This window comes from Plecotus auritus (assembly GCF_963455305.1).
Source record: "Plecotus auritus genome assembly, chromosome: 11".
Taxonomy (NCBI): domain Eukaryota; kingdom Metazoa; phylum Chordata; class Mammalia; order Chiroptera; family Vespertilionidae; genus Plecotus; species Plecotus auritus.
Genome location: NC_137777.1, coordinates 33,612,121 through 33,756,299, shown reverse-complemented (window position 1 = coordinate 33,756,299; position 144,179 = coordinate 33,612,121). Strand labels below are relative to the sequence as shown.

Here is a 144,179-nt window from a genome sequence, read left to right as displayed (position 1 = left end):
GCCAGTTCGATTCCCAGTCAGAGCACATGCCTGGGTTGTGGGCAGGAGGCAGCTGATCCATGTTCCACTCTCACATTGATGTTTCTCTCTCTCTCCCTCTCCCTCCCTCTCCCTTTTATTCAACTTGACCTTTCATCTTAGTCATCCAGATAACATAGCAATCTCTGAAGAGTATTCCAAAAAGACAAGCCCCCAAGAACAAGCACTTACCTGCTGGCTTCATGTTTGCTGATGTTCCTCTGGCCAAAGCAAGTCACATGGTCAAGCCCAGAATCAATGTGAGCAGAAAATGCACGCTTGCCCAGAGGAGTGATTCATTGGGGAACATTACTTATCCATATAAAACACATGTTAAGACAAAACAATAAAGGGACACATCAAAAGAGAATCCATTGAAGAAAACTCACAAAGATCCATCTGAAAGGAAAAATAAGACGTTAAGGGAAAGGAGGTTCTAGAAGGGAAGGGGCAACCATGTCAAATGTCACAGAACAAGTAGGGAAGGAATGAGAAGTGTTCGCTAAATTCGGTCTTGTTAACCTTTTCAGTTGTGTTTTTTTAAAAAAAATATATTTTTATTGATTTCAGAGAGGAAGAGAGAGGGAGAGGTAGAAACATCAATGATGAGAATCATTGATTGGTTGCCTCCTGCACGCCCCCTACTGGGGATCGAGCTCACAAGCCGGGCATGTGCCCTTGACCGGAATCAAACCCGGGACCCTTCAGTCCACAGGCCAATGCTCTGTCAACTGAGCCAAACCAGTTAGGGCTAACCTTTTCAGTTTTGAGTGTTGGGAGTAAAAGCGAGATCATATGGCTGGATAAGAAAGTTAATGGGAGTTATAGAAATGTAGACAGTGGTGCAGACTTCAGACTCTAATTCAGGAGCGGGGAACGTCCAGCCTGTGGGCCCTACAAGGCCCGTGAAATCATTTAGTCTGGCCCTGCCAAGGCAACCGCAGGTGGAACTCCAAATTCAATAAATCGCCTTGGCTGGATTGCCTCCATGGATAGTGTTGGCCCGCAGACTGAAAGGGTTCCAGGTTGGATTCCAGTCATGGCACATACCTCGGTTGCAGGCTTGATCCCTGGCCCTGGTCCGGGTGCATGTGGAAGACAACCAATCCATGTGTCTCTCTCACATTGATGTTCTCTCTCTCTCTCTCTCTCCCTCTCTCTCTCTCTCTCTGTCTCTCCCTCCCACTCTCTCTAAAAATCAATGGAAAAATATTCTCAGGTGAGGATTAACAAAAAGAAATTCAATAAATCTAGGAGCTTTTTTTCATAGCAACATACATTTATATTAAGTGAACTATATTAAACGAACGATGTCATAAATATCCAAATGGCTCTTGGCAGAAAAAAGGTCCCCCACCCCTGCTCTGATTAGAAATTTGGTTATCGAATAAAGAGAGATGAGTAGTATCTAAAGGAGAACTCACATTAAAGAGGGGATAGTAGTTATTGGGGGGGGGGGGTTGCTCATTCATGTTTTTTATAAATGTCAGAGTAATAAGCATTACTTTCGACTAAGAGCCAGGAGCCAGGAGAGAGAGGCTAACTCCATAAAAGAGTCAGTCTAGTGGTGAGGGAGATGTGATCAAGCTAAGGCTTGATGGGAGGAATGACACCTCTTTTTCTGAAACCAAAGAAAGGCTGGTGGAAATGGCAATGGGTTTATAGGCTGGGCTAGAGAGAAGATTAAGGAAATTCATTTATAATAGCTTCTATTTTTCGTATTCATTCACGGGTTAACCATCTACTGAGACTGAGATGTTCGTGGATGGTCAGGAGACTTGGGGAAAGTGTTCAAGTTTTGCAATAGTTCCCATGGGGAAGAACGAAGCTGCAAAAAGGAAGGGCTCTCTTTGAGTCTGAGCCCTGCGATACCTTGAGTCCTGAACTGATACTGTGGTGGCACCAAGTTGTTGTACAACTTTCTTAAGCAACGTTCACCCCTGGGAAGAGGAGTAACAATGGCGAATTGCCAGATTCACCCCGGGGGGTCACCGTCTCCTCTGGAGACCCGGAAGGATCCTTGGCCACAAAGCCAGAGCAGGGCCCCGAGGGACCAGGCAAGATCAGCTTGTGTTGTTACCTGGAGCCATGAAGTAGCCACAATCATGGGCCCTTTGTTTAAATGGACGACATGAGTTGTATGTAACTATAATATGGCACAGAGAGATTTCTGGCTATCTCAAATATTTTTCTTATTTATTTATTAATGAGAGAGAGAGAGAGAGAGAGAGAGATCAATTTCTTGTTCCACTTATTCATGTATTCATTGGTTGATTCCTGTATGTGCCCTGATCAGATATTGAACCCACAACTTTGACGTATCAGGACGAGGCTCCAACCAACTGAGCTACCTGACCAGGGCTCAAATCTTTTTCTTTGGAAATAAATATGCTACTAAAAACAACAAAATATGTATCTCTTCTTCCCTTTATTCCATGAAGTCCCTTGGTGGCTGGTTGGCTCATTTGGTTGAATTCCAGTGTCAGCAGGCCAAGGCCTTTGGGTGCTGTTTTTGTTCTGTGATCTCAGTAATGTCAATGTCATGCAGTGGGACATAATATCATCATTGCAAGTTCTTGGACAATTCTAGGCTAAACTATGTCAAACTCAGAGTTGTACTTTGATATGTAAAATGAGAACAGGTCATCATTTGAGGTTGCCTAATTCCATATCTCATGTATCAGGCCTCATGATACTCCTACATTTAACTCTGGTTTAGATATTTGCCAATAACTATTGCTAGCACATAAAACTCCAGTCTTCTTCCTCCTCAGTTAAAAGATTCACAGCAGATAGAATATTAGGTTTGGTTTTTGCAGATCGTGGACATACAACCCACGTTTACAGATGAGGAACCTGAGGCTTGAGAAGTTGCCCTGCTGTGAACGACAGAAATGCGATCCAAACGCTGGGCTTCTAATGCTTGTCCCAAACAAACCTAAAAACTGCCAAAAGGCTACTTGCCTCTCTCATGACCCAGTGTGAACTTACCTCCTTTACATCCAATTGTTTACCCTTCTCTGCATTAAAGGGGGAAAAGTCACATTGGCAAGACAAGTCTGCACCTTGATTTTCACAAGATCTTGCCTGAGGCGGCAGCTCTGGATAAGACTGACTTGAGAGTTATGCAACAATTATAATTAACCCCTTTCTCCTGGTTGGGAAACTGACGACTCTGCACCTAACTGATCCACGTTGAAATATGCAGTCACAGGGACCCACAGATTCAGTACAGCACAAGGAGGTGTGAAAGGTTGGTGCCAGAACCTAGTACAGTGCCTGGGACATGACAGAGGCTCATGGAATTAGCGTTGCATTTAATACACTGGGATGCCTGGATACAGAAAGCCAAAAATAATTTTTAAAAATATATTTTTATTGATTTCAGAGAGGAAGGGAGAGGGAAAGATAGAAACATTAATGATGATAGAGAATCACTGATTGGCTGCCTCCTGCATACCCCACACTAGGGATGGAGCCCACAGCCCGACATGTGCCCTGACCAGGAATTGAACCGTGACCTCTTGGCTCATGAGTCAACGCTCAACCACTGAGCCACACCAGCCAGGCTAGAAATAATTTTTAAAAAATATTCTGTGTACTTGAATCTGAAAGTAGAACCATTCCTAATTTTATTTTAATTTGTATTTTAATATAGTTAACTTCCACCCAAGTAATTACTTTTTAAAATATGCTTTTTTACTGTTTTTTGGGTTTGTTTGTTTTTTTAGAGAGAGAGGAAGGGTGGTGGAGAGAGATAGAAACATCAATGAGAGAGAAATATCAACATTGATCAGCTGCTTCCTGCACCCCCCCCACTAAAGATGGAGCCCACAACCCAGGCATGTGCCCAGATGGGGAATCGAACCGGTGACCTCTTGGTGCATGGGTCTACGCTCAACCACTGAGCCACACCAGCCAGGCCAAGTAATTACTTAATATATTTATACTGTGTTTATAATATGATTGAGCTGCTATACTGGGGCCTTTCATTTAGGAAGCTAGCAAGAATTCATATTAACCTGTCTCCTAAGCTCCTCTCTGGAGCTTCTCCAGCAGGTAAGGCTGCTGCTATCTTCAGTTCACAGGGCAGAGCTTCATGGGATCAAAAAGGCAGAAGCTGACCGGACGCGGAACCACGCCCCGCCCCACCCCCGTCACTCCTGTTCCCATCCTCACAGTGCTATGGTGGGGCCCTTGCCCTGAGTCACTCCTAAATCACCTGGGTCTAAAGTCGTTTCAGTGCGATTTCACATGGTTCACCTACAGCCTATTGCGAGGGTAAGGTGGTACCTGTGAGCTCCGAGGTGGCACAGATCAAGGCAGTGAGACAAGAATGACTGCATTGCAGGCGGCAGAGGGGGACCACATTCTACAGTGTATGGGTTACCCTTGCCTCCTGCTCTTTTAAAATATAAAATGCCTTTTTGTAATGAAATATACATACTGCCGAAACCGGTTTGGCTCAGTGGATAGAGCGTCAGCCTGCGGACTGAAAGGTCCCAGGTTCGATTCCGGTCAAGGGCATGTACCTTGGTTGCGGGCACATCCCCAGTAGGAGGTGTGCAGGAGGCAGCTGATCGATGTTTCTCTCTCATCGATGTTTCTAACTGTCTATCCCTCTCCCTTCCTCTCTGTAAAAAATCAATAAAATATTTTTTAAAAAAAAGAAATATACATACTATAAAATATACCATTTTAACCATCTTTAAGTGTACAAGTCTGTGGCATTTAGCACATTCATGGTTGTGCAAGCATCACCACTATCCATCTCCAGAACTTGTCCATCATCCCAAACAGAACTCTGTGTCCATTTAATAAACACTTCCCATTCTCCCCTCCACCAGGCCCTGGTAACTTCTATTCTACTTTCTATCTCTATCTACTTCCCTATTCTAGGTACCTAAGTGGAATCATACAATATTTGTTCTTTTGTATATGCTTTATTTCACTTAACACAACATTCACCTATGTAGCATCTGTCAGAATTTCCTTCCTTTTTTTTTTCTTTTTTAAGAATAGCTTATTGGTTTTTAGAGAGAGATGAAGGGAAAAAGAAACATTGATATGAGAGCATAACATTGATCGGCTGCCTCCTGCATGCCCCCCCACCAAGGATCGAGCCCACAACTCACCATGTGCCCTGACCAGGAATCGAACCAGCAACCCTTTGTACACAGGACAATACCCAATCAACTGAGCCACACTGGCCAGAGTGGAATTTCCTTCCTTTTTAAGACTGAATAATATTCCATTATATATAATATATATGATATATTATAGAATATATATTCCATATATAATATATATAATATATATTCCATTATATATAATATTCTATTATTTATAGCTTCTAGTCCACTATATATGTAATATTCAGATAGATAGATATAGATATAGATATAGATATATAGATATAGATATATCTTTATTCATTCACCTGGCTTGGACTGTTTCCACCGTGTAGCTGTTGTGAATAACACTGCTATGAACATGGGTATAGTGTGATCCTTTTATTTATTTATTTTTTTTAACATAGATTTTATTTTTTTAATATATTTTATTGATTTTTTAGAAAGGAAGGAAGAAGAATAGAGAGTTAGAAACATCGATGAGGGAGAAACATCGATCAGCTGCCTTCTGCACACCCCCCACTGGGGATATGCCCGCAACCAAGGTACATGCCCTTGACCAGAATCGAACCTGGGACCCTTCAATCCACAGGCCGACATTCTATCCACTGAGCCAAACCGGTTATGGCTGGTGTGATCCTTTTAAAGACTGGGACCCATCCAACAAAAGTCCTGGCACTTTGTAACTTCCCCTCCCTAAGACCAGCTCAGTTCAACCCACTCCCCTCGTCCCTTTGCCCACCCATGATGGCCTCGCCTCCTGTAAGCAGGACGAAGGCTGGCTTCCTCATGCACGGCTGTGCTGTCCTGGGGGCGGTTTTCCTGGTCTCAGAGCCCCTGCTCTTGTCCTGAGATATGGGACCTCAACCCCCTCAGCCCTTCTCTTCAGGAGCTGAAACCTAGTATGCCTCAGTGCCAACCCTTTCTCTTTTTTAAATACTATATATTTTTATTGATTTCAGAGAGAAAGGGAGAAAGAGAGAAATATCAATGATGAGAATCATTGATCAGCTGCCTATTGCATGCCCCCCACTGGGGATCGATCCTGCAACCCGGGCATGTGCCCTGACTGGGAATCGAACCGTGACCTCCTGGTTTATAGATCCAATGCTCAACCACTGAGCCATGCCAGCCAGGCAAGGCCAAACCTTTCTAAAACGTGCTGTAGATAGTACGACAGGCATATTATAACATGGAAAAGTTCAGTGAAAGGCAGATGTGCCTGATTGGATGATGCTAGAAGACTTTCTCAAGTTACTCTTAAAATATTTTTATATAATAGAATTACTTGCTACTCCAATATTTACTGATAACACCGACAATCAGTAATTACTAAGCTGTTCCTATGTGGAGGGTGCTATACTCTGGAATTCTGGGGGAATATATTAAGTGTAGACATATTCCCTCCATTGCTTTCAGAAAGAGTACATTTAATCAGACAGATATAGACCATGATGGCATAACTAATCAAATAAAGTACGTTTTATCTTACGATAGAAGCGACACAAAATGAGGTAGATATTTATGTACTGATTGCTACGGTATAATCGTCAGCCTGTACAGTTGTATGAAAAAAATGTTTAGACGCAGACAAATGTATATGGTATGTTTAGAGTTATGGGAAAAGGATGAAGGATGTATAAGCACACACACGTGTATACGTATTTATGTTTGCTTGTGCTTACATGACTATTCATGTGTGCTTGTGAATGCATAGGTATGTCTGGAATGATGCACAAAGAATGAGCAATAGAGGTAGCCTCTGAGGCAGTTAGGGACACTTTTACCTGTGCAACCTTTCTCATGCATTTTCTATTGTGAGCACATATTATTTTCAAATTTAAAAACGTGCATAACACTAACAATAAAAGACAGCGTGTGGGAAGTGGTGTAACGAGTAGTGTACGAACAGCATGAACAGCTCTCAGAGGGAGGAAGGCTTGCTCTAGGCTGGGGCAGTCGGGCTGTTCGTGGGGGAGGAGCCCTCAAAGGAACTAGACAGGATGGGTAGGCCTTGGAGGGGGGTAGTTGGTGGGAGAAAAGGGCGGGACAGCATTCCCATTAAAACTGCACAGAATAAGCAAACCGGGAGTCAGATGAGGTAAATCAATCGACTTTGCCTGGGTGGAAGAATGTGGGAGTATTTTATTTACTTAATGTATACACCGGCTCGTTCCAAAATGCATACTATAAGATGACTAACAGCACAAATTTCTTAAGGTAGAAATAGAAACTGAAATCAGAATCCAGGGCCAAATATAGCATTTCCACAGAAAAGGATTAACCAGCTACCGAGCTTTGCAATTGTATCTCAGCCTCCTGGTGAAAGGCACACTATAAAGGCGGAGCTCTTCCTGTGGAATGAAGGATGGCGTACCAGATCTTGGAACACAAGTGCTTTCTGTCAAATGTGGTAAGGAAGCATCACACGGGAGACAGTGAGCTGTGGCCCTGGCGGGGTCCGCGTAAGCCAGGACCATGTTCAAGGGCATCTTGGTTGGAGGTCATCTAGAATGTTCACTGGTCCACCTTGGAAAGTTCTTGGAAGAGTAGATGAATATTGTCCCCTAGAGAAATGTCCCTGAGTGTCCCCCTCTCCGCTGAGAGTTCTTTGTGTTGTTGGGTGTTCGTGTGCTTGGCTTTTACTGAGAGCCAGAGAGCAGGTGACATGAGGGCAGAGCCTGGGTGGCTGGCATTCTCTATTCCCGGTCAATGGACCAGACAAACTGGTAGTAGTGTAAATATCCTATTAGGAAAGCTGAGAAAGCTAGCAAGCAGTGTTTTTCCAGGTGACAGGCAACTTCCCTTCCCCTAGTGTGGGACCCCAGGTGTCCCCTGAGACAAATCCTGGATGACTCTCAGAGAGAAACTCTGCTTATTCCAGTGCTAAGATAACTGTTCATTTGCATCTCCAATACTCAACATTGCTCTAAGAATTTTCAACTCTATTGGATTCTACACCTACGGGGAAACATCTAAACCCAAGCAGGGTGAACTATGGCGGGTAGGCTGGAAATGTAGGCTAGGACCAGTTTGTGTTGGAAAACTCTTAGTAGTTTAGACTTTATTCCTTAAGTAATGGGTACTCATGGATGGATTGTGAGTAGGAAATACATAGCAAGGATCACATAATGTATAAATGCTTAATCCAGTGGTAGCGTATGGAGTAAAGTTGAGGAAAAGGAGACCAGAAGGGGAGGGTATTGTAATGCTTTTAAAGCCTGTACAGGGTAATGGTGTGAGAATCCAAAGGAAAGGATGCTGACACTCTGCAGAGAAGTAACTGGCAGGGCTTTGTGACTGAATATGGGAGCTGAGGAGAAGTGAACCATGGCCCAAGGGATTTGAAAGGACAACAGGAATTCCAGAAATAAGAGAAGGTGTCAAAAGGGAAGCTTGTTTGTGGGGAGATAAAGTTGTTTTTTGGCAGGCTATCTAAGTGGAATGATCTAGAAGTTAGCTGAAGATAAAGGAATAACGCTGAACACAGACTTAGAAGCCACCTAAATAAGTAAGACTCCTGGCCCTGGCCAGGCGGCTTAGTTGGTTAGAGCATCCTCCTGATACACCAAAAGGTTACACTCTGGTCAGGGTACATGCAAGAAACAACCGATACATGCACAAAGAAGTGGAACAACAACTCTCTCCCCTCCTTTCTCTCTCATAAATAAATAAATAAATAAATAAATAAATAAATAAATAAATAAGATTCCTGATGAAAGTATGTCGTTCACCTATGAAATGTTCTTGCCAAAAATGAATTTGGATCAGAACACACCTCTAGATCTGACTACAATTTACTGGAAATTTGGGTGGGTGAAGGGACAAAGGTGTTAAACAACAACACATGGGAATGGGATCAGCAAAATTCTGAATGTGGGATATTGCACGGGACAAGTTAGCTGGCGTTTTCTATAAATAAATTGCAAGGGATAAAAACAGAGGGAAGCTGACTGGGTAGCTCAATTGGTGAGAGCGTCATTCCGCTATACCAAGGTTGTGGGTTCCATCCCCTGTCAGGGCACACACAAGAAGCAACCAATGAATGCATAAATAAATAGAAAACAAATCAAGTCTCTCTCTCTCTCTCTCTCTCTCTCTCTCTCTCTCTCTCTCTCTCTCTTTCTTCTTCTTCTTCTTCCTCGAAATCAATAAATAAAAATTTAAATTAAAGCCCTGGCCTGTGTGGCTTAGTTGGTTGAGCATCATACCATGCACCAAAGTGTTGCCATTCGATTCCCAGTTGGGACACATGCCCAGGTTTTGGGCTCGATCCCCGATAGGGAACGTGCAGGAGGCAGCCATTCGATGTTTTTCTCTCTCATGGATGATTCCCTCGCTCTCTCCCACTCTCTCTCTCTAAAATCAATAAAAACATATTTTTAAAAATAAATGTAAAAAAGAGAGGAAAAGAGAATCTAAATATTAAGCTATTTAAAGAGTCCCATCAATCAAGTGCAATTTGTGGACTTTATTTGGATCCTGATCTGAACCAACTCTTTAAGCAAATTATAACAGAATTAAGGAAATCTGATCTAATTATTTGCTCATATAAAGGGATTCTTCTCTATTTTTAGACATATTAATATTTTGTGGTTAAGGCTTTTGCAAAGTCCTTATATTATTAAAATATATACTGCAATGTTTCCAGATGAACTGATTGCTGCGATTTGCTTCAAAATAATCTGGTGGAGGTGGAGCACCAAGAATGTTATGGTACATATGGAATAAGAGTGGCCATAAATAGATGGTTTTTGGACTTGGATGCTGGTATCTGGAGGCGGGGGGACATTACACAATTCTCTCTATCATTGTGTGTTTAAAATGCTCCATAATAAGTAGGAAATAAATAATGAAATAAATGTGTTCACCCCACGAAAGTCAAATACTTCCTTGTAAAAGTAAGTGCCTGCAGACAGGTGAGCAGATAGCCCAAAGAAGAATCCTAAGAAAATCTTATTATTTTTTTGTAAATATATTTTTTATTGATTTCAGAGAGGAAGGGAGAGGGAGAGATAGAAACATCAATGATGAGAATCATTGATTGGCTGCCTCCTGCACGCCCCCTACTGGGGATCGTGCCCTTGACTGGAATGGAACCCTGGATCCTTCAGTCCACAGGCTCTATCCACTGAGCCAAACCAGCGAGGGCGGAAAAATTTAAGGTGAAGTCAAATGAATGTGTTCATTAGACTGTTCATAAAAGATAAGAAAGGAACCATAACATGCAGCATGACAGAACTTAAGAGAAAATTTAGCCGAAACCGGTTTGGCTCAGTGGATAGAGCGTCGGCCTGCGGACTGAAAGGTCCCAGGATCGATTCCGGTCAAGGGCATGTACCTTGGTTGCGGGCACATCCTCAGTGGGAGGTGTGCAGGAGGCAGCTGATCGATGTTTCTCTCTCATCGATGTTTCTAGCTCTCTATCCCTCTCCCTTCCTCTCTGTGAAATATCAATAAAATATATTTAAAAAAAAGAGAAGATTTAGATGAAAGGGCAATGACAATGGTGTCATATTATAATCAAGGAATAACTTGGAGGTCATTGACGATGTCAACACGGTAGTTTCAAAAAGATGCTGAAGGTTCCTCCCCCCCACCCCCGTCCCATGACAGGAATTCAGCTAGAAGCGGTGGTGAAGCAGTGGATGCTGTGTATTCCTTATTTGGTGATGAAAGAAAGGAAAGGGATAGTGCAGCAAAGACAAAGGTGCCCTTTCTCAAAGTAAGGGGGCCCTTGCAAGTTTGCAGGATGAGAAGAAGGAGCCTGCTGGAGGGAGTGCTGGAGGATGCTGAGCCAGGAGCAGAGTGTCCTCAGCTGAGGAAGGCAGATGGAGAGCCGGCCCTGTGGTGGGGTCAGAGACTCAGGGAAGCTGGTACAGTGGAGAATATAGACAGGACAAAGCCACGAGAGGAATCAGGGTTCCTGAGGACACTCGAAGGGATTGTGAAGGAGGAAAAACAATGGAAGGTAAAAAGACCAGATGGGGAAGGAAGAAGCACAGAGAATGAGAGTGAAAGAGAATAGTTGAGTAAAGGGCTTGACATTTGGGCCAATGGCGGAGGAAGGAAGGATGGCAAGGCTGGTAATAAGCACGAACAGGTGTGTGGAGTGCAGAGTGGAGTCCCTCACCGGCAGCATCTGCACCCTGTCCTCTTCCAGAGATTGTCATGTGGCCTTTGATGACACCTCCCCTTGGGTGATTGGAGAAGGGTGTCAACTGACACCCAGTGCTAAACTGCGCGCACAGAGGCGCGTGGTGGAATAGAGACCTCCAGCTTCCCGGGGCGGAACTGCAGGTGCTCGATGGGAGATATGAACCCTCCCCTGGGAGAAAACCAGGACAAAGCCAAGCCAACCAGTGAGACTCAGGGGTCACACCAGAACTGCTACAATGTGAAATCCTCCCTTTGTTACTACTGAGCCCTTCTCTCTACTTACACCCTCCACCTCCATTCCTCCTCGGCCCATCTCCGACATCATCTTCAGGACAGGATGATAGTACTTGTTTTTAACATTTTTACCTGATCACAGAGGGGAAAAAACCTGGAAATGTAGGGACTTGCTTGGTGTGAAACTCCTGGGTCTAAAGATCATGATCCTTCGACAAAGGAGATTAAGAGATAGGAAGAGCCCTGCCCACTGAGGCTCGGATGGTTGGAGTGCCATCCTGTACACCAAGAGGCTGTGGGCTCCATCCCTGGTCAGGCACACACCCAGGGTGGAGCTTGATCCCCGGCCCGGGAGGCAACCTATTGATGTTTTTCTCTCACCTCTCTGTCTAAAAATCAATAACATTAAAAAGAGAGAGAGAGAGCCGAAACCGGTTTGGCTCAGTGGATAGAGCGTCGGCCTGTGGACTGAGGGGTCCCGGGTTCGATTCCGGTCAGGGGCATGTGCAGTGGGAGGTGTGCAGGAGGCAGCTGATCGATGTTTCTAGCTCTCTATCCCTCTCCCTTCCTCTCTGTAAAATATCAATAAAATATATTTAAAAAGAGAGAGAGAGAGAGAGAGAGAGGAAGAATACATTTGAAATCTAGGTTTTTCTGAATTATAATGCTGACAGACAGTAGTCCCCCCTTATCCAAAGTTTTGCTTTTTGTGGTTTCAGTTACTTGTGGCCAACTGCAGTCTGAAGTATTAAATGGAAAATTCGAGAAGTAAACTCTTCATAACTTTAAAAGTGAGAGTGGTTCTGAGTAGCATGATGAAGTCTCACACAGTCCTGCTCCCTCCGACCCGGGATGTGAATCATCCCTTTGTCCAGTGTCGCCACACTGTACATACCCCCACCAGGGAGTCACTGAGCAGCTGTCTTGGTGATCAGGTGGCTGTCTTGGTATGGCAGGGCTTGTGTTCAAGTCACCCTTATTTTACTTACTAATGGCCCCCAAGTGCAAGAGTAGTGATGTTGGCAACTCGGATATGCCAAAGGAAGCTTTAACTGTTTCCTTTAAGTGAAAAGGCGAAAGTCTCAACTTGATAAGGAAAGAAAAAAAAAAAGCGTATGCCGAAGTTGCTAAGATCTACTGTAAGAGTGAATCTTCTGTGAAATTGTGAGGAAGGAAAAAGAAATTTGTGCTAGCTTTGCGGTCGCACCTCAAACTGCAAAAGTTAGGGCCACGGTGCGTCATAAATGCTCAGTGAAGATGGAAAAGGCATTGCCTTTGAGAGTGGAAGACATGAACAAAAAACATGTCCCGATTGACCACATGTGTTTTGCCAGACAGCATCGAACTCGTAAGAGGGCTTCAGCAAGGGATCCCCTGAAATGAGTACCACCACGCCACTTACTACAAGTGAGGGATGGTCACACAGACGCAGGAATAGGTTTGGACTAAAACATATAAAAATCACTGGCGAGCATCGTTATAATTGCTCTATTTTATCATTACGTGTTCTTCATCTCGTAGTATGCCTAATTTAGAAATTAAACTTTATCATAGACATGGAGGTTTCAGGAAAACAGTATGGTATATATAGGGTTCAGTGCTGTGAGTGATTTCAGGCATCCACTGGGGGTCTTGGAACATATCCCCATGGACAAGGGCGGACGACTGTATTTACATATCCTGTTAAACTCGGGTATGGCCTGCTTTCTTTTTTTAATCTCCCAATATTCATTTCTTCCTTCCTCCACACCAATAGAATTTTTATATTCTATTTCATGCTGGGTGCATAGCTGCTCAAAATAAAGACTGTGTATCTCAGCCTCCCTTGCAGCTAAGTGTGATTACATCAGCTGACAGCATGTAAGCAAAAATGTTGCATGTGAGCTTCTGAGGACCTTCCAGAAAGACAGTTGGCACGTGCCCTTCACCCTTTCTTTACTCCTTCCTCCACACTGCTGCCTGGAATTCGAGTCTAGCCTTCATCTTGGACCACAAAGACAGTGACACAGCCCGGGGAGGGGCAGGTGAAGCCAAAGAAAACGGAGCCCTGCAGATTTGGAGTGAGACACCTATCAGCCCAACACGGTCTGTACACAAACTCGTACAGAATCGGGATAAAGCCTCTAATCTGTTTATGCTGATGTTATTTGAGAGCTTTCTGTTATGTGCAGCCAAACCTAATTCTAACTGATATATAGTTATTGGTTTAAAAAAAGGTTATGTAAAAAGTATTTATAAGAATATAATAAAATCACAGAAGTCAAATTGTAAGCCAAATTATCGTCTATCAGACTAAACATATAATGATATTTTTAAAAGCATATTCAGTGACTTATTCAGTTAATTGTATTGTATCAGGCCCTGTATCAGACTCTAAGGATGCCGTAATGCGTAAGCCACCGCCAGCGCCCTCCTGCAGCTCACACCTGGGGAAACTGTAATACAGTTCTGATAGCAGGACTAAGTAGAGGGTGCTATGGCACACCCTCCTGCAGCTGGGGAAAGGGCCAGCGAATGCTTGCTCAGAGCTGAGGTGCCCCTGAGACCTGAAGAACCAATAGGAGCTTGGCAGACCAAGAAGAAGAAAGAAGCAGATTCTGGGCGGTGGGGTCTGCCGGTGCAGAAACTTGGAACAGAGGGCGCATAGACTTCTGGAGGGCTGCAGGAAAGGCAATTAAAGATGAGGGTTGTTCATGCAGAACTGCGCTGGAACATGACACAACGGTGCTCTATTACGAGGCATTAGAGAGGCCTACATCGACATGGAATGAGGCTTAAAGAGAGTTCCGTTTTCAAGAGTGGAAAAGGAAGTCACCAACAGACTTGTAGAAAGGGCTGGTCAACTTCCCTTTGAACTCAGTTGGGGTTGCAGACAATTAGCCAATGTGCAGCGGCACCAGTGCACACAACTGTGGACCACCCCCGAGGGCCAGAGTGGGTGCTGGGGGAGAAGCTGAGGGAGTGGGGTCTCTGTGAGATTGAAGAGCAGATGGAATAAAATCAAAGTCATGGGGGAGGATGGAGGCTGTGGGTGTAGGCTACCCATGGACGTACTTCAGACCTGGGCAGTGACAGGAGACGCCCCTACTGAATGAGGGGGAGCAAGGCCTGGGGTTGGAATGGCAGCTCCAAACTGGGGGCCGAGGGGCAGAGCAGAGAGTTTTGCTTGAGAAGAGCTGAGGGAATGCAGATTCCAGCCCAGGTCCAGGAGTGTGTACGCTAAGGGAGAGAGAGGGGGAATCCTTGGAGAAGACTATGGAGGGGGCCCTTCACACAGGGAGAGGCCGAGGATAAGTCACAGAAAAGTCAGGGGGGCATTAGTCATGTTGCACAAACAGGTCTCCAGCCAGCGTTCCACTGTGGGCTTCCAGATTGCTTTGTTTAAAAATTTTTTTGAGATAAAATATACATAATATAAAATGTACCATTTTAATCATTTTTTAAATATATACTTTTATTGATTTCAGAGAGGAAGGGAGAGGGGGGAGAGAGAGAGAAACATCAATGATGAGAGAGAATCATTGATCGGCTGCCTCCTGCACGCCCCCTACTGGGGACTGAGCCCGCAACCTAAAGCAACCCCGGTATGTGCCCTGACCAGAACGGAACCATGACCTTCTGGTTCAAGGTCGATGCTCAACCACTGAGCTATGCTGGCTGGGCTTGTTCCCTTTCTCGGTCTCAACAGGATAAGAACAATCTCTGCTGAGCAGGTAAAAGATTATTTTGGTGTTTGTTAGCTTCAAGTGCCATCTACACTTCTTCCAGGGATATTTAAGTTTTAAGGAGCAATTTTAGAACATTAAAAACTTTAGGATTCAAAAGAATAAGACTCTAATGGTGGACTGGCAGAGGGGAGGGTGACGTACCCAGGCAGGCGTCACCCCCTCTGCTCACGGGTGGGGTTTGGTAGAAGCTGCAAAGAGAGGCGGCTGGAGCATGGCCCACCGGCTCTCCTGCCCTTGCAGAGTGTAGGCTCACTCCCAAGTGCAGTAGGGCTCAGAACTGGATGTTAGCTTCCTTGAGAGAAATTTATCTGACCACCCATGCAGTGTGCACAATAGCTTTCTGCACATAAGTTCTCAAACCTGGGAGGATCATTAACCGCTGGCCAAATATTTCAAACTTGGGTGAAGGAGTCAAGGATCATAGACGTGCCTTTGCTGCTACTTTATCCTTCAGATTGATCATAGATCAATAACAACAAATAATATTGTCATTGAAGAATATCTTCCTCTCTTAACCTTTGACAGTGGGCACTGAGCAAGATAACACTTTTTAAATATTTCCCTTGCTCTTCCTTATCCATTTTTATTAGTTTGTTTCTCATCTTCTTACACATACAAATATCACCTTGCTCTTGAGTAACACATAGAGCATAACAAAACCCAGAGTGTATCCAAGTCTTCTGTACTTGCTACACGATTCTTTTTTATAGCAAGTGCTCCAGTTGTCTCTAATATCAGCTATTACTCATAAACAAGTGCAAGTGTATATAACTCCCTTTGAGGGAATCCGAGTTTATGAAAAAGTAACTTATTTCCTTCATATATATAATGATTTCCATGAAAACGAAATGTCTTCAAGTCCAACACAGAAGGTTTAGAACAATCCTGGTAACTATTTGTGCCCTATTTTAGTGTTGGCGGTATCCATTATCCTCATTATCCTCACGTCAGCACTGTGAGGTGGTCGAGATGGAAAGCATTGTCCAATTTATAAATGTGGAAACTAAGTCTCAGACATAACTTGCAGAAGGTATGAAACTAAGCTGACTTCGACCTGATCTTTTCATTCCAAATCCCATCCTCTTTCCACTACACTTCTGCTGGTCGTTACCATCGGCATATCTCTACTGGACCAGCGGTTTATTTTCAATGCCCAATTGGCTAGAAATTTTCAATGCCCAATTGGCTAGAAATCACTGCTAAAACCAACAAGTGTAGCAAATGGCAACCTTAAATATGTTTCTTTCAAGCGGTCACCTATTTAGGTTTGATACACTGAAGTAAGGCTGAAATGTATTTCACTGTAGATATACTCTTAAGTTAGTTGTTTTAAAAATGTGTCACTATAAACTTTAAAAAATTGTTGTTGTTGTTAATCCTCACCTGAGGATACTTTTCCCCCTGGTTTTTAGAGAGAGTAGGAAGGGAGGAAGGGAAGAAGGGATGGGGAGAGAAACATTGATGTGAGAGAGACACATTAATTGGTTGCCTTCTGCACACACCCCAACCAGGCCAGGGATGGAACTTGCAACCCACTCACATGCATACACGTCCTGAAAGGGAATAGAACCCCAGACCCTTCATTGCATGGGCTGGTGTTCTAACCACTGAGTAACACCAGCCAGGACAACATTTTAAAATTTTTTTCACCACTGCATAAAGTTTGGAAATAAAATTTTTAAAAATTTATTTGAGAGACAGACAGACATCGATTTGTTGTTCTACTTATTTATGCATTCATTGGTTGATTCTTGTATGCAACCTAAATGGGGATCAAACCCACAACTTTGGTGTATATGATGCTCTAACCAACTGAGCTACCTAGCCAGGGCAAGATTTTTAAAAAGGTTTAAAAACTGAAAAACAGTTTGCTAAAATGTAAGTGTATTTAAGGACTTTTGCCAAATCACAGTGTCTAAAATGTTTTCTAAACGCAAAATGATTCTCCAGCATTTACTTTTCCCTTATAGTATGTTTATAATAATCATTTGGTGTGTCCTATAGACAGATATGAAACATTACGAGAATACTTTTCTATAGAAACAGTAAATAATTGTAATGTATATTTTTCTGATTTAAATACTTTAAATACATTACTTGTTTTTACTCATATATAATCCCATGTATGTTTTGCTTATTACACTAAAGAAACAAACTTTCCCTCTTCTCTTAAAATTTTTTTTATTTCTTACTAAATTCTACTTTCTTCCACTAAAACGTAACAAAGTCAACAGAATAGTTGTACAGTAATGAGAAAACTAATAAGGATCTCCTTCAGAGTAAGGCTGAAGGGAAACAATTTGTAGTAGTTAAGATTTATTCCCTTATCCTACCCTCTAAATATTACATCTCTTAACAAAGAATTCTTGTTTAACTTTATTGCAAAGTGTGTAACAGGGCAGTGTTTAGAAATAGTACAGATCTAAATGCACATATGTTAGTAGTGCTAGCTGTGAGTGAACCTAAAGAAAATGAGAAATTCAATTGGTTACACTGACATCTCCTGTAAACAAAAGAAAAATATCAAGAGTATCAGGATTTTTAAAAAAAAAGTCAGTATCAGACTGTCCTTAAAATCAGTAATTGCTATCCTAAAAGTTACTAATAAACAAGGAACCAGAACTCTGAGCTTAATAGTCTCTCCTTCCATGCCTTCCCCCAATCATAACGAGGGCATTAGTTTCAGCTCAGTTTTGAAGTTTCAGAGTCTGAGTTTAAAATGCACATTTCTGCCCACTTGCATTGAACAGCCAGGCACTGTTCCAGAATTTCACTTCAAAATCCATCCACACACACTATTTTTGCTATTAGACATTTATAGTAATTGTGACAAACACATCATTGGTTTAAGTAAAATTATATATATATATATATATATATTTTTTAAAAATACGTTATTCTTATAGAATAGCTGAGAGAGGAGGAATTCACTGAAAAATACAGCAATATAAGATGAATCTATTAGTAGATGTCTAGGGCCACTAGTTATGTTTGCTTTCCTGTGCCCACCACGGTATATGCTAAACGGGTTACTGGTCTAAGACCAGTATTGCCAGGACCATCCCGGGAACTGGGAACAATGGCGAGCAGGATGCATCCCCCGCTGCGAAGGCGTGGGGTGTGACTAACACTCATGCAGGATGGCAGGCGACCGAGGTGTAAGGCTTTGAGTGCTCTGTAGAGGGAGGGATGCAATGGCGCCCTGATCCTCACTTTGGGTAAATAAATAGACGAGGGAAGGGGAGACAGCCACTTCTGAGGAAAGGAGGAGACAGGCGGGGGAGTGTGGCAGAGCCAGGGAAGATCGGGTACGTTTAGAGCAACGAAAGCATGTCAGGTGAATTTGGAACGCACTCGGGGAGGGGTGCGAGGACTGGCCGGCGGTGAAGAGCCAGCTGGAGAGGAGACGTAAATGAAAACAAGATTAGGAGGGCCTTACACAGCAAATTTAAGGAGATAGGGTTTTAACCTGAGGGCCATAGAGATCCCCTAAAAGATTTAAACGTGAGAAACACCATCTGAGTCCCTTTAAAACAATCTGATTGAAAGATCGAGCTGGGGGGGGGGGGGCGGGGGGCGGGGAGGAGCAAAGTCCCCGACGCGGAGAGGTTACCTGGGTTCTGGAGCTGGTACCTGCAGCAATCCAGTGGGCCACGCTGGTGGCCTGCACGGGAGGAGTCCAGCGTGGCAGGAGCGACCACCGGCGACAGGTTGTACGGAAGCAGGACGGATCCTGGGCTTAATGACTGGAGGATGAAGTGGGGGGCCGGTGACCAAGCTGTCGTGAGGCTAAAACGGGAAACACGGAAAGTTTGGAGGGAAGGTGCGGAGCTCCGCTTAGTACATACACATGGAGGATGAGCTTTCTGTGGCGCCCAAGTTACTAGCAGAAACGCCCGGACTGCAGGACAGCGTGGTCTGCGAGTAGGATGACGCTCTGCGAGTGGCCCAGCCGATCCGGGGGTGCACCGGGGGAGGGGGGTACAGCTCCCCAGGGGACCCCACCCGCGGGGCGGGACAGTGCTTGTATGCCACTTTTCTCCAAAGACACACCAAATCATCACGCAACATGCTGCGAGGCAGATAGGGGGGTCACTGCTCTAATGTTGCAGGGGGGAAAATGAGACCTTGGGGTAAGGGCTTGTTCCTAATCACCTGGAGGTGAACCTGGAGGTCCAGTCGGCCAGCCAGCACCCCCTCCACTCCACTCTGCGCATTAACGCAATGCACCCGATTGCTGACATCTATTCCTCTCACATATTAAGTAGAGGAGGTCACAGAAATAGGTTTGTTTTTCTAAAAATGTCTGTGTTCCTTTTTCCCAAACCCCACGAAAAAAAATTTATGTGCTCAACTTTCAATTTTAATAAACATCACTAGAAAGTAAAAATATATAACCACTTTCCTTTAAAACAACAACAGAAAACTCGGACAGAGGTGTATTTTAGAATATATCTCTACCAGTAAGTACACAAGTTCTTCAAGTTCTCTGTGCTGCATAAACAAATCTTGACAGATTCTGGCTGGAAGCTCGTTAGCTCGGCACGTTCATCCTCTGTCCCCCGATCTCCTGGAGGCACCTACTCGGCCCCCCTGCACCGCCCCTCCCGCGCCCCCCTCCGGCGGCTCCACCTGCTCCCGGCGCCTCCCCGTTCTCCCGCTGGCCCGCCCGCGCCGGTTCTCACGGCCGCTCCCGCCCCTTGCACTTGGCAGAGCTTCGGAGTTCTGCCCGCCCGCCCGCTCCACGCCAGCTCCCCAGCCCCGGGGCACTCCCGCTCTTCTCCGCCGCTGCCCCGCGCGGCGCCCCCCACGAAGTTTTCCCTCCCGCACGGCCCCCCGCGGAGGCTTGGGAGGCGGTCCCTGGCTGCTCGGCGCTGATTGGCTGCCTCCTTGGCGCCCCGCCCCCTGTGCACGCGCAGGAGGCGGGGCGTCCCGGGACGGGCTCGGGCGCGCGCGGCGCGGCTCCGCGGACGGAGCGTCCGTGACCCGCGTGCCGGCCCCAGTGTCCCTGCCCGGGCGTTCGCGAGGTGGGGGCGAGCGGGCGGCGGCGGCGGGGCGCAGCGGGTTGGAGTTGGCGGGGCGCTGAAAGCCCCTCTGGCCCGGGCGGCACTCCGCGGCCACGGCCACCCGGGCGGCCCCGCCGGGACTGGGAGCTACTCGAGGGGCCGTCGCTGTCGCCAGCCCGGTAGCCCGGATGTCTCTGCCCTCCGCGGCGGGGCCGCCAACGCGCTCCCAGGCTCCGGGAGGAGGCTCGTCTTAAAGGGACAGCGCCGCGTTCAGCCGGAGGGGCGGTGCGTCCTGCCCTTGTGCGCGACCCCTGCCCCAAGGGGCCGCCGCGCGCCGCCGCCGCGAGCTCCCTCCTCCCGGTGGGCGCCGTGGGAGCGGCGCGCCCGGCCGGGGGTGGCCGCAGATGGCTGCCCGGAGGCCAGGTTTTCCTGCGGCCGAGCCGTGGCCGGTGGCGCCGTGCGGGGCCGGGAGGCGCCGGCCTGTGATTGGCCGAGGCCACGGTGAATGCAGGACATTGTCTGTCGGCGGCCGTCTCTGTCCTTGCCCGCCGCCTGCCACAGTCAAAATGGGTGCGGAGCCAGGGCGTCCCCGCCGTGGTGGGAACACCGCAGGGGGGAACGGAACGTTTACGAGATTATAGATTTTAAGAATGGCATCGAGGTGCCGTTTCAAAACACAAAATCATTATCAACAAGGAAATAAAATCATTGTGCTTGACATAAAGATCTCCTTCCTTTAAGATTAAATGTACTGAGGTAGTTGAAAAAGGCCAACTGTTAAGGCTTGGTTTTGTCTTCAAGATTTCTTTAATTAGGATCTATGATAATTCATCTGAATATTCTTTAAGCAAATTATATATATATTTATATAAATATATGAAATATCCTTGTTCTGGACAGTACAGTCTGTTTGGGTCTTAGTTTCCACATGTGTAAAAAGTCGACCCTAGACTGGTAGCTTTCCAAGTTTGCTCCCTTTGTTAAAATAGCTCTGGTTCTGATCCTAGACTTGAAATCCTGATATATCCCGTGTAAGGGATCATAGCTCACGACCTGGGAATAGACGAGACCTGTTAAAGAGCCCTTGAGGACATCATAGTTCTCAGATTGTCTTTGAAAATATGTGGGAGTTACTTAGGCAGAGCTGTAATCTTTCAGTGTGTAATTTTGGAGTAAAGGAAAATGAAAGCAGTAAAGAAATGTATGGAGATCAATCAGTTTTAGTCCACGGTTTTCCTTCATCTTAAATAAGTTTTCCAGGTAATGAAATAGTGTAATAAACTATAACCAACTTTCCTATTTTGTTCCTAGTATCAAAGGAATAGAAAAATGGCAAAAGAGAGAAGACACACATGAAATAAAAGATACACAAAAAAATAAAAAATGTTTGGAGAGTTTTGAGTAAAATTAAGTTGGTATTTGCTTTTTAAAAAAATTGAATGGGGAAAATTATTGTAGAATTAAGAGCAGGCTTGTGTTGATATAGGTAATATTTTGTAGCTTCAGTTGCATGCCCTCTTCAACATTAAAAAAAAAAAAAGGTCAGTAATTTCATTTAACTGAGCAATCAACAAGAATTAGAGACTTGGAAATGACAAACAAATGAAAGAAGGAAAGCATCCAGAAAAGAAGATAAGTTTAATGGACATGATTTATCGTAGGAGACGTGACCTCATTCCTTATTAGAGGGATAGAGGGATTTCCACTAAACCAGATTTGATGTTAAATAAATTTATTATACAGATGATTCTAATTTGATTTGTCCCTCTCTTTTTGGTATTATAAAGTGAAGAGATACAAGGAAAACTTTTAAAATAGTGTAGCAGCTTCCTCAGATGACAGTTGTTCCCAGGATCCTCACCCTCACCCATCATAATAAAGGACTAAAAAAGCAGAAATCAGCGTAAGGAATAGCTCTTTCCAGAAGTGACACAGGTAGCTGTGTGGATGTCTGCAGTAAATTTAGTTTTGATTATTTAAAATTTTAGCATTTAAATTGTTGGTTTTTATAATTTAAAAAATTTACTTAAAGGTGATTGAATAAGTGATTAAAATTTAAAGATTAAGCTGAAATTAAGATGTTTGTAATAAACACAAGCAGCAGGTAATATGATACAGTCTGTAAGGTCCGAAAAGTCTTGCCAAATAAGTTTGAGACTTCCAGCAAGTCTTTTCCTTAGGAATTTTGCTTTGGTATTTGATATATAACTATAAATTAATCTATAAAGAGCGATAATATTTGTGAAACATGGTATATGCAGCACTCAGTTATTAGTCGATGTGAAGAGCAGGGTTTTCTTTCATCTTAAAGAAGTTTTCTAGGTGATGAAATAGTATAATAAAGAATAACCAACGTTCTTCTTTGATCCTCACAAAAATCCTAGGGAGCAGGTACAATTATCCCCATTTTAGAAGCATGGAAACTGAAGCTCGAAGTTAGCTAGCTTGCCCAAGGTCTGACAGTTGGTGAGTATAGAGCCAGGAATGGGGCCTAAAATCCTTTTTGACTCAACTCAAAACCATGTGGGTATGTGTTCTTGACCACTCACTAAGCAAACTTATTTTTATGGTTATGATTATTAACCCCTTTTTGATCAGATCTTTTTGACAGTTGTACATTTGAATATTTTTGCTATAGCCCTTTCATTCATTTATATTTCAGGTGACCATGTGGATACAAGATTGCCGTCTGTATTTATTTTGCTACAGAAAGTCAAGCATCCCTATCACTTGTTTTTTTAAAGAAGCACCTCTCTCTTTTCCCACCATCTTGGACCCTGCGGAGGCCTGCTGGGAACAGGACTTCTATAAGGACAAATATGTCTGGAAGGCTGTGGTCCAAGGCCATTTTTTTCTGGCTATAAGCGGGGTTCTGGAACCAGAGGGAACACACAGCTCTTCTTAAAAATGAAGGTTTTTATGCTCGAGATGAAGCAGAATTCTATCTAGGCAAGATATGTGCTTATGTGTACAAAGCAAAGAACACCACAGTGACTCCTGGTGGCGAACCAAACAAAATGAGATTCATCTGGGGAAAGGGAACGCGTGCTCATGGAAACAGTGGCATGGTTCGTGCTAAATTCCAAAGCAACCTTCCTGCTAAGGCCATTGGACACAGAACCCGTGTAATGCTGTACCCCTCAAGGACTTACACTTACTGAAAATAAAGAAAATGGATTTGTAAAATAAATAAGAAGCACCTCTCAAATTTGCATCTATTGTTCTTTTTTAAACAGGTATGTACATGGACAGAAGCACAAGGCTAAGTCCTCACCCTCTGCTTTTCTGTCTTTTTCTCTTTCCTTCTTTCAGATGTATCACTTCACAGGACCCCAATAATACCTATTGGCCGTGTTTACTGCATCTAATTGGTGTCAGGCCCAGAAGAGGTGCTGGTGCAGTCAGCCATTCAGTTATTGGCCTAATACTTACAAGTTGCCCAGTCCTTCAGAAGGTGGAGTGGGATGAAGAGTCACGAAAACAAGACAGGGATTTTGGGGGTTCAATAGCATAAAACTGAGACAAAGGGCTGTGCCTTTCAGGGGAAAATATTATATATATATATATATATATATATATATATAATTTGCCTTTCTTCTTCACTCTGTACCTTTGGCTGAGAAATGGCACATCTTTAATGACAATCAAGGGTAAAGGGTTGCTGCCCCTCCCATTTATCTTGGTCTGTTTTGGCATTGGTTCCACAGTCAGTGGCCATGAAGGTGGTCTTCTGTAGCTCTGACAAAGGTGGGGGGCTGAGGGTAGTCAGTCTGAAATCAGACCCCATCATTGCTTGTTCACAATGCCTGTTAAAAACTAGAAATAAAATTACTCTGAAGGGGATCATATGTGACTCATTAATCCATGTGATTTCTGATGCTCATTATCACTGAAAATTGAGTTGGCTAAGTCTGTTTAACTTTTGTGATTAAGGATTGGCATTAGGATTTGATGTTCTGGCGGCCCAGAAGGATAAAAGGATTGTATTCAGCCATCCTCCCACTCCCACCCGCACAGGAAGCTAGCACTTAGCGCTTTGTCCTTGGCCAGCAAGCAGTTCACTGCCCGTGAAACACTGGCAGGCAAGCCACACAGCTGCATGGAGCACAGGACAATATCAGGCGAGCCTGACCCACCAAGTCCCAGTGCCATCAGTGGGTGACAGGCAAGGCTGCAACACCCAGAGAGGCAGGCCCAACTACAGACAGCCTCCAGGCCTCTTATTAGCTAGTGACTGCCTTCATTTTTTTTTTTTTTTTACAAAATTCCATAATTAAGCTCTTACCACTTAATATTTCTCAAATCCAAATATTAAAGCATCTTATAAATGTGTAAAAATATTTTCAACCCTGGCCGGCTTGGCTCAGTGGATGGAGCATTAGCCTGCGGACTGAAGGGTCCCAGGTTCGATTCCGGCCAAGGGCACATGCCTGGGTTGCAGGTTTGATCCCCAGTAGGGGGCGTGCAGGAGGCAGCCAACTAATGGTTCTTTCTCATCATTGATGTTTCTATCTCTCCTTCTCCCTTCCTCTCTGAAATCAATAAAGAAATATACTTTAAAAAATATATTTTCAGTCACATCTTTTTTCTTGTTTTTTTTGTTTGTTTGTTTGTTTTGTTTTGTTTTGTTTTGTTTTCATTTATCTTTGTTCTAGGACTTCTTAGCAATCAACCGGTGGCCACTCTGTCTTCCTGGGCCCCAGCACACAATCAGATTCTGGTCATGCCATCTTCTCCAACTCCTCAGCCTCAGCGTGCTGATGGCTTCTCATGGTTGCTGTCATGCCTTACCTTTCACTCTGCCCACACTTCTTAACAGGCTTTTCAAAAAGCCCTGATGAATGTGTCTTTTCTTTCATCTTCTGATCATGTCTGCCTCAGACTCCATCATGACCTGGTGCCTACCCACACCTCGAGTTTAAGCGGTGGCATTTCTCTTCTTCACCCTTTTTCTCTCACGCAGCAAATTCCTCTCCCCTACACGCTGACCCTTGAGTATGCTATTCTTTCTGTCAGGAATATTCTGTGAGGTCATCCTTGGGCCCCTCCCACGTGGGCTGTGTCTGTAACTTCATTTACCACATTGTATTTGAAACACTGCTTTGCCTTTTCAAAACTAGAAATTCCTTGAGATCAAAGATCATGTCTTACCCATGAAAGGGCTAATGTAAAAATATTGAAATATGAAACTGTCAAAAAGATCTGATCAAAAAATGGATTAATGATCATATCTATAGAAATAAATAAGTCTGTTTAGTGAGGAATTGAGAACACATAGCCACATGGCTTTGAGCAGAGTCAGGCATGACTTTGGTGCTTAGGACAGTGCCGAACACATGGAATAGCATCATGAAATAATAGCTAAATAATTTTTTAAAGTATTATTTTGATTTTTCTTTGGGGGGGGGGAGTAGAGAGTAAGGGAGAGGGAGAGATAGAAATGTCAATGATGTGAATCATTGCTTGACTGCCTCTTGCACACCCCCTACTGGGAATCAAGCCCAAAACACGGGCATGTGCCCTGACTGGGAATTGAACCAGCCACCTCCTGGTGCATGGGATAGTGCTCCACCTACTGAGCCACACGAGCTGGGATAATTTGAAAATGCTTTGTTCCCTCTATTGATTCTTTTTCTAGATCAACTTCCTAGTTTTTCAAAATGTAATGGATTCAAAATTGAAGTTTCACTTATTTCAATCTTGTCAGTGTTTACATCAATAAAATTATATTCTTTAATTGATATTGAATATTAACATGATAGCATGCTTTTACCAATAAAAGTTGAATAAATTAATAATTTGCTCAAAAGTTGAGTGAATTAATATTTTTGGTTCAAGTGGTTAAAATCTAAGGTAATTTGATTTCTTTCATTAGTGGTGAAGCTGTGTGTGTGTGTGTTTTGTATGTGTGTAGAAAATAGTCATTTGGTTTTTATTTTTAAAATATTACTTTCCTTACATCAGAGTTGCCTTAGGAAAAGTAGTTCTATGTTGTATTCTACTCCATAATAAGTAGATTTAACTGAGAAATGTCATTTTATGGTCTTCTGCCTGTAAATATAAAAACAAAGACAACAATGTAGCAGGCGTATTTTCTTCAGCAGCTCCTCCGTCTGTGTTTTGGGCAGTTAGAGAAGGGGGAGGACAAGCTCCCTGGCCTCCCTGGTGTTTCTGGAGCTCTAGCAGAGACATTTTCTGTAATTGGTTTTCCACATTTGCCAAGAGTCTGTTTCCTCTTAACATTCAACATGTTTAACAGAAGTCTTGTAATAGTTCCAAAAATAATAAAACTGGTCCCAAGCATAAAAAATGATACCTACACAGCACATTGGTTTTCCGTCGTGGCTTTGGTTTTGTTAAGTTCTTTTAAATAATTTTTAGTGTCAAATCATGTGATAGAAATAAAAAGTTTTTCTTCACAGTAATAAAAGCCACTGAAGAAATGCTGGCAATGACCTGTGCGGAGGGTGAGAATTACCTGCACAGAGGCCAGCCCAGGACAGGATAGGTGGGAGGTTGGGCTAACTTCAGTGCTGTATCCTCAGAAGGACAAAAGCTTATTCGGGGTATAGGCTTCTGATATAGTGTCTGTAAGGCTGTTCTTAATCTGATGAAATCCACTTCTCACATTGTCAAACATTAACATGAAAAAGCAATGGGAGCTTATAATTTATCCAACCCTTCCATCACTCCTAAGACGGTGGGTACAGTGTCCCAACCAATTTCTCTGCTTTAATAATTAGATGTTTGACAAGTGAAAATACTGAGACTTCCTTTTAAATTATTACTTAATTTAAATATTATTTGTACTGTTGCAATTATTATGATGATTAAAGCATCTCCTTTTTCTTTAAATAATTTTTTATTTTTCAATTACAGTTAATATACAATATTATATTGGTTTTAGGTGTACAGCCCAGCAATTAGACATTGTATAACTTACTAAGTGATCATCCCAATAAATCTAGTACCCACCTGACACCAGGCATAGTTATTACAATAACATTGACTATATTCCCTGTACTGTATTTCACATCCCCATGACTATTCTGTAACTGCCAATTTGTAGTTCTTAATCCCTTCACCTTTTTCACCCATCCCCCAAGCCCCTTGCCATCTTAAAGAAGACCCTTGCCTGGCTGGTGTGGCTCTGTTGTTAAGGATCAAGCTATGAACCAAGAGGTCATGGTTCAATTCCTGGTCAGAGCACATGCCAGATTGTGGGCTCAATCCCCAGTGGGAGGTGTGCAGGAGATAGCCAATCAGTGATTCTCTTTCATCATTGATGTTTCTATCTCTCCCTCTCCCTTTCTCTCTGGAATTAATAAAAATGTGTATTTTTTTTTTTTTTTCAAAAGAAGGCCCTTTAACATTTTTTGGAATACTGGTTTGGTGGTAATGAACTCCTTTAGCTCTTTCTTGTCTGGGAACCTCTTTATCTGTCCTATTCTAAATGATAGCTTTGCTGGGTAGAGCAATCTTGGTTATAGGTCCTTGCTATTCACCACTTTGGATATTTCTTGCCACTCCTGGCCTGCAAAGTTTCTATTGAGTAATCAGCTGACAGTATGGGTGCTCCCTTGTAGGTAACTAACTGCTTTTAAGATTCTCTCTGTGTCTTTAAACTTTGGTATTTTAATTATGATGTGTCCTGGTGTGAGTCTCTTTGGGTTCATCTTGTTTGGGACTCCCTGTGCTTCTTGACTTGCATGTCTATTTTCTTCACTAGGTTAGGAAGTTTTCCATCATTATTTTTTCACATAGATTTTCTTTTCTTTTTTTAATTGAATTCATTCATGTAATATTGGTTAATACAATTATATAGATTCCAGGGATACAATTCTATAATACAGTATCTGTATATTGTATTGTGTGTTCACCACCCCATCACAATAGGTTTTCAATTCTTTGCTCTCTCTCCTCCTTCCAGCACCCCCATAATGCAAATGTCGGAACACTGGAAGTTATCCCAGAGGCTCCTTAAACTATCCTCATTTTTAAAAATTATTTTTTCTTTTTCCTATTCTGGTTGGGTATTTTCTGCTTCCTTATCTTCCAAATATTTGATTTGATCCTCTGCTTCATCTACTTCACTGCAAATTCCCTGTAATGTATTCTTCATTTCAGTTAGTGTATTATTTATTTCTGACTGGTTCTTTTTATGCTTCTTATCTTTTTGTTGAAGTTCTAAGTTCACTGAGCATACTTATAACCATTGTTTTGAGCTCTGCATCTAGCAGATTATCTCCATTTTGTTTAGTTCTTTTTCTGGAATTTTGTTCTTTCTTTTTAGATATGTTTCTTTGTCTCTTCATTTTGGCTGCCTCCCTTGTTTGTTTCCAAGTATTAGGTAGAGCTGCTATGTTCCCCAGCTTAGTAGAGTGGCCTTATGTAGTAGGTGCCTGTAGGATCCAGTGATACAGCCTCCCCAATCAGCAGAGCTCAGCACTCCATGTGAGCTCTGCCCCCATGTGACCTGTGTATACTATCCTGTTGCAGTTGAGCCTAGATTGCTGTTGACACCTGAATGGGAGGGATTTACCCCCAAGTTGATTGGCTGCACAGACTGGCTGCAACCACTGTGGAGAATCAGCTGTGCAGGGGCTGACCCTATGGAACAGGACTTACTTCAGCAGGGTTCTGATGCCTGCTGTGTCTGCCATTTGGGTGGGTCCCTTGTAGAGGAGATTGGATGGTGCTTCAATGTGGTCTGAACCTGTCCACTGGGTGCACTTCCTGGAGCCAAATGGAATGAGCTACAATGTCATCTGCAGATGACTGCTCCTTGTGCTGGGCTTGGAGGTGCCCAGGGGAGGCCAACTATGAACCAAGGCTCTCTGCCGCTAATGCTAGGCCTGGGGTCACTTAGTGGGAGGTACGGGGAACAGCAAGGGCAGATGCTGCTTGTTTGAGGGATTTAGGAAAGTCTGAAGCATGAGCAAAGACAGGCCATTCATATGAAAAACAACAACACTGGAAATAGCTCGGGTGGGCTTGCAAGTTGAGTGGGCCAGAGTCTCGGGGAATTACTAGAGCAGGGCAAATAGTGTGAGTCAGGTTGATGGAGACTCAGGTATGGTGCCCACCTACCTGCTCTGCTCTGTGTGTGTGAAGAGGTCTCAGAAAAGGAACAGTGGCCCCTGCCAGCACTTCTGTCTGGGAGAAATCTGCCCTTCCTGATTTCACCCTGGTGTTGGGCAATTTAGTTCCTCCCCGTATGTCCCTGGTGCCTTTGAGCTGCGTTCTCAGTGCTGGAGCTAAGAGGGATTGAATCTGAGTAAGTCCTTTAAGAGAAACTTCCTGGGACTCCAGCAGCCTGTCTCTCTCAGCCTCAATCCACACTGGTTTTTATGGCCAGAAGTTATGGGGACTTCTCTTCCTAGTGCTGGAACCCTGGGCTTGGGAGCCTGGTGTGGGCCTGGGCCCACTCCCTCCTCAGTGGGGACCTCTGCAGCGGAGATATCCCTCCTGATTTTATCTAGTCCAATCCACTGCTCCACCTCTCCTGCTAGTCTCAATATGGCTTTTTCTTTATATACTTCATTGTAGGACTTCTGTTCAGTTAGATAGCAGACAGTTCTGAATGATGGCTGTTCTGTAGTTTAGAAGTAATTTTGATGTGGTTGTGGGAGGATTCCAGGATGATATTTACCTACACTGCCATCTTGACTGGAACCACTAAAGCACCTTTAAGTGTTCAGGGCATCTGGATTTACGAAGAACTTAAAAACTCCAGAAAGAAATCAGAGACAAGCAGGAAACTGTGAGCTGATAACAGTCTCTATGATTTCATGCAAAGCATTTTAACCATTTCTCCATCAGTAAATTGGAATCCAAAAGATAAGTCCTTGGCAATAAAAATAAATAACCTTGGTGAAGGGATGCTGTGCCCTGCCTGCATCACAGTTGGCGTGGGCATCCCGAACTGGAGGACTCTCTCCTCTGACTCACATCCCCATTTGAGAAACCTGCTTTGTCCTTTCCCCAGGTCAGCCCTTGCTGTCTTCTAAAAGGTGCCCACAGCCCGCCCGGGGTGGCTCAGTGGTTGAGCATTGACATGGTTCGATTCTGGGTCAAGGCCTGGGTTGTGGGCTCGATCCCCAGTAGGGAACGTGCAGGAGGCAGCCAATCAATGATTCTCTCATCATTGATGTTTCCCTCTCTCTCTCTCTCTCTCCCCCTTCCTCTCTGAAATCAATAAAAAATACATTAAAAAATAAAATAAAAATAAAAGGTGCCCACGGACCTGAATGGGCTGTGAACTAAACATCTTGCTGCTCCAAGCATGTCTGAGGTCCAGCAGCTTCTTAGAACCGAAGACCTGGTTGGAAATGCAGAAGCCCAGGCTGTCCCCTGAGCTTTCGGAATCCAAATCTGTGCTTAACCAGATCCTTGGGGGGCTGAGGCCACATCACGGTGAGAAGCCAGGCCTAGAGCATAACTGAGTGGGGATGAACCCAGAGTGGCCACAGCTGCGGAATCGGGACCCCCTTTATGTCATGTATGTAATTTTAGCCTGTGTTTCTGGGGAATAGAAAGACTGGGGGTGGGGGGCGTGGATTAAAACGGAATCCTTATCTCACCGAGCTCGATCAACACATACCGCTCAATTTATGTTATCACCTTCAAGATAAAAAAAAAAATGGTGGTGGGTAAGAGTGCCACTCAGTGGGCCAGTATTACACTTAAAATAGTCATTTCTTAGGGCTGCTGTAATGAAGAAGTACAGACTAAGTGACCACAGAAATTTATTCTCTTGTTTTGGAGGCTAGAAGTCCAGAATCCAGGTGTAGGCAGGGCTACAGTACCTCTGAGACGCTTCCTTCCCTCCTCTTCCTGGCTCCTGGGGTTCCTGGCAGTCCCTGGCCGGCAGCTGCCGAGCTCCAGGCTCAGTCCTGGTTGGCACATGGCACTGTCCCTGGGTGTCTGCCTCCAAAACGCCGTTTTCTTTTTCCTTTGGGGAAACCAGTCATATTGGATTAAGTCCTCTCTCCTCCAACTCCAGTATGACCTCACCTGCAACGATGTTACTTCCAAATAAGGTCACATTCTGCTAGACCCCGGGATGCCGGAGGAGGAGGTCGGGGTCAGGGGAGGAGGGTAGGGCTGCAGGAAGGTCTCACAGGGTGTCTTTCCAACCAGACTTCAGGCTACCCTCCCCACTCCCTTTCATTTACATTCTGTGGCCCTGGAATCTGTGTTTGCAACAAGCCTGACGAGCTCCTGATGCACACACAGCCTCACTTGAAACCCACCTCGGTGGGCATCAGGAGCCCTTGGAGCCCCCATCCCTCCCAGCCTTCACCCACACCCTGCCTGAACCCCACATGTGCTTGTAGACAGACTATAGGGGGAGTGGGAAAACGAGTCCTGGAGGAAGCAGTTAGAGGAGTTTGTTGTTAGAGTACAGTGACAGGTGATAAGGGCCCTTAACGATGCCAGGAGACTTTTTTTTAATTTGTAAAGTTCATACACTAAGCTCAAGCGTTTAAAACTAGAGATGCTTCACCCTAGCTGTTTGGCTCAGTGGATAAAGTGTCAGCCTGCAGGGGGGTTGGGGGAGGTCCTGGGTTCAATGCCAGTCAAGGGCACATGCCCGGGTTGCAGGCTCAATCCCCACTAGGGGGCGTGCAGGAGGCAGCTGATCAATGATTCTCATCATTGATGTTTCTATCTCTCCCTCTCCCTTCCTCTTTGAAATCAATAAAAAACAAAACACAACAAACAAAAAACTAGAGATGCTTCATTCACTCATCAAATACTTGAGTGCCAAGTATATGCAAGACACTGTACTCAGAGCTTTGGGATTTGGGATATTGCTATTAATAAAAAAGGAAAAAATTTAAATAATGCCAGGAAATTAATATAAGATTGCAATTTAAAACTTATTTTGCCAATTATGGACATTTAAAAAATTGCCATTATAAAAGCAAGGACTTAGATTGTTTTATTTTAAATATATATTTATTTTTGGATAGGTAATACCAAAAGGTAGGAAGGATGACAGTGAAAAGCAAATGTCCCTCCCACAGAGGCAACCATTATTACTTGAGAAAAGCCATTTAGCACCGAAGAAGTAGGAAGAACATAATCTTAAAAAAAATAAAAAATTGCCCTGGCCAGTGTGGCTCAGTTGGTTGGGCATTGTCCCATGCACCAAAAAGTTACCGATTCAATTCCCAGTCAGGGCACATCCAGGTAGTGGGCTCAATCAGGGCATGATTAAATGTTTAAATGTTTCTCTCCTTCCTTCCTCTCACTCTCAAAAAAAAAAAAAAATCAATAAAAGTAACTTTTAAAAATTGATTGCTTTGAGGGGAAGGGGGGGGAGAGAGAGCGAGAGAGAGAGAGAGAGAGAGAGAGAGAGAGAGAGAGAGAGAGAGAGAGGGAGAGTTTTGTTGTTTCACTTAGGTGTTCATTGGTTGATTCTTGTATGTGCCCTGACTGGGGATTGAACCTGCAACCTTGGTGTATCAGGACAATGCTCTAACCAACTGAGCTACCCGGCCAGGGCCAACCAATAGACTTTATTTTTAAGAGCAATTTTAGGTTCATAGCAAAACAGGTTCCCATATACCCCATGCCCCCGTATTTGTTTTGTGATGCCATCATTTATGAAAATATAGTACACACTTAGGAAAAGACGCAGCGGAGGGCAGACTTTGTGGTTGTGTACCATGTTCTTGTACAGGCAGCTTCTGTGCAGCAACAGCTCATGGGGACTGGAATGTGGCTATTTTACTGCAAAAGTAATTGTCAACTAGCAGACTGCCATGGCTTTCTCCCTAGTGATTCCCTCACCCTCCAGCTAGTTGCCTTCACTCTTGTCCTCATGCTCTGTACTTCCTTAGCAATACTCATAAATGATCATAAATGATTTCAAGCCCAAAACACAACCCCTCATGGACAGCTTGCCCCTCTTTTTAATTGTTCCTGCTTTCTTACTTCCACAACAGGAGGGACACCATTCTTAGCATTTGTTATATCTTCACTTTCATTTTCATCATAAGATCACACTTTGTATACATTTGACATGTGCTTCAATTTTAAATGAGTTCTAAAAATCGTATCTTTAATGTCCTAGCCAGAAAGTCCTATGTGCAGCATCATTTCTCATGGAATCTCTATATACAAAAATTTCATATTCTGAATGTCATCCTGATGTATAAATTACTCTGAAGTAGGAAGATGTAAACATAGTATTTCTAGAGATTAATTTCGCTTCTCTCAGGATGAGCTAGCTCAAATGTGCTGAGCAGAAAGGTAGCTGTTACCCTTCCTTAAACTCACGGCTTCAACATGACCTTTCATGGAAGGTACAGACAACCTATTAAAAAAATGTCTTCATTCATAGACTAGAAGGGATATAGTCACTTTCTAGGGTGATTGTAACAAAGTGCCACAAACTGGGTGGCTTAAAACAACAGAAATTTATTCTTTCAGGTCTAGAGGCTGGAAGATTGAAGTCAAGATGTCAACAGGCCTGACTCCCTCTGAAACCTGTAGGGGAATATTTCCTAGCCTCATCCTCCCTCTGGTGGCTTGCTGGCAATCTTTGGTGTTCCTTGTTGAGGCTGCCTAATGTCAAGCTCTGACCTTGTCGTCACGTGGCCTCCCTGTGTGTCTGTCTTCACATGCTGTCTTCTTAGGACATCAATAGGACTTCATCTTAACTGATCACATCTGCAACCGTCCTATTTCCAAATAAAGACAAATTCTGAGGTCCTGGGGTTAGGACATCAGCATTTTTTTTTTCCCATGGGGAGGGAGACACAATTCAACCCCTATCAAGGGAATAAGGTAAACTTCACATATTTATTTTTTTAGTTTTTATTGATTTTTAGAGAGAAAAGAAAGGAGAAAAACATCGGTGAGAGAAACATCATTGATCGCCTGCCTCCTGCATGACCCCTACTGGGGATCGAGCCCACAACCCAGGATGGGAATCGAACTGGTGACTTATTGGTTCATGGGTCAACATTCAACCACACTGGCCAGGCCACACACTTAAGTTTTGAAGGCAACTCGTAAGGCAGCATTTTTGTTTAATGGAGACAAAATCGTATTTACAAGGCAGTGCATAAAGCACATGTGCATATATTATAAAGCAAATACCCATGTAACCCCCACTACTGCTACCAGAGAAGGCCCGGGTGCCCTTCCTTCATCAAAACCCTCCTCCAGATCCACCCAGCATCCCACATTGCATTTAGTCATCATGCCATCATGCCACCCTGTCTCCTCCAATGTGTTCCTCATTCTTTTTTAAATTTACTTGTTAATTTAGAGAGGGAGGTGGGAGAGAGAGACATCAGTTTGTTTTTCCACTTACTTATGCTTTCACTGGTTGATTCTTGCATGTGCCCCGAACAGAAATTGAACCTGCAACCTTAGTGTATTGGGACAATGCTCTAATCAACTGAGCTGCCCAGCCAGGGGAGTTCCCCATTTATAGCCTTGACATTTTTGGTGAGCACTGGCCACTTATTTTGCATGATGTTCAATATGGGGTTGTCTGAGGTTTCCTAATGATTAGTTGAGGCTATATATTTTGGCAAGAATTCCATAGGCCCTGGCCAGGCAGCTCAGTTGGTTGGAGCACTATGCTGTATACCAAGAGGTTGTGGGCTCTATTCTCAGTCAAGGGCACATACCTGGATTGCAGGTTTGGTCTTCAGTCAGGGCACCTATGCGGAGGCAACTGATTAAAAATCAATAAAAACATGTCTTCCGGTGAAAATATATTTTGGTATGTTTTAATTTGCATTCCTCCAAATATGTTTTTTAAAATATATATTTTATAGCTCTTTTTGGTGAATCTATCTTTTTCCATTTTTTTTCCATCAGGTGTTCAGTCCTTTGCCCTTAAATTTTTGAGTTGGCCTCATGATTTTGTAAAGCTAATGAACACTGAATATATACACTGGCACTTTAAAGTTTTCCATCATGACTTCAACTAAGTAGGTACCATTGTATATATATTATCTCATATATATATATCCCAATGCAATGCGAGATGCTCTCTTATAAGTTAGGAACTATTTTCATTTGAACACCCAAGCACATGTAAACTCTAAGGAACACAAGTAGATATGTTCGTTTGTCTATTTGTATAGTCAATTCTTATTATGAAACAGGGCTATCTTCTTTCATTATTAAGGTTTTCTGCTTATATTATTTTTTAGCTCATATAGTCTGCCCTATTCTGTCTGCCAACTTTATTACTGAGCTCAGATGAAGCTTCACTACCTATAAGAAAAATCAGTACTTAATATGTTCCAAAGCTAGACATAAATTATTTTTTGAGTAGACACATTTTGGTATCATTTACACTCCTACCCTATTGACTATTAGAAGATAAAGAAACGATTTTCCAGTTAACAGGGTATATTAAAAATTTAAAACAAAACCACACACACAAAAAATGTATTAAGATTCACTTTAGTTCCCATACACAAAGTGTGGCAAAAGTAGGTTTACAGTTGTATAGAAAATAACAATAAAATAATACAGGAATAACATGTCTCCCATAATCACAACTGGAAACCTACATTTGCTCCACCTTGTATTGTAGAATTATATGCTACTCTTCCAAAAGTCTGCTCTCCATTCAGTTGTCTTAAATTCAGAAGAGAAACAGTAACACTACTTTTCTGAAGATTACAATATTGGAATGTTACATGTTGAGACTTTAAAAGTTGTATTTATCTTTTTAGTGACTGACATAAAAACTAATCAAAGATTAAAGACTCAATTACAGTATTAAAGAGTCAATTACAGGTGCCACTATTACATTACTTATGATAGGGATGATAAAATGAGCAAAGAAAGCAGACAGTAACATTACTTTGTCAACTGATTAAGTAGATGAGATACAGAGAAAGTGGTAATGAACTAGAGGAGTCCACTCACTACTCACCCCTGCAGTCCAGGCTCGAGGCAGGTTAAGGTTGCTGTGGTAGGAGCTGTATTTGAGGGCTCTATCTTTTCTTAGGGTATTAAAGCACATGTGCTGTTTCTGTTTACTTAATCATTAGTTGCTCTTCTTATACTTGATTTATAAAAGAATTAGGCTAGACAGCATGGAAAAGAAACACATTAAACTTCTGGAAAACCTCACAGCAATTTAAAAATAATGTCCAAAGAATCATCCTCTTCTTGGTGTGGAGTGGAACAATTTCTAGTTGCCTTAACTTTTTCTACTCATCACTAGAGAGAGTGAATGGTACAATCAATGATTCTGGGTATGACCACTTTCAGGGAAAAATAGTTTGTAATAAAAATACTCAAGATACTCCATTTCCTCTCCCCTTTCCCCTGCCCTCCAGGAGCTGGTTAAAACAAAACTAAGATGGGTGACATCCCCTAAGAGTAATACTATAGCTTTAACAGGGCATTGCTGAACATTCAGGGAAGACCTAGAAAAAAGGTGAAATCATGAGCGAACTGAAGGTTTGTTTCATATTTAGAACTTATAAAGATTTCTTGTAGTTTAAATGTGCTTTTGTGCTGGTTGAGAAGAAAATATTGCTTACATCATCAATAACCAAAAGAATTTCAATATTGTGAAGAGTTTTATAACATTTTAGCAAATTTTTTAAAAAGGGCATTAAACATCTGACCCTTTAAAAAATATGCTTAGATACATGTAAAAGCTGTGGATGGACTAAAAAAATAGGTTTTTAAAAACTGATGTGGTCATAATAAAAAAAGAACACTTTTATACATAGGACTTTATTTTGCACTGCTATAACAATTTCATTATAGACTAGGGAAGAAAAGGGGGAAAAAAAGGATAAAACCATCACACTGAGTAAGTTACTAAAGCTTTTCTACTTTTTAACAGGATCTTCCATCTGGTAGATTTATTGTCATATCCCCTTCAAAACAGACAAGAATTACCATATTTAAAAGATTATAGATTATCACTGAAAGAAAAATTTTACACAGTCACTGTACATCAAGGTTGAAAAACTGTCCTGCATGGAAAATATACTTAGAAATCATGTGAATAAAAGAAAAGTTACTGTGTTTAAGGAAAAATAGAAGTCCTCATAATGTGCCACCTAAATGTGGACATTCATTCTTCTTGGAGTCGCTTAGGTGTATGAAGTTCTTGATTCTGCCCATTTCACTCATTATACTGTTTTTACCCAACAGCATTCATTAAGGCAAACAAATCCTTTTCTGAGGAGGTCTTAAAGAAATTGTGGACAAACAGCAAATTTTTGGCATTAAAACAGGTTAACACATACATAGCCTTTATAATGTACATTAAGCATATTTTTCTTGGACTAGTGACAAGAGAAGATGAACATGCTTGCTAATAATGGCAAAAAGTTTAAAATTCAGTGTCCAAGCAATTCCTAACAATGCTTTAAGCTCTAAACAGTTTAGAATTTATGCAAATGCATTAATGAATTCAAGCTTGGCAAATTACACCCAAGCAGGTTATTAAACTATATATACAGAAAGTAACTGATAAATATAGAATTAAAAGAATCCTTCTGTTTTTCCTTATAGCCTTGAAAGTTGACAAACTTTTTGAGGACAGTTCTATTAATATTAAACATTAGGTAACCACAGGTGTTGGGAAACCTAACTACACAAACTGATTTAAAATACTCAAGATGACTTTGTAGTGTTTAATACAATTCAGTTCGTAGGTAAGGGCACAAGACAACATTTAACAAAAATAATCACATCAATTGACCTAGAAATCAAATGCAAATAGTTATGAATACAATCTCCAAAATCTGTCTTTTTAAGTGAACATTAACCATTTATTCAAAGTTATACAAGAATTTGAAAGAGTAAAGTCTTCTGTGACATAAAGCCATTTCAAATAGTTTCATGTCGCAGCTGAGTAGGAGAGGGTGAAAGGAGCAGTGAGTAGCCCCATTTGGGCAGCGCGATGGTAAAAACAGACTCAACAGCAGCCTCCCCCAGCCTGCTGTCCTCCCTGATTGCCTGCAAGCGTGGCGTTGGTAGCAGCATGCTGAGGGCCAATTTTAATGCCATTTGCCTGAAATAAAAGACAAAGAATAATACATGTAACTGGAGCCAATAAAAATCCATTGCATTCTTAATGATACAATTTTACCAAACAACTCAGAAAAATATTAAGGAGATTTTTACAACAATTAAAACAATCTCTCTCAGGGGCTGTTTCTTCCTTTTAGGAACAATATTGTGGAAATATTTCTGAAAACAATTATTGCAAGTCATCTTTAAAAGATAAAACTATGTAAAGCCTATGCTGCTCTAATACAATGTCAAATCTTCTCTCTAGACAGCATTTCTCTTCCATGTTGAATCAGCTGTACAGGCTAAGGGCATAAGAGTGTTCTGTGTCATCAATAATTTCTATGATCCCCAAAGACATGGCAGCTTGCCAAGAACCCACACACAGAGCAGTTCTTTCATTCATCAAACTCACACTTATGTCTTAACCCTCACTCCCTCAAGTGGATTTTACCTAAAAATACAACACTTTGAGAAAAGTAATACAGTAGCTTCAGAAATTAAGCTCTTAAGGAAACTTTACGTCACAGTAAATCTCAGATTTATAGTGCTTGGCAGTTGTTCTGCAACAGTAGTAGCCTTGGGGTTTCTGGCACTAGCTCAGTATTGACAGCAGCTGATGTGGTTTCTTTTCGCTCTTTTGACTCCTCTTTAATAAAAAGCATGCCCTATGGCTCATTGGTTTTGCCCCCTCTGGGCTGGTAGCAACTTCTTGAGGAATCAAGGAGTCAGATTTGGCATTTGGCCAAATAAATCGCATGGCCTGTTGGCTCCTGACAGCACGTTACAATCAAAACTGCACCAGGCACAGTGCAGCAGTCAGCTACTATATGAAACCAGACAGAAACAATGAACGTGCACTTTTACAGAGAGACTCAATTACTGTTCAATTTATATGGCATTAGTCTCTGAATGGTGTCGCCTTTAAATTAACACAAGATCTACTGCCATATAAACCTAGAAGATAGGATTTAGAAACCATAATACTCCAAATTAAAACAAATGAGAAAATCAAGTACTTTTTAGAAACTTGAGGCAAACTGTTTGGTTTCAGCAAAGAATACTGAGGCAAATAATAAAGAGCCTCATTTAAGTATAGGCCAAGAGACACACATATGCAATGGTTTTCTAATATAGTGCTTTCCTAACTGTAACTGGGTGAGGAATAAGAGTTTTGCTCTTGGAAGCAAAAAGGCTTACTATAGAATGGAAAATATGCTTATGTAACAGTAAATAATATGCTGTAGCCATAAAGTGGGGATTTAGGTCAAAATGAAGACCTTTAGTAAACACTATGAATTACATGCTTCATAGCTTTACATTTTATCCTAATCATGTTGATCAAAATGGGCTCAAAATAATTTTATAAAAAACAAACACAAAACCCAAAGAAAAGCGAACCACTGCCAATGGCCAATTACATATATTAATTTAGTTTCCTGAAAATATGCTATGCTATACTAAAAATAATTTCCAAATTAGGTATTTCCCACTTTCATATCAGACAACAGGGAGAGCATCATCTTGCATTAGTGACATAGTACATGCATTTACACAACTAGAAAATTATTCCCCAAAGCAGATGACACCATATGGACATGTGGATGAAAGTGGATTTTCTTCTCTCTTTGGAGGATTTATATTATTTTGCATTGCTTACAACAAATGGATAGGGTCACTGACTTTAATCCATTTTCACAGATAGTGTAACATGTAACTATTTTACAATATCCAACAATTTTAAGTTATATGATTATAAACTAATGTATTAAATGACAACACACATCCATTTTAGGAATTAAAGAATATAAAATCATGAATCCAAGTAGTAATTAAAATTCAGTTTTAAATTAATTAAAGTATATGATTATCTAACCACTATGCTGTACACCTGAAATACAATCAGTAAATGTAAACTATACTAAAAAAAACAAAAACACATACAAATAAATACATTAGCCAATAATTTTTATGTGTATATACCTCATTATTAATGTCAAAGACTCCTTCTTGGATTTTTTCATAAATTTCTTTTGCTGTATTAATAAATGCCTGAAATATAAGGTAGAAATATTGGTTCAAATTATTTAAAACCACATAGAAAAAGGTTATTATATAAAAACTATATAGAATATCATAAAGTTCAACATAAGAAAATCAACCAATTAGTCAAAGGACAAAAATCACATAATAATGTCAATAGATGCAGAAGCATTTGACAAAATCCAACAATCTTTCATGGTAAAGGCACTCAACAAAGTAGGTCTAGGAGGGAAATTACTTAACTTGATAAACAGCATCTAAGAAAAACTGATAACTAACATTGTATCCAGTGGAGAAGGCTGAAAGCTTTCTCCCTAAGATCAAGAACAGAGCAAGAGCCCAGCCAGCGTGGCTTAGTGCTTGAATGTTGACCTATGAACCAGGAGGTCACGGTTCGATTCCTGGTCAGGGCACATGCCCGGGTTGCGGGCTCAATTCCCAGTTAGGAGGCATGCAGGAGGAAGCCAATCAATGATTCTCTCATCATTGATGTTTCTATCTCTCTCTCCCTCTCCCTTTCTGAAATCAATAAAAACATATTTAAAAAAAAAGAACAGAGCAAAAACATATATGAATGTTCATTAGTATTATTAGCAGCAACAGCGAAAAGGTAAAAACACCACAAATGTTCATCGACTGATGAATGAAGCCCAAAATGTGGTATAGCCATATAATGGAATTTTATTCAGCCATAAAAAAATGAAGTACTGCTCCATGCTAAATATGGATGAAACTTAAAAACATTATGCCAAGTAAAAGAAGCCAGACATAAAAGACCATATTTAATTTGATTCCATATATATGAAATGTTCAAAGAGGTCAATCTGTAGAGAGAGAAAGTAGATTATTGGTTGTTAGGGGTTAAGAGAAGGGGGGAATGGAGAACAACTGCTAATGAATATGGGGTTCAGGTTAGGGTGATGAAACTGTTCCAAAAATTAGTGGTGATGGTTGCGTAACTTTGTGAATATGCTAAAATCCACTGAATTGTACCCTTTAACAGCACACAGGAGAAAAACATGTCAACTATATAAGCTGCATTGACATCCATGTTGAAACTAGCTTACTTCTGGAGGTTACTGTTCCACACAAAGTCCTCTTGGCCAGGACAATGTATCCTATATAATAAAGAGGTAATATGCAAATTGATCATCACTCCAACACACAAGATGGCCACCCCCATGTGTTCAAAGATGGCCAGCAGGGGAGGGCATTTGGGAGAAACCAGGCCTGCAGGGGAGGGCAGTTGGTGGTGACCAGGCCTGCAGAGGAGGGAAGTTGGCGGGGGTGGGAGGGAACCAGGCCAGCAGGGGAGGGCAGTTAGGGGCGACCAGGCTGGCAAGAGAGGGCAGTTAGGGGTGACCAGGCCAGCAGGGGAGGGCAGTTGGGGTGACCAGGCCTACAGGGGAGGGCAGTTAGGGGTGACCAGGCCTGCAGTGGAGGGAAGTTAGGGGTGACCAGGCCGACAGGGGAGGGCAGTTAGGGGCGACCAGGCTGGCAGGGGAGGACAGTTAGGTGGTGATCAGGCTGGCAGGCAGAAGCGGTTAGGGGCAATCAGGCAGGCGAGCGGTTGGGAGCCAGAAGTCCTGGATTGTGAGAGGGATCCCAATTGGAGAGGGTGCAGGCTGGGCTGAGGGACACCCCCCCCACTGCCGTGCACAAATTTTGTGCACTGGGCCTCTAGTTATTTAATATTCAGTTAGAGACAGAAAAATCAAGGATTTTATCATACAGAGATGAAAAGGCAGCTCATGCCATGTTGAATAAAGTTTCACCCTTTTTTCATACAGCACACTACTAAATATCAACATTAATCCACAAACATTCTATAGTTATGCAAAATATTAAAACATTTTATGCAAGCATTGCCAATGCTATGTAATAAGGTGTTTCTAAATTATCAGATTTGAGAGATCACAAAAAATAGTATTGACAGGTCCTCTTTAGCATTCTATAAAAATTCATAAAGATATCTTTTCTTTACTACCACTGAGACAGACTTAATTCAAAATTTGAAAAGTAAACAGCGTTCATAGAGAGGAACAAATCACACCTTTCGTCTTTTCTACACTGGAAATATCTGACTGCTGAGCTTGCCACCAGAGCTTTTGTTTCCTAATTAACAGGACTGATATGTTTTCACCTTTAAAGGCCTTACAGCTCCCCAGAGTAATCAATCTACTGCAGCTCAATTACTGCACCAAGAACACACCAGTCAGGGAAGGAGACATGAATGACTGCGGCAGGAGCAGAGAGATATGAATATGCATAAACTCTAAGTGGCTGATCGAATCATCAGAGAGGGTCATGAGAATTTGCAGCAAAATAATGAGAAGAATTAATCACTGCAGATTCGTAAGGCACTTGGGAAGTGAGTGCACCTTTCATGTGTGTGCTGGAGTTAAAGGGAAGGAGAAACGGGCTTTCAGCCAGCTGTGAATTGATTTACATTCCTCAAAATTGAAGTTATCCTGATAAATCAGGAAAAATTTAACTTTATTTCCAATAACATGGCAATTATGGTGATGGCCTCAGAAACCAGTCTGACTAAATACTGAAGTCAACAGATTCATAAATTCACAGGGCTGGAATTCCTTATAGGGGCACCCATATGTGTACATTTCACTAGAATGTTACACAGAGCTACAAGGTTCTATAAGTGAGTTACAACTTCATATAAACACTTAAGTTATAAAAGTCAATATTAAATGTGCAATTTTGACTTTTTGCTAAGGAGTTGATGAATCACTTTAAAAACTGCCTTAATAAAAAATAAAAAATAAAACCTGCCTTAAGAAAGCTACGCTACATAAAATTTCCTAATCACTACTAATTCTATTGCCTAAATAGTACTTATTATAGATCAGATACTAGATAAGTGGATTGTTTAACTACATCATAGTGAAAAATATTATTATTATTAAAAATATTTAATATTATTAAGTGATTAATTACTGATCAATTTTAATGAGTCCTCAGAGTTTAAAACCCAATGTGACAAATGTACACATTAGTGTACCTGTTTTAAAAATGTGCGGCTATAAACGGAAATTATCCAGTTCCTAAATACAATGAACATTAAGGCTTAATAGAGCTCAAATGAAACTTTTAAGATAAGAGTCTTAGGTGTCACAGACAATATCTGTCCACTAAAACTGCAAAGCATCTCAAGAACTTGGAAAGACAAGAGATACATAATTATTGCAATAAATGGCCAACATTTTAATTTCTCATTTCACTCTGTTCACTAAAAATCAAGCCTCATATATATTTTTCAAGGTAGAAATGTAACATTCTGAAATATCTCTAGAACACGGGAAAAAAATGAGGAAATTAGCAACAAGTTAAATAGAAACTACAAAGGCTTTACTTTAAAAGCTCATGCTTTTAATAAGATAGCCTTAACTTAAAATTCCTTCCAATTTTAGAATTTTAACCAGTTTTACCTTTTCTATTTCCCAGGCTATAGAAGCAAATTCTGAGGCAGGGGGGAGGAGAAATAAAGAGAGCAGGCATGAGGGGTGTGTCTGTGCACCTTTTAAGTGGGGATGAGCATGTGTAGCATTAGGGGAAGGGAGACTGGGGGGACTTGCACTCAACAGCAGCTGTGGCAACAACAGACTTGTGCAGATAGCTCCTGACGGCAGAGTCCAAGTCATCCCAGAGAGGGAGGTTCAGTATTTCCCGTTTAACATAAAAAATAGAAAATATGTTTTTGAGAACTTTTATCATTATTCTTACAAGTTTGATGTATACAAGGGTAAGAGTAAAAATCTATGTGGAACACTTATTTCCTTAATATCAGAAAAATGAGCAAGCTGATGGCATACCTACAGAAAAATTTTAACATTAGTTAACACAATATTTGTGAAACATGACATCTTAAAGATTACAGGTTTTGTGACACATAAGTTAGAACTGTAAGAATATTATGTTCATATATACTTCACATTTCACATATAGTCAATCCAAATATTAATAGGTTATGGAATAGGAAACAATATTTGCTGAGAAACTCATGTCAAAGGATTGCATTATCAACCCTGTGAAACAAACAATATCTAGGCAGATCCATGATTATGAAGTATAAACAGATTTCCTTGCAGCCAACTTAATTTGGCGAGCCTCCTGCTCTCCCACGCAGTGCTCCACTTCAGTATCAGGAGTCTGACTCTCTTCATTTTACCATTAGCTCTCCCCCTTTGCCCTACTTTGATTAATTGCCATGTTCAGTCCTTTACCTTCATTAGCCATTAATTGCCTTCCACCTCATACACTAATCTTTCAACCCTTGGCAGTAGTTATCTGAATGGTCCTGATAATATCTAAACTTACCACATCACGGGCGGATCACGAGCATTCTCGTGTTTTCATATTACACAGTGTTTTACATAAATGTTAAAGGCACGCCTTAAAATTAAATACCCATTGTATTTTGAAGTTATTTATTACATGTTTTTGCAAGCTAATATCTTTTTAAAGTACGATACTTTGTAAAACGTTTTTTGCACTTGTTCAATAGAAACTTAACTGGCCACTGGGTAAAGCTAACAATAAAACTACTGGTGTGCAATGTGTTAAGTAAATTTTCAGGGACTTTTATAGCACAAATCAAAGTAAATGTAAGGCAAAACTATAAATGCATTATGATTCAAATACATATTCAGCAAACACTAACACCCTACCTTTATCATTTGTCATTTACCCAAGGGCATCTATTAAATTGTTACCACAGGTCAACACTTCTCTAGGCACTATGGAAGATATAGGAAGAGGATGTAGTTCCTATTGTTGCTGAAATAAACTATTTAGTTGGGAGAATCTAAGCACAGGGCTGAACTCTGTTGAAGATGCAGGAAAAATAAACATTCTGTGCTGAGTGGCATAGGGAGAACATGTGCAGGGCAGGACTGAAGCAGGTTTGGCTACAGGCCGTGCACAATGTGCTAAGAGGGCCTTCACAGCTGATGAGAGAGAATAGAGGCAAAACTGTATTTTTATTATGGTTTAACAGTTTTAAAGGCAAAACACTGAAAATAAATTCTCTACAACAGAGTAACACAAATTATTTCCTTATGTAACATGCTGCCACCTGGTGGAAATATAAAAATTACAGTGCCTGTTAGGTAAGAATTCAAAATAAATCGAAGTACCTTAGTTTTATTTAAGTATCTTGAACAAATGCTAGAGACAAAGTACCCTGTAAAATAAGCGACTCTTTAGTACTCTGTAAAATAAGCGACTCTTTAGATAACTAAAATGCTGTTTACTTTTCTTCTCAATTGCTAACAATGCTATGTATGTTACAGGTGTCCATTTGCCGAAGCTAATAATAACCAGTATTTACTAAGTACTTACTATAGGCCAGTCACTATTCTAAATGATTTACATAGGTGTCGATTACTTCTGAAAAAAAAAAAAAAAGTCAAGGAATGTATAAAAATAAGGAAATTAATTTTCTCTCATTTGCTTTCAAGAAAATCTGGTTGTACCCTAGCTGGTTTGGCTCAGTGGATAGAGCGTGGGCCTGAAGACTGAAGGGTCCCGGGTTCAATTCCAGTCAAGGGCACATGCCCAAGTTGTGGGCTGGGTCCTCAGGAGAGGGTGTGCAGGAGGCAGCCAATCAATGATTCTCTCTCATCATTGATGTTTCAATCTGTCTTCCTCTCCCTTCCTTTCTGAAATCAATAAAAATATATTAAAAAAGAAAATCTGTTTGTGGGATGAAGGTATTTATACCTACTATAAGATTAGCAGAATGGTTAAGGGTGGGGCTCTAGAACCAGACTGTGTAGGTTCAAACCTCGTGTGTTGCTTTGGACTCACTGCTTAACCTTTCTGTAAACAGGATAATAATGGTACCTCCTTCATATTAATTGTTGGGAGGATGAATGTAACACATTCATGACTATAACACAATGAAAACAGTGCTTGCCATGTAGCACTTGATGCACGCTAGCTTTTCTCATCCAAATATTTGAGTGTGGTGACATGTGGGGAATGATAGGAGAAGAGGACACAGGTACTAGATGTGAATGTGCCCTGAAACACTGTAGACTAAAGGAGAGAAACAGTGATCAACGCTCTTCAGTGAACTGAAAGTAGTTCTTGATTAAATAAAGCTAAACACTTAAAGAGTAAATTAGCAACATGTAATGTGAGCCCTAAAGAATAAAATATATTGAAATCAGACTTAAAGATAGGAAAGTTTTGGGAAAAGAACATTAGACTAGAATTCAAGATTGTGCAGTTTAAATACAAAACTCCTTCAAATTCTGCGACTTTAAAATGTTCTGATTTTATTTGATTTAGCTTCTTCAGTGGGAGAGGACTCATACATACATCATCCAATATAGTAGCTTTCAAGGAAATCCTGCAAGGGCCACTCTTGGGGATGAGCGTAGGAAGTAGGTAGTGCCCAGTGAAGGAAGACCATTTTCTCATCTCCCCCCCATTTCCCACAGCATCCCACCCCCAATTCCAAAGCAAACACAGTCTACTTTTATTTCTTTCATACTGAGTTTCTTGTGTTCCATTAAAAGAAAGAGGACCACTGCTATATTTGGTTTAAAAAGCACACGTCTCACATCCTTTAAAAAGCTTCTAGTTAAAAATTATTTTGGATTTCTAGGATTATTTTGATAAGTACTTAATATTTGTGATTATTTGCATCCTTTGTGTCCTTCCTTCCCTTTACAAAAACTAACAGCACCAGTAAATATTTATTAACGATGACAGGAGGTGGCCTAAACAAATCTTGACCAATTTTACCAGGAAAATAAAGGCGGGAAGGAACTGGAATAATTAGGTTAGAAGGGGTTGGGGATTATAGTATTTAAGAATTTCCTGTTCCTATTTTCTGTCAGAGACAACACACAAATATGTTTAATTCCTTAGTAATTTATTTCTTCCATTAAACAAGCATTTACTGAGTACTTGATTAGTACCAAGCATCGAGCGTACTCGTAAATTATGAGTATCTTTAACCTGAAGGGTATAGTACAGGATAGATGTAATTCAAAACTGAAACATAGCGTGGAAACTTCCACAATCGGGAAAATGTGGCAAGAACAGCTGATGGTAAACACTGTCAAGAGAAAAAAAAAATGTGAGTGAAGGCCTGAGCAATAAGCAAGCTCCTATTCATTTATTAGGAAAACTGAGGGGAGGAAAGAGCATTCTGGACAGAGGGGAGGATTTTAAGCTCAGTGGGAAGCTGAGGTCAGACAGACATGTCAAGAAGTGGCCCACTAGACATTAAGGAACCCTGAAAAGGTAGGAAACAGGTGGGATACAATATGAGAGGATAGTTTAGCAGGGGTGGGGAATGTCCAACCCATGGGCTGTATAAGGCCCTAAAACATTTGGTCTGGCCCTGCCAAGGCATTAGGAATTAATGAAATGTTTGAACAAATATAGCAGGGTAATTTAAAAAAACACACACCATTTTAATTGATTTGAGAGAGAGGAAGGAAGAGGGAGAAATAGAAACATCAATGATGAGAGAGAATCACTAATCGGCTGCCTCCTACACGCCTCCTACTGGGGATCAAGCCCCCAACATGGGCATGTGCCCTTGACCAGAATCGAAACCGGGAACCTTTAGTCCACAGGCCGAGGCTCTATCCACTGAGCCAAACTGGCTAGGGCCTAGCAGGTTAATTTTTAGGTTGATAATTTTGTATGGCCCACGAACGATATTATAAATATCCAAATGGCCCTTGATAGAAAAAGGCTCCCCACCCCTGGTTTAAAGGATGAATTATAAGGAGGTAAAATTGGCAAGAGGGAGAGCAGTAAGGAGTCACTTAGTATCTACTTTGGAGAAATTAGCAGGACTTCTTAAGTAGGGTAAGAATGGTAAGGTGTTTAAGGAGGACTCCACTTTTAGCTTAAGTGATTAAGATGGAAGGGTATGCCGTGAATTGAGATAAATAAAAAAGGAAGAAAATCAGGTTTCAAGGATGGAATGAATAGTTATTTTATACATGGAGTTCTAATGCTTATGTCATATACAGGCGGGAAAATCTTGGTAGCTGGTGATTTATATATAAACTGTGAGCCTATGAATATACACTACAGATCAATGTGCGAGTGTGTAAGTGTGTGATCTGCATACATCAGCATGATTTTCTTCAGTAAAGTTTAGCTATCCTGGTTTAAAAGTACAGAAGATGAATGTAACTTTCTTTAGTGTGCTCTGGATCATCCTTAAAGTTCTCTAAAGTGATTGCTAAATAAGGATAGAGAAGCTGATGCTAGTTAGCAAAATCTTCCAATTTGTGCAAGAGAGTAGTAAATATTTATTAAACTAAACTCTCCTCAAGCCTGATACAGAGTCAGGTCAGATTTCCACTGGAAAGTCCTGACAACACAGCCCAAGTTAAGTAGGATGTGTTCTCAATCCAATTAAGTCTGTGGATTTTCAAGTACAGGAACAGGACACAAGTCTTAGCAAGAGACCTTGAAATTGCTCTTCTTCGTTACTGAAGTCTTACCAGGTCATGTGTTTCCCCCTGACATAGAAATCCACCTATCTGATGTCAGTTTATGGACTGGCAGGCTTCTGCAATCTGTTTCAGGATTAGCTGGCTGGATTTTCATCTTAGCTCTATCTTTAGTACTTTAACAACTAAGCCAAGAATTTCTAGCACTGATTTTTCAACAGTTTTAAGATATTTTTAATTACCAGACTTTTGCCTCAATTTTCCACACACACACACACCACACACATACGCTGTCATAGAGGGCTAAGATAAATTCATTCATGCTCAGGATGATAAATGAATGAATGCAGAGAAAAGAGCATATAAATCCTGACTGTGTGCTTGTGTGTGGTGGTGTAGGGAACAGGGAAGTGACGCTATGTATCATTCCCAGAGGAGGCTCAAACTTGACTATATCTTTGAAGGGTCAAGCAGGAAAGAAGGGCATTTCAAGTACAGAGAACACTTTCTGTGGAGGGTCAAGAGCACTACCCAGCTGCTGGCTCTTAGTTTAATATGGAGAACACACTGTGGGGAGTTGGCAGAAAAAGAGACTTGTATTATAAGCAAACGAGTTTGATTCTGAAGCTGTGGGGAACCACCAACATGATTTAATAAAATTGGGGTGTGACATTCAATTTTCATTTTTAGAAAGATCTCACAGGCAACAGTGTAGAGCAAGCACGTCAAACTCAAAGGCTAACACAGGCCAAATAAATGAGGCATGTGCCCTGCGGGCTGTGAATTTGACATGCAAGGTGTAGAGCAGTGGTCGGCAAACCACGGCTCGCGAGCCACATGCAGCTTGCGAGCCGCGGTTTGCCGCTCTGTTGACTAATGAGTTTGCCGACCACTGGACAAGACTAAATGTTACCGTGTACTTGGAAGCTGTGAGGATTAGGCAATTGTGGCATATTGTGTGCAAAGAGGTAAAGGGTAGTATGTGACAGTGGTCGGCAAACTCGTTAGTCAACGGAGTGGCAAACTGCGGCTCGCAAGCCGCTGTTTGCCGACCACTGGAGGATTGAAAAAAATAAAGACAGGGAGTCCAAATAGGAGGCTATGAAGGAAGGACAACTTGGAGAGATACTGGACAGGTAGAAATAACAAGACACAAGTGGAAAATGATACGTGGTGACTGAATAAATGACTGTAAAGTGGTTGGAGAAAGGGACTGCTCTAGGATGTAGGAGACTGAAGATCTGCAGGAGAGAAGGGTTATCAGTTCAGTCTGCGTGTGGTAAACTGGGAAGGACTAAGAGCCACTCGTGCAGAGATGTCCAGAGAGCAGTGGTCAATGTGGAGCTGAACACACACCCCAAGAAGGGTATCTGAAATCATGGATCTAGGTGACATTTCAACACGAAAGAAAAGCTGGAAAAGGGTCTGGGAAGGCTAGAAAGGCACAAAGAGGAGAAAATGGTATTGGAGCTAAGGAAAAAGAAGTTTATATAAGAGAAGTCAAAAACCCCCCAAGGGATTAAAGTAAGAACAGAAAAGCATTTGTTAGGTGAGGCAATTAGGAGTTCCAGTGTGACCTTGGACATGCATGGTAGAGGAAGTCACTGAGATGTGAAGAAGAATGAGGAAATGGATATGGGTCTTACTACAAGTTAGAAGAGAACATATCCAGAACTGAAAATGACAGATTTTTATTTTTAAGATAGTTGAATGTGATTATGTAACTATACGCTGAGAGCCAAGAATAGGTAGAGAAAGAGAGGATGAAGATGATGAGACATTTTGAAGGAATGTCTCTGAGGAGATGGGAAAGGACTCTGCCAGATTCCTCAGTTTCCATACTCCTCAGAGTGAATCCATGATCAGCAGCATCAACATCACTTGAGAACTGGATCCAAAAGCAGACTTTCAGGCCCCAGACCTACTGAATCATAATCTGCATTTTAACAGGATTCCTAGGTGACTTGAATGCATATTAATGTTTGAGAAGGACTGCTCCAAATACAACTTATTTGGGAAAAAATGTTTTTGCAATATAGTTTGAGCTTCAAAATCGTGTCCACATCCTCCACTGCAATCTGTATGTTACCATGAAGAGAATAAGCAAAATAAAAGAGACACTAATCCCTTAGACGTTGTGTGTCCCCACCCCTAATTTCATTTTTTTTTTGGGGGGGAGAGGGGAATGGCTAAATCACACTTGGAAATCTCTGGGTTACATAAAAGTCAACAAGTTTCTCAACAGTGGGTTTCAAAAACTAATATACTGTGTAAATCCTGTTTTATACTTTTTAAAAAAGGGGGAGGGTATATCCAGCTCCTTCTGAACTGGTTTGACGATGTAGAAGTGATCATTTTAATGAACACTCCTCAAAGAAGGAGAGAATAACCTCAGTCCTGCTTTTCTCCACTGTGTAACACAACATAAAGGGGAATGGATAGGGAACCGAAACTCCTGGGGTTGAGTCCTCCAGAGAAAATGGAGATGATGGACGTAAAAGAACTTTGACAATGTGCCGTACAAATATACAACAGCATTATTATTTCAGCTACTTGACATGTTTCAATCATTTGAAAACACTTCTGAAAAAAATTTTCCTCTCTTCTAAAAGCTGATAACAGCGTGTGCAATACACATCACTGGAGTCCAGGGACAGGAGAAGGAGCTCGTCATCTTCATACCACCTCCTCAGTCTGTCACAGGAGAAACCATAGGGTCAGATCTCCCTGGAACCCTGCAGAGCAGGACACTAAACAAAGTTGTGGTTCTGGAATGAACTGCCAGGGGGTGAGGAGCTGTGAACCTGATGGGAAGCCAGGGCAGTTACCAGCAGACATGATATCTTGATGTCCTCAATATTGCTGGTCACACAGTCGATTCTTATTTGCTAATCAGCAAAACCTTTAGTAAAATGGAGTTCAAAATATTTTTTTTCAACCAGAGGTAAAGAGCCGAAACCTCATTTTCCTAATATAAAAAGTGATGACACTATAAATGTTCTGCACATTCAGCATAAATCTTAGTTGAGTAAGTGGTAGGCAACTAAATAAAGGGTTTCCCCCCACATGTTATGCACTCAAATGTGTATAGCATCCAAATATTGTTTGAAAAATCCGAAGTAATGGAAATTGAAAATGTAAACAGTTCTGATCTATTACTATGGGAATACCATATAGACAAGAATATTTGGTCAAAATTGGCTTTTTAATTTCATTGACATTTAGGAGATGAACTCTAGGGTGTACTTCTATCACATTTATGAGTATACTCGGGGCCCGGTGCACGAAATTCGTGCATGGGGGTGTGTGTCCCTTAGCCCAGCCTGCACCCTCTCCAATCTGGGATCCCTTCTCGCAATCCAGGACTGCTGGCTCCCAACTGCTCGCCTACCTGCCTTCCTGTTTGCCCCTAACCACTTCTGATCAGGCCCGGAGATAGGCCCGGAGATGTTGACTGACATAGTGACCGACCAATCAGAATCAAATCTGGGTGAACTGCGAGGAGCCAATGGCTGCCTAGGAAGCGGAGCTTTTGACGCTGACTAGTATAGAAACTGACCAGTCAGAACCTACTCTGGGTGAACTGCAAAGGCAGAACCTAAGGTTGGGGCTGAGGAGGGGTTTTAAGGGCAACAGCTGTTTGGTGTAAGGTGTAAGAAAGTGAATCAATTTTTTAATGACCCGTTTGGCAGTATAGTGCATATGGCTGGCTATCAGTCCAGATATATGGATTATATGTTTTTGTGTGCCAAGAGCATCTCCTCCTGCTGCAAAAAGCTCCCCTCCCCATTTAAGCAATCCTATCCTATCTAATAAAAGAGTAATAATGCAAATTGACCGTCACTCCAACACACAAGATGGCTGCCCCCATGTGGACACAAGATGGCCACCACAAGATGGCCAGCAGGGGAGGGAAGTTGGGAGGGACCAGGCCTGCAAGGGAGGGCAGTTGTGGGCGACCAGGCCAGCAGGGGAGGGCAGTTGGGAGGGACCAGGCCTGCAAGGGAGGGCAGTTGGGAGGGACCAGGCCTGCAGAGGGAAGTTGGGGGCGACCAGGCCTGCAGGGAAGGGCAGTTGTGGGGGGGGGGGGGGGGCGGGACCCAGGCCTGCAGGGGAGAGCAGTTGGGCATCAATCAGGCTGGCAGGGGAGTGGTTAGGGGGTGATGGGCAGCCACCCCAGGCTGCTGGCGAGCGGGCTGAACTGCTGACCTCTGGGGGAGAGAGAGGCTTGGCTGCTGGTGAGGCCCAGAGAGAGAAGCTTTTCGTCATGCTGAGATATCAGCATGAAAAGGTTTTCAGGTCGAAAACCTAAGACATTTTTTCTATGAACAACTTGGTTGAGAACCGAGGTTTGACTGTATTTGTCTTGTAGTCTGTAACTTTGCTGAACCCACTTTTCACAGTGTGTGTGTGTGTGTGTGTGTGTGTTTGAATTCCTTGGGTTTTTCTATAGAGCCAATCATATCATACACAAGCAGATACAGTTTTATCTCTTCCTTTCTGAGTTGTGTGCCTTTATTAAGTTGCTTTATTGCACTGGCTAGGACTTCCACCAATATGTTAAATGAATGGTGAGAGAGCAGACATTCTAGTCTTGTTCCTGATCTTAAGGCTAAAGCATTCAGTCTTTCGCCATTAAGTATAATGTCAGCTGTAGATTTCTTGTAGATGCTCTTTAAGAAGCTGAGAAAGTCCTTTTCAATCCCCCGCCCCCTTTTTGAGAATTTAAAAACATATGTGTTTAATTTTGTCAAATGCTTTTTCAGCACTGACTGCTTATAATGTGGTTTTCCTATTAAAATGGTGGATTATACAGACTGGCTTTTGAATACTGAATGAGCCTTGCATGTCTGGCACAAATTTCATTTGGCCATGATGTATATATTTTATGTACCTGTATATTATTTCATATATTGTTGAAATTCTATCTGCTTATATTTTGCTGAGAATTTTTGTTTATATATTAATAAAAGCTATCAGTCTGTACTTTGTTTTTTTGTACTTTCTTTGGTTTTGGTATCTGGGTAACATTAGCTTCATAAAATGAATTAATAAATGTTCTATCTCTTCTACTTTCTGGAAAAGTTAGTGTAGAATTGCTGCTCAATTTTTCTTTAAATGTTTGGTAAACTCCAGTGAAACTATCGGGGTCTAGAGATTTCTTCTGGGGAAATTTTAAAATTATTAATTCAATTTCCTTAATAGTTATATGACTATTCCAAATAATCTGTTTCACACTAGGTGAGTTTTGATAGTTTGTGGGGTTTTTTGGTCTATTTCATCTAATTTATCATATTTATGTATTATTCCTTTGATGCCTGCAGGGTCAGTAGCTGTATCTTGTTTTCTTCATGATAGTGGTAATATTCTTTCTTTGCCTCTTTGTCAGTTTTGTCAAAAATCTGTCAATTTTACTGGCCTTTAAAATCTAGCTTCTGCCCTAGCTAGTTTGGCTCAGTGGATAGAGTGTCAGCCTGCAGACTGAAGGGTCCCGGGTTCAATTCTGATCAAGGGCACATGCCCAGGGTTACGGGTTCGATCCCCAGAGTAAGGGGCTTGCAAGAGGAAGCCAATCAATGATTCTCTCTCACCACTGATGTTTTTCTCTCTCTCTCCCTCTCCCTTCCTCTTTAAAATCAACAAAAATATATTAAAAACAAAACAAAATAAAACCTAGCTTCTTTTTATTTTCTCTATTGCTTTCCTGTTTTTAATTTTGCCGATTTCTGCTCTTATCTTTATTATTTCCTGCCTTGTATTTGCTTTGGGTTCTTGACTTAGGAGCTAAGATTATTCATTGGAGACTTTTCTTCTTTCTAATGTATGCATTTAATGCTATAAATTTCCCTTTCTGAATATTGTGTTTCCCACAAATTCTGATACATTGTATTTTCATTAAGTTCAATGTTTTTAAAATTTCATTTGAGACTTCCCCTTTCACACCTATATTATTTAGAAGTGTACTGTCTAGTTTCTAAGTCTCTGGAAACTTTTCCAATTATCTGTTATTAATAACTGGAACCAAGAAAGCTGAAAAGAGAAATAGACAATATCATAATCATCATTAGAGACTGTCTTGGATTTCTAGTTTAATTCCACTGTCTAGTTTAATTCCATTGGTTCCATTGGTTCTTGCTTCACATATCTTTCAGCTCTTTTGTTTGGTGTATACAAATATAAGACTGCTAGATATAAGAATAAATATAAGAATCCTGATGAATTCTTCTTTTATTATATGTCTTACTGTCTCTGGCAATTTTCTTTTCTCTTAAGTCTACTTTATATTATACTACTACTCACTCCTGCTTTCTTTTGATTATTGTGCGATATGTCTTTTCCCATCATTTTATTTTCAACTTGCCTATACTGTTTATATTTGAAGTGAGTTTCTTGCAGACACCATGTTTTTTAATCCTCTTTGCCAATCTCTGTCTTTTGATTGTTGTAGTTAGATCATTTACATGTCATGTAATTATTACGGTTTACGTCTGCCATTTTATTTTTATTTGCTATTTTTTGGTTTTCCTCCCTGCCTTTCTGAGGAATAACTGAACATTTTTTAGAATTCTATATTAATTTATCTATTGTTTTTTAGTGTATCTCACTGAATATTTTAACTTGCTCCAGGTATTAAATTGTATACATAAAACTTATCACAATCATTATTTCTTTGAGTTCTTTCTCAGAAACATCTTCTTTCTCTCCTCTTTCTAGATTTCTGATAATACAATGTTAGAGCTTTTGTTATTGTGTTACGGGTCTCTGGGGTACTGTAAATTTTTCCATCTATTTTCTCTCTGTAGTTAGACTGAGTTGTTTCTATCATCCAGTTCACTATTTCTTTCTTTTAAAAAAAATGATGTTTTTATTGATTTCAGAGAGGAAGGAAGAGGGAGAGAGAGATAAAAAGATCAATGATGAAAGAGAATCATTGATCAGCTGCCTCTTGCATGCCCCTTACTGGGGATTGAGCCTGCAATCCAGGCACGTGCCCTTGACCACACTTGAACCCACGACCCTTCATTCTGTAGGCCGACGCTCTATCTACTGAGCCAAACCAACTCGTGCTGTACCTTTCATTTTGCTGATCTCGCCCATCGAGTTTTTAATTTCAGTTATTATATTTCCCAGTTTTAGAATTTCTATCTGGTTCTTCTTTCTACCTTGTATTTTTTTTTTCATGTGTTTCAAGCAAGCTTCTTCTTTTTTTTTTAAATATATTTTTATTGATTGCAGAGAGAAAGGGAGAGGGAGAGAGAGAGATAGAAACATCCATGATGAGAGAGAATCATGGATCGGCTGCCTCCTGCAGGCCCCCCACTGGGGATCAAGTCCGCAACCCTTGCATGTGCTCTTGACTGGAATCGAACCCGGGACCCCTCAGTCCGCAGGCTGACGCTCTATCCACTGAGCCAAACCGGCTAGCTCAAGCAAGCTTCTAATTGTTCGCTGAGGCACTGTTATAATGGTTGTCTAAAAACAAAATCTTTGTCAGATAATTCTAACATCTGTCATCTTCCTGTTGGCATCTGTTTACCTTTTTTCCTTTTTCATTTAGTTTGAGATCTTCCTGATTCTAGATGGGAAGAGTGACTTTTTATTGAAAACTTGACATTTGGAGTACTGTTTTATTAGCCTCTGGGTCTTTTTAAATCTATACTTTATATGGCTTCCTCTGACACTGCTCCCACAGGGAAATGATGAGCATGGAAGAACATCATTACAGTCAGCTGATAGTGAAAGCAGCACTCATTTTTTTTCTGTTTGGCTATAGAACGATATTCCTTTTTTAAAAAAAATATACATTTTTATTGATTTCAGAAAGAAAGGGAGAGAGATAGAAACATCAACGATGAGAGAGAATCATTGATTGGCTGCCTCCTGCACGCCCCCTATTGGGGATTTCAGGCATGTGCCTGGACCGGAATCGAACCTTGACCTCTTGGCTCATAGGTCGACACTCAACCACTGAGAGCCAGCCAGCTGGGCAGTAGACTGCTTTCCTAAAAGCTTTGTCTTGCTAGGCAGTGCCTTTCCTGGTCCTTTGGCTACAGAGTAAGCTTTCCGCTCCCCTGCACCTGTTAGCCTTCCTAGATCATCAGATTCTCTGGCACCCAATCTGAGACATATGAGGCAGAAAGAAAACCAAGGGGAACCACTGCTGTCTCATTTCTCAAGTCCCAAGATCTCTAACTGGTCACCTTTCTTCCCTCCACCTTTCCAAGTCTTCTTATAATTGTTTTGTATATAATGTTTAAAGTTTTAGTTGTACTTAGCAGGAGAAACAGGTGAAAGTAAGTCTACTCCTACTTTCCAGATGCAGAAGTCTCTGGTTACTATTTTCAAGTTCAATCAGTTCCTAAATTGTGTAAGGAGATTCAGGTTTGTTTGCACCCTTTTGTATAGTACATACAATGCCCACCATCTTCTTAACACTTGATCACAAAATATTTTCAGCTTTTAGGTAAAATTTCAGGAATGAGTTTATTATGTAATGCTTGTCTATGATTCCTTTAAAAATAGATTTATAAAGATTATTTCTGCCGAAACCGGTTTGGCTCAGTGGAAAGAGCGTCGGCCTGCGGACTGAAGGGTCCCAGGTTCGATTCCGGTCAAGGGCACGTACCTTGGTTGCGGGCACATCCCCAGTAGGAGGTGTGCAGGAGGCAGCTGATCGATGTTTCTCTCTCATCGATGTTTCTAGCTCTCTATCCCTCTCCTCTCTCTTCCTCTCTGTAAAAAATTAATAAAATATATTAAAAAAAAAAAAAAAAAAAGATTATTTCTGCCCAACCAGCATGGCTCAGTGGTTAGGCGTCAACCTATGAACCAGGAGGTCATGGTTCGATTTCTGGTCAGGGCACATACCTGAGTTGTGGGCTCCATCCCCAGTGGGGGGCGTGCAGGAGGCAGCCAATCGATTCTCTCTCATCATTGGTGTTTCTCTCTCTCCCCCTCTCCCTTCCTCTCTGAAATCAATAAAAATATATTAAAGAAAAAAAAAAGATTATTTCTTAAATTCTTAGCTTCTGAGGCAAATTAATTTACATGAATAAATAAAATGCTGTTCTCTCATGAGTATGAGGAATTCCTGCCCAGATCAAATTTAAACCATTATTTTTATTATTAACCATAGATATGGAATGTTTGTAACAAGTGCTGCCAAAACATTAATGGAATAACCAGATTTCCACAACTAACTGAAGTACAGTGTTCCTATGAAACCTTTCCTAAGCTGAAATGGCACAAAGTGAAGAGTATCATCCTCTACTTCCTTGAGAGTTCACATTATGTCACTTTGCTTTCACCAAAGACTTACATTAGTACAATAAAGCAAAGTGGTGTATTGGGAACTTTTGCAAGTGGAGGAGAGACCTGTATTTCATTTAAATGACAACAGTAATTTGCTACTTATAAATAAACACCTCCTATTACTTGTTAAGAGTAAGAGAAATGAACACAAAGGCATTAGAGATAGAACTAGAAATCTAGGATTACTTTCCAACTAGAGGCCCGGAGCATGAGATTTGTGCACTAAGGAGGGGGTCCCCCCTCAGCCCGGCCTGCACCCTCTCACAGTCCGGGAGACCCCCGCCTACCTGCTGCAGCGCTGCTGACAGCCAGGTAGCCAGGGCCTCCCTCTGTGGGACGATCGCTGATTGATCGCTCCGCCAGCCGGTGGCCTGACCTTCCCTGTGTGAGGCGATCATGGGGCGATGGCCGGGCCCCCAACCAATCGCATCGCACCTGCCTGGCGCCAGTGGGTGTCATAGCGTGGTCGTCCGGCTAGCCGTTCCGCTGTTCGATTTGCATATTACGCTTTATTATATATAGTTGACATCTTGTTATCTGACTCCATAGTATGGTACCATATTAAAATGCACACAATTTTCTGTGTGGTTTGCAAAATCAACAAGAAAATCCACTGTTAATAATCAATAAGGACATGTTTCATATTTCTTGAAACTCCCATAACATGTTGGCCCTATGATTTCAAATACAACACCTGTAATAAAGGAGTCCCTTTCTGAAGCAGGTAGGTTTACATGTTTATTATAAGTTAACAAAGTGATGGAACAGATTTCTCTCTGGATTTGCTGTATGAAGTGAGACATTGCTCTTGTATGTTATCAAGCTGAAATTATTGGCAATAACAGGTAAAGCATTAGTTGGTGCCTACGAGAAATGCAATAAGGACAATCAAGAGCATTTCATCAAGTATAGATAAGTATAATATCTTACCTAAGAAAGAATTCTTCAGTGAATACCAATGCTGTTCAATTACTATAGTCAATTTCTGGGTTCAAAGGTTAATTAGAAGAACTCCAAGTATCATTCTTAATAAATATTTACTCACTGTTTACTATGTCCAAGGCACAGTGCTAAGTGCTACCTATGACCTCATCCTCTACTATCCTAAGAACAATGAGATTCTTTAATCATTTGTTTTCTAGAATCCCTTCTGGCAGTTGCTTTTAACACATTGGGGACAGATCAAGAGAATTCTCGTGTTTTCTGTTCTAAGGCTTGTGGCCAATCATACCTTAAAAAGATATTAGCTTGTAAGAACATGTAATAAATAACTTCAAAATGCAATGGGTATTTAATTTTAAAGTATGCCTTTAACATTTATGTAAAACATTTTTGTACTCGTTCAATAGAAACTTATCTGGCCACTGGGTAAAGCTAGCAATAAAACTACTGGTCCTTAAGAGTCATACCCAAAAAGTAGAACTACAGCATTATTCTAGGCAAACTACTTATTTTTAGCCTCATTCCGACTTTTTCTAAAATAGAATGTAACAACATATATACCTTATAGAGGATTAACTGTCTACTCATCTATGTACACTATATTAACACCATATTCAGACATATACAGCATAAAGGAACATAATGTGTTCAGATAACTTCCAAAAGTTCAAGATGATTAATAGAAATAATTGAGATACTGCAAATTTTATCTATTAAAGATGGCAGAATTCCCATGCTTTGTATAATATTATATAGCAGTAATACTTTACCTATTTGATCAAAAGTGGCTATAAATAAGCTACAAATGTTCAGCATCTTGAAACATTTCCAAACTGCATTAGTGTCCTTTTTCCTCCTTCTCATGCAACATAAAAAAAGATTTTAGGGAAAATGTATATACAAAGATGTGTTAAAGCATTTTGGCTTTAAGAGAAGGCTCAGAATATAAGTCAAGAGTCTGATCTAAGATGAATGTTACAAGGCATTTCAAAGGAAAGAAATTTTCCCACTTTATGATATTAAAAGACTATCAGTGATTAAAAGCTTATGGAAGATACACTAATAAATATTAAAGTATATAAAACAAGTATATTAAGTAAAAAGATAATAAACATTTAAAAGGACCTCTTATTTACCTCTTCTACATTGGAAGCAGTCTTAGCAGAAGTTTCCATGAAGATAAGTCCATGTTCTCGTGCAAAAGCTTCACCTTCTTCTTTTTTTACTTCTCTTCTAGATTCTAAATCACTAAACACAGGAAAGAAAGCACCATGTTATTAATGAACACAGGACAAATAGAGGCATCTGTAGAAAATGCACCAAGAGTTTCAAAGTTGTACTGACCATTCTTTCAATTAATTTTTAATACATAATAAGCAACTGAATTATGCTGGGTATTATGAGGGTCAAAGTGTTTAGAAACACTGCTTAGTTTCAAAGAACTAATGATCAAACAGAAGATTCTGAATTACAGCCTATAATGCCAAAACTAAGAGAAGCCTAAAGGGAACATCTAGCCCAACACCCTGCCTTTGAGTATAGTGGATTCCCAAAGAAGGAACCATTTTACTCAAGTAATAATTTGAGAGAACAGAACTACACTAGTTTCTTCATCCTTCAGACAGACTGATTTTCTATGAATGTGATTAAAATAAGTCACACAATTCTCAGAAGCTAAAGGAAATTGCTTAATAAAATCCAAAGTACTAAGAAAATATATTAATTAGATTATTAATCCAAGTTGGCCTAATTCCCAGTAAAGCTGTTAATAGAAAAAGAGAAACAAAAGTCTAAGCTAGAAATCTGGGACAAAAGCATGGTATTCATTTTTATCATCCTGGAACTGTATTAGTAAGGCAGAGAGGGAAAGTAACAGTCTACTTCAAGTGTGTTCTACTGCAAAAATTTTAAAACTTCACTATTATAAAGTATTTTAAGCACACAGAAAAGTATAGAGAATAATATAATATCCATTTAGCCTACACAGTATTTTGATGGATTTATATCAGTTTTTCTGTTGAAAAATAAAATGAGTAGTCATACAGCTCAACTGCCTCCCGAGTGCCTGTCTGTTCCTGATCTTATTCTCTTCTCTCTTACCTCAAAGGTAACCAGCACTCTATATTTGGCATTTTCATTCTCAGGGTACTTTCATATTTATACTCACGTAAAGAAGGATTTTTTGTTTGTTTTTGTTTTTACATTTTTAAAAAAAATTTAGATGTAGTTATCATTCTACAACTTATTAATTTTGGTCAATATTATGTTTTTCAGATTTATATACATAATGTATATAGGTCTAGTTTCTTAATTTTTTACTGTTGTATTATATTCTATTGAATGAATGCAACAATTCATTTTTAATTCTATATTGACATAGTTATTTAAAATTTCATTTAATTCACCTGATGATCAGGGGACTGAGACACAAAGGGGTTAAGAAAACATCCAAGCCGAAACTGGTTTGGCTCAGTGGATAGAGCGTCGGCCTGCGGACTGAAGGGTCCCGGGTTCGATTCCGGTCAAGGGCATGTACCTTGGTTGCGGGCATATCCCCAGTGGGGAGTGTGCAGGAGGCAGCTGATCGATGTTTCTCTCTCATCGATGTTTCTAGCTCTCTATCCCTCTCCCTTCCTCTCTGTAAAATATCAATAAAATATATTAAAAAAAAAAAAAAAAAGAAAAGAAAACATCCAAGCTCACACTCTAGGAGAAGCTGGTAGTGATTCCATCCAGACCACTGTGCTATCTTATATTGCATCATTAAAACATTTTTTAATGATTACCTTTTCTGATAACCAATTATATTGAAGAACTTTTGTCAAATAAGGAAAAATACAAAGAAAAAAATTAGCCATAATTTACTTTCCCCACGTAATTAACATCTTGGTGAATATAATTCTATATAACTCATTTTGTTTGTCCCTACCGGAATATACTCGTATTCACTATTCATTGTAATTTGCTTTTTTCCCATTGACTACATTGTGGATCATTTTCCCATGTCATTTTTGCAGTCTTTTACAATATTATTTTTACTGAGTACACAGTAGAGATTGGCAGTATATTTTATGCAAATCTACACTACACAAGTTAGGAATAATACAAACAAAACAAAGATGTTAAAGTCTCATTCACCAAATGTTAAGCAATGTCAGTGTTTCAACTTTAGAAAATTCAGCAGGAACTTCATAACCTCAAAGCTGGCTGACTGGGCAAGCTGTCAATTATGTTTACAAAGTTGCCATATCAGTCACCTCCTTTCTGTGACTGAAACTTCTGTGGGTGATTCTGGTGACTATTTTGTATCCTTCACAAGTTGTTACACTTTAGAAATATTTCCTGATTTATTAAATGCCATCTAAGCATTCATTCAGTTTAACAAGTGCTGACAAAACACTCCTAAAAATCAGAAATGGAAGAAGACAATGTGTTGATGGAAGCAGAGAGGGAAGTGATGTAGCTTTAAGCCGAGGAATGTAGGCAGCCCTTAGTAGGAATGTAGTAGCCCTTAGTGTCTGGAGACAACAAATGGATTTCCCGCTAGTCTCCAGAGAGAAACAGCTTTTCTGACACCTTGATTTTAGCCCCAGAAAATTCATTTCAGACTTCTGACCTCCACAACTGTCAGATTATAAACTTGTGTTGTTTTAAGTCACACACACACACACACACCTGAAATGTTGGAAGGTGTGATATAAGATACTATAAAGGTAACAGCAAGTATAAAAGTGACCGTACTATAAAATATTAATGGTAAGATGAGAACTTAGAAAACAGGCAAATTAAGTTTGCAAATATAGCATTAAGTAGGCAAGGATAATTTATCCAACTATAATCTGAGGGCCTCCTGTGAGTCAAGACCCTTCCTGGATCCCAGAACAAATTACTCAACAAAACAGACAAAAATCCAACTCCCCCTGGACTCATGGAGCTTACAGTCTAGTACAGTGGTTGCCAACCTTTCGGGCCTCATGGACCACCAGTGGTCCGCGGACCACCAGTTGGCGACCGCTGCTCTAGTAGGAATGAAAAATTTGGGGGTGGGGAAGAAGTGACAGGGGATGGGGATACATACTTCTGAATTCAGCTCATTTATCTGATAATTATTCTTAAAGGAAAATTAGCTCTGAATTACACAAAACCTTCAGGAAAATACCTTTCCCTTACTACCCCCTTCCCCCATTTTATGCATATGCCATGTTTTACTGAAACAATCTCTTATTATGGGAATATTTAAAGTTATTCCCAGTTTTCCACTACCAGTATTTGATTATGTTTGCCTTTTGAAATGTTATCTTAGCAAAGAGGGTTAAGAACCTAGATGTTTGAAGAATTATTCAAAAAGGAAGCGACACTTAGCTATTCATGGTCTTCTTCTGTTTTATCATCCTACTTTGGTCAATTCCTCAGTTTTCCAGGCATAAAATCATATTGTCGTCTTTGACTTTTCATCTTCATCAGTCCCATTTAAGTTGCTTTTCATTACTTAAATTTTTCTTTCCTAAATCATTCTCTTACTGCCCACTTTTTGTTTAAGGTTTGTATGCTAATCCTTTAGCTATTAAAAACTTTCATCTTTGTAGATTTTACTTTCTATTTCTTGTGTAACCAATTTAAAATGCCACCGTAAGAAAAATCAGTGTTATCTGTCACTCTGACTAGGTCACTGCCCTTCTCAAATCTCTTCATTGGCTCCCTAGTGCTTAATGCATCTAATTCAAAAATTGCTTATTCCCTGTTTCCATGTCTACCCCAATTCATCTCATCTAATAATAATCACCTCATTTATCTCTGCTCACTCCCATTCACTCTTTGCATGTCATACATTCTTTTTTCCTTTCTTTTAGCTTCTTTCTTAAAATGACTTTCCATAGCTACTATATCCCTAATTGTATGGGCCACCCATCCATAGTCATTAGAAACACCTCTTGTATACACTATAAGCTCATCATGGGCAGCAACCAAACTTAAGCCACCCAACACGTTTCAGACACAGGAAAACACTGGAGATAAATACATAAAAATTCCCTTTCTTCTCCAAATATTCTCCTCTTATTATTTCACACATCACCACTGAATGACAGTATAAATACTTCCATATTACAAAGACTAAAACTTCCTTCCAACAATCTTAATCTTAAATGGTTTAGTGAGGCGACTTAAATGAGTAAAGGATAAGCAAGAAAGCCCTTGAGTGAAAGCCAAGATAATACATAGATCTAGTTAAAAAATAAAAAATTAGCCTTTTACAATGGAAGTATTGCTTAAGTAAATATTTTCTTTTAACAGCAAACCAGGATTTCTATTAAAACAATACTTTCTACAATCAAATCTATACAGTATACTGTTATTTGTTATCTTTCTTTTTAACAGCATAATTGACATAAAGGAAACTGTACCTTTAATATAGTTTGACATACGTATACTTATGAAGCCAGCAGCTTCCCCAATGTTTCCTCCTACCCCACTGTAATATATCCTCTCTTCTACCTGTACCCTAAGCAACTAATGGTCTGCTTTCTGCCACTATAGATTAGTCTGCATTTTCTAGAATTTATATAAATAGGATCACACACTAGGTCTTCTTTTTTATCTGTTTTTCACTCAGCATAATCATTTTGAGATTCATCTACTTTGTTGTACATACCAATAGCTCATTCTTCATTACTATGTGGTGTTCATTGTATGGCTTTATTCATTCACCAGATAATTAAAATGTGGGTTGTTTCCAGTTTTGGGCTGTTACAAATAAAGCTGCTATGAAAACTTGAGTATAATTTTTTGTGTGGACACATGAAACGTGTATATTGGGTAAAAACCTAGGAGTGAAATTGTTAGGTGATATGGCAGATGCATGTTTACTTTGTAAGGGAACTATCAAATTGTTTTAAAAGTTATATCACTTTATATTCCCACCAGCTGTATATGAGTTTCAGTGCCTTTACATCTTTGCTAACACTATGTCAATCTTTTTAATTTTAGCCATTTCAGTGAGTGTGCAATAGCATATCATTGAGGTTTTCATCTGCATTTCCCTCACGATTAGTAGTGTTAAGTATTTTTCATGTGCTTACTTGCCATCATCTGTATGTCTTCTTTGGTGACGTGCTAGTTCAGATCTTTTTAAAAACTGGGTTGTCTTTTCATTAACGAATTATAAGAATTCTACATTTATTCTAGATTCAAATCTTTTGTCAGATATATGTTCCACATATATTTTATCCTAGCTGATAGCTTGACTTTTCATTTTTGTAACTATCTTTGAGGAGAAATTTTAAATTTTGTTGAAGTATAATTTATTTTCCCCCCTCTTATGCCTTTTTTTTCTGTCCTATTTAAGAAATGTTTCACAATACTGGAGACACTAAAATTTTGTTTTCTTCTGGAATTTTTTTATACTTTTAGCTCTTACATTTAGGTCTATGACTTAATTTTTATATATGGTGTGAGGTAAGGGTCCAGTGTTCATTTCTGGCACATAGCTATTCAACTGTTACACCACCATTTGATGAAAAGATTAATTATCCTTTCCCCCACTGAACTGCCTTAGCACCTTAGTAAAAAAATTATTTGACCATATATGTATGGATCTATATCTGGACCTCTCCCTCTGTTTCACTGATTTGTCTATGTATACCATTATCAGACTAAACTGATTATAGTAGCATAATAAATCTTGAAATCAGTATTAGTGAAACCAGTGAATCCTCCAAATTTTATTTTCATATAAATTTCAAAACCAGTTTTGCTCAGTGGATAGAGCATCGGCCCACGGATTGAAGGGTCCTGGGTCAATTCCAGTCAAGGGCACTTATCTCAGTTGAAGGCTCGTTCCCCAACCCTAGTCGGGACATGTGCTAGAGGCAACCAATTGATGTGTATCCCTCACATCAATGTTTCTCTCTCTGTCTCTCCCTCTCCCTTCCACTCTCTCTAAAAATCAATGGAAAAATATCCTCAGGTGAGGAATAACAAAAAATAAAATGAAAATCAGCTTGTCTATTTCTACCTCCTAAAAAAAAGTCTGATGAATCTTAGGATTACAATCAGTCTTTAAATCAATCTTAAAAATATTTAGTTTTCTATCCACGAACACAGTCTCTCTCTCCATTTATTTAGTTGTTTTTTTTTCCTTAAGAACTCTAAAGATGCAGTCATCTAATATAGGAATTTTAGGAAGACTAAAGTAACTATAGCTTTGAATTGAGGAACCAAATAACTATGAAGAAAATAGTTTTTAAAAAATTATTTAGGAATCATTTATTTTTGGTTGGGATATAACTGACACATAATCGGTGTAAGTTTAAGTGGTACGATCTTATTGATTTGATACATTTACATAACAATATGATTACCAACATAACATTAACTAATACCTCCACCATGTCACACAATTATTTCATGCTGTGTTAAGAACATTTAAGATCTAGTCTCTTAGGATCTTTGAAGTATGTAATTGGTAACCACAATCACAATGCTGTGCATTAGATCTCCAGGACTCATTCATTTTCTAATTATAGGTTTGTACCCTTTGACCAACATCTCCCCAATCTGTTGATTTTGTTTACAATATTCTCTTATTATCCCTATAATATCTGAAGTATCTGTAGTAGTGGTATCTGTAGAAGATAAGCAGTTCCTGATATTGGTAATGTGTCTTTTTCATGATCAATATTATTTTATTTATCTTCTCAAGAACTAACTGTTGGTTTCATTGGTTTTCTTATTACCCCCTTTTTTTTCTTACCTTGGGTTTAATTTTTTCTTATCGTTTTAGTTTTTAGTCTTAAAGTGAAAGTTTAGGTTATTGATTTGAAACATTTTCCTAATGTAAGTATTTAGTTATAATCTCCCTTTAAGCACTGCTTTTACTGCATCCCACAAATTTTCAAAGATTGCAAAAGATGGAAAATAACTTCTGTAAAGCAGATAATATTGCAAATAATGTGGTTCGTAGAAATGCAGACTGTGCCTCTTGAAATATAATTATCATCCAATGGATATTGTTCAGTTTTTTATCCATCTGTAAAGTCATGTAGGCATTCCTTATTTGATTATAAATATGGTACTCTGTGTTCTCTTTTAAATAAACTTTAATATCTTACTGGTTCCCTTATTAATCAATGAGATAAATAAAAGCTTTGATGTGTTCATTATCATTTGAGAATCATGATTTTACCATTCTAAAATCATTATCGTTTAATACTATTTTATAAACCTAAAGAATGCATGAACTATGTCTAGCATTTCAGAAATACTAATTTCATTTTCTACTAAAATTAGTGGTAACTTTCCCACACTTGCAAATTTACAGAAACTACGGGAAAGAACGTTTTCCCATGTACTATCTTTTTAAATGTAAAGCACAAGGACATTTGTTGCAGATAATGCTCCCTAGAAATATAAAGTTTGGAAGAAAAAAAACAGTAATATGACACCAATATAAAGCCTTAGAGGTAAGTTTAAAAGTACTAATGTAATATCTACTAAACAATTTTAAAAGTATTTCGGGATTTTAAGAACAAAAGACTACTTGAAATAGTAATTTCCAACCAAGTTTATTTTCTGTATTTTAAAAACCAAATTATTTCACTCATATGTGGAATATAAAACTGAAATTCATACACACAGACAATAGATGGTGGTTACCAGAGGGAAGGGAGTGGGGGTAGGGGTAGTAAAGAGTAAAGGGGGCCAAATATATGGTGACGAAAGATGATTTGACATTGGGTGGTGGGCACACAATGCAATATCCAGATCATGTATCATAAAACGTACACTTGAAACTTATACAATATTAAACAATGTCACCTCATTTTAATTAAAAAATCTTAGGCTTTCCAAAATTTTATAATTTCAGAAACCACTAACTTACGTTTGGACAAATGTACAAGATAAGCACTTCAACAGTGATCACATAAACAACTACCCACAGTCTTCATAATTAATAAAAAAAGCTTTAAATTATTCCTTTTACCTTTTATTTCCAATAAGCATAATGACCATGTTGGAATTGGAATGCTGGCGGGCATCTTCTAACCAGGTTGTCAAGTGGTTGAATGTATCTCTCCTAAACATAAATGATAATTTTATTACTATTGTCAAAGGATTTCCCCACGCAGTGTACAATGAACACTTATTAAAGATAACTATTTTTAGCCACATCCACTTATGTAATGACAACAGGTTTCAAGTACGTATTTGCATTTAAAATCCAGTGATTACAGTTCAGTTTAGAAATTAAATGTAGTAGCACTTTATTAAATTTCAATATATAAATAATATTACCACACTGATCAACCTGAGGGTACTTTTTCATATAAGAAAATAATTTAGTTACAAATTTCTACATAAATTTCTATTTCTTTTAAGACATACAAGTTTAAAGGCAAATAGCCAGAGCATAAAGGCAAAGCTATACTTTTATTACTGGTAATGACATTTATTTAGAAAAATTCTTTGCATTGACCACTGAACTGAAAAATTTCTAAGTTCTCACCTTGTAATGTCATATACTAGTAAAGCCCCCGCTGCACCTCTGTAATATGACCTTGTGATGGAACGAAAGGACTCTTGCCCTGCCTGTGAGGAAAGAAAAGGTTGAGAATTTCCTTTAATAAACTGTCCTCTTCATTTCCTTATTATTCATATGTGGAATATGGGCAGGTAGGGAATGAGTACATAAAGGAAAAGAAGGAAACCTAACTTCACCAATCGTAGGAAAAAGTCACATGCTACTACTATTGCTCAAGTCAACCAGACAACCAGATGCACATGCAACCTCCCTACCCCCAAGACCTCTAAACCTCTTTTGGCAATCCCTGACAACCCAATTTACTGAATGGCTTCACAATACATGAATCATTATTAGAGCACAGAATGGACTCCTAGCAACTAAGCTCTGAAGACAAATTTGAAAGGAAGCAAATAACCCAGAGCCTCACATTTGAATTCAATAACCCACTCCCTGGGGCAGCTGTTGACACTAGAATAAATAAAGTCCATTGTAAATAAATGATGAATGACATCTTTACGCCCACCATCTGCTGGTATAAAGGTTGTTGGAAGGCCAAGGATGCAGATTTTATCAGTTATATCACAAACTGCAGTGAGCTTTCCAACAGTCATCAGATGGAATTCTTTGAGCAATCATTTTATTATGAAAAACAGAAAATGGTTCTGAATTTAATTTATATAATTTTTCTCCACACTTAATCAATTTTCTCTGTATTTGATATATAATGCTGTCAAAAGGCAACAGGATGTAAAAGTCATCTTTATATTCACTTGTGAAAACAGACTTCAGAGATTATGCAAAATTAGTTAATTTCTCTTTTACTGGTGGCACTCATGTTCTGATTTTCAAGAAAGGATGGTGAAGGATATGCCTATTTCCTTTAAGATTAAAATTGAGACAGTTCTTATAAAAAATACTTTTTCATTTTTAATCACTTTTCTACCTTTGAGAAAAATATGTAAATTAAGTAAACATAAAGCCAGTTTTCACAATTTTTTTGTATTCAAAACCTACTAACTTCTTGAAACATATTTATGTTTGCATGTTCTGAATTCTGATCTCCTAATGCAAATATTAAGCCCTTCTTACTCTCAGTAAGCACACAGTCAGCTCAAGTTCTGCCCTGTTCTAACCCTCAATACTTTGTAATTCCTTGTTCTTCTTGGCCCTCCCACCACACTCCCTCCTTCCCATGCCCCCACACCCAATGCCCAGCCCGGATCTGGCACACAACATTCAGACAAAGCCTGTTGAGTGAAAGAATGAATCCTGGTGTCATAGTGCATCCCACCTAAGTAAGTATACATGCCAGTATATCATAACATGCTAAGATTCAGTAAAATAACTTCTATGTGGAAACTAAAGATTAGACCCTCTCTTGGTAACTCATGAGCAATTCTGGCACTTAGAACAATGTCACGCTAAATTAGATACTGAGAAAGCCACATATAAAAGGGCTGTAAAAATAGCCAACTCAATTCACATAGATTGAGGTAAAAACACTAGATGTTACTAGTTGGAAGCATGAAATTAATTACAATTATGTTAATATAATTTATTGGGATGTATCTTTCAAAAAAGACATTTCCAATTCAAGTTCAAAATTGCAAGCATTATGGGAATTTCTCCTTTAATTGTTTAGCATAGAAAAACTATCTGTCATACCTAAACACTGAGTAAGGTGCAAGTCCTTTAAAACAATCTTGCTGGAACATTCTGCGGGATGAGTTAAAATAAATACGCTACTAGAGGAACACCACTACAGATCTAAAACTTCCGTGTTTACAGCCCAGATAAGAAATAGTAAAAGGGAAAATAGTTTAGGAAAAGGAGAAAAGCACACATCTACATACCATTCCCTATCCTCTCTAATTATTTTACCAAAAACAAACATGTTGCAATATGGAAATAACATATACACACCTTATACTGAATCCACTGAATCTGGACTTTGCCCACCATTATAAAAATCAAACAAAATGCAATTAACCACCCCCCCCCCCACATTCCAAGTGAGGACTATGAATGTCGAATGTATCTTAAAAATCTCTAATTACATAATAAGCAAAGACCAGTATTTAGGATAGTTTTCAAATTCTTGAGAGCTGACTTGTAGGAAAACACCCTACACTCTGGCCTAGTTAATGGCACTAGTAGCCGAAAAAGATTTTGCTCAAATAAGTGTTTTACTATGGCTTATCCTATATAATAAAAACTCTTAATATGCAAATTGACAAAACAGCGGAATGACTGGTCACTATGACGCACACTGACCACCAGGGGGCAGATGTTCAATGCAGGAGCTGCCCCCTGGTGGTCAGTGCGCTCCCACAGGGGGAGCGCCACTCAGCCAGAAGCTGGGCTCACAGCTGGTGAGTGCAGTGGTGGTGGCAGGAGCCTCTCCCACCTCTGCTGCAGGTGGGTGGTAAGAAGCAAGGGGTCCCGAACTGCGAGAGGGTGCAGGCCGGGCTGAGAGAACCCCCCCACCGAGTGCATGAATTTTGTGCACTGGTCCTCTAGTCCAACTATAAACAAACAACAGCTAACTGCATAAAGCTAGCCCAATGGTTAAGTAATCTAGTTTTAAAAAAAGCACTTACATAAACTTGTCCAAACTGTGATTGACCTATAGTATTTTAAATGAAAAAGAATGCCAACTTAGGAAATAGAGATTTTTTCCCCCTCTGCCTCAGATTTATTTGCACAATAAATGTACACAGGGGGACAACAGCTCCTTGCAGACAGCAGCCCAGGAGTCACACCAATCCTTCTATCCTCACATTGACAGACAGAGGCCTCTACTGTGGAGCCTTTGTGGGGGCCTGGGTACCTTTGGGCCTGGCGCTTGGTTTGAGCCTTGTCCTTGGTTGGGTGGCAGAGCCTGAGACCCTTGGCAACGTGGGCACGAGCACATTTTCCAAGCTTAGGGTGAGCAATGTAGGTAAGCTGGCTGAGCTTGCAGCTGCTGGGATCTTGGGTTTGACCTCCGTGGGCTTTACGAGGGCCTTGATAACCTTGGCAGGTGCACTCATGGCCTTGGTGTTGTTGGCCTGCATCTTCTTCAGGCCCTTCTTATTGTACTTGTTCCTTAGGAATTTGGGGTCTACACTCGTAAGAGATTATCTTTGTGGTCAGGGTTTCTTGATACCATTTCTGTGCCATTTTCTTTCGGGACTGGCTGTGCATGGTGTGGTTCTTGGACTTGGTCATATTGACACCGAAGCCCACTAGAGATGTTATTTTTATTGATTTCAGAGAGGAAGGGAGAGGAAGAGATAGAAAGAAACATCAATGATGAGAGAGAATCATTGATTGTCTGCCTCCTGCACGCCCCTACTGGGGACCAATCCCGCAACTTGGGGATGTGCCCTTGACCGAAACCAAACCCAGGACTCTACGGACCGCACGCACACCAGCTAGGGCGTGATATTATTTTTTGATCCCCTTCACAATAAAGTGTTGGGGTAAAGAGATTTTAGAAGCTTGAAACAGAACAGGATATAGAATTCTCTGTAGTAAGGGATTCCTAATGTAAGTTAAGGATGTAGAGAAAAATGTATTTAATGAGATGAGGATGACTAGGTAAGTGAATTGCATCAGAAAAACCTGGTGGTCAGAGTGGACAATACAGCTGCTGATTTCTATAAAACATCAGCAAAGATACCCAGATATCCACAAAGTATAATAGAGTAAATCAGCTTTGAGAGAGAATGGGTAAGTTCCATTTTTAGTAATGCTTAGGATTAAAATCAGTCATAAAACATTTGTGAAAAAGAAGCCTTATAGACCTTCATTTTTTTCATGTGAGGATTGCTAAGTCAAATAAACTTGCTTCGTTTCCCCATACCTTTAAAATTTACTTCCACTGCCACATAAAGATTCCCCCAAACTGGATTCCCCATGTGTCTGAGTCTTTCTGTTGATAACTTTCATAGTAACCAGGTTGGCAATTTAACTCTTCTTCCTCTCCTATTACCTCTATAACATACAACTTTACTCTCATTAAGCTACTGCTTAAAACTTTCTAAATACCCTGAAGTTCTTAGGAGTTGATCTCTATTTGTTTCTTCAAAATTTTATCCTGAGGATATTTTTTCCACTGATTTTTAGAGAGAGTAAAAGAGAAAGAGACAGAGAGATGGAAACATCGATACATCGGTGTGAGAGAAACACATCACTTGGCTGTCTTTGCCTTTGCACATGCCCCAACTAGAACTGGGGATCCAATCTGCAATCGAGGTACATGCCCTTGAATGGAATCAAACCCAGGACCCTTCGCAGGCTGACGCTCTTTCCACTGAGCAAATCGGGTAGAATCTTATCTTCTTAATCAATAAAAGGCTTGCTTACACAGCTACTTTTTTGTCTGATATTTGATCTATATTCTGATTTTTTTTTGCTTTTGTATGTTTATTTTTTTGACTGAAAAATCACCTATTCAATTTCTACTCCCTTTGATAACCAATTCAAGCCCCATTCTCTCACAAAGCTAGCAAGCTCGTCTACCACAGCCCATAGTTACCCTTTTCTCCTCACAAATTCAAAAGCACTTTCATGTAATCATTTAGTTCTAATACTACCAAATGGATAAAACCAACACACTGCTCAAATGCTTATCTGTTTTCCTCTTTGGTTCTTGAGGGATAGCCTAACAGAATAGTAAAGTATATTTATAGTAGGCACTAAAATGTTATCTTGATTGATCCCAAAGAGCAAATAAAGTTAGAAAATTAAGATCTGTGAGAATCAGTATTACAGTATTAACTCTTACTTTCACTGTTGGTCACTCATCTAACAATTCCAGTTATCAAACCCTAGCCAAGAACCAAAAAGAGGGGGAAAAAAAGGATTTCTAAACAGCCAAGTAAGTTGTCTAGTGCACAAGCATGAAATCTCAGGTACTTCACTAAACAGACTCAACTTAAAAATCTAGACCAGTGATCAAGGAACTGCTATCATCGAGGAAATTGCGAATTTCATGCATTGAGATCTACATGCAGGAACAAGACTTCTGTTTTGGACAACAGCGACATTAGTAAGAATCAAACTGACTTTTAGGCTGCCTCAGTGCCCATAGCAAAGGGCACTGAAAAGTCAACCAGGACTATAATTTTAGGCCTTTTAAGAGACTCTCCTATAGAAAGTCAAGTAGATCCTAAGAGAAACAGGGCTGTAAATAAGACTTAGAGGATGTGATTATCAACCTCTGATTCTTTTAATGCAGCCATTTAAGAGAAAATAGAGACCATAGGTGGGAAGTAAACAGCAGAGTAGACTGAAATGTCTAATACAGGGTCCCTGCGGTTGTTCAAGAAAAAGTTGATGAACAGCTGCAGAAGGAGGCAAAATAGTTGGGCCTCCCAAAGCCTCTCCACTCTGGGAGTTGGGGGGATGGGAGCAGATAGGAGCGACAGAGGCAGGATTGTTCCCAGTGCTTGGTTCCAGGCCCTTGCCCTATCCCCACTGAATTCTGGTCATCCATTCTTACTGCTTCATTGATACACAAAAATATTCATTTTTCGGGTGAGGCGCTGGGTATAAACGGACATATTTTATAAAGGACTGAAAAAATGTCTGTGATTTGCTGAAGAGGTATTTTTAGCACGTACATTTCACATGATTTTTTTACACAGTTTCACTAACTTTTATTTGAGGTAAAAAATATTTGTAAATATAAAATAAAAATATTTCTAGAGAAATTGAGTAGATATACAGACTTAAAACATCCACATTATAAATTTTGGGTGAGAATAAAATTTATGTGGAAGGTGAATGAAAAAGTGATAAAAAGCAAATGATTAGTAAGAATAGAAAAATGAGGTGGATAAAGGCTAGATGAGGGTCTAATAGTGAGAAGAGACTTCTTAAACCCTTCTGCCATGGGTAAATGAATAGGAATTGAGTGCAACTTACGTTCGTTCCTTCATTGACTTACTGTGGCAGAGATGAAGAATATCAACATCTGACTTCTGATAAAAGATACAAAGTGACAGAGGGCCAAGGGAGAGTGCTTTAAAGGAGGCAGTGATCCGTGTTATCACTGCTTCCAGCAAGGCCTCCGAGGCATCTGCTGATAGCTGGACTTAACTATTTTCAAAAGAAAGCATAGATGGTAGTTGTGGATATTTTAAAGGAAAATGCCTTACTTTTATTTTTGAAACTGGAAATGAATATACAATGGATGACAAATATATTAAGATACTGAAACTTAGTCATTGGGGGAAAAATCATTTCCTTAAAGCTGATACAATTAACCATAAGATTTAGCAAAAATTTCCCTAAAGGAATAGACATGATTCTTACTTAAAGTGTACCTTGCTATCCAGGGTATAACGAACTACAAAACAACAATATGGGAAACTGTTTCACTCAGATATAAACTAAGTGTGGAACCAACCTTAATATTTGTCAGATAACGTACATTAAAGAGTTTTAGAAGTCAGGTATGAAAGGAAGAAAACCAGTGACAATAAGAGAAAAGCCTATAAGGCAGACACTCAGAAAACAACTTTTAAAAGCAGTTTTTTTAAACATTCCTTAAATTCTGGAACAAGCCACTGGGTCCTAGCACCCTACAGGTGAAAGCCCTGGAATTCTTTGGGGGCTGGGTCATGATGTCTTCAAAGGCACCACCCTTTTAGACATAGGAAAGAAAACTACCCCTTAATTTTTCTGATATATAGCCTTAGGCAAGGGAAACAAAAGTAAACAATAAACAAATAGAACTACATCAATCTAAAAAGTTTTTGCACAGCAAAGGAAACCATCAGCAAATGAAAAGACAACCCACTGAATGGGAGAACATATTTGCCAATCAATATCCAAAACTTATAAAGAACTTATAAAACTCAACACCAGGAAGGTAAACAATCCAATTAAAAAATGGGTAAAGGACCTGAATAGACACTTCTACAAAGAGGACCTACAGATGGCCAATAGACATATGAAAAGATGCTCAATGTCACTAATCATCAGAGTTGCAAATTAAAACCACAACGAGATATCACATCACACCTGTCAGAATGACTATCATAAAAAAAATCAACAAACAACAAGTGCTGGCAAGGATGTGGAGAAAAGGGAACCTTTGTGCACTATTGGTGGGAATGCAGATTGGTGCAGCCATTATAGAAAGCAGCATGGAATTACCGCAAAAAATTAAAAATGGAACTACCTTCTGACCCTGCGATTCCACTTCCGTGAATATACCGGAAGAAACCCAAAACACTAATTCGAAAGAATATATGCATCCTTATGTTCATTGCAGCGTTATTTACAATAACCAAGATTTGGACAAGTCCAGTGTCCGTCAGTAAATGAGTAGATAAAAAAGCTGTGGTACACTTACACAATGAAATTGGACCAAAAAAAAAGGAAATCTTACCTTTTGTGACAGCATGGATAGACCTGGAGAGTATTATGCTAAGTGAAATAAGCCAATCAGAGAAAGACAAATACCTTAAGATTTCACTTACATGTGGAATCTAATGAACAAAATAAACTAACAAGCAAAATAGAAAACAGACTCACAGATACAGAGAACAACAGATGAACAGCTATCAGAGGAGAGAGGTTCTGGGTGAAAAAGGTCAAGGAGATTAAGCAAAGGAAAAAAACTTAAGACACAGACAACAGTATGGTGATTACCAGAGGGAAAAGGGGGCTTGGGAAGGTTAGAAGAGGGTAAAGAGAAGGATAAATGGTGATGAAAGGAGATGTGACCTGGGGTGGTGAAAACAATACAATATATAGATGGTGTATTATAAAACTGCACACCTGAAAATACGTAATTTTTAAAAATACATTTTTATTAATTTCAGAGAGGAAGGGAGGATAGAAACATCAATAATGAGAGAGAATCATTAATCAGCTGCCTCCTGCACACCCACTACTGGGGATCCAGCCCGCAACCTGGGCATGTGCCCTGACCTGGAATCGAACCATGACCTCCTGGTTCATAGGTCGATGCTCAACCACTGAGCCACACTAGCCGGGCATGAAATCTATATAATTTTATTAACCAATGTCACTCCAATAAATTCAATAAAAAGGTTTTTTAAAATTATATAGCAAGTAATAGGCAGTCAGTGAACGTAAATGATAGAATTAGGATTGAAAGCAAGGTGGCTTCAAGTGGTTGACACTAACTCAAACTTGTAAAATTAATACACTGTCAGATCAAGGCTCTACAGTGTTGGCATTCATATTTTACCTCACATGTGTATTTCAGACATGCTGCTTGTTTTTCTTAAAAACATATTTTCTGTAGTATTTATGTTTAGATCACAGCCTGAGCATTCATGTTCACCAACATCAAATAGCTGGGGTACACCTGTTGAAAATAGTGCATAAAAACTAATCTTGCCCTGGCCGGTGTGGCTTAGTGGGTTGAAAGATTGAGGGTTCAATTCCTAGTTAGGGCATGTATGGGAGGCAACCGATAGATGTTTCTCTCTGACATGGATGTTTCTCTTACTCTCTCTCTTTCCCCTTTCTTCCCCCCCCCCCCCCATCTTACCCTCTCTCTAAAATAAATACACATATTCTCAGGTGAGGATTTAAAAAAAAAAAAAGGAGAAAAACTAATCTTTCTGGTACTACATTTCATCTCATGGCTGTAGGGGTGTTTAACAAATCATAACAGGCATAAAATAACATGAAAACAAAATAAACACACAATGTACTTTTATAGAACTTTACTCAAGTCATATAATGTATTTTTGCTATACTTACTGTATCCCATATCTGAAGTTTTATTTGTTTCCCATCAATAGTTATCATTCGAGCACCAAACTCTACACCTGAATAGAGTAGAAAACGATTTGTTACATAATCTAGTGGGAATATATTTCACATTTAAGTATTAAAAAGAAAAAGACATTTAGTTGGAGGACATGCTATGCCAGGTGATATACAGATGAATTTTTACAAATACAGCTCCTATCCTTAGTAAACATATAAGCTAAGGAAGAGGTGCTAATAAGACATAAGCTGCCCTGGCCAGTTTGGCTCAGTGGATAGAGCGTTGGCCTGCGGGCTGAAGGATCCTGGGTTCGATTCCGATCAAGGGCATATGCCCGGGTTGCAGGCTCTATCCCCAGTAGGGGGTGTGCAGGAGGCAGCCAATCAATGATTCTCATCATAGATGTTTCCCTTCTCTCCTCTCTCTCCCCCACCCCCCCGCCTTTCTCTCTGAAATCAACAAAAACGTATTTTAAAAAAGAAAGACATAAGCTAAGGACATAATTAAAACACTGATGTTCGAGGCTAGTGTAGTCAAGACACCAACTGTCATCTTCATATTTCACAGGCTTTGTAATATAAAAACAACTGGATTTGAGATCAAGAACCACAGCCCTAACCGGTTTGGCCCAGTGGATAGAGCGTCGACCTGCGGACTGAAAGGTCCCAGGTTCGATCCCGGTCAAGGGCATGTACCTTGGTTGCGGGCACATCCCCAGTGGGGAGTGTGCAGGAGGCAGCTAAATCGATGTTTCTCTCATTGATGTTTCTAACTCTCTATCCCTCTCCCTCTCCCTTCCTCTCTGTAAAAAAATCAATAAAAAAAAAGAAAAAAAAAAAAAGAACCACAATTATTGCCATAGCTGGTTTGGCTCAGTGGATAGAGCGTCAGCCTGTGGACTGAAGGATCAGGTTCGATTCCAGTCAAGGGCACATACCCAGGTTACAGGCTCGATCCCCAGTAGGGGACGTGCAGGAGGCAGCCAATCAATGATTTCCATCATTGATGTTTCTATCTCTCTCTTCCTCTTCCTTCCTCTCTGAAATCAATAAAAATATATTTAAAAAAAACATAATTATTAGTAACGAATATTAAAATTTCTTAAAAACGATTGATGTCATATAAAAATCACTGAAAGGTACAGAAGAATTTCAACATCATAGACTTGGTTCCCAGTATGGGCTATCAACTAGGAAAGAAATCTCCAAATCTGTCCACTAGAGATAACCACTGTTAAAACATATTTCCAGACACTGCTCCATGAATATACACACAGAGTAAGTATACATTTTATGTAAATGGGAACATATAAATGGTGTTCTGCATTTGCTTTTCAGTCAATAATATGTCATAAGCTTTATTTCATGGCAAATATCTCTGCCACTAATAAATATATAAACTTTTCTGTGTACATTTTCAACTTATGATTATGATTTTAGGCAAATTGCAAGTGAAAGGGAATACAAACTTTACACTTACAAGTTTACTACTTTGGCCTTTCTCCTTGCATTTATCATCACGTTTGAAAGTACTCATTTAATCATCAAAAAGTAAGGAGAAAAAGAGGGGATGATTTCAGAACAGCAGTGTTTATTAAAATCCATTTCATTTTTAAATTTGAGTTATCAGATGTTAAAGTGTGTATACATTTTTTGGGGACACACTGTATATGTGTATATATATAGTTATATATATCCTGTTACGAGGTGAGAGGACACACAACACAACCATCATCAGCTTACCATTAATGACATAAAAATGAGAGGAGTTGAGGAAAAAAAGTGGTACAAATGTCCTAGGAAATATATTTAAAAGGAATGTTCTATGAAATATATTTAAAAGGAATGTACAAAAGTACAAAATACTATATATCACTAAGATATTTGACAAAATTGAAGCCTTTTCATGAATCTATTGTCATTAATGGGCTTTTAACCACAATAAAAAAAAAAGTGCATTGCTCCTTGAAATTCAAGATTTCTTTAATCTGCACTAGATGGTTTGGCTCAGTGGATAGAGCATCGGCCTGTGGACTGAAGGATTCTGGGTTTGATTCCAGTCAAGAGCACATGCCTGGGTTGCAGACTCAATCCCCAGTAGGGGGGTGCAGGAGGTAGCCAATCAGTGATTCTCTCTCATCATTGATGTTTCTCTCTCTCTCCCTCTCCCTTTCTCTCTGAAATCAATAAAAATATATTTAAAAAAAAGATTTCTTTAATCCAATGCACAATGTTAAATTTGACAAAAAACAACTACAAACTAGAAACAGGCCCTTTACTGTTATCAAGGGTGGGCAGACAAGGCGAACAGACAAGGCAGGCAGATGCTGCTTCTCTGGGACTGACATCTGGGGTAGAGGGATGAAGATACTGAAACTGACCGGCTAAGACCACCTCTGCAGGACCACTGTACAGTTGCTGTTTCCAGGGCTCTAAGATGCTTCTTACCCCTATGCTATATTGTCTCTCATTTGTTTAACATTAAACACAATAAAAAATATTATTAATGTCTTGGGTGGGTGGTAAGAGACTAACCAAAGAACCTGTATGTATATTTGCATAACCCATAGACATGGAGAATAGTGTGGGGAAAGCCTGGGATGGGGGGCAGGAGAAGGCTAGAAGGGGTCAATGGGGAAAAAAGGGGGATATATGTAATACTTTCAACAATAAAAGTTAAAAAGCAAGTATTAATGTCCTGCTGCATTTCAATCACTTTTACAAAATTAATTATAATTGCAATATTAATTATAATTACATTTTTTTAAGTGATGGAGACTGAACTCTACACAGCAACAAATCGAGTTTCACTGATTTTTTTTGACTCATAACTATTCAATTGGATCCTAGTTGTTCCTGACTGGAAGCATATTCCATTTCCACTACCCAAAACTTTCTAATGCTTCTCATCCTATCTAATAAAAGAGTAATATGCAAATTGATCATCACTCCAACACACAAGATGGCTGCCCCCATGTAGTCAAAGATGGCTGCCCCCATGTGGACACAAAATGGACGCCACAAGATGGCCGGCAGGGGAAGGCAGTTGGGAGGGACCAGGCCTGCAAGGGAGGGCAGTTGTGGGCGATCAGGCCAGCAGGGGAGGGCAGTTGGGAGGGACCAGGCCTGCAAGGGAGGGAAGTTGGGGGCGACCAGGCCTGCAGGGGAGGGCAGTTAGGGGCAAACAGGCTGGCAGGGGAGCAGTTAGACATCAATCAGGCTGGCAAGGTGAGTGGTTAGGGGGTGATCAGGCTGGCAGGCAGAAGCGGTTAGGGGCAATCAGGAAGGCAGGCAGGCGAGCAGTTGGGAGCCAGCAGTCCTGGATTGTGAGAGGGATCCCAGATTGGAGAGGGTGCAGGCTGGGCTGAGGGACACCCCGCCACCGTGCACGAATTTTGTGCACCGGACCTCTAGTCTCTTTTATATAACTTACCAATAGTAAGGTCATGCACTGGTTGAAACCTCTTGTCTGTAAACTGTAGCAATAAACATGATTTACCAACACCTGAAAGGTAAAAAAAAAAAAAAAAAATTAAGACACCAAACTCCCAGAAATTAAGAAATTTTACAAAAGCACAAGGCAAATAGGCAGCCAGGGTTTCTGGTGTTCTGTGAACAATCTATCATGATTTCTCAATGCTCTCATTTCTTAAGAGAGTAGAGGGCTATACAGCGTCGGCCTGCAGACCAAAGGGTCCCCGGTTTGATTTCAGTAAAGGGCAAGTACCTCGGTTGCAGGCTCCTCCCTGGCCTGGGCCCTGGTCGGGCCTCATGCAGGAGGCAACCAATCAATGTGTTTCTCTAACATTGATATTTCTCTGTCTTTCCCTCCGTCTTCCCATTTTCTCTAAAAGCAACAGAAAAATATCCTCAGGTAAGGATAAAAAAAAGAAAGAAAGAAAGAAAGAAAAAAGTTAGAGGACTGAGAATTTAGACGGAAGATGTTAACCAATCCAAAACTTCCTTTCATCCTTTCTTATTCATTCAACATTTCAATATGAAAGATGAAAGTGGGAATAACTCCCAGAAGATAACTGAGGTCCTCTCAGTAGCCTCTACCACAGTACTCATGCTATTAAGTGTTCACATATGTTTCCTTTTTGTGTAATATTAAAAATATCTAAAAACAATTTCCTCTTTTTGTAATTTATCTTCTTTTCTGTCCTAAATAAAAGCCTAATGTGCAAATTGTTTGACCAGGAGTTCGACCGCTTGCTATGACGTGCACTGACCACCAGGGGGTGGCTAGAACATGGCGGGCATCGGCGATGTGGTGCTGGCAGTGGGCAGCAGTGGAGGCAGCAAGAGAGTGGGAATGCGGCAGGATGGTAGAGCAGTTGAGTGGGCGGCGCCAGGCCACTGTGGGGTGCCAGGGCTGGGGGAGAGAGCTAGGGCCCAATCCCCGCAGGCCACCCCGAGGGATCCCACCCATGCACGAATTCGTGCACTGGGCCTCTAGTAAATAAATAAGCTAGCAGTGTTTGGATAAACTTTTCTGGAAAAAGCTCTTGTATCTTCTGACTAATTCATTTCAGGATGAACTCTAATCTGAATTGCATTCCTTCACTCTACCTCCAAATTTCACTGCATTAAGGTTATAAATAACTTCCACATTCCTAAATTGAAGGCCTATTTTCTATATTCGTCCTACTTGCCTTCTAATCAGAATTGTATATTGAATATCAATACCACCATCTTCCTATTCATTTTCAGGCACTTATCCTCACACTAGACCAAGTCTGCCTGCTTCATAGCATCCTGCACTTCTACAAAACACTAAAGGCAGACATCATTCATTCATTCATTCATTCATTTACTCAAAAAGTCTTTATTGAATGCTAACTATGCACTGCACCAGGGACTTGAAAATACAATTGTGTGGAAAACTGTTTTGCTTCCATCCTTATAGTTTAATACAGGTAGAGAAATTAAACAGGATGAATGCCCAAATAATTTGTATGAACTGTAATTTGAAATAATTGTAATAATCACCATTTAAAAGAAGAGAATAAAGTGTTATTAGGATGAGTAACAGAAGAGAATTTAGACTGAAGGGATAGAGAAGGTCTTTCTGAGGAAGTGACACTTAAACTAAGCTGTTCAATGTCTTCTAGATTATAAACTCATGAGAGAAGGACAATGAACATCTTGTCACTTGCTGTCTTATGAGAGAGAAGACACTTAATTTTGCTGAATGATTGGCTCTCCCACAACAGAATGTGACCACCAACAGAACATGAGCTCCATTAAGATAGAGGCCACATTCAAGAATGTATCTCTAGCCCTAGCTGGTTTGGCTCAGTGGACAGAGCGTCAGCCTGCGGACTGAAGGGTCCCAGGTTCGATTCCAGCCCAGGGCACATGCCTGGGTTGCAGGCTCGAACCCCAGTAGGGAGTGTGCAGGAGGCAGCCAATCAATGATTCTCTCTCATCATTGATGTTTCTCTCTATTCCTCTCCCTTCCTCTCTAAAATCAATAAAAATATATTTAAAAAAAAATGTATCTCCAGCACATAATGGATACAAAGCAAGTGTTATAAAGCCTCTTTCTTTCCTTCCTATCTTACTACAAAAATTGTCTTAGTTGTCTATTTAAAAAGGAGAGAAGTATTTGAGATCTTGCTTCCTAGACATTGTCATCAGTTTGGCCTAAATAAACTCTTACACAAAATTTTTAAAAATAGTAAATTTGCAAATACTGTTAATTCTGAATTATTCTCACTATCTCAGGAAGATAGCTGCCTGAGAAAGATTACCAATGTGATTTGTACTATATGTGCAGAGAATTGAGCCAGAAAATGAAGATAGATGATATTCCTCTCTAACTCTACTATTTAGATCATCTGATGGTTATATCACTTAGAGTTTTAACATTTTTAATGAGTTCTCTTTTTACTATTTGCTGAGCACCTATAGACACAACAGTGAGTGGAAAAGCCTTAACTTGAGTAGTTAATTACTTAGCCTGCATTCTTCAGGAAACCTCTTTGTTTTTACCTAATGCCTCTTTTCTGCCATAATCCCACCCAGGATACCACATTACATTTGAATGTCATGTGTCCTTAGGTTCTTCTTGGCTGTGATAGTTTCTCACTTTCCTTGTTTTTGATGACCTTAACAGTTTTAAGGAGTACTGGTCAGGTATATTGTAGAATGTCCCTTAATTGGTTTTTTTCTAATTTTTTTTTCTCCCATGATTGACTGTAATTACGGGTGTTTGGGAGAAAGATCACAGTGTACAATTTTTATCACATCAAAATAAGGGTACATACTATCAACTGACTGATTACTACTGATGTTAACCTTGACCACCTAGCTGAGGTAGCTTGCCAAGTTTCTCCACCACAAAATAACTTTTTTTTTTCCCTTCCCTTTCTATCATATATACTCTTTGAAGGAAGTCACTGTGTAGCCCAATCCTTTGGGGAGAGGACCTTACCTAAGTTTTAACCTATCCTTTTCCCCTGAACTGTTTCTTTTTGTGATGTCATCTTTCAACCCCACCCACAACATCCAATCTTCTGCCCTTCCAGTGTTTAATTTTTTTTAAAATATGTTTTTATTGATTTTAGAGAGAGGAAGAGAGAGGGTGAAAGAGAAATATCAGCTACCTCCTGCATGCTGCCTACTGGGGATTGAGCGCACAACCCGGGCATGTGCCCTGGCCAGGAATCTAACTGTGACCTCCTGGTTTATAGGTAGATGCTCAACCACTAAGTCACACCATTTGGAGCCACTTTTTAAATCCCTCATAGTAGTACCTAGTCCTGTACTTTACATTTGGTCAACTTTTACTATTGTAGCTTTCTGCATTTCAAAGTACAACACCAATTTAAGAGATAACAAATACGCTGGATTACATTTGAATCCTGTGTATGATACTGGTAGAAAAAGTTGTTTCAGGTAACTAGGCCTTGTCTGCTTATTTATATAACTAGAGGCCCAGTGCACAAAATTCATGCACTGGGGTGGGGGGGGGGTGTCCCCTCAGCCCAGCCTGCGTCCTCTCGCAGTCCAGGACCCCTCACTCCTTATTGCCCACCTGCTTGCTGCTCCTTAGCGCTGCCGTGGAGGCAAGAGAGGCTCTTGCCACCACCACTGTGCTCACCAGCCGTGAGCCCGGCTTCTGGCTGAGCGGGCTCCCCCTTTGGGAGTGCACTGACCACCAGGGGGAAGCTCCTGAGTTGAACGTCTGCCCCCTGGTGGTGAGTGCACATCATAGTGACCGGTCATTCTGCCATAATGGTCGCTTAGTCTTTTATTATACAGACTAGAGGCCCGGTGTGCGAAATTCATGCACCGGGAGGGGGGGAGGGGTTCCCTCAGGCCAGCCTGCACCCTCTCCAATCTGGGACCCCTCGAGGGATGTCCAACTGCCCGTTTAGGTCCTATCCCACTAAACGGACAGTCGGACATCCCTCTCACAATCCAGGACTGCTGGCTCTCAACTGCTCGTCTGCCTGCCTTCCTGATTGCCCCTAACTGCTTCTGCCTGCCAGCCTGATTACCCCCTAACCACTCCCCTGCCAGCCTGATCAACACCTAAATGCTCCCCTGCCGGCCCAATTGCCCCTAACTGCCCTCCCCTGCTGGCCTGGTCACCCCCAACTGCTTTCTCCTGCAGGCCTGCCCCCCCACCCCCCAACTGCCCTCCCCTGCAGGCCTGGTCCCTCGCAACTGCCCCCCTGCAGGCCTGGTTCCCCGCAACTGCCCTCCTCTGCCAGCCCGGTCATCCCCAACTGCCCTCCTTTGCAGGCCTGGTCCCTCCCAACTGCCCTACCCTGTTGGGCTGATTGCCCACAACTGCCCTCCCCTGCCGGCCATCTTGTGTCCACATGGGGGCAGCCATCTTGTGTGTTGGAGTGATGGTCAATTTGCATATTACCTCTTTATTACATAGGTCTAGTGGCCCGGTGCACGAAATTTGTGCACTCGGCGGCAGCGGGGGGTGGGGGGGATGGTCTCCCAGCTTGGCCTGTGACCTCTCACAGTGCGGAAGCCCCGCGATCAATCGCCCCAAAGAGGTAGGCCGGAGCCGCACGGAGCGGCTGCCGGGCCTTGCCTCCTCTGTGTGCGCAGCCATCTTGTGATGGCAAGAGGGCATTACGGCGTCAGGGCTAGGCTATTAGTATAGATGGTTATCATATTACCACCTACCTTATTCATAAGACTATTGTGAGGAATACAAGAGCTAGCATGTGGAGAATAAAAGAGATACTATATCTCCTTTTTTGTTCCCCAATGCCTAAAGGCAGGCTGACACTTTATCCCGTGCCAAATCCAGAATATTCTATACATACTCTATTAAGCACTTATTAAATTATGCTTTGTCAGTTCATACATCCACCTTCCTTCTTTTAAAAGCAGTAACATTGCCAAAACCGGTTTGGTTCAGTGGATAGAGCGTCAGCCTGCGGACTGAAAGGTCCCAGGTTCGATTCCGGTCAAGGGCATGTAACTTGGTTGCGGGCACATCCCCAGTGGGAGGTGTGCAGGAGGCAGCTGGTCGATGTTTCTCTCTCATCGATGTTTCTGACTATCTATCACTCTTCCTTCCTCTCTGTAAAAAATCAATAAAAAAAAAATGTTTCTCTATCAAAGTTTCTCTCTCATCCATGTTTCTAACTCTCTATCCCTCTCCCTTCCTCTCTGTAAAAAATCAATAAAATATATTAAAAAAAAATAAAAAAATAAAAGCAGTAACATTCACCTTTTTGCACAGCAGTCTCCCTTATCTGGGGGGATACATTCTAAGACCCTCAGTGAATGTTTGAAACTGTAGATAGTACTGAATCCCATTTATACTATGGTTTTTCCTATATTTACATACCTATGATAAAGTTTAATTTATAAATTAGGCACAGTAAGAAATTAGCAATAAATAATAAATAGAAACATTGTAATAACATAGTGCAATAAAGGTTATCTGAACGTGGTCACTCATTTCAGGGGATCCCTTGCTGAAATCTTCCTAAAGGCACAATGCTTTCTGGTGCAACACATTGCTGTCAATAGGAACACTTTTTCTGTTCATATCTTCCATCCACAAACTTAATGCCTTTTCCACCTTAACTAAGCACTTATGAACTGTACCTATAACTTAACACAGTTTGAGGCAGAGCAAAACTAACATGACTTTCACTTTTCACAGATAGATTTGTTCTCACCATAGATCTTAGCAACCTCAGAATATGATTTTCTTTTCCCCGTATTAAGTCCAGAACGTTCACATTTCAATTGAAGAAAACACTATGGCTTCTTTGTGGCATATCCAAATTGTCAGCATCACTAATCTTGCGCTTTGGGGCCATCAGTAAGTAAAATTAGGTGACCTGAACATGAGCACTGCAATACCACCACAGCCGATCTGATAATCCAGATGGCTACTGAGGGACTAATTGGTGGTAAGCGTCTACAATGTGGAGACACTGGACAAAGGGATGATTCATGTCTGGGCAGGATACAGTGGGACAGCATGAGATATCATCACACTACTCAGATCTGAATACAATTTAACATTAATGAATTGTTTACTGAATTCTCTCCGGAATTTTCCATGTAGTACTTTTGGCCTCTCAGTGAAATTCTCTGCCATCCAGTGGGCCTCAACCATGCCCCTCCAAGGAGGTATGGATGTCGGATTTGTTCCTTCCTTCCATGCTCTGCCTCAGTCTTACGGGTAGTAGCTATGCCCTTTATCTGCTTACTGTATTCTTTAGTGTTCTCTTTACTTCTTAATGTTCCATTACTCTAATTCCACATTATAGTTAATGATTCTTTACATTAGACTTTCCCTGTTCAAATTCCTATGTGGTTTCTGTCTCCTAGTTGGACACTGACTGATACAACTAGTATGACTAATACATCCTTTATTAAGGTAAGTCAAATTTATTTTGAAGTTGAAGGTTTCTGAATATAAGCTGAGCTTAGATTTTCTTAGCAAAGACCTCATTTGTCTTTTTTTAGTGCAATATTTTCACAAATACAAAGATAGATGCAATTTAAATTTTTAAAAATTAGAAAATAAAATGGAGCATATGCCAATTTTCACAGGGAATAAATGACAGACTATTAAAGCTAACAGCAAAGACAGGTAGCAGAATGTGGTAAAAACAGCATCATTTCCCTTTCTTTCCAAACTCCTGACACCTTCTCCCATTAGCTTATTGTAATGGTGGAGAATGGCTAGAGTGTTTGAGGAGAATCAGAGTAGAGAAAGTGAAGTATAACTACCTACCCTTTCAGAATCTTAGAATGTCACAGTTTGTTAAAATCAGAGGTCCTTTGCGCAGATATTTTTTTAAATGTTTTTACTGATTTTTCGAGAGAGAGCAAGGGAGAGGGATAGTGAGATAGAAACATCATCTATCAGCTGTCTCCTACCTGGCCCTCCCTGGGGATTGAGCCCGCAAACCTGGCATGTGCCCTGACTAGAAATCAAACCAGTGACCACTTTGTTCCTGAGTAGACGCTCAACCCGAACCATACCGGCCCGGCTGTGCAGTGATTTTTAAACGGTAGACTCTAACCCAGCCTTGGGCAAACTACGGCCCGCGGGCCGGATCCGGCTGTTCTATCCGGTTCTCTTGCTCTCCCCTCTGCTCCTTTACTTTGAATTTATATTAATTCACACAAACACTCCATCCATGCTTTTGTTCCGGCCCTCCGGTCCAGTTTAAGAACCCATTGTGGCCCTCGAGTCAAAAAGTTTGCCCACCCCTGCTAACCAGTTAGGTCAACTAGCATTAAAAAATGACTAGAACCAAATAATAAATATTAGACTGTATATACTAGTACTATACAAGGTTAGGATAGTACTGTTTGGAAACTTTTGTTTTAGAACATATATGAACACTGGGTTGCAACATAATATGTACCTATTATTGGGGCTTATAAAAAACAAACTTGGGCCCTGGTTGGTTTTGCTAGTGGTTAGAGGTCTACCCGCGGACTGAAGGGTCAAGGGTTCCATTCCGGTCAAGGGTATATAACTCTGTTGCGGGCTCAATCCTCGCCTGATCAGGTGCATGCAGGAGGCAACCAATCAATGTAACTCTCTCACTTAGATGTTTCTCTCTCTCCCTCCCTTTCACTCTCTCTCTTAAAAAAAAAAAAATCAATGGGAAAAAATATTCTTGGGTGAAGATTAACAAAAACAAACTTGGAAATTACTTTCTAATATCTAATCCAGCCACACATCCAACGAAAGAACTCAAGAACTCATCTACAATAATTTTGCTAGTATTCATGGCAAAATAAATCAGCTAAAGAATCTAGAATACTTCTATTATCTTTAATTAACATTTATAAGGACAGGAATCAAGGGAGAAATCTGACTGAATCATCTGTTGGCAATTTAACATAATAAATACAACTTGGGTAGCATGAGTCATCCACCAGGTGACAATTCTATTACATAAACCTCTTTGTAAAAAGATTTTTCCATTATGTAAAATTAGGATGACCTTATATTATCCTGGTTTACCAGGGGCAGGCTCAGTTATTCCTCTTGTTCTGATAAAGTATGGATCAGCTTGGAAGATATAAATTATATGGTTTCCCTAAAACACCTACCCCAGCAGTTATCAGCATTATCTGGAAACTTGTTAGAATGCAATTAGCACCATCCCAGACTTACTGAATCACAAACTTTGGGGTAGAACCCTGCAGTCTGTGGTTTAGCAAGCTCTCCAGGTGATTCTTATGTGCAGTCAAGTTTGAGGACCACTACCCTAAACACATCCAACTAAAATGCTAGTAGTTTCTTCACAGCGAAAATAAAAAAAATAAAATGCTAGTAGTTTCAGTGCCCAATCCTTTTCAGTTTAGTTTTCCAACTACAACTAATCTGAAGCTACTACATGCTAAGTATAACAGATAAATAACTGAAAATGCTGGACATATATTTCACCACAGTACAGATTAAGTTCAAAACATGATTTTGGTTTCGACTATCTTTGGCAATTACCCAGTTTAAAATAGCTGGACTAATGCTATCTGCCAAATACTCAAAAAAAAACAACACTTCAATATGGACATTTCTTTTTTATTGTATCTATGGAGCCCTATAAACCAAATTTATACTAATGTACTTGTGTTATTTACTAGGTGTACCAATTAATAATGCGGATTTTTTTCAATAGATGGAGTTACACGTATGTTGATATATATGCGATTTGATATGTATGCTATTTTGTTATATTGACAGCAAGCTTCAAAACTTCATATGTCAAATTTGCTGAAGGTGTTAACATCATAGATATTTTTATGCTTAAAAATGTCGAATTTTGTGTGAAAAAAGAGCATTTGTGGAAAGTTTTAACTCATTATTTTGAAGAAAAAGTTGTCTTATACTTCGGGAAGCTTATGGTGAACATGCTCCATCTCAAGATACTTGTGAACGCTGGTTTAAACACTTTAAAAGTGATGATTTCGATGTGAAGACAAAGAACGTCCAGGTCAACTGAAAAAGTTTGAAGGCCAACAATTACAAGCATTATTGGGTGAAGATGCGTGTCAAACTCAAAAACTGGCAGAAAGATTAAATGTTGCTCAGCAAACAATTTCCTATCGATTACAAGCAATGGGAAAGATTTTAAAGAAGGAAAATGGGTGCCACATCAACTGAATGAAAGACAAATGGGAGAAACCAAGATGGTGGCATAGGTAAACACCTAAACTGCTGCCTCGCACATCAATTTCAAAACGACAACTAAAAGACAAAACGGACATCATCCAGAACCACAGGAAGGCTGGCTGAGTGGAAATTCCACAACTAGAAGGAAAGAGAAAAGCACACTGAGACTCAGAGGAGCTGCAGAAGGCAGAGGTACTGAGACGTGCGCACGGAGAGGACTGGCAACTGAGTAGGCAGCTAGCTTTCTCAAGCGGGAGGGAGACAAAAGCTCCCGACTGCGCTGAACTCCAGTTCCGGTCGAGATGTTTCTCTCTCCCCCTCCCTTTCACTCTCTCTCTTAAAAAAGGGGGACCCAAACTCATATGGGGAGAAACTGGACTGTCTGGCAGCGGACGAAAACTCGAGGGTGGCTTTCTCTCAGAGGTGCTTGCAGAGATTACTGCGGGACACTGAGACCCAGGAGCCTCTTAGGGCAGGGCTAACGGGAAGCCAAGGCTGTCTGCTCCACCCTGAGACTCCGCCCCATCCAAGCTGAGCACAGAGGCTTTTGCAAGTCTTGTCTCATAAGAGTGTCTCCAGCACAGAAGTTCTCCCAGCGTAGACACAGCTGATCCTCACAGCCAACTGGCCTGGAGGTCAATTCCTCCCAGTGATACCAACAACAATCAAGGCTTAACTACAACAAGACTGTGCACACAGCCCACAAAGGAGTACACCAAGAGTGTCCACCTCAGGTAACTGGGTAGGCTAAGTCACTGGGTCCTATAGGACACCTAGCACACAAAGCCACTCTATAAACTCAGGGAAGCAGCAAAAATGCAGAGACAAAGAAACAGATCACAAATGAAAGAAATGGAGGAAAACAAACGACTGGATATAGAGTTCAAAACCACAGTTATAAGGTTTTTCAAGATTTTTCTAGAAAAGGCCAATAAATTTAGCGAGACCCTCAAGGATATGAAAAAGGACCAACTAGAAATTAAGCATACACTGACTGAAATAAAATATACAGAGATCTAACAGCAGACAAGAGGATGGCAAGAATCAAGTCAAAGATCTGAAATACAAAGAAGCAAAAAACACTCAACCGGAAAAGCAAAAAGAAAAAAGAATCCAAAAATATGAAGATAGTGTGAGGAGCCTCTGGGACAACTTCAAGCATACCAACATCAGAATTATGGGGGTGCCAGAAGAAGAGAGAGAGCAAGATACTGAAAACCTATTTGAAGAAATAATGACAGAAAACTTCCCCAACCTGGTGAAAGAAATAGACTTACAAGTCCAGGAAGCACACAGAACCCCAAACAAAAGGAATCCAAAGAGGACCACACCAAGACACATCATAATTAAAATGCCAAGAGCAAAAGACAAAGAGAGAATATTAAAAGCAGCAAGAGAAAATCAGTTAATTACCTACAAGGGAGCACCCATACGATTGTCAGCTGATTTTTCAACAGAAACTATGCAGGCCAGATGGGAGTGGCAAGAAATATTCAAAGTGATGAATAGCAAGAACCTACAACCAAGATTACTCTACCCAGCAAAGCTATCATTCAGAGTTGAAGGTCAGATAAAGAGCTTCACAGATAAGAAAAAGCTAAAGGTGTTCATCACCACCAAGCCAGTATTTTATGAAATGCTGAAAGGTATTCTTTAAGAAGAGGAAGAAGAAGAAAAAGGTCAAGATAAAAATTACGAATACATATCTATCAACAAGTGAATCTAAAAATCAAGTGAATAAAAAATCGAACAGAATAAACTGGTGAGTATAATAGAATCAGGGGCATAGAAAGGGAGTGGATTGAGAATTCTCGGGGGGAAAGGGGTATGGGGGGGTGCAGGAAGAGACTGGACAAAAATCGTACACCTATGGATGAGGACAGTGGGGGGGGGGGGTAAGTGCAGAGGGTGGGGTGGGAACCGGGTGGAGGGGAGCTATGCGGGGAAAAAAGAGGAACAATTGTAATAATCTGAACAATAAAGATGAAAAAGAAAAAGACAAATGGAAAACTGAAAAGTCATCAGTAAAATGTTGCTTCAACAGCACAAAAGAAAGTTTTTTTTTGCATGGAATTGTGACTGGTGATGAAAAGTGGATTTATTTTGAGAATCCCAAACACACAAAATCATGGGTCGATCCAGGTCAACCATCAACATCGACTGCAAGGCCAAATCACTTCGGAAAGAAGACAATGCTTTGTGTTTGGTGGGATCAGGAAGGTGTGGTGTAGCTTCTAAAACCAGGTGAAACCGTTAATACTGATCGCTACTGACAACAAATAATCAATTTGAACCACGTTTTGATCGTGAAACGACCAGAATGTGCCCGAAGACACAGCAAAGTAATTTTGCTTCATGATGATGCACCATCACACACTTCAAAACCAGTTAAAGACACGTTAAAAGATCTTGCCTGGGAAGTATTAACCCACCCGCCATATTCACCAGACCTTGCTCCTTCAGATTACCACTTGTTGGGATAGATGGCACATGCACTTTCTGAGCAGCACTTCAAAACGTACAAAGAAGTAGAAAATTGGGTCTCTGAATGGTTTGCCTCAAATCAAGAAAAGTTCTATTGGGACAGTATCCACAAATTACCTGAAAGATGGGGAAATGTGTAGCTAGCGATGGACATTACTTTGAATAAAGCACTTTTGATGTTTCTCTTGAAATTATCTTGTTTTCTTTTATTATAAAATTCGCATTATTAACCGGTACAACTAGTAAAATATCTGCATGGCCTTTACCAATACGAAGATGAAAATATGCTCCCTCTTCATACACAATCTTATCTCACCCTAACAGTAAATCTATGAAGTCAGTAAAGTTGGAATAACCACCTTATTTTAAAGATGAAGAAATTGAGGTAAGTGTTATGTCTCAAGTTAATAAAAGAAGAGGGAGAATTGAAAATCAAAATTGGGTGTTTTGATTCTAAATCGTATTTTCCATTACACCACCCAACCTCCTGAATTTGTTCTTCTCAGATACTTATTACTATTTGCATCCAATATCTCTCTTAACTAAAAAGAATGTTATCACATTTTCCAGGTATTAGTAGCAATATTAAGAAGGAGGAGGCAATATTCATGAGCTAAATGACCTGAACAGGGCAGACATTTAATGAAGTTTTAAAAAATGAATACTATGTCTTTGATACTGACTTTATCCCAAACAATGATCCAGTTAATAACAGGTATATTAAACGTACGCTAATCTGAGCATTTGCCCAGTTTTTTTTTATAAGCAAAGATGCCAATTAAGAAGTGCACATCTCAGGAATACATTTGAATGAAGTAGCTTGAAGAGAGTATTTTTTCAGAATGCTATGGAAAGAAAAAGCTTGAATGTACATTATAATAACTGTGAAAAAAATTTACTGTACATGATGTCTAAGTAGTATGTTATGATAGAAATGGGTATCAAAGTTAAGGCTGTAAGCAAAAAGAACTATTTTATGCAGTTGCCAGATTAAACTAATAAGAGCCCAAGAAATACCAGTACATGTTAACAGTAACTAAGTCAAACTGTTAAACTCCCAAACATACTAGTAGATGAAGCATCAGTCAACACAATGTTGAGAGTAGCCTGCTGAATTTAAGTACATGAAACATATAGCAAGCTCAAAATTAAATATTATTTCTTATATTTTTTAATGGAAGGTAATTTGGCAGTATTTATCAAAATGTAAAATGTATATCCTAATTGACCCACAAATTTTGTTACACAGATGCACAAGAATGCATACCACAGAACCGTGTACATGTAATATTCATCAAAAAGTGTCCTGGACATTTGTGGTTTTTGGCAACCTAGCATCGGAGAACCCTTCTTTGAGCTCCGTGGCAGCTAGGGCATAGACGTGTGACCTAGGATGAGCTAATCAGATGCTACTGTTCATAATATAGATTCTTGAAGGAGTGCTCCAGTATGAGACTCCACGGCAGCTACAGTGGAGACGAGAGATACTGGCATGTGCCCAGCATCTTCAGAAGGCTATACTGACAGCAGGAATTTGGCTGTGCCTTGTGCCTTCCTTGGTTTTGCCATTTTCAAGCTTGACAATACTGCCTTCCTATCAATTCTGTGGACTTCTAATCTTCCCAATAAAATCTTATGCTTAATTTAGCTATAGTAGGTTTCTACTATTTGGAACCACAGACCAAGACTAACAGAATCAGGAACTGATTAAACTGTGGTTTAGCTATGCAGGTGCTTAAAAACAATGAGAGAGGTTTTATATGTGATGATATTTTAATACACCCAAGATTCACCCTTATGTGAAAAAAAAATGCATAGGACAAAACAGTACTAATTGTATAATCCCTACTGGTGGGATTGGAACACACACACACACACATACACACACAAAGACATAGATGTATAGAAAACTTCTGGAAAGATACACAAACCATAGTTTACCATATTTATGTAAAGTGGTAGAGAATTTAATCTTCATTTTTTTTTTTACCATGAGCACTTATCACTTTCACCGTTTTATTTACACACACACACACACATATATGTGTGTGTATATGTATATACATATACACATATATATGTGTAGATAGATATATATATAAATGGATCTATTTTAGGATCAAACACTATGTAAGCAATACTTTTAGGGCCTCATCCAACAACCTCCATAGTACGTGGTATTTAAATAACTAGCAAAACTTCTAGTGTGATCAAAAATAGTTACACTAAATGTTGGTGTGATAAGAAAATTACAAGGAAGCCTGCAAGTAAAATAATGAGTTGTGAAATAAAAGGCTTTGGTTTCCTTTTTAAAACCCTAAAAACCACTAAAGGATCAGTAGAACTTTTTAACAAGACTTACTCATGACTAAGGCTGAAAATTCACATATTCACACTCAAATCCAACATGATTTTTCTATTTCTCGGGTAAATTCTCCAAGAAGGAAAATGTTAAGCCAGAGAGGATTGGGGGGTGGGGAGGAGGTCAAGAAAGAAAGGTTAAATAGTGGAAAGGGCTCATTAATTAATGTCAGAAAAATGAGTTAAGGGTAGAAAATTATCCTGTTTAGAGATGGGGAATAAGGCTATTTCTTAGAAGTTATCCAAGAGGATAAAAACAGGATTCTCTATGCCACATAATGCTCTTTACAATCCCAAGACTCCTTCAGTCTTAAGCCCCCACAAAATCCTGACAAAAACCCTATACCCCCACACTCTGTATCACATTGCTGGTGTAAGGACATCCAACCATTATGGTGAAATAAAAGACTGTAAGCAGCTCAGCTCAATTCTCTGTTCTCAACAGATAACAAATATAAAAAATAGGACCAAAAGCACAAACTGATTCTGTAGGATTATTAAATGGGGAATTATTCAAACAAATGAGACTATGTCTGATTATGTCACGCCTGATTTTTCATTTGTAAAGTAGGGTCAATAGGATTACTGTAAGAACACATATGAAAGTCAGAGCACAGCACTGAGCATACAGTAGGTGCTCAATAAATGCTTACCAAAAATCTGAATCTGTTCTGAGCCATTCACTCCCGTTACAATTAATCTTTTCCAGGCTCCCTTACTACTTGTACATATCTCTGTTAGGTTACCTTGTAATTACTACAGCAAACTGGTTTCCCCTTTAGGGTAGAAAAGTCTTGTTCATTTTTCTAACTCCAACATAGGGACTGCCCAAACAGTACCTTAAACTTCTTTAAAAAGAAAGAAAAAAAAAAAAAATCCCCCTGGCCGGTATGGTTCAGTTGGTTGGAGTGTTGTCCAAGCACTGAAGGGTCTTGGGTTTGATCTCCAGTCAGGGCACATACCCAGATTTTGGGTTTCATCCCCAGTCAATCCCCAGTCCGGGTGCACATAGGAGGCCAACCAACTGATGTTTCTCACAGTGATCCCCCCTACCCCTTCCTCTCTCTCTCCCTCTCTAAAAAAAAAAAAAAAAAAAAAAAAAAAAATCAATAAAAACCCAATCCAATCATCTACTCTTTGCATACATTCCACCACCCAAGCCCCAATACAAATCAATCAAACCCCTATCAGAACAGCTCCAGTAACAAACCAACTCAACATTTTAAAAAATATATATTATTTTATTGATTTTAGAGAGGAAGGGAGAGGGAGAGAGAGATAGCAACATCAATGAGAGAGAATCATTGATTGGCTGCCACCTTCATGCCCCCTACTGGGGACCAAGCCTGCAACCCAGGCCTGTGCCCTTGGCTGGAATCAAACCTGGGACCCTTCAGTCTGCAGGCCAACACTCTATCCACTGAGCCAAACCGGTTAAGGCCCAACACACGATTTAACAAGCTCTTTCCATTTCATAGGTGGTCCAAATCAATATTTCTTCTACTCATGGTCCTAGTTCTGCCAGTGAAAAGCCACAAAAGGCTGTTTAAGCCTTCTTTTATATGACAGTCACCTAAGTATTTGTAAGTCATTATTATATTCTTTAAGTCTTCTTTTTTTGGTTAAAATGTTTCCATTATTTCAACTGTTACTAAAATGTCATGGTTGATAGCGCTTTCATATACCACCCTGACCAGTCTCCTGAGCATAGACTCCAATGGGTAACAAGAGTTTCCATAACTGCTTGGCTCAGTGGATCGAGCATATGCCCGGGTGGTGGGATCTAAACCCAGTAGGGGGCGTGCAGGAAGCAGCTGATCAATGTTCCTGTTTCTATCTTCTCTCCCTCTCCTTTCTCTCTCAAAAAAAACATTAAAAAATTTTTTTAAAGTGTTTCCATAACTAACTAAATAGTTGAGTCCTGACAAGAATAGAACTATTACCTGCCTTGTCTGTACGTTTTACTTTTACTAACCCAGTAGCACAATTATTCCTTTGTTAGCTTTATCACTCAACTGACTCAAATTGAACCATGTCATGTCAAACTAAGTTTTTAGAAAATGTGCTGCTATTTAATCAGCTGACCTCTATTTGTATGTTTGTTTTAAAAAGTAAATATAGGGCCCTGGCCAGTGTGGCTCAGTTGGTTGGAACACTGTCACATATACCTAAAGGCTGTGGGTTTGATCCCCCGTTGGGACAAATACAAAAGGCAACCAAATGATGTTCTCTCTCACACAGATGTGTCTGCCTGTCTGTCTCTCTCTCCCTTGCCCTCTTTGTAAAATCAATAAGCATATCCTTGGGTTAAGATTTAAAAAATAAAAGTAAATATAGGACTTAAACTTCATTTTATTCAATTCCATTTTGCTAAATTTAGCCAATTATTCTGCTTGTCAAGATCATTTTGGATTCTGTCTGTGAAACCAGTTGAATTTCTTTACCACATACCAAACGTTATCCTGAAAACGTGTAACAAATACCTTTACTTAAAGGATTGGTGAATCAACTCACCAGGCATACAATTATTACTGCTTCAATGTGTAACTAATAACTAACTCATTTCCCTATTTAATAATTTTTGTATCAAGTTAAATAAAACTTTGGGCCTAAGTAATTTTAGACACCTATCCTTTTACTTTGCCCTTTGAAGTAGTAAAAACTGGCCCTAACTGGTTTGGCTCAGTGGATAGAGCGTCGGCCTGCGGACTGAAGGGTCCCAGGTCCCAGGTTCGATTCCAGTCAAGGGCATGTACCTTGGTTGCAGGCACATCCCCAGTAGGGGGTGTGCAGGAGGCAGCTGATAGATGTTTCTCTCTCATCCGATGTTTCTAACTCTCTATTCCTCTCCCTTCCTCTATGTAAAAAATCAATAAAAATATATTTAAATAATAAAAAAATAGTAAAAACTGAACTAAAAAAACTTTGTCCAAAGAGATGATAACCTTTGATCAACAGATTCATTTATATTGAAGACTTCCACAGGTCTAAACACCTGCCTCTTTCCAAAGGGGTTCAAAATTGAGAGAAATCATTCAAGACGTTATCAGAAGGTACCAAAAGAAATCAAGTTATAAAACAACTACATATTGGCCTTACCACTCTTCCCTGAAGACTAATGAAAAAGAGCACCTCCTACTTGATATCCTTCTCAATCTCAAGTGGGCTACGAGAATAGCTGATAGAAACAGACTTTTTCTTTTATGAAATCCAGAGAGAATTTCAGGATCAAATAACTGCCATTTTGCCGAGTAATGCATGATCTTGTTTTCTTCGAGTGATTACAGTTTGAAGTCAGCATAGTGAATAGTTTTTTTTACAGGCAAGACCTCCCCACCTCCTCTCCCTCCCCCCACAACTTAATTTTAGGATACTCAACAGATTAGGAACATTATCTCTAAGATACTACTATTAATAAAAGCACTTTGCAGCTTAGAAGGAACCTGCATACATTGTTTACTTCAAACTCACAAAAATCCTCTGAGTTAAGATAAGCCAGGCATTTCTACTGTTTTTTTTCTAGATGAGAAAATGGAAGTAGAAGTGATTTGAACTTTACCAAAGTAACAAGTAAGCAGAGCAGCCACCACACTAATCAAGATTTTCTAATTACAAATAGCAGGCTGTTGGAAAATTTTCAAGTGTGCTGTCTAAGCTGCAATAGCCAGAAAGAACCTAACTGATGAACAACCCTATAGGGAGCACTATATTGGTACTATAGGCATTTTATAAATAGAAAACTTAGGGATTTAAATTAATTAATAATTTGCAAAAAAACAAGTTAGGAGAAGGTATCTTTTTTTCCATTACTCTTTCTACACTGTCCTACAAAGAACAGGTGACATTATATATGCTTGGGAAACATGACCACCATATTGCTGTGTGCCTGCCTTACCCAAAAGCCCATGGCAAATGGGCGTACCTGTGATCTATGCCTTGACCCCTCCCCCCATGTGATTGAACCAAGGTGGTACCAGATAGAAATAAACTCAAATTTACCTATAATTAAATTCCCCTGGTAAAAGACACCCTTTTATATTGATTTTTTAGTATCATAAAAAGTGCAGGCCTTAAAAAAGAAAGGGTGACATAGGGGCTGAAAGAACAAGAATGAAAGTTAATTGGTAACTACTCTGGAGAATGAGTCAGATTAGCTGGTAAACTGAAGATGTGTATACCTTCCACCCACAATTCCACTTCAAGATATACCTACAGAACTCTAGCACATGTGTTCAAGTAGGCAGGCACATGAATAATCCATGCAATACTATCTTTCACAATACAACAAACAACCCACCCTAAAATTTCCTTAAGTAAAAAGAATGGGAAAATTGCAGTATAGCCAGAAAATAGAACATAATTAAAATTAAACCAATCCAACAACTAACATCAACAAAACTGAGCAAAACATACAGATAAATCAATATGACAGAACTAACCAAAAAAAAAAAAAATCCATTATCATTATAGATGTTAACATCTAACCCCTAAATTCAAGACTATTAATACAGAAGACATGACACACAAATAGCAAGTCTAATCTAATGGACATGTATGGAACCCTGCATGTACACAAAACACTTTCAAGCATACATGGGATACGTATAAACACTGACCAAGTACTTGGCTACAAAATTAGTCTCAAACACTGAAGAATCAATACACATAGTCTATGTTCTCATAACTAAATGACATAAAATCAGAAATCAATAATAAAGAGATTATCTTTAAAAAAAGAAAAAAGCCCTAGCCAGTTTTGGCTAGGCTAGAACATCAGCCTGTGGACTGAAGGGTCCCAGGTTCCATTCTGGTCAAGGGCACATGCCCGGGTTGTGGGCTCAATCCACAGTAAGGGGAGTGCAGGAGGAAGCTGATTGATGATTCTCTCTCATCAATGATGTTTCTATTTCTCTCTCCCTCTACTTTTCTCTCTGAAATAAATAAAAATAGACCAAAAAACAATAAAAGAATGTTTAAAACCCAAAACACACAGTCCTAATTACCTTTAGGGTTGAAAGAGAAGCTCTGAGAAGAAAACAGTCCTGTCCGGTTTGGCTCAGTGGATAGAGCGTAGGCCTGTGGACTCAAGGGTCCCGGGTTCGATTCTGGTCAAGGGCATGTACCTTGGTTGCGGGCACATACCCAGTGGGAAGTGTGCAGGAGGCAGCTGATTGATGTTTCTCTCTCATCGATGTTTCTAACTCTCTATCCCTCTCCCTTCCTCTCTGTAAAAAAATATCAATAAAATATATTAAAAAAAAAAAAAAAAAAAAAGAAAAGAAAACGAAGATTTCAGAGTGGCCAGTTCCCTAAGATTTGTTTACAGGTATTTCTCCCCCCCTGGGTTCCTTTGAGCACTCTTTTTTTAAAAAAATATTTTTATTGATTTTAGAGAGGAAAGGAGGGAGAGAAGATAGAAACATTAATGATGAGAGCGAATCATTGAATGACTGCCTCCTGCACGCCCCCCACTGGGGATCAAGCCCGCATCCCAGGCATGTGCCCTTGACTGAAATCAAACCCGGGGCCCTTCAGTCCGCAGGCCGATGCTCTATCCACCGAGCCAAACCAGCTAGGGCCCTTTGAGCACTCTTTAAATTATTATCAAAACCTCTTTTCATGGCTGCTATTCCTGTGAAGAAGCCACTCTCTCAGTCTCAGTTTCACTAATAAACTCTCTTTCACTTAAAAACAAACAAATAAAAAACCCACACACACAAAAATTCTTTTTGTGAGCTAGTTGGAATAGGTTTCTGTTCTTTATAATAAAACAGATCCTTCCTAGAATAAATCCCGAGGCTTTGTATTTTTAATTTAAAAAATATATATACTGTTTAATATTTTTTATTGATTTCAAAGAGGAAGGGAGAAGGAGAGGGGGATAGAAACATCAATGATGAGACAGAATCATTGATCGGCTGCCTCCTGCATGCCCCCCACTGGGGATGGAGCCTGCAAACCGGGCATGTGCCCTGATGAGGAATCAAACCATGACCTGATTCATACATAAGTCGACACAACCACTGAGCCATGCCGGCTGGGCTAATTTTTTTATCCTACAGTCTTTCTAACTCCTTAGTGTAGTTGGATGGTCATTTAGACTAAATAAAGCAATACTGCATATGTATACCTGGAATAAAAAAAATCTTGATAAACAATTTTGATTCTTGTTAAAACAATGCTGATAAACTACAGAACTTCCCATAAAACATCTAGATGCAAACAAATATGCTAAGTACAAGAAAACACCAACATAAGCTAGGAAACAATTAGAGTCAAGTATAGCAGATTCCTCCAAGTATCAGCTGGCCCCAAATGAGCAAAGCAAGCAGGGATGGGGGGAGAGGGAGAGTGGAAATCAACACAGTAGGACACATGAAGGGCAAAAGAATAATTTTTGCTATGAACAGCATTACTATACAATATTGATCAAGTATGGGTTAATTTTTTAAATGCATATGGAGAAATTATAGAAACATTCAAAGAAGCAGATGGCCCTAACGGTTTGGCTCAGTGGTTGAGCTGAGTGAGCATCAACCTATGAACCAAGAGGTCACAGTTCGATTCCTAGTCAAGAGCACAAGCAGGCCCGTATTTCAGGCTTGATCCCCAGTAGGGGGTGTGCAGGAGGCAGCCAATCAATGATTCTCTCTCATCATTGATTTTCTCTCTGTCACACTTTTTCTCTGAAATCAATAAAAGATATATTTTTAAAAAGGACAAAAAGATGAAATATTAACCATTCCTTATTCATGACAAGTGTTACACATTATCTCATGCATTCATTCCATTTTTATAGATGAGGACACTGAGACTAAGGGAGATTCAAGAGGTTAACTACTAAGGAGCAGAGAAAGGACTTTATCCTTGTTTTATAGGACTTTACCCCTATTTTGCATGAGTGGAGTGGAGGTGGTTATCTGTTTTAGTAAAGGAAGCTGACAAAGCAGCAGTAAGCCAATAGACAAGGTCTGATACGGAATTTGAGGAAATCAAGAGATACGTATGATATGGAAGAGGAGTCAGAAAGACCTGGTCTCAAATTCCAGCTTGGTCAGCTACTAGCTGTGTGATGTGATTAGTCTCCCTTTTCTCATCTGTAAAATGTAGCCTTCCTTGTGGATATTACTGTTAAGATTCAATGAGTTGGACCATTAGAAAAGGCCATTATTTGTAGTAAAAAATATACCAGTTGTATATTTACATTCTTCACTACATTACACTATGTTAAGACCCATTATCAGTTATAATTAAGTTCATGAATGCACATACGTTAAAAAAAAAGCAACAGATAATATAATTATGGTAAATGAGCAGAGTTTTCTGTTTGCACTGCTTAGTGCTAAATACAGTGCTTACTTCTAAAAGGTATACACATGGCACTGGCCAGGTAGCTCAGTTACACTAAGCGTTGTCCTGACACACCAAGGTTGTGGGTTCGATCTCCAGTCAGGGCACATACAAGAATCAACCAATGAATGCAAATAAGTGGAACAACAAATCGATGTTTCTCTCTTTCTTAATCAATAAAAGTTAACACAAAAAATAAACAACCTAAAAGGCGTACACAACAGTCATTGTCAAGTACTAATGCTGCTTCTGACTTCAACTTACTGTTTGTATCTTATGTTTCTCCCTAGTAGGCAGAATAATGGCTGTCCTCCCCATCCCCTACCATCACCACACAAAGATATACATGCCCTAATCCCCAGAACCTGTGACTATGTTGCCCTAGGAGGCAAAGGGGACTTTGCAGATGTGATTAAGATTACAGACTCTGAGATGATATTATCCTGGATTATCCAGGCAAACCCAATTTAATCATGAGTCTTTAAAAGCAGAAACCCTTTTCCAGCTTCAGTCAGTCAGAGAGATGCGATGAGTCAGACAGATTTGACACTAGAAGGACTTGAGTCCTTGTTGTTGGCTTTGAAGATGGAGAAAGGGAGTCATATGCCTTTGGAATGTGGGTATACGGGTGGACTCTAGAAAGTGGGGAACAGCCCTCAGATGACACCAAGAAAATGGAGATATCAGCCCTGCAGCTGCCAAGAACTATAATTGACCAATATCATGAATGAACAAGTACCCTCCACAAGGGAACCCAGCCCTGCTAAAACCTTGACATTAGTCTGGTGAGACACATGTCATACTTTTGATATGTACATGAACTTATGCAGAACTTCAGAACTGTAAGATAAAGTTGTGTTGTTTGAGCTGCTAAGGGTAGTTTATGGTAGCAACACAAAACGAATACATCCTTTCTCTCATTTGCATTAAAAAGACTGTACTTTAAAAAAAAATTATGTGTCCTTAATTCTTCTTGAGCAGGGAAAACAAACTGGTCAGTGCATTTAGCCTACCCAGCAGAGGGTACCTAGGACACACTCTCTGGTGCACTAACTCTGTGCCAGGCATGGTCTTGTTTTCAAGAATTTTGCTGTAGCAAATTCAATGAATTTTCTTCATTTCTCCCTCAGATTTGACCAGAAACACAGTTAATTGTCAGCTACACCTGAAAATAGAAATATTTTGAAGAGAAAACTAGGAGAAACTTAAAAAGCTACATCATATCATAGCTATGAAAACTAAAAACTTATGATAGGTGAGGGTAAGAAGAAGGAAGAAGTAAATAAATAATTTGTCCCAAATGACATAGCTCAATTTCTTTATCTATAAAATGGTAACTTCATATTATCTGTTGAAGGATTTTTTTAAAAAAAGCTTTTAATATTGTGTATGAACTACAAAAAATGTAGAGAATTCCTCATAAGAATCTACTACAGACACAGTGCCAAAAGCTAATGTGATACAGAATTCTATATAAATTCAGCCTGGATATGTCTCAGGCATATCCATAAAATCCCAGAAAGCAGAAAATCTGGCAATAAAAAGAAAAAATCAATTTTAGAAAATTAGGCAAGCAAAAAAGGCCCAAGATTGACTAGTAGAGGGGAATGTCATAAATGAACAAAGCTTTATAAAAGAAAAAGATAATGGGGGGATAAGGACACATGTGTAATACCTTAATCCAGTGGTTGGCAAACCGCGGCTCTCGAGCCACAAGCGGCTCTTGAGCCACATGTGGCTCTTTGGCCCCTTGAGTGTGGCTCTTCCACAAAATACCACGGCCTGGGCGAGTCTATTTTGAAGAAGTGGCGTTAGAAGAAGTTTAAGTTTAAAAACTTTGGCTCTCAAAAGAAATTTCAATCATTGTACTGTTGATATTTGGCTCTGTTGACTAATGAGTTTGCCGACCACTGCCTTAATCAATAAAGGCAAAAAAAAAATAAGACCAAAAAAAAAAAAAAAAAAAAGAAAAAGATGTCCAAGACTCAGTTCAGTTCTACTAAAACAGCACCTCCATGGATGAGACCCAAATCATTTGAGTTAACAAACACTGCAGGAATTACTAGTAAAGGAGGGGTTTGACTTGCATCTATGGTAGCAGAGGGAATCTAGAATCTTCTTCCCAGGTGTCCTTTATTCACAAGTAGAATGTAGAGTATTTAAAATCTTGCAAATAAATGAGGTTGATGGAATCGAAAGGTAAAGTTTCATGTAAAAAGTGAAAAGCTAGAAAGGGGGGCAAGGGAGGTCAGGATGTGGCTGCATCTTTTGCAGCAAAGGACACAGACTCACAGACAGAAGGATGAGCAAAATGAAATGGAACAAGCACAGCTGGGCCAGAGTGAGAGGGAAAAACAGCTGAGCTGGCAAAATCAGGATCGGCTCAAATAAAACAGCAAAATCACTGGCGACAGCAAGAGGAGGAGAGCTAGCAAGATAAACTGTTGGGGCGCAGAAGGGTCGATAAAGAAGAAAATTAATTTCATGTTGGAGCAGGAGCAGGAATGGAGTGGGGATAAAAAAGACAAGAGCAATGAGAAAGCAGAGAGAGGTATTATTTGAGATGAGTAGGTAAGTTCACTAGGAAAGGGAAGAAAGAAAAAGAAGAATAAAAACACAGGGTCAAGGCTATTATGGTTCAATATAAAGTCTTAGGAGCAATATAAATATTAGGGGAAGCAAGTAGCAAATAAACTGGTTAGGAGAAACAGAAAAAGAAAAGACTGGTCAAAAATCTTGGAAGACTACATGTAACATGCATAACGCAAAAATTTAAATATAACAAAAGTATACTGTTGCCCTAGCCGGTTTGAGGGTCCCAGATTCAATTCCAGTCAAGGGCACATACCTTGGTTGCAGGCTCCATCCTGGCCCTGGTTGAGGGGGGGGGGGGCGGGGAGGCAACCAATTGATGTGTCTCTCTCATATCAATGTGTTTCTCTCTGTCTCTCCCCCTTCCTTCCACTCTCTCTACAAATCAATGGAAAAATATCCTCGAGTGAGGATTAACAACAAAAAAAGTATATTGTCTAAATTTTAGATGATGTTAAAAGGTATGTTTCAGACATGTTTTAGCTCTCTCCTTTAATAAAATTACTAAACACATTTAAAACAGACAAACTAAACAATATAGTTTAGAGATGCATAAGTGACACATGAAGGGAAGGTTAATACAGACTTCAGGCTAGTGGAAGCCTGGGAGAGAGAGAGATTTGTGATGAGGATCTATATTTCTTTAGCATGAGTGTTTAATTTAGTGCTATTCTTCAAAACTATTAAATTATGAATAGTTATATAACTAAAATATCCACATTTCATAGCTAAAAAAACTTCAGTGGAATTTTTCTACCTCTGAATTCTGGTTTTTCTTTTTTAAAAAATTGTTATTTTATAAATTTTATTTGTTGGTTTTTAGAGAAATAGGAAGAGAGAGTGAGAGGAAGAGGGAGGGAGGACGAGGGAGAAAGAGAGAAAAAGAGAGAGAGAGAGAGACAGAGAGAGAAACATGGACTTATTGTATTTATTTATGCATTCATTGGTTGATTCTGTGTGTGCCCCGACCGAAGATCAAACCTGTAATCTTAGTGTGTTGGGACAACGCTCTGACCAACTGAGCTACCTGGCCAGGGCTTAAAAATTTTTTTTAAGATTTTTTTTTCATTTTTCATTTACAGTTGACATACACTATTATATTAATTTCAGGTGTGCAACATAGTGATTAGACATTTATATAACTTATGAAGTGATCACCACAATAAGTCTCGTATCCATGACACCAATGTACTTATTACAATACTAGAGGTCTACTTGTGCACTGGTGGGGTCCCTCAGCCTGGCCTGTGCCCTCTCGCAACCCGGGACCCTTCAGGGGATGTCGGGCTGCCGATTTAGGCCTGATCCCTGCAGGGATGTAGCAGTGCGTGAAGCAGCAGGCGGCTGGGGAGGAGCCTGAGCCGGGCCGGGTGCCGTTCCCGCTCATCCCGACCCCACTGCTGACTTTCGGTAGCCCTGCCGCGGAGGTGTGAGAGGTTCGCGCTGCTGCAGCTGGGCTTGCCAGCCATGAGCCCGGCCACCAGAAGGCAGTTTCTGCATTGAGCGTCTGCCCCCTGATGGTCAGTGCATGTCATAGCTGCTGGTCGATCTGTTGTTCGGTTGCTTAGGCTTTTATATACTAGTGTATAGATTATTGACTATATTCCTTATGCTGTACTTTACATCCCTATGGCTGTTTTTATACAAGACAATGTGTCCATCTTAATTTCTTCCTCTTTTTCACCCATTCCACCAACCCCTCCTCCTATCTGGCAACCATCAATATGTTCTCTGTATCTATGAGTTTGTTTGTTGCTTCATTTATTTTTTTTAGATTCCACATTTAAAGGAAATCATATGGTATCTGTCTTTCTCTGAATTATTTCACTTAGCATAATACTCTCTAGGTCTATTCAGGTAGTTGCCAGTTTGTTTTTTCTACTGCTTATTTTCTGAAAATAATCTAATAAACTTTTCAAAATCTCTGAATCCTTAAAAAAAAAACAAAAAACCATAAAACACCCTCGGTGATTCACAAGAATTTAAAGAAACTCAAATTTGAGTCTCTCACAGGGAGAGGGCTTCCTTTTATTATAGCTTTCAAGTAGGGGTGGGGAACATCCAGCCTGAGAAGGTCCGAGAAGTCATTTGGTCTGGCCCTGCCAAGGCATCAGGGGTGAGTTAATTAAATGTTTGACCAAACATTGGAGGCTAATTTTTAAGTTGATAATTTTGTATGGCCAGCAAGTGATCTTATAAATATCCAAATGACCTTTCGCAGTAAAAAGGTTCCCCACCCCTCTAAAGTGCTAGAGAATCCTCTAGGATTTTGCTCCTGCTCTCTCTCTCTTGTATTTTCAACCTTTCAACTTCAAGTGTGCCCTATCTTAACACACACACCAGTCAACCTGATCTTACAACCAACTCTCATTGTTTCCTTCTCTTACACACTCAAAGTCTTCAATAAAATGGCTCTATCTTTAACTTCCTAGTATCTCTCGTTTTAAAACCACAAATGGTGAGATTGATCCACTGAGCTGAAAACAGGTATGAACTTCCAACTACTTATCATTAATTTCCACTGGCAAATTCCTACTCACCATTCCAATTTCAGTTTAAATATCACCTTCCAGGTAAAGCCTTGCTACATCTCCCCCCAAGGGCTCATCACTTATCTATTAAAAATTTCTGACACTGAAAGGCCTACCTTTACATTTAAGATAAAGTCAAAAGTTTTCCAGACAAGCAACAAAAAATAAGATTATTTAGAATGTCTGTGGAGAAGGTGGTCAAAAGTACAAACTTCCAGTTATAAGAAAAGTAAGTCTTGGGAATGTAAAGAACAGCATGAAGAATATAGTTAACAATACTATATTATATAGCAGGAAGTTGATAAGAATAAATTTTTTAAAATATATTTTAATTGATTTCAGAGAGGAAGGGAGAGGGAGAGAGATAGAAACATCAATGATGAGAATCACTGATCAGCTGCCTCCTGCATGCCCCTCACTGGAGATTGAGCCTGCAATCTGGGCATGTGCCCTTGACTGGGATCGAACCTGGGACCCTTCAGTCCACAGGCCAACACTCTATCCACTGAACAAAACTGGCTAAGGCAAGAATAAATTTTTAAAAGTTCTCATAGCACCCATGCTGTGGTTCAGCTGGTTGGAACATCATCCTGTACACCAAAAGGTGGCAGATTTGATTCCTGGTGAGGGCACACACATATCCAGGTTGTGGGTTCAATCCCAGGATGGGGTGCATAGGGGAGGCAACAGATTAATGTTTCTCTCTCACATCTATGTTTCTCTCTCTTTAAAACTTTGTCTCTAAAATCAATAAAATAAATAAAATTTCTCATGGCAAGAAAACAATTTTGTATTTTGTGGCAATAAATGTTAACTAAATTTACTGTGGTAATAATTTTGCAATATATACATATATCAAATCATTATGTTGTACACTGGGAACTAATACAATGTTATATGCCAATTATATCTCAATTTAAAAAATATATTCAGATGATATAATAATGTATAACCAGGCTGGTCTTGTTTATTTTCTTATATAGCACTTATCCTCAAAAGAATGAAGAGTGAAGGGGACCAGTAAAATGCAGTAAGTAGTGGGTTTGTTATCACCTTAAAAGAATGGATGTATAGGAGTTGGTCAGGTAAAAAAGTTGTGACCTAACCTTCCCTTTCCCTCTTATGCCCACCCCCCCCCCCCCGCCCCCCGCATTCATCGCTTAAACTCTAAGGGACCCCACGAGCCCTAACCGGTTTGGCTCAATGGACAGAGCGTCGGCCTGCAGACTGAAGGGTCCCAGTTCGATTCCAGTCAAGGGCATGTACCTTGGTTGCGGGCACATCCCCAGCAGGGAGTGTGCAGGAGGCAGCTGATCGATGTTTCGCTCTCATTGATGTTCCTAACTCTCTATCCCTCTCCCTTCCTCTCTGTAAAAAAAATCAATAAAATATATTTTTAAAAAACCACTTTAAGGGACCCCACAAGACTTGCAACCAGGGGAGCAATGGGCAGTGGCAGCTTGTCCTGGTTTAAACCCCTGAACCCGTTCCCAAGGCCCCCTTTTTCAATGACTCTCCAGTGAGCTGACAGCTGCCCCACCTTGGCTCACTTCTTTTCAGTAACGTTTCTAGGGAGCCAAAGCAGTCCCACCTAGTCTCTCTCCTCTTGTTTCTATCCTAGGCCCTTCCTTTTTCCACTGTCCCCAACTTTAATAAACATACTCTCTAAATTAAAAACAAAAGACAAACCACACACACACCTCTTCTATGAAAGGGGATTCTGAAAAGGAAAATGAGCATGTTACTTTCACATCAGTCCTCATTTTATCTCACTACTGAGAGTAGGGAAGGCTAATGACTATTTTATAGGCTAGAGAAAGTGAAACAGGAAAAGTAGTGATTTCCTTCATTCGAAGATGTCTATTTTTCACACTATGACTTAAAAAAAAAATCAAGATGGGTCTCACACTATGAATTTAATATCATCTTCTGTGGGGAGGGCCACATTAAGTGTATCTCACAACTATGGGTGTACTTTGAATTAAGGAAGTATGGTAAAGCATTTCAACCAAAGCCAACAGTAAGAAAGCGACAGAATAGGGCTAAAAAAATTCTGCTGTCAAAGTTATTAATGTATAATAATAGTTACACAGTGGCCTGTTTGGCTATTCTTGCATTAATTTAATTAAATGTATAGGGTCTACCTTTTACTAGGTTCTTCCTGAAATACAAAACCATACAAAATACCTTTTCTGCCCTCAAGAAGTACATAATCAAATATAGATGTCTACACAAGTACCTCTAAAACATTCTGGGATTAATATCAGAAAGATGAATCACTTCTCAGTCTTCTGGCTAAGATTATACATGAATCTGATAAAACAGATATCTACACTTGAGGACAATGTATTAAATGGACTTTTGGAGCAGGGAGATGGGACAGGAGCTTCCACTCCAAGCATCCACCCAGTGTTGTACCCGCTGCGCGGTGTGCAACAGAAAGATGATACAAAGTGAGATAGCACCCAGATAAGGAGCAATCACTTTCAGCCAGCTACCAGGAAAAGCCTGACACATCTAAAGAGCTTAATATACGTTGACTCTGAAAGCATTATGGAAGACCCAGGTTAGGCTTTGAAAGACTAATCGAATTTCCACAGAGAAGGCACTTCAAAGCAGAGGGATCTACAGGGACCAGAAAAAAAGGCACTGGGCCCCTGGCAGAAGCCAGGTCAGGAATAATGACCAGTAAACGGGGCTAAAATACGGAGTTCCTTCCAGGTCAAACAAAATGTGGGCAGAGGAACAGCCTCCTAACAGTCATGTTTCAGTGAGATTAATTGGACAGTAAACTATACAGATTGAACTGGTGTGGGGAGAAGTACTGCAAGATAGCATCCGGTGTCAAATATTGGGTGCTTGAACTAGGGAACAGCAGCAACAGCAAGAACTGCCTGTGGACTGTTTTTAAATGAGTGCCAACTCCAAGACAACAGCACCAACAGGTTAACATTTGTGGCCCTACTACTCCCAACACCATGCCTTACCCAGAGTACATGCTCAATAAATGAGCTGAGAGAGGGCAACTTGCAAATGTCCACAATCACTTTTCTCTCTACTTTTCAAAACCATTCATATTACACCTAAGGTGAAGTCGCTCTCCAGTCTTGGATTTACAGCCTAAATCAAAATTTGTCAGTGGGTTTTAGAACCCCACTTCATTTTCCTTCAAAATATGCCACAGCGTTTTTAACAGTATATAAATTTGCTACTAAACATTTGCAAACCACTGGGATTTTCTGTAGAAAATCATCCAGTTTCCACACAGACACACACCAAAAAACCTCGCTGAAAAATCTTACTTATGGCAGAAAGTTTTCCTTTTAGGTAGCAATCAACATCCTCCTAGTGTTACTTAATTGAATCTGCTTCATCACTAGTGCAACCACAGCTGCATCTTACATTTCCAAAGTTGTGTAAAGCGTCCAAAATTGTGCAAGAGTCATCAGTGAAATCAGACTCTGGTATATTAATAGTTATAACACCCGAAGAAGCTTCAGTTGTATTATTAGATTCCACATAATACCAAAATCACAGGTTTTGAGGAATTATTTTGCGTGTTTGTTTACTTACCTGTGAGATATACTCGGATGTTATTTAAAGTGAGAATAACTGAATTTCTTTATGCTTCAGACAGACATCAGGTCAACTCGAAAATTAGCAGTTGTGACCCAGATTTGATACATCGAAAAAAATCCATGTCCCCAACGCACAGACATACACCCACACACCCAGAGCACCGAAGGCCTTGCATTATTATCAAATAACCCCAGTTTACACGTGGCAAAAGTCTACAGAACTATTTCGTGCTTTAACGACCCCGAAAGGGATTCCTCAGCCGTCAAGTAATGGGATCTGATTTATTCTGACTTAATAAGTGAAGGTGTTTAGAAAAGGTGAACAATATATTTTTTTAAATATTTGTAGGCCTTGAAAAACACACACACACAATTTTTTTTAAAGGTCTCCTCTCCTCCTCAGCTGGCTGTCCCACACCAGGGAGCGCTATGCCCAGGCCTAGGCAGATGCATGTAGGTCAGAGAAGGTGCGACTCTTCAGCAAACCCAAGACCCTCCTCCCATCCACCACCTTCTGCTCTCCTCTGCCTCCCCTGTTCTTTCTCGGGGGCGGCCAACAGGCCCCAAAGTGAGCAGCCCTGGCGAGGGGCTGCAACCATCTGAGCCGGGCCCTGGCGGCCCTGGGCTGCGGCCCCTCCTGTAAGACACTTCCCAGACCGAGCATCGCACACGGCTGCCCCGGCCCCAGCTGCTTGCCCCGGCCCCAGCTGCTTGCCCCGGCCCCAGCTGCATGCCCCGGCCCCAGCTGCATGTCCCGGCCCCAGCTGCAGCGCGCTCCGGGCGGGGGCCGCGCACCGGGCCCGAGGCCGCGGCGCTCGCATTGCCCACGTCACCAGCGCTAGCACTGCGGAAATGGGAGCGCCGCGGCCCGGAGGGCGGCGCCCGCGCCCGGGCCAAACGCCGTCACCCCTCTGCCCCGGCCCGCAGGCCGCCGACACCCGCCCAGGAAGCCCGGGACCCTCACCTGTATCGCCGATGATGATGTACTTGAAGAGATACGCGTACGCCATGGCCACGGCCGCTCGGTGCCAGGGCACACGGCTCCTCCTCCAGCTACTGCTCCTCCTCCTCCTCCGCGCCCCTCAACCTGCTGCCGCAGGGCCTCCAAACGCCAGGCCCGCCCGTCGCAACCTCCGCCCGTGGCCGTCAGCAGCCGAGAGTGAGGAGCTGAGAAGAAGCCGGACAAACTGACACCCGAGGAGACGAGAAAGACAGCGCCCGGCCGAGTCCAATCGAACAATAACAGCTGCCGTGGCGTCCCCGCCCCGCCTCCGCGCCGACCCGGAAGGGCTTCGGCCGCCAGCGTCGCCGGAGTAAAGGGGAGGAGCCCGCACGACGGCTGCGCCGGTCTGCCCGAGCCCCGCCCACACAGGGCCTAGCCCCGCCCAGCGCCCAGCGAGCCGCGCCCCGTCCCACCAGACCCGGGCAAGGCCGGACGCCAGGGAATCCGGCGCCTTGGAGCGGGCGGGCGGTCCCTGCGGTCGGGAGAAGCCGGGGGAGATGAGGGGAGGGTTCGGTTCTGTCGCCGCTGCGCGCGGGGGCGCGGGACACGCGGTGGGAAGGTCGCGTTCAAAGCAGGGCCCCGCCCCGGGGTCATGAAAAGGTGTTTGAAAATGCAGGTGTCTACGTAGCTGGGCTGGAGTGCGATGACCTCTCTGAATTTGGAGACCAGGGCTTGACGGTGAAAATGAACTATTTGTATATTCGAGACCGTAAATGAGGGAATGTGAAGTATATGATGGTATGCCCCTACGTTGGAATACTACACGGCCCTCCCTTAACTAAAAAATATAAGAAGCCTGATTTATGGTAAGGGAAAACAAAGCACAAGACTCAGTGTATAAATGTATATACTAGATATATTCATAGATGATATATAACAATTACTTATAATATGTAATAAATAACACCTAAGTTACGTTTTATTGTTGCACTAATATAAATGCATATTTTTACCATTGTGTAAATAAAGAACAGGGATATACTTAAATACCCATAGGTATATAGTCAATCTGAAAGGAAACACAACTGGCACCAAGAGAGGGGTGTGATTAGAGGAAAGAGCCATGTTTCACTGAATTATTCATGTGTGGTTTGACATTTTTTGCAGTGTTCACAAATTACCTATTGGAAAACACAGTCAAGGAACTAGACAAATAACTTTTTGTTCATTCAGCTAATACTTAGTACATATTTTGTTTCCTGTATACTTAGGAATTGCAACTAAAGGCAGATCCTGTTGTAAAGAAGCACACATTTTGGAGGAGGGAATAGAAGACAGTGTTAGTGTCAGGATAGCTGAACCAGGCATATGAATTATGAGTTAAGAATTTGTCAAAAGGATAAAAGTTTAGGGAAAGGAACTGAAGTCTTAGGCACAAGAAACAAAATGTGCAAAGTTCATGGATCTGTTCTGGGAATTTAAAGTTGTGTAACGGGGAGAAGTGACTGGAATTCAGTGGCCTGGTTCCTGTTGCCTAATATTCTCTCTCTTTTGGGATCTCTCACGATGTGATTCTATTAACACCTTCATGCTGTGCTTGGTTGCTACTTGATTTGAGTGGCCTTGCAAAGTGTGAACTCACAGAACTTTTTCTGGAGTATTTGGAGGGGATTTTACTAAAGGTTCAGCATACAAGAATTTGACATGAAATGTTATCTGGGCCCTGGCCAATTTATCTCAGTGGTTAGAGCATCGGCCCTCAGACTGAATGGTCTTGGGTTCGATTCCCAGTCAAGGACACGTACCTCAGTTGCAGGCTCGATCCCAGTCCCGTTCAGGGCCTGTGAGGTAGGCAACCAGTTGATGTGTCTCACATCGATGTGTTTTTTTTTTTTCTCTCCCTCTTCTCCCTCCCTTTCACTCTCTAAAGATCAGTGATAGAAAAATCCTATATAATAAAAGCCTAACATGCAAATTGACTGAACGGCGGAACGACTGACTGGTCGATAGGACATGTACTGACCACCAGGAGGCAGACGCTCAATGCAAGAGCTGCCCCCAGCCCGCAGGCCCCAGGCCAGCCAAGGTGGGTGCCAGCAGGGCCCCCCCCATTGCCCTGCCAGTTGCCCACAGATCAGCTGATCACCGACCAGGCCTAGAGACCCTACCCGTGCATGAATTTCGTGCACCAGGCCTCTAGTAAAAAATAAAAATAAAAATAAAAAGATCAGTGGAAAAAATGTCCTCAGGTATAGCCTCACGTGAGGATTTAAAAAAAAGTTACCTGCAATTGCATAATCTGCAGAGCCCATTTGTCCCTCCCATCTGAGTGTGTCTCTCAGTCTTTTCTGGTGATACTAGCAGATATCAAGAATGTCCCCTCCTTCCAGGAGAAACCCAATTTCCTACTATTCTGAAAGCTATTGCCTTTACTCATAGCCCCAACAGGACAACTCTATCAGGGTATTACACAAAAACCTAGCATCCTTACAACTCAGGAACATTCCCATACCGTTAGAGGAGGTGAGTAGCTGGTGCCAGGTCTTGCAGGGTCTTGTAGCCATGTCAGTATGCATATAGAACTTTACCCAATGGACACAAGGGAAACTGAAGAGAAAGGTCAGAATTGGGTGTATAAGAAGTCATAGAAATGGGCATAATGCTATAGAAGCAATGGTGTGTAAAGAAGAACAGGGTATCACATGATCTCACTTATTTGTGGAATCGAATCAACAAAATGAATTGACTAACAAAATAAAGCCCGAAGCATGGAAGCATGGAACAGACTGACATACCTTGATGTGGGGGTTGGCGGAATGAGAAGAGACAAACCAGAGAACTTATATACGTAGATGCATAGCCATGGACACAGGCAATTAGGGTAGTGAAGACCTGGGGGGTGGATGGGTAAGGGATGGGAGGATGGGGGGCAGAAAAGGGGGAAATGGGAGAAACCTGTAGTTCTCCCAACAATAAAAAATGTTAAAAAAAGAAAATTAAAGAAAAGAATGGGGTAGTGAACACAATACAATATACAGATGATGCATTATGGAATTGTATACCTGAAGCCTATATAATTTTATTAACCACTGTCACCCAATAAATTCAATAAAAAAGTAAAGAACTTAGGAAACCTTACTTTTGATCTTGGTCCTACCACTAACACTGGATGATTGTGACAAATGATTTGGCCTCTAAGTGCACTCTTCTATAAAGTGAAGGAGTTAAGTGTTACCTAAGAGGGTTGTTCCAAGTCTGAAGTCCTTTAATTTGATGTCTATCCAACCTCCAGATCTAAAGCAGATGTAAAATAGGTCATAATTGTCTAATTTAAATGTCAGGGCCACAGGCATCAAACGTATATTGTTTTTGCACAGAACTGAGATGCATTACTTGTGCACAGGAATTGTAATGATCAGTTGCTGCAGAGCAGTGTAATCTCAAAAGAGCAAGGACTTGATTTTTAAGTCCTTCCCTGTGCCTCGGTTTCCTTATCTGGAAAATGTAGATAATAACTGCCTCACAAAATCAATTTAGGATCAAATGAGAGAATGTATGTGAAGATATTTTGTAAATTATGAAAAATATATGCTTAATACATAAAACTCTTAGTGCTGCAAAATTTTTTAAAAATTACAGTACCTTGAGGGAGTGAAGACCTAATCACAATATAAATTCATGTTTTAAATCAGCTCCATTCCTATCTCTATATTATGTCTATCTTTTTCCTACATGTACTCCATAATATTTTCTCTAAGCCTATATGCTGTCTTTTTTGAAACAATACAGGGTAACCACAGAAATTTCATTTAAAACATTTACCCCAAATATTCAGAAACAACTTTCAAGAAAAATTCCTCAGGCAAAATGATAGAAAGAAACCTCTCTTCCCTTAAATGGTAGGGTAATTCCTGGGATTTTCCATTCAGTTTGATTTTTAGCTATTTCACCCCCTTGGGTATGAATTCCAATAACCTCATCTCTCAGTCTTACATCATATATGGTGTGAAGGTCATAACTGAAATGTAAAAATGGAAAGACTATATTCTCCAAGGTCTCCTTATTCAAGTTCTCCATGACTTTTTTTTAAAAGTATATGTTTTTATTGATTTCAGAGAGGAAGGAAGAGGGATGGAAACATCAACGATGAGAGAGAATCATTGATCGGCTGCCTCCTGCACGGCCCACACTGGGGATCGAGCCTGCAATCAGGCCTGATGGTCTGACCATGAATTGAACCGTGACCTCTGGGTTCGTAGATCGACCCTCAACCACTGAGCCATGTCAGCCGGGCTCCATGACATTTTAAAGTACAGTAGAATATTAGAATTTTGCATTTACTGCTCAGCCAAACTTATCATGTGTTTACATTTTCTCTGGTTTTGTTTGCTCTGAGATGTGGGAAGAAAGGTAGGGATGGGATGGGAGAAGGGTGACTTGGAATACTGTAATTCACAGGTTCTTACTTTGGTTTCCATGGTTTCCTTAGCCAGTTCTTGAACTCTGGGAACGCTGATCCTCCAGGAATGATTTGAAAATTGTTGTATGTATTTGCATACATGTAATTTTATGGGAAAGATTCTTGCATGAGTCCATGACCCAGAAATAATTAAGAATCAACAGTGAAAGGCCCTCTTTAGCCATTTCTTCAATACCATGACAGGACTAATTTTTCAGCAAATGCTACGGTAATAAGGTCAATACCAAATTTGGAGGAAGATAGAACTGGTTTCAAATCCTGAATTTACCACCTATCAGTTGAGTGACCTTGAATAAATTACTAAACTGTCTAAGCCTTATTTATTTCATGAGATGACATAAGTAAAGCATCTAGCGCAATGTCAAGCCTACTAAGTAGACATCAGAGTCATTTCCCCCTTCCTTTCATACTCTGCTTGTTCTCCACCTCCAACTTGTCACTAAGAACTGCAGGAGTTAAATGAGGCCAATAAAGACCCTGCCTTAAAGGAGATTAGAATCTCCTTGTGCTGAGTCATGAGTGGCTTTGGCCTGGGAAGGCCACAGGAGAGGTATTGTGTTATTTTAGAGGACAGAATTTTGTTTTGGGAAATGAGAGTAGATTTTATGGAAGGAGACCTATTCAAACGGAGCCTTTAAGGGCATTAATCTTTCATGGTTATTGCTTTAACCTAGTCATGCCAATTGCTTCAGCCCTCTCCATTGTACATTGTTCGCCTTATCCACCTGACCTGCCATTTCTATTCTAGTTGGGTAACCCACCTGGCATTCCCTGTTTTACTTTTCTATGCATGATCTATTTGACCACTTGTCAAAGCCAGATATGACTGTTTTCTCTCTTCCATTCTGCTCATCATTCACAAGCTTACTTGAAGAGTTAAAAGTGAATGATCACATATTCATGTACTTAGTCAATGTGTATGTAGATGGCTAAAGAAACTTTCTTTTATATGTAGGCTATTCTTTTTACCAATAGACTGATCATTAGTAATACAAGGGATTTACCTGAGTTCATGGACCAGAGAAACAGTGAATATTGGAATAATAATAGCTTATTTTATAAAATAGTGGATTAAAAATATGAGCACATAAAATACTTTGAATTAATAATAAATAAAAAACTGAAAAGTAAAAAACCAGAGTAGTTTTCTTAAATTAACTACTCTTCTAAGTCTTTCACATTTGCATAATGCTTTCAGTGGAAAAGTGGTCTGGAGAAAGGCCCAATATTGGACTCCATAAGGCCTGAGTTACAGTTTCTTCCCGGCCACTACCTCGCTGACCTTGAGAAAATTATCTTCAAACTTTTTGTCATATGTTCAATAGGTAATAATTCTGGTGGCTTATATAATAGAATTGCTGGGAGGTAGATATGAAAGCACTCTGAAAAGTACATTATTACTAGGAGAGGGTACATATACTAAATTGTGGGTGAACGATTTTCTGCACATGTATCTAAGTATATTAAAAGGCAACCATTTAGCATCAGTAATATTTTATTAACTGCTTTTTGGTGTGTCAGCAGAGACTACACCATGCAATTGCTTCAAACCCTCCCTACTCTCCATTTATCTTTGATGTGTTCTATGTCTTGTGTTAATTGGTAGGTGTTCCTTGTTTTGAAAAAGTTGGGATTGGAATGAGAATGGGGGTGCATTGAGGAGCATTCTTAAAACTGTGCTGAAGAGAGAACCCTTTACAACTTCCGTAAGTGCTTCAATTTATCTCAATCTTTACTCTTACAGGTCTTTAAATTTTGCATTTTCTCTTTCTTTTTGAGGAAATGGTAAGCTAGTTCTGTCCCATTGGGAGGTATAGACAGAGAAAGCCTCCTGTCACTATCTTTTGTGTAAGACAGGATCTTAGAAAATAAGTGGTGCAGGGAATTGTGAGAGCGCATTTCAACCTTCTTCTATGTCCTCTCTCTCCTATCTCATTTTCACTTCTACTTCTAACAATCTCAATATCAGAATTTTCAACATATGGAGTGAGTCAGAAGAAAATGACCACCACATAATCACATTTCACTTTTAATATGGAGAAAATAGGAGTCTGTGTCCCAAATTTTCTTTTAAAAAATGTTTTTATTGATTTATTGAGACAGAGGAAGGGAGAGGAAGAGAGAAACATTGATTGGCCGCCTCCTGCATGCCCCTATCAAGCCTGTAACCCAGGCATGTGCCCTGACCAGGGATTGAACCAATGACCTCTTGGTGCATTGGACTATACTCAAGCAACTGAGCCATAGCAGCCAGGGCTCAAATATTCTTATTTTCTTTCTTTTTTTTTTTTTTTAAAGTATTTTTTTAAAAATATATTTTATTGATATTTTACAGAGAGGAAGGGAGAGGGATAGAGAGTTAGAAACATCGATGAGAGAGAAACATCGATCAGCTGCCTCCTGCACACCTCCCACTGGGGATGTGCCCGCAACCAAGGTACGTGCCCCTGACCAGAATCGAACCCGGGACCCTTCAGTCCGCAGGCTGACGCTCTATCCACTGAGCCAAACCGGTTTCGGCAAATATTCTTATTTTCAAAAATTCAATTAAATTATTGCCCAGCTTGTGTGGCTTAGTGGTTGAGCACCAACCTATGAATCATGGTTCGATTCCCGGTCAGGAACATGCCCAGGTTGTGGGCTCAATCCCCTATGTGGGTTGTGTAGGAGGCAGCTGATCAATGATTCTCTCTCATCATTGATGTTTCTATCGCTCTTTCCCTCTCACTTCCTCTCTGAAGTCAATAAAAATATATTTAAAAATTTATTAAAAGAATAAATCTGTTCGTCAAAAATTGAAATTACAGCCCTGGCTTGTGTGGTTCAGTTGGTTGAGCATTGTCCTGTGGAATATGCCGGGGCTGCAGGCTCCATCCCCTGTAGGGGACCTGCAGGTGGCAGCTGAAGAATGTTTCTCTCTCTCATCAATGTTTCTGTCTCTCGCTCTCTCCCTCTCCATTCCTCTTTCTCTAAATAAATCAATAAAAAATTATTTTAAAAAAATTTAAGATTACATCTGAAGGCCCACATTTAAAAATCTGCAAGGCTAATTTAGATTTGTTTTAAGAATTGTTTCACACTTCTGCTGCTCTTTTAAATTTCTCAATTTAAGGAATCTGGCAATCAATTCTCAAGAATTTCTTCAAATAAACAGATTATGAGAAAGTATAGTACAACCTTAAAATACTCATCATTTATTCTTACATAATTTTGTGCATCGAAAATCTAGGAGCAACTCAGCTGGGTGGTTTTGGCGTGGGGTCTCTCATGAGGTTGTAGTTAATCTTTCAGCTAGGTCTGCAGTCATGTGAAGGCTTGACTGGGGCTGGAGGATCCACTTCTAGGATGGCTCATTCACATGGCTGTTGGTGAAGGCCTTAGTTTTTTACCATGTGGGCCTCCATAGAACTGCTTGAGTATCCTGATGACATGGAAGCTGATTTCTCCCAAAGTAAGTGATATGAGAGAAAGTACAAGGCCAGACCTCGAAGTCATTTATGATCTAGTCTTGGAAGTCACGTGCCATCACTTCTGCATTCTTTTGGTTCCATAGACCCACTACGGTAAAATGTAGGAAGGGACTACTCAAGGGCATTAATACCAGAGGCAGGGATCACTGGGGGTCATCTTAGAAGCTGGCTCCCACAACCTGAAGAGATCAAGAAGTAAAAACTAATAAATGTTTAACCACCTGAAATTAGATACATTTTGGGTCAAATCAGGTTCACTTAACCTGTCTATAATACAAATTTACTACAAATAGATTAGTCTATAAAAAAGCCTATTGTGCCCTAGCCTGTATAGCTCACTTGGTTGGAGTGTCACCCCCTACACCAAAGGGTGGTGGGTTTGATTCCTGGTCAGAGAACATACCCAAGTTGTGGGTTCTATTCCAGGTCAGGGCACTTGCAGGAGGCAGCCAATCCATGTTTCTCTCTCACATGTAAGTTTTTCTCTCTCTTGTCTCCCTCCCTCCCAGTTCCGTCCTCTCTCTAAGATTAAAAAAAAAAAAGAAAGGAAAGAAAGAAAAGAAAAGAAAGAAAGAAAAGAAAAAGAAAGAAGAATCTTATTGTGTGCCCTGGCTGGCTGGTTCAGTTGATTGGAGTGACATCCCGTACACCAAAAAGTTGCAGGTTCCATTCCTGGTCAGGTCATATACCTAGATTGCAGGTTCGATCCTCGGTTGGGGGTGTATAGGAGGCAACCAATTGGATTGACGTTTCTCTCTCTCTCTCTCTCTCTCTCTCTCTCTCTCTCTCTCTCCCCCCTTTCTCTCCCCCCCACCTTTCTCTCTCTCTAAAAATCAATGAAAACATATCCTCGGGTAAGGATTGAAAAAAAAAAAAGGTAGTTTTAGCTATGTGTGCATCTAAAAATATTTTAGATAAGTGACCTGAAAAATAATTATTTTGTAGTTGGAAAAGGAAAATAAAACATTTTTCAGTTTTTTTTTTTTATTTTTTTAAATAAATCTTTATTCAGATTATTACAATTATTTCTCCTTTTTCCCCCCATAGCTCCCCTCCACCCCTTTCCCACCCCACCTTCTGCCCTTACCTCCCCCCCACTGTCCTCATCCATAGGTGTATGATTTTTGTCCATTCTCTTCATGAACCCCCCCATACCCCTTTCCCCCTGAGAATTATCAGCCCACTCCCTTTCTATGCCCCTGATTCTATTATATTCACCAGATTATTCTGCTCCTCAGGTTTTTAATTCACTTGATTTTTAGGTTGGCTTGTTGATAGATATGTATTTGTTGTTCATAATTTTTTCTCTTTACTTTTTTCTTCTTCCTCTTCTTTAAGAATACCTTTCAGCATTTCATATAGTACTGGTTTGGTGGTGATGAACTCCTTCAGCTTTTTCTTATCTGTGAAGCTCTTTATCTGCCCTTCAATTCTGAATGATAGCTTTGCTGGGTAGAGTAATCTTGGTTGTAGGTTCTTGCTATTCATCACATTGAAAATTTCTTGCCACTCCCGTCTGGCCTGCATAGTTTCTGTTGAGAAGTCAGCTGACAGTCGTATGGGTGCTCCCTTGTAGGTAATTAACTGTTTTTCTCTTGCTGCTTTTAATATTCTCTCTTTGTCTTTTGCTCTTGGCATTTTAATTATGATGTGTCTTGGTGTGGTCCTCTTTGGATTCCTTTTGTTTGGGGTTCTGTGGGCTTCCTGGACTTGTAAGTCTATTTCTTTCACCAGGTGGGGGAAGTTTTCGGTCATTATTTCTTCAAATAGGTTTTCAGTATCTTGCTCTCTCTCTTCTTCTGGCACCGCCATAATTCTGATGTTGGTACGCTTGAAGTTGTCCCAGAGTCTTCTTACATTATCTTCAACTTTTTGGATTTTTTTTTTTGCTTTTTGCTTTTTCGGTTGAGTGTTTTTTGCTTCTTTGTATTTCAATTCTTTGACTTGATTCTTGTGTTCCTCTATTATGTTTCTGGGTCTCTGTATAATATTTTTTATTTCAGTCAGTGTATGTTTAATTTCTAGTTGGTCCTTTTTCATATCTTCGAGGGTCTCGTTATATTTATCGGCCTTTTCTAGGATATTCTTAAAAAGTCTTATAACGGTGGTTTTGAATTCTATATCCAGTCGTTTGTTTTCCTCCATTTCTTTCGTTTGTGATCTGATTTTTTGACCCCGCATTTTCACTGAATCCCTGAGTTGGTAAGGTAGATATTTGTGCTAGGTTTCCAATATGGCCCAGTGGGTCTGCTTCCCCAGTTAACCTGAGGTGGACACTCTTGGTGCACCCCTTTGTGGACTGTGTGTACAGCCTTGTTGTAATTAAGTCTTTATTGTTGTTGGTATCACTGGGAAGAATTGACCTCCGGGCCAGTTGGCTGTAAGGATCAGCTGTGTCTATGCTGGGAGAAGCCCGGTGCTGGAGACAGCCTTATAGGATTAGACTTGCCAAATTGCAATAGCCTCTGTGCTCAGCTTGGATGGGGTGGAGTCTCAGTCTTGGCTTCCTGTCAGCCCCGCCCCTGCGCGCATGTGCGCTTTCAGTCCTCCGCCTTCCCCAGCTCGAGTCTCCGCCTGAGAGTCCAGACTCCCCCCACAAGAGCGTGGGTCCCCAGGGGCTTGCCTGGAACTGGGGTCCAGTGCAGTCAGAACTGGGGCTCGGTGCAGTCAGAATCCTCTGACTCCCCTCCACTAGGGAAAGCCTGTGGCAACCCCCGCAGCCTTTGTGCGCACCGGCGCGGCGCGTGTGCGCACTTCCAGTCCTCCGCCTTCCCCGGCTCCTGAGTCTCCGCCCGAGAGTCCAGACTCCCCCTACAAGAGCGTGGGTCCCCAGGGGCTCGCCTGGAACCGGGGTTCACTGCAGTCAGAACTGGGGCTCAGTCAGGATCCTCTGACTCCCTTTCACTAGGGAAAGCCTATGGCTACCTCCGCAGCCTTTGTGCGCACTGGCCCGTGTGCGCCTTCAGACTTCTGCCTTTCCCAGCTCGCGGTCCGAGGCTTCCTTCCCCCTTCCGCCAGAGGAAGTCAGCCAAGCTCTCAGCCGCCCTTCCTCTCTGCGCGCACAAAGCCCCTTTGCCGTACCTCCAATTCTCTGTGAGCTTTTCTCCTTCCTTCTAGTTGTAGAATTTTCACTCAGCCTGCTTTCCTGTGGTTCTGGATGGTGTCCGTTCTGTCTTTTAGTTGTAGTTTTGAAATTGTTGTGCGAGGCAGCAGTTTAGGTGTTTACCTATGCCGCCATCTTGGTTTCTCAGCCATTTTTCAGTTTTTTAAAAATTATATTTCAAAGCACTTATTTTGAGGATAGAATACAATGGCAATGTAGCTCCTTAAAATAATTTTTTTAAAGGCCCCAGAAATGTGAGTCAATTGGTTGGGCATCATCCCACACACCAAAAAGGTTCGAACTCTAGTCCAGTGTGTACGGTAGGTAACCGATCGATGTCTCTCCCTCCCTCCTCTCTCTCTCTCTCTCTCTCATCAATAAACTTATCTTCAGGTGAGGATATTTGTTTTAAAAAAATTTTAAGAGAGGTGTTTGTTTCCATCTTAAGTCCTTAAGGATTCATGTGGTTCAACAGAGTAAACAACTTATTTCTACTTTTTCAACAACTTTTAAAAATACTTTTATGGGACCTCAATATTTTCTTACCTATAAAAACTATTATATCAAAATATTATAATAGTTGGTTATGCAATATAAGTTTCAGGTTAAAAAAATCTACATTAAATAGAGGTAGGGGAAGTACTGCTTTAATTAAGCAAGTTTAAGGTACAAATAAGTAGAAGTTTGACTATCATCTTATTCGCTAGAAGTAGTCTTTTCTGGTACTACAGTGTAGTAATCTTTAGTGGAAGAACTGTAGGCTTATGCCATTTTTAGAATTTTATCTTGAAGTTTTCATTACTAGACTTAATGGAGAACATTTGTTACTCTTAGTAAATGGATATTTTAATTTTCTTGATACTGCATTTGACACAAATTATAATACAAAAGTGTCTGTTAGAAAGAGCAGATTATTCAGCATTGATATACTATACTTTTTGTTAACCATTCCTTTAGAAAAACCAATTATAGACAAAAACCTCTTTAGAACTAGATCCTGCTTCCTCTCTTTGAATTGACGGCATTTCTGGAAGGCTCTCCTTTCACTTCACTCCAAAAGACACTGAATGCAAACACCAAATGTGAGATGGTCTCATCTGAACCCTGAGATAAGCTATTTTGCTTACTTATAAAAGAACAGACGGAGGTTCTTGAATTACTATTTGAAACACAAAAACTGATTTACCTTCTCTTTCTTGGAAACAAGCAGAGATGAGGAAACAAATACATAATACATGTTATTACAAGTGACCCATTTTTTAATTGAAAGTGGACTCACTATCTAGGCATCCCTCAATTAACATTAGTTCACTTAAGAAAATTTTGAAGTCAGCAAATCACTGAAGTAAACAACTCTTCAACGATTAATTTAATGGAGTGTTTAAGAAAGAATTGAGACCTACCAGTCATAGGCCAGGCACTAAGGATTTACCATGAAGCTAATGAAGCTTAAGCTCAGGGTCCCTCACTTGGATGAATCTTTTCCAAGGCAAATGTATTCATATAGTCAATTTTCTTTCTTTCTTCCTTTCTTTCTTTCGCTTTTTTTTTTGTAAAATCTGCAAAAGTTAAATATTTAAACCTCAATTTATGAATGCTGTTCTTTCTCTCTACTCAGACTTCCTATCTGTTACACTTCCCCTTGTGTTGGGAGGTGCTAGAGTGTCCACAGATATTTTTTTTTGGTATTTATTAAGGAAGAGTTGAGTTGGGGACACATTTAGCTTCATAAGAAATATTTATGCAGGCTGCCTGGTGTGGTTCAGTGGTTGAGCGTCGACCTATGAACCAAGAGGTCACTGGTTCAATTCCCAGTCAGGCCATATGCCCTGATTCCAGGCTTGAGCCCCAGTATGGTGAATGCAGGAGGCAGCCGATCAAAGATTCTCTCATTGATGTTTCTCTCTCTCTCTCTCCCTTAAATCAATACAAATATATTTAAAATAAATAAAACATAAAAAAAGAAATATTTATGCAACATGCTGCTGTTAGTCACTGCCACCTTCTCCCATGGCCACCTATTCTGCCACCTGGGCCTTGGCCCCGAGACCCACCATTGCTCAACTGGCTTATGGGACTAGGGCCACATGGATGCTTTGAAGTGTCAAGGGTGTGTATGGAAGAGCCACATACATAACTGACTTCTGACTCACAGAGAAAGACTTGATCCCAAAGCTGTTTCAAGTGCTGACATAGGTTAGAATGGGGGCTACACGAGAATGCTGCAGGTCCCAAATCGGAATCAGCAGGATCAGGCCAAGAAAGCAGTGATCTAGACTAAAGGGAACTGCCTCCCACACGCAGCAACCTTACACTCCTAAACCAGCTACTTCAGGCGTGCGGCAGGACCAGGGAGCAAGCATCCACAGTTGGCAAACTCCTCAAGCATCAGACATGTAACTGGAGCCAAAGGGTGGGCTGCCCTCATCAGTGCCTATGATCATAGGCCTTTGGATCTCTTTCTTAATTTCTAAGAACTGGAGCTAGAATTGTGAAATGGACAGTCTTAATGGAGCCCAGAACCTGCTAGGGAGCCAATAATCCTCTCTGCACAATAGGTAAAATTCCTTGTATGGGAAAAAAAAGGGAAAAGAAAAGAAATATTTATTCAGTCGCTCTAGTGTGTAGTTGAATTATTGCAAGTTGTCCAGGGTAGAAAAGGCTCCCAGGAGTGCCACAATCCCTTCTGTGCTGACTCACACCACATCATATAGTGTAGAGGTCATATCTCAGTGCAAGCATGTCCTACTGGATTAGCGTTCTATTGCTGCATAACAAAATACCACAGACTTAGGGGCAAAAAACAAACAAAAACACAACACAACAAAAACAAACCAACCATATTTTTAAATTGAAAACAATGTGTTTTATTCTCTTTAATTAAATTTATTGGGGTGTGTGGGGGCCCTGTCCAGAGTACGCCGGATGTCCCAGGCCAATCTGAGCAAGGACATAGTGATTATACTGTGTACACTGCTCAGGCATATCTTTCTGTAACCCAAATACTGATGTCACTATTTGGCAAGAAGCCTCTTTTGTCTAAGTTGGTATAAAGATGTGTTACTGACCAGCTGGTGCTGGACTACTTTGTGTAACGGCTCCTATGTTTACTGCAGCTACTTGGTCAGGCTACTTTATTAGCAATAGCTGCTATGTTTGTACAGCTACTTTATGAAGAACTGTTTTGTCTGATGGCTACTTGGTAGCAATGGCTACAAGGTCTGCAATAAAGTCTCTCTTATATACCCAACTAGGGGCCAGTGCATGAATTCGTGCACCTTGAAAGGAACTGTGGGTTGTGAGGCTGCTGTGGGCACAGGGGTGGGTCTTGGCCCATCCTCCGCATCCCCTCCAGCCATGGCACCCAGTTCCCTGTCTGCCGGCAGCCCCGCTCCCACCGTGGCTGCTCCCATGAGCTGATGGCGCCGGCCCTGCTTGCACCCGCTGATGGTATGTATTGGGGCTGGCACCAGCAGCAGGTGCAAGCAGGGCTGGTGTTGTCAGCGGGTGTGAGCAGTGGCTGCTGCTCTGATCGTCCCTCAGGAGCAGGGGAAGGTGGAGAAGCCCTCAGGGGCGATTGGGGCCAGCAGCCGTGGCTCGCACCCACTGATGGCACCGAGTGATCAGGACCAGCGCCAGGTGCCGGCAGTGGGCGTGAGCAGCGGCTCCAGCACTTTCTGTGGGTATGAGTGGGGCCGTCTCTGGCAGCAGGTGTGAGTGGTGGCTGCCGGCCCCGATCGCCCCTCAGGAGCAGGGGGAGGTGGAGAAGCCCTGAGGGGTGATCGGGGCCGGCAGCTATTGCTCACACCCACTGATGGCACTGAGTGATCGGGGCCGGTGCTGAGTGCTGGCAGCAGGTGCAAGTGCTGGGCAGGACCGCGGTGTGTGGGAGCAAAGAATTTTCAGTAACCACCAGATTCACCCTGATGACAGTGCCCCGTGTTGGTCTGGTGCCCCTGCTCACCTGCTCCATCATCCCGCCTGCTGCCGATGCCTGCCATGTTCCGTGCATGCCCCCTGGTGGTCAGCACACATTATAGCGACCAGATGTTCGGTTGTTCTGCCATTTGGTCTATTTGCATATTAGCCTTTTATTATATAGGATGACGACTTCTCATATCTTCTCCAATATCCGGCATCCATGAAGGTCCAGTTCCTGGCAGGGGAACCTGTGCTCCCATAGTTGGCGTAGTCAAGCAGGATCAAGGAGGAACTTGCTCTGACAGGGTGACATTGGTTAATAAAATTATGTAGGTTTCAGGTGTACACATCTATAATACATCATCTGTATATTGTACTGTGTGTTCATAACCCTAAGTCAACTCTCCTTCCATCACCATTTAACCCCTCTATACCTTCTTCAACCTTCCCTCTCCTCCCCCCCACTTTCCTTCTGGTAATTACCACACTATTGTCTGTGTCTATGAGGTTTTTGTCTTGTTATTTTGCTTAGCCCATTTTTTTATCTCACTAACCTGCAGGGCAGAAGTCTGGCATGGTTTGAATGGGTTCTCTACTCAGAATTTCATAAGATTAAAATATGTAACAGACTACTCCAAATCATCTAAACTTCACAACAAATCTGATAGTTATTTTTACATTTAAAATCTTTATTTTATAGAGAAAGACTCTGAGGTTTAAATAAATTAAATAATGTCTCATGTTATGACAGCTACGTGGCAGTGCTGGAAGCTGGATATATGGGTCTAATGAGAGTTTTGATCTCCACATGCAAACTTAGAAGTCATCAGCCTATAAAACATAAGAAAAATGTAGTTATCCTCCAACAGGAAGTGATGGACACTTCATGTTCATGCAGAAAGGATGTATTGAGTCTCCCAAGGGAGCTCACAGGATGGCATAGATAGTAACTTAGGCTTAGAAACCTGGTTAGTCTTTATAGCAGGAATGAACCCATCTTTCAGGAATGGACTTGCATTCACCGAGTTTATGAGTCTGATTTTTAAAAGCAGATTGCAATGAGAAATCACTGTTCTAGAGACAGGAATATGTAAAATCCATGCAATTTGCTTTTTCTTATCCTGGACAAAAAGTAAAATGTGTGGAAATATTTAATGACTTCAAGCTAAGAGAACATGAAGCTTCCATCTCACTTTTGAGATCCTCTTTCCGGGGAAGGAAATCTGTAACTCTAGTGCCTTTTGTCATCTCATTCACTTTCTCATTTCATCAGTCTGACCACACGCTGTTGTCTCACTCTGATGCATGGCATATCTGTGGTGGCCTCTGAAGGCATTTCTTAATCTGGCCCAATATCCTTAACCAAGTACCAAGTACTTTGATGAGTGAAAACCTTCTCTGAATAGTTTTTAAATAGAGAATGCCAGTTTTTATCTCTGAGATCTTTCAGTTTTTGAGCTTCTAAGGCTGACCAACCCTCCTTCAGATGGACAGTTGCTTCTAATACCTTGACAAATTCAAATTACCATCAAGTTCTGGCCCTGGGATCCAATCTGGATCTTTAGGTAACTCCTGTAACTTCATTTTGTAGCATATTATGCCCTCTCTCTCATTCATTTCTGACTATATGACTTAGCTAAGCCACTGGTTCCATCTGCACTTCAGTTTCTTAATCTGTAAAATGGGAAGATAATATCAGAGTCATAGGGTTACCATATAGTGCCAAGGATGTATGAAGCTTACAGTATATTATATTATTACTAGAGGCCTGGTGCACAAAATTTCGTGCACTGGGGGGCTGGGGGGTGGGTCCCTCAGCCCAGCCTGTGCCCTCTCACCGTCCGAGACCCCTCGGGGGATATCTGCCTGGGAGCGGGCCTAAGACGGCAGTTGGACATCCCTCTCGCAGTCTGGGACCCCTTGCTCCTTACCACCCGCCTGCAGCGGAGGCGGGAGAGGCTCCCGCCACCACCACTGCACTTGCGAGCCATGAGCCTGGCTTCTGGCTGAGCGGCACTCCCCCTGTGGGAGCGCGCTGACCATCAGGGGGCAGCTCCTGCGTTGAGCATCTGCCCCCTGGTAGTCAGTGTGCATCGTAGCGACCGGTCATTTTGCCGTTCGGTCGATTGGCATATTAGGGTTTTATTATATAGGATTACCAGATGTCATTATGTATTGAATTTTAAATTAAACTTTCAGGGTAGAAACTTATTTCCAAGTCCTTAGTAAACCCTTGCTGTAAAACCCAGTGACTGTACTGTCACATGTGGTTTTGAAGCAGTTTCCCCACCCCATTCATATCTAGGTGGTCCCAAACCCCAGATAGGTTCTCTGTGTATCAGTGGGTGGTAGTCCAGACACCAAAAGAAGAGAGAATTTTTGAAGGAAGACTTGATTAACCCACTTAACTGAAAGACTATAAATTCTAAAAATGAAAATGCCTATTGGATTTATCATTTAGGTGTTAGTGCACATTACCAGTGCAGTTTCATTAGAGAATTCCTAAGTGATAGGGGTTCTTTTGTTATTCATAAGGAGCCCCCCCATTTTTTTATCACACCTGAATTTATGCTAATGAGGTGACTTAAGGTGGGGGCATAAATCAGATAACAGTAGTTTCTTGCAGAGCAAGAGAACTGGCCAGCCCAAAATGCCAGTTCTGTCTCTCTCCCTTTCCTTTCCTCTCTATGAAATCAATCTATATATATAAAAGCCTAAGTGACCAAATGACTGGTCGACCAGTTGCTATGATGTGCACTGACCACCAGGGGGCAGATGCTCAATGCAGGAGTGCTACTCAGCTGACCGACAGGCGCTAGACCAGCCGTGGGCAAACTACGGCCCGTGGGCCGGATCCGGCTTGTTTGGCTGTTCTATCCAGCCCGCGGAGCCGAAAGAGCGGAGGGTTCTCTTGCTCTCCCCTCCGCTCCTTTACTTTGAATTTATATTAGTTCACACAAACACTCCATCCATGCTTTTGTTCCGGCCCTCCGGTCCAGTTTAAGAACCCATTGTGGCCCTCGAGTCAAAAAGTTTGCCCACCCCTGCGCTAGATGCAAGGCTCATGGCTGGGATTGACTCTCCCAATCAGGACTGACTGGCCTGACGCGGGGCTGGGATGAGCGGGAGTGGCAGGTAGGAGCGGCAGGTGGCATTGGACTGCCAGTTTCGGCCCAATCCCCACAAGCCATGCCAAGGGACCCCACCAGTGCACGAATCTGTGCACTGGCCTCTAGTATAAACATAAAACAACAACAACAAGAAGACTCTTGGACAATGAGAGATTTGATGAACTTCTAGATTAGTGAGCACATGGAGGAGCTGGGAGGGTGGTGTGCCTGGAGACTGCTTCTCTTCCATCTGGCTGTTCCTGAGTAGTATCCTTTTATAATAAACAGGTAAATGTTAAGTAAATATTTCCCTGAGCTTTGTGAGACAGCCTAGCAAATGATCAGACCCGAGGTGACGGTCCTGGGAACTCCAATTTATAGCCAGTCAGCAAGCACTACAGGTGGCCCCTTGGATTTGTGACTGTCGTCTAACGTGGGAGCAGTCTGTGGGACTGAGCCCTGAAGCTGTGGGATCTGATGCTGTCTCTAAGTAGATAGTGTCAGAATTGAGTTAAATTTGTAGGCCACACAGTTGATGTACACTGAGAATTGGAGAATTGCTTGGAGGTTTGGGAAAACTGAACAAAATTCTGGAAGTAAGGGACAAATGGGTACAGGGGAAGCAGCCAACAACAGCTAGATACAGATCTTAGAAGCAGAGGGCCTGGGGTTTAAATCCTGGCTCTGCCACTTTGGAGCTGTGTGATCTTGAGCAAGTTAATGAACCTTAAAAGGCCTTATTTTGCTTGATAAGTGAACATGGAATAAAAATACCTACCTCGTGAGATTACTGAGCGGATTAATGAGACAATATAAATGGCCTGGTCCATAGAAGGGTCTCAGCGACTCTTGGTTTCCTTTCGTCTTGCTCTTTTGTGCATTAGTTTACAGTGTAGCCACTTGCTAGGATCTGAAGGGATCAGTACCTTGCTATTTCCAGCAAATGTTTTTTGAGGTGCTAATATCTTCTAATGATAGCATGAGCTATCATTCAAACCATTAGATTAGGAACATTACAGATGGTCCCTGCACAAAGTGTTCATGTCCCAGATGGTTCATAATAGCAGGTCTGGAGTAATAACAAGAATAGGCATATCAGTTTTAGCTTTGGGCTTTCATCTCCTTTTTACATGTACTATTTCTGTGTAAAATACAAATATGTATGCACACATATGTTTGACTTTCTATATGTTTCATAATTAGGCAAAGGTTCATAAGAAAATTACCTTCATTCTGGTTTTAAATGCATGTTCTTCCCTTCAGACACAAACTTTTGTGCATACTGTTCTCTGTTGGGAGGATAACTCCTACTTTTTTTTTCAGAGTCCATGTAAATTATCAATTTCTCTGGAAAGGCCTTTCAATTTTTCAGCCTAGATAGGACTTTTTGTTTTTTTGTTCTCATAGCCCTATGTTTTTGCTATCTATTACAGTGTTACAAACCACTCCAAAATTCAGTGGTTTAAATACTAATGCTATTATTTACCATGATTTTTTTTTTTTTTTTGGTTGATCATGTGGTTCTGCTTTACATGGTCTTCACTGAAGTGCTGAGGTAGCTGGAAAGTCACAAGGCTGGCATACCATGCTGGCCACCTACTGGAAGCTCATCCGGGGTGGTTGGCCAGGGCCCTTTGTTATCTTCCACATGGACCACGTGGCTGGTGAGCTTCTTCAAGAATGATAACTTGATTCTAAGAAAGTGCATTCGAGGAGGTCTAGTCTCGTTGTGCAAGTGTTCATCAAGCCTTTGCTTGAGCCACGTATGAAATGTCCCAATAGTCAAAATTAATTATATGGCCAACCAGTAATCCCCAATATGGTAATTACTTATACAAGGGCAAAATATCAGGAGGCATGGTTCACTGGACACCACCAAAGTCTACCACATCCAGTGACACTTTCCTTCATAGTACTCATCACTGTTTGCAATTCTATATTTTATGTGTTATTTTCTCTCTCTCAATAGACTCTAAGACCCATGAAAACAGAGATATTTATTTATTTATTTATTTATTTATTTATTTTGCTAATCACTGTGGAATAGAACTTGTTCATTATATAAGCATTTCAGTTTATGGATGTACCATAATATGGTGCCCTCAATCTGATGCCATCTTCAATGAAAGTCAACAAACATTTATACAGCACGTTTATGTGCTCCGTGTTGTGGAGGATATAAAGAGCCTAAGAAGTTTGTTTGTTTGTTTTTTTGTTGTTTTTGGTGTTTTTTTTTTGGATCGAGCCTAAGAAGTTAAGATTAATGAGGGAGAGAGGAGTCACAGACAGCTGTGAGACAGTATAGCTAGGTTACAGTGTCAGAGGTACAGGCCTCTTGTAGAGTGCATGGGACTAACTGTTGCTTCTCATTTGAGGAGAGAGGGATGTGAGAGCATTCCAGATAGAAGGAACAGAGTAGAGGCATGGAGCAGGAGTTCAGGCCGTGGTTGGAAGTGCTGAGTAAACTCCTAGTGAGAACACAGAGTATATGTAGGTGGGTACCAGGGAAAACGAAAGCATTATTCGGGGAGAGGTGAGTCATCAAGGCTTTTGAGCATAATTGAGTCTTGCTCCCAATACTGTTTCCTGGCTATGTCTCCCAGGGAGCATCATGTCAGTGCTCGATTGCCTGGGCATATTGCTCTCACTCTTCCCAGACAGAAAAGTCTCTCTCTTTTTCTTTAAAAAAAAAAAAGGCAAAACAAAACAAAAATGCTTACCTTGAGCTGAGTCTCTTTCTAATAGCTCCCTAAATAGCCAAGCCTGTCAGAACAGGATAGAATCTCTGTGTCTGGATCCCCCACTTCTCATATGTTCTTTAAAAACCTTCAACTCCACAACCATCAACAAAAATTTATTTAAAAATTATATGATACTAGAGGCCCGGTGCATGAAAATTAATGCACTGAAGGGGGGGTCCCTCAGCCTGGCCTGCCCCCTCTCACAGTCCGGGAGCCCTCAGAGGGGGGAGGTGACCCAGCAATCAGGGGAAAGCAACGCCCCGTCACACCTCTGCTGCTGCCATTGCCGGCAGCGCAAGTCTCGGCCAGCCCTGGTTACCTGACCTCGAGCGGCCCTGGGCAGCTGGGAAGCCACCATCCAAGGCTTGCCTGCACCTTGGGCTGGCCCTGAGCAGCTGGGGGGCTGAGGGGACTGGGCGCCGCCATCTTGTGGCTGTGGGTGCTGCCATCTTTGAGGGTGGGACAATCAATTAGCATATTCCCTCTTTATTGGCTGTGGGTGCAACCATCTTTGCAATGGCATGAGGGTCAATTAGCATATTCCCTCTTTATTTGATAGGATATGTACCTATTCAAGAAAATTTAGAAAATGCATATGCCCAAAAATATAAAATTAAAATCTACCCATGAGTCTCCAAAACAACTATAGTTGAAATATTGGTGTATGTTCTTGTGTTCTTTCCTCTGTACATGAATTTATGTATTACCAATTTTTACATAAAATGCTTGACCCATAAAATTGAATATAGATTATTTTATAATCTGCTTTCTTCCTTTAGTAATATCACATGGTCATCATTTTATATCATTAAATATTTTTCTAGCTCTGAACAGGTAGCTCAGTTGGTTAGAGCAGTGATCGGCAAACTGTGGCTCTTAAGCCACATGCGGCTCTTTGGCCCCTTGAATGTGGCTATTCCACAAAAGACCACGGCCTGGGCGAGTCTATTGTGAAGAAGTGGTGTTAGAAGAAGTTTAAAAAATTTGGCTCTCAAAAGAAATTTCAATCGTTGTACTGTTGATATTTGGCTCTGTTGAATAATGAGTTTACTGACCACTGGGTTAGAGCATCATCCTGATACTGCAAGGTTGCGGGTTCAATCCCTGGTCAGGGCACATACAAGAATTAACCAATGAATGCATAAATAAGTGGAACAACAAATCAATGGTTCTCTCTCTCTCTCTCTGTAAATCAATAAATAAAATTTAAAAACACTTTTTACAATTACATTTTTTAGGTCAGACTTATTGAAATATAATTTACATGCAGTAAAACTTACCCCCTTTTAAGTGCTCAGTTTGATGCTTTTGAAAAATATATACAGTTTTATAAAGCCTACAAAAACCAAGATATAAAACATTTCTGTCATCCCTAAATTTCCTTCCCCACTCCCAGTTCCTGGCAACTACAAATCTGATTTCTGTTCCTGTAGTTTTTCCTTTTCCAGAATGTCTTATAAATGAAATTATACAGTATGTAGTCTTTTGTGGTTCTTTAGATATATATAATTGAAGTTTGCTGAGAATAGAACTTAAATGTTCCCTAACACACACAAAAACATGTATAAATATGTGAGGTGATGGATGTATTAAATTAACTAGCTGAAAGGAATCCTTTTACAATGTATACATATATCAAATTATCATGATGTACACTTTAAATATCTTATAATTTTCTTTAATCAATAACATCTCAATAAAACTAGAGAAAAAGAAAAAAACATTGTTCGAGGTCCTAGGACAGTGGTTGGCAAACTGCGGCTCGCGAGCCACATGCGGCTCTTTGGCCCCTTGAGTGTGGCTCTTCCACAAAATACCACGGCCTGGGCGAGTCTATTTTGAAGAAGTGGCGTTAGAAGAAGTTTAAGTTTAAAAAACTTGGCTCTCAAAAGAAATTTCAATCGTTGTGCTGTTGATATTTGACTCTGTTGACTAATGAGTTTGCCGACCACTGTAGGAGTTTAATTACATGAGTACTCCTGGCTCAACCTGGTGTTAATTTACCTTGGACAAGTCATTAACCCTCTTGCAGTTCAGGTTGCTTTGGGATTTGCTGGAAAAGAAGAGTAAAAACAACAAATGATGACAGAATTGGCACGCAGATTATACTGTGACTGTCATGAGCTTCTCCAAAAAGTATTTGTTATCTATATTTTTTTATTTTCAAAAATTTATTGAAGAAAAAAAATTTATTGATGATATATATATATATATATATATATATATATATATATATATATATTCGTGTTCCTCCTATTTATGCAATCATTGGTCAATTCTTGTATGTGCCTTGACTGGAGATTGAACCCCCAACCTTGGCATATTGGGACAATGCTCCAACCAACTGAACCACCCATACAGGACATCAATATTTATTTTACTAGTATTTTTTGAAATGTTTTTATTGATTTTTAGAGAGAGAGAAACATTGATGTGGAAGAGAAACTGATCAGCTGCCTCCTGCATGCCCCTTACTGGGGATTAAGCTCACAGGTGGGGCACGTGCCCTGACCAGGAATTGAACCTGTGACCTTTTGATGCATGGAACAATGCTCAACCAACTGAACCATATGGCCAAGGCATCACTATTTATTTTATAGTACTGTACCAATACTTCATGTGTGCTGATGTCAAAAGGTTTGGAGTCCTAAAAGAATTGAGGTGAAGAGTAACTCATGCTGTAAAAGTAATACAGATTTCCTTCCTGCCAATCTGAAGTGTATGAAAGGAAAAACCCTGCGTAAACAGAAGTCAGCTAGTGGCAGAGCTGATGTGAGCAGCAGTGTCGCAGCAGCTACTGTTTAGTGGGCAGATACTGTTCCCTGGGCTCTGTGCTAACCACTTGGCCTGTGTTGTCTCATTTAATACCTGTGATAACCCTACATGATAGGTACTCTGTTGGATCCATTTATGGATAAGTAAATTGGCTCAGACAGATTAAGGAACTTGCATAAAGCCACACAGCTAATAAGTGGCAGAGCTTAGAAATGAAACCGGATCTGCCTGACTGCAAATAACTACAGTCTTTTCTACTTTTCCTGACTTATTAGCATTCACTAAAAAATTGGTAGTGGTGAGTTTATATTTCTTGAATTCAAATCTTTGAGTCAAGTGAGCACATTTATATGCACAGTCATGTGCAATTATAAGAAAACATGACAACTTGAGAATATAGATCCTTGGATTTTTCTGATGAAAAAGCAAAACAAAAACCAAACCCACCAATATTACCAACAAAAACCTCTTACATTAGAAATGTTGTTGTAAACAAAATGCATTCTAAATATTGAAGCCATAGGTTCATGGTTTTATGAGTCATCTGGTGAATTATTTTTTTTTTACTTCTAATGGGCAATCCACTTCCAAACACCTTTTTCAGTTAGATATTAATGCATGAACTCTAAGTCTTAAGCATTATTCACTGTATGTCTTACTTGCTCATCAGCTGAATATTTTCCCCACCTATGGATCTGATCAGTCACTCTTTCACATGTTATATTTCCAGTGATAATGCTGGAAATTCTCTATCCATACAAGTTCCTTCCTTCTGAGCCCTGTCTCCTACCAAGTGCTTTTAAAAATTGTTTATGTGATTAATAATCTTTCACTGCCAACTGCTGTGATTCATGGGTACTGACACGCCTGGAAGTGAAGGAAAGACATTTTTATTTTACCTTGGTGAGGCGGGTCCAACACTAGACTTCCCGTATCATCCCTCCCACCTACAGCTCCATGCTGTGAGGATACCGGATTGTTTTCTGTTGAAATCACACGATCTGTAAATTGCAGAGAAAGATTAAGCTCATTATCTACCTAAACTCGTGTCCATCCAGATAAAGACAATTCAGCTGGAAGGACTCATATGCCCTAAGGACTGGCTATTACTCTGCAGCCTTGGAAATCATAAATACCTTCAGGCTGGCTCATCTTTATCCCCTTAGAAATGGTAGCCAGGTTCCAGATTGTTCAGGATTACCACAGGATACAACCACAGAAATTGCCATCAAGCAGAGCCAGCCGTTTTGGCACTCGGGCTAAAAGGACAAAAGTTCATTCAAGTCAACTTTGTAATTTTAATTAGCCATGCTTACTGATTTGTGCTGTGCCAGCACCGCCAAGGGTGAACCTGAGTGGGGGCGGCTGAAAAGCTTAGAAAAGACAGACAAGAGAATGAAAGCTGGGTCTCGGTAGGACGCTGCTTCTGTGAGAAACAGCGACAGCGCCCACAAGCCGTGTCTTTATTTTATAGCCAGATTTCCACGAGGCAAAGTAAGGGCGTGGTCAAGATGTTTACAACATTCTGGTGGGTTTCGATCCTACTCAATTACATGCACCTGATCAAGCTTTGTTTACTTGCAGCCTATATCACTCAGGCACGTGGGGCCACGTGTTCGGACCACAGGTTCAAGCTTACAACTACAGCTGTTGGCTATACTTGTGCTGGGAGGGCCCTGCCCTCCAAGCTGGGACTTGCACGTGGCCATGAGAGGACTGTGCCCTCTCATTAGTCCGAGGCTTGAACCTGTCCAAACACTGTAGCCGCTCTCCACAGTGATTAGATATAGCATTTACTAGAATAAAATCATTAATGTGGTGTACCCTCTAATGCAGGGGACCTGGCACAAAGCTTTTTGTCACCCTACCATTGCTGGTGTGCCCTGTGGTGATCTCTGAAGTGTGGCCCCAGCTTGCTTGAGGAAGAGGGATCTGTGTCCCAGCTGCTGGGAGAGCTGCCTTGCCTGTGATCTCTCCATCACAAGGCAGTATGCATCTAGTAGCTAACGAATGGATGTCTATGGGCACAATCATGTTTTACTTATTCCTTTACTACTGTATAGAAGTGCAAGATACTATTACTACTACTACAGATATTTATTGAGAATTTACTATAAAACAAGTGCCTTTGCACCTTTGTAAAAAATCAGTTGTTTATATATATGTGGGTCTATTTCTTGAATTTCTCTTCTATTTCACTGACCTGCTTATTTATCTTTATGTCAATAGCACACTGTCTTGACTAATATAGTTTTATTGTAAGCCTTGATATCACATGGGATTAGCTCTCAAAATTTGTTTTTTTTTTTCAAAGTTGCCTTTGCTATCATAGGTGGTTTGCATTTTCATATGCATTTTAGAATCGGCTTATTAATTTGTACAAAAAAAAAAAGCCTGCTGGGTTTGATTGGCATTGTTTGAATCTATAGATCAGTTTGGGGTAGAATTGCTATCTTAACATTAATTTTCCATTCTTGAACAAGGTATTTCTCTCCATTTATTTGGTTTTCTATAATTCTCACTGTAACGATTTGTAGTTTTCACTATGTAAGTCTTCCATAACTTTTGTAGATCTTTTATATTTTTTTATCCCTAAGTATTTCATATTTTTTGATGCTTTGTAAATGGTATTCAATTTCAGACTGTTGCTAAAATTAAAATACCATTATGTTGTGTATTGATCTTATATCTTGCAACCTTGGTCCATTCACTTATTAGTTCTAGTAGCTTGTCCTAGTAAGTTTTATGGAATTTTCTACCTAAATGATGTCATCTGTGAATAAAGACAGTTGAATTTTTTTTACATTGCTAGATTCAATTTGCTAAAATTTTGTTAAGAATTTTTGTACATATAGTCATGAAGAATATTGGTCTATAGTTTTCCTTATTCATAATGTCTATGTCTGATTTTGTTATCAAGGTAATTAATACTGGCCTCAAGGAGTAAGAATTTCCTTCACTTAAAAAATTCTGAAGGGGCCCTAGCTGGTTTGGCTTAGTGGATAGAGCGTCAGACTGTGGGCTGAAGGGTCCCAGGTTTGATTCCGGTCAAGGGCACATGCCGGGGTTGCGGGCTTGATCCCCAGCTGGGAGCATGCAGGAGGCAGCCGAGCAATGATTCTCTCTTATCATTGATGTTTCTCTCTCTCTCTTCCTCTCCCTTCCTCTCTGAAATCAATAAAAATATATTTTAAAAAATTCTGAAGGGGTTTCTGTAGAATTGGCATTATTGTTTCCTTAAATGTTTAGTAGAGGCTCCCTAGTTCCTTTGGCCACGTAAACACACAGTGAGAAGTCTGTGACCAGGAGAGGGCCCTCACCTGGCCATGCTGTCACTCTGATCTTGGACTTCCAGCTTCCAGAACTGTGACAAATAAATTTCTGTTGCTTGTAAGCTGTGTAGTCTGTGGTATTTTGTTGTGGCAGCCCAAATGAACTAAGACATCTGACAACCAAAATTATGCAACACATTTCTTTTTGTTTTTGTGGGTGTTTTTTTTTTTTAGCTATTTAATATTTTTTATTTTTCAATTACAGTTGACATACAATATTATATTAGTTTCAGGTGTATAACCTCATTGATTAGACATTATTTAACTTACTATGTGATCATCCTGATCTTATACCCATCTGACACAATGCGTAGTTATTAGAATATTACTGACTATATTCCCTATGCTGCACTTAACAACCCCATGACTATTCTGTAACAACCAGTTTACTTCTTAATCCCTTCAACTTTTTAAAAAATATATTTTTTTATTGATTTCAGAGAGGAAGGGAGAGGGGAGAGAGAGAAAAACATCAATGATGAGAATCATTGATTGGCTGCCTCTTGCATGCCCCCTACTGGGGATTGAGGCCGCAACCTGGGCATGTGCCCTTGACCAGAATCAAACCTGAGACCCTTCAGTCCACAGTTTGACGCTTTATCCACTGAGCCAAACCAGCTAGGCCCCCTTCACCTTTTTTACCACCCCCACTCCCCAACCCTTCTCCCATCTAGCAACTGTCAATATGTTCTCTGTATCTTTTTGTTTCTTTTTTCCCTTTATTTTTTTCCCCATCACCATTTATCCCCCACTGTACCCTCTCCACCTCCACCTAACCCCTGCAACAGTCTGTGTCCATGAGTTGTTTCTCTCTCTCTCTCTCTTTTTTTTGGCTCAATACCTCATACTTTATGCCTCACTCACAGGGCAGAATGTAGGGTGTGAATCTCCACACTAAGAGAAATAAGCCAAGAGTCTTTCACTCCTCTCCAAATCTTAAACTAAAAGGGCATATATGTTCCAGTCCAAGTCACCGAGGTGAAAGAGTATGGGGACAAAAATCCCAGTGGTAATAAAAATATGAGTTATTGTCCCTCAGGCTTTAGCAAACTTTCCCATATTAGTGATTTCCAAACTCTGGGTCATAACCAATTAGATAGTTATAAAATCAATGTATTGAAGTTGACCAACATAAAAAATGAATCCTGTCTAATAAAAGAGTAATATGCAAATTGACTGTACCTCTGCTACACCCATAAGCCATGCCCACAAGCCATGCCCACCAGCCAATCAGGAGTGACTATGCAAATAAATCCAACCAAGATGGCTGCAGCCACAGAGAGAGCAGGAGGGAGGAGGGAGGCTTGGGTTTCCCCAGCAATGGAGGAAGCCAAGTTTCTGCCTGCCCTTGCCAGCCCAGGCCTCTACTCCAGGCTACAAAGTTTCAATTATAGAAGATAAATAAATCCCAACAGAAATGGCTGCCGCCACGGCATGAGCAGAAGGCTCCACTCCAGGCTACAAAGTTTCAATTGTAGAAGACAAATAAATCCCAGATACCAGGGCCTCCGCTTGGGTCACTGGGGGGCGTGGCCGGCCTGCAAACCACCACAGGCCCCTTGCCCAGGCCACCCCACGCCCCAAGGGAACTCCCACCCTGATCTGGGACACCCTTCAGGGCAAACCAGCTGGCCCCCACCCATGCACCAGGCCTCTATCCTATCTAATCCTATCTAATAAAAGAATAATATGCAAATTGACCATCACTTCAACACACAAATGGCTGCCCCCATGTGGTCAAAGTGACTGCCCCCATGTGGACACAAGATGGCCACCACAAGATGGCCAGCAGGGGAGGGCAGTTGGGAGGGACCAGGCCTGCAGGGGAGAGCAGTTGGAGGGGACCAGGCCTGCAGGGGAGGGCAGTTAGGGGCAAACAGGCTGGCAGGGGAGCAGTTAGGCATCAATCAGGCTGGTAGAGGAGTGGTTAGAGGGTGATCAGGCTGGCAGGCAGAAGCGGTTAGGGGCAATCAGGAAGGCAGGCAGGTGAGCAGTTGGGAGCCAGCAGTCCTGGATTGTGAGAGGGATGTCCAACTGTCCGATCCCTGGAATCGGGCCTAAACGGGCATCCTTCAAGGGGTCCCAGATTAGAGACGGTGCAGGCTGGGCTGAGGGACACCCCCTGCCCCCTGTGCACGAATTTCGTGCACCGGGCCTCTAGTAAAATATGAAAGTGGCAGTAAAGTACTATTTTGTGACTATCTATAATAATAAAAGTGTAATATACTAATTAGACCGGATGTCATTCCGGACGTCCTTCCAGATGACCTTCCAGATGAAGCCAGGGTTACAAGGGAAGCCTGGGTCCCAGGTGCCAGAGGGAAGCTGATGCTGGCAGCTGGGGGAAGGAAGGCCTACTCTTACACGAATTTCGTGCATCGGGCCTCTAGTGAATGTATATGTCTATGTGAGTGTACACTGTATCACAATTTAAAATGTATTTCTTATCACATTTTGTAGTGAAAGAGGGGGGATTCTCAAATTGCAGGTGATGAATGTGATTTGGTAGAATGTATCAGAATGATATGCCACTAAAGACATGTCATTTGTGTGTGTTTTTAAATTCCTGATTCTAAGTTGCCTCCCTTGCTACTAACACACACACACACACACACACACACACACACACACACACACACACTTTCCACTGCTGTTGAGAAAAACCATTTTATTAATTTGGATAGGCCCCTGTTCTTGAAACAGTGTGCCTGACACTCAGAGGGTACTCAATAAATGTATGTAGCCATTCAATGGCAAATGTTTGAAGGATAAAGAGTGGAATCTATGTAGTTTTCTTTCACCATGCCTGGCATACACATGGACTTGATAACAAAAGTACAACCATAAGAAGGTATAAGAATGAAATGCACAGGTGTGACGAGCAACACAGAATGGGTCTGGCCTTCGCCAAACAGAAGAAAGCTCTCTTTCCCCCTCAGTGCTCTTCAACAAACCAATCCAAACCAGGAAACTCAAAGGAGGAGTGGCTGTCATCTCCCTCAGTAATAGAGCCTATCTCCTCTTAACCTTTGTGACCCTCAAAACCCAGTAAATTCCTTCTTTTATCTACCCTAAATCCTTTATTTTAACCCTCTAAGCCAATTTTCTGTTGTACTGTATTCAATGGGAATTGAAAACAGCTGGTCACCATCTGGAGTAGATTAATTCTTCATGTACTTGAAGCCTGTAATTAGGTCTTTCCTCAGCCTTCTCTTCTTCAGGCTAAATATCTTATTTCCTTTAGCCCTTCCCCAAAGGTTTTATTTCCCAATTATTTAATTGTCTTCCTAGTGTTACTCTCAACATCAGGCCCTCTGTTCTACATCCACCTCGAGCGGAGGAGGCTGGCCAGTGGGAAGGGTTATGGGTGGTTAAGGTCACCACTGCCACTTTGGAGGCGTCTTTTTTTTTTTTTCTTTTCTTTTCTGGGAGCTGTTTATTTTCAGAGAGCCGTTTAGAAATGAACAGCAACCTTCAGCTGAGCAGGACCCTGCCACACTGAAATTGGAAACCGAGGAATCAGAATGTCACACTTTGCTTCTACCCTAACTCCAGATAGCCTTGCCTTTGCACCCCCAAATCTGTGAGATGGCCAACGCAAACCTCCAGGGAATAATTGTCATTCTTCATGATGGATACATCTTTATGAAAGTGTCTGGGAAACCTGGAAGGGCAGTGACTGCTGGAGAAAGACCTTTAACTTGACTCAGGAAACAAGAGTCAGGTAGAGAGAAGTGTTCTTCCTCCTCAGTCCAGGAAATACCCTGCTGGGGGAGCAGCCTGGAGGGAGGAGAACGTGTCCAAACACCATTCTGCAAGGCGGTTCTTTAGCTTTCTCCCTCCTGGGGTTATATACATGCAACACCGTCCCGTATCCAGGTTTTTATGAAATAGAGAAATGTTTTCTGGATCAGTAGATTCTTGAAATGATTGAAATTGCATCTTCATTTCTGTGGCCCTTTGCTCTGTCTCTCAAAACTGTGCTGGGGTTTTATAGCATGGCTTTTGGTTGGAAGAAAGTACCCCCCGGGTTGTCCTCAAGAAGACTCCATCATTACTCAGGAATAATGACCAGACTAGATGGTGTTTTTGCCCAACTCTATTCAATATCCTCTCTAGTTGCACCATGCCTAATTCAGAAATAGCCCCAATGCACAGCTTCTCATTATTTCATGTGCACAATCCCTTTATAAGATAGATATTAACACCCTCATTTTTTTCTTGTTCAAAAAACCTGTTTTTATTTTTTCTTTATTTTTTTTAAATTTTTTTTGTTGTTTACAGTATTACATATGTGTCCTTCCCCCCCCCCACCATTGACCTCTCCCCAGCCACTCCCACCTCCCAGCACATGCCCTCACCCCCCTGGTGTTCGTGTCTATTGTTTATGCTTATATGCATGCATACAAGTCCTTTGATTGATCTCTCCCCCTTACCCCAACCCTCCCCTGCCTTCCCTCTGAGGTTTGACGCTCTGTTCGATGCTTCTGTGTCTGGATCTGTTTTTGTTCATCTGTTTATGTTGTTCATTATATTCCACAAATGAGTGAGATCATGTGATATTTATCTTTCTCTGACTGGCTTATTTCGCTTAGCATAAGGCTCTACAGGTCCATCCATGCTGTTGCGAATGGTAAGAGTTCCTTCTTTTTTACAGCAGCGTAGTATTCCATTGTGTAGATGTACCACTGTTTTTTAATCCATTCATCTGCTGATGGGCACTTAGGCTGTTTCCAAAGCTTAGCTATTGATAATTGTGCTGCTATGAACACAGGGATGTACATGTCCTTTCTGATTGGTGTTTCTGATTTCTTGGGATATATTCCTAGAAGTGGGATTACTGGGTCAAATGGGAGTTCCATTTTTAAGTTTTAGAGGAAACACCATACTGTTCTCCACAGTGGCTGTACCAGTCTGTATTCCCACCAGCGGTGCATCCTTTCCAGTATTTGTTGATGAGATCCATTCTGACAGGTGTGAGATGGTACCTCATTGTCGTTTTGATTTGCATCTCTCGGATTATTAGTGACTTTGAGCATGTTTTCATATGTCTCTTGGCCTTCTGTACACCATCATTTTATAGATAAAACAGATACAGAGAATTTTTTTTTAATGTGTTACAATTACCTAGGTGGCAGAGCTGGGATTTGAATCTAGGTCTTGTTGGTCTCTCTAGTATCATCACAATGGCATCACATGCTTGTTAAAATACAGATGTCCAGACCTTATGCTCAGATTCTGAGGCCCAGGAATCTGCATTTTTAAATCAAATATCCCAGCAAAGCTGACACAGGTAACTCAAGTCCTATGCACACAAAAACATCACCTAATTATCTGAGTCTGTGTCTCTCTGGATTAGGAAATCCAGGTCACTTTCCCTAAGCTCTGTTGTACATCTACCCAGGAGCTTGTGGAAAAGAAAATGAGAGAATCAGGGCAGAGCAGATTCCAGCTGTTATATTGT

At 40.7% G+C, this 144,179-nt stretch overlaps 2 protein-coding genes across 2 annotated transcripts; one reads left to right on the top strand and one right to left on the bottom strand.

Annotated features, from left to right (window-relative positions):
- Positions 1 to 20,263: 20,263 nt before the first annotated feature.
- LOC308236664 (large ribosomal subunit protein eL33-like) lies at positions 20,264 to 23,438 on the top strand (the record flags this gene model as incomplete). The annotated part of the gene is given in 4 exon segments (XM_080646551.1): positions 20,264 to 20,298; positions 22,940 to 23,126; positions 23,128 to 23,149; positions 23,152 to 23,438. Coding segments are annotated over 3 exon segments (339 nt in total). The 5' UTR covers positions 20,264 to 20,298; positions 22,940 to 23,096.
- A 10,653-nt stretch (positions 23,439 to 34,091) lies between these two features.
- Positions 34,092 to 112,170, bottom strand: RAB2A (RAB2A, member RAS oncogene family). The gene is made up of 9 exons (XM_080646195.1): positions 111,805 to 112,170; positions 80,741 to 80,812; positions 77,299 to 77,366; positions 68,548 to 68,630; positions 68,026 to 68,118; positions 60,182 to 60,293; positions 40,285 to 40,353; positions 34,880 to 38,302; positions 34,092 to 34,701 (listed from the first exon to the last, which is right to left on the bottom strand). Exons 1-8 carry the CDS (start codon positions 111,848 to 111,850, stop codon positions 38,207 to 38,209), a joined length of 639 nt encoding a protein of 212 aa, XP_080502321.1. The 5' UTR covers positions 111,851 to 112,170; the 3' UTR covers positions 34,092 to 34,701; positions 34,880 to 38,206.
- Positions 112,171 to 144,179: the final 32,009 nt, after the last annotated feature.

What these genes read in the sequence shown, in the direction of transcription:
- RAB2A (XM_080646195.1), bottom strand. Translation starts at nt 111,850, where the DNA reads ATGGCGTACGCGTATCTCTTCAAGTACATCATCATCGGCGATACAG. An exon ending in CATCATCATCGGCGATACAG is followed by an intron (nt 80,813 to 111,804) that starts GTGAGGGTCCCG and finishes TTTACCTTTCAG; the next exon opens with GTGTTGGTAAATCATGTTTA. An exon ending in CTGCTTCCAATGTAGAAGAG is followed by an intron (nt 40,354 to 60,181) that starts GTAAATAAGAGG and finishes CTTATATTTCAG; the next exon opens with GCATTTATTAATACAGCAAA.